This window comes from Episyrphus balteatus, chromosome 4 (assembly GCF_945859705.1).
Source record: "Episyrphus balteatus chromosome 4, idEpiBalt1.1, whole genome shotgun sequence".
Lineage (NCBI taxonomy): Eukaryota > Metazoa > Arthropoda > Insecta > Diptera > Syrphidae > Episyrphus > Episyrphus balteatus.
The window spans coordinates 49,410,189-49,554,367 of NC_079137.1; the positions used below are offsets into that span (position 1 = coordinate 49,410,189).

Genomic DNA, 144,179 nt, shown 5'->3' on the forward strand with positions numbered 1-144,179 from the left:
AAAAAAAAAAAAAAATTCCATTGCATCTAACGCGTTTTCTAGGACAACTATTGTTATACTCACAATATGCGACAATTTAATTAAAAATTATATAACTTTGTTTGTCCGTTCGTCATGATTCAGGTCTCATTGGATTTGTCCTTTTGAAGTACCATGTTTTGCTTGCTTAAAATAGGCTAATATTATATTTAAATTTTATAATCCTTCACCTCCAGATTTAAACAATTATATTATTTGAATTATTTTATGAAGTCTTTTTATTCATGTTTTCTATCCCAATGTTCGGACCTATCGCGGATTTTCACCCTCTTACTAAAGACTACTTAGATTCTTCATATCAGTTGTAAATGAAACGTTCTTACAAATTTACATTGGGGTATCATCTTATTACATAACTTTCTTAGAAAAAAACACCCTAATCATGATTAATTTGAAGATTCTTTATATACTAATTTCCTAGAATAAACGAAACCTACACAGGAGAAAACAGACCACATAGAATTAAGCGGATTCCTGCATGAATTCAGACAGATGTGGAAATAAATAATCTCAAACGAAAGAGCTGATATACAAACTTGATTTAAATTAATGAAGATTTTTTTCTCGGTATTTGAAGTATTTGTTGTGTTTACGGTATACCTATATTTTATGGATGAATAAAATGGGATACCTCCTTGATATAAACTTCAATAGAAATTTATTTATAAACAAGAAGGACAAATTTAATGTTATTTAAAATTTTGAATCACGTATAATAAATTTAAAATTCAAAGAATCTTTAAATTATAAAAGCAATATCATGAAAATAATCAAAAAGCTATTGTTTTTTCTGGAGTTGAATAAATAATAATCTACTTTACAGTTTTTCGTAGAAATTTGTGAATACAATTAAAATGAAATTGACTCGCAGTGTAAAATTAAAATAAAATTGATTCCTTGTCATGTTGTTTATTTTTGTTCGAAATGTAATAAAACTGACGATTTTCATCATTGAATAAATTAACAAGAAATCAGAGAGAGAAAAAGAGAGTATTGAAAAAAAAAAAAAATGATTTACAACAGATGCCAGTAATATACCACCAATCCTATCATATAGATATGTATTCAAAATTCATTTCGGAAAAAACACATTTATTTCACTGTTTTCTGAAAATAAAATAAAAATCCTTTTTGCAATCATTAAATGATGATAAAAGTCACTTGAATATGCCCCTTTAAATCCAACATTGTCATAAGGGTAAACGTAATAAAAAGAGATTCCAAGAGAAATGTTGCAGAATCCGATTGGACAATATTTTTTTTCCCCAAGGCTCACATTGAATGTATTCATTTTTGAAGAAGTCCATTCTACCGGATGTCATTTTTCTTAAATGATTTTTAATTTGTTGAATTTAAATAAAAAAATAAAATAAAATTATTAATTACAACAAACTTGAAATGCGCGCTTTGGCCCCACTTACTTTTATTACTCTAATTGATTGATTGAACTTGTTTGTTGTTGCATTTTAAATCCCATTCTATACAAAATATCCGTCAAAATTGAAAAAAAAATCTTAATATTTAATGTTAACATGTTAAAGTCTATATAATACACAATTATTATAATTATTATTATTTTTCTTGTGTTTCTTTAATGCAATCCTACACTTTCATTTATTATCCTCGTCATCGATTGTGATAATAATATTATTCTACATCGTCGTCGTTTCATTTTTACATTACACAAAAATACAAAACTCTAGAAGTCAGAACTGGAAAAAGTCATAAATCGTTTACCAGGTCAGGATATACTATAAACACAAAATCACAGAGAGCGAACATACACAACGAATATACAAAACGTACAACCAATCTATTGCTCTGACTTCCCCATCACTCTTCTATACACAGAGACCCTTTTTTAAGTAGTAGTAGTAGAGTGGGTTGTTGCTGCTTGTACAACATGCCTTCAAGCTGAAGGCTGAAGCCATATTCACTATTATACTCTCGAGTCTCTAGGTCTTGGCTGAATTTGAAAAGTCACTCTACTACTACTTGTATAAGAATCACATACATCTATTTCTATATATTCATTTTACATATTCAGCTCCATGCATCATTTGACTCTTGGCCAAAATGACATCCTCCGCGTACTATATATCGGGTATGCTTCTACCCGCCGGATGATGTGTGTTTTGACAACTGCCACTGCCATTTGTAATCGTTGACACTGTTGCCGCCACCATGGCGGTACCCTTATTTTTGGCACAACTTGCATCATGATGGTAAATGTGCTCACACAGTTTCGGCTCGGAGCTGGAAAATTTGTCCAAAATGCTGGCACTGCTACCACCACCGCCGTTACCATCTTCGCCATTTTCGCGTATCGTCAGACTCAAATCACTGTTCTTGCTGAACGATGTTGTTACGTGATGCGGTTGATGTGGTGACGAAAAGGATTTCTGCATGGCATGTAAGCTGCCGGAACTGACAGTGCGTTCGAGTATTTCGCCCCAATATTTCTCGGAGAGACCTTCGATATCTGGCCTTTGCATGCCAGCATGTTGTGGGGCATAATGATGATGATGGCTACGTAGGGAGTATGTATGCAGGTGGGGGGTGATTCGGCCACCACCACCGCCGCTAGCGCCACTGTGGGGCGGTCGAGACGTTGGCGGTTCGGGTGGCATTGGTAGTGTTGTTATGTCACATTCAGAGTTCATGTGGCAGCAGGGGGACTTGTGGTCCGGTGTGTCTTCGGCGGGACACCACTGCAATAGAATTAAGAGAAATTGATTATGTTAATAATAGAACAATAGTTGCATACTTTAAGGATATGAAAAAATAGAGAAAATCTAAATAAAAATGAAATTAAAACATTCAAATCATTCAATCAAAATTTTCGGAAGCAGATATCTTTGGACCTAATAAGTACCTATCCTTTACCTACAAAAAGACATTTTTAAAAGTAAATAATAAAAAAATAATGCATACTTTTAGTCTGGAAAAAATGATAGAATCTATAAAAAATAAGCTCGGAACATTCAACTCATTCGGAGGCTGAATATCTTCGGATCTAAGTAGGTACCCCTTGCCTAAAAACAGACATTTTTAAAAATACAAAATATCAAATTGTTGCATACCTTTAGTCTAGAAAAAAAAACAAGTTACATATCTATTTTTTTTTTCATTTTCAAAATCCAAGGGGTACCACTTGTCTAAGAAATAAGCATTTCAAAAAATTTCCTCTAAACCCATCGAGTGAGACTTCAAAAAAAAGGTCTCTCAAATCTCTATTCATAACTGAAAACCAAAAGTTTTTTTGGAGGTCTGATTACTGAATTATTGCAAACCAAATATTTTTTTATAACATTCGGAAGCAGACTTTTTCGGACTTAAGTCTCGAAACAAGTTTTTGTTTACAAATATGAGGTCCTGGTGAACAGGCATATGCATTATGCCTACAAATCCATTTTTCGAAGATACAAAAATTACAAATTAATTTTTCGAAGATTTTCGAAAAAAAAAAACCAAAGGGGTACCCCTTGTCTAAAAAAAGTTATTTTTAAAAACTCCCTAAAATTCTATACATCAAATGAAAAATCTCTTCAATCTCTATTCATAACTGAAAACCAAAAGTTTCTTGGAGGTCTGGTTGCTGAGTTATTACAAACCAAATATTTTTTTTTTACATTCGGAAGCAGACTTTTTCGGATTTAAGTCTCGAAACAAGTTTTTATATACAAATATGAGGTCCCAGTGAACAGGCCCATGTATTTAGCTAAAAAAAATTACAAATCCATTTTTCGAAGATTTTCGAAAAAAATCCAAGGGGTACCCCTTGTCTAAAAAAAAGGTATTTTTAAAAATTCTCCCCAAATCCATCGAGTTATACATCAAATAAAAGATCTCTTCAAACTGTATTCATAACTGAAAACTAAAAGTTTCTTGGAAATCTGGTTCCCGAGTTATTGCAAGCCAAATATTGTTTTTTTCCTCATTTTCGGGAGCAGATAATTTCGGACCTAAATCTTGGAATAATGTTTTAAATAAAAAATATGAGCTTGTAGTGAAGAAGCCTATCTATTTAGATATACAAAATACAACTTTTCTATTTAAAGAATTTCGAAAAAAATCCAATGGGTACCCCATGTCAAAAAAAAAAAGAATTCCTAAAAATACTTAATACAAAATGTGTGCTAACTCCACGATTTTAGGTCTATTCCTTTAACTTTGTTTAAAAAATACAAACAAAAAATTGAATAAATGGAAAAACTTTTCTAAGAATCCTTAAATACAGCTTCTGGCGAAATTTCTCAGAACTGTCCCTCTAAAAATGGTTCTAAATCAAACTTTTGTTAATACATTTAAACCTTAAAGAATAAGAAAAGTCAAATCCAATTACTTTTTGTTTAAGCCTTTGTGACACCTACTACGTGGCCATGTCATGAATACGATTTCGTTTCTATTTTATTTTTTTTCGGGCTAGCAACAAGAGAGCAATCGCTTTTAAAGAGAATATAAAGAAAAAAAAGGAAAAAAGAACCAAACAGTAAAAAACTTATGCGTACTCAAAAGTAGCTATATGGGTGCTTTATTCTTAAGATTCTCTTCCTTTCTTTTCGGGTAGGTGTATAACTACGACGAGTTTATGAATAAGATTTCCTTCAACTCTATGCATTTAATATGAAGGACCAAAAGAGGATGAATTGTCACAAGGTTATATCCTCTCTCATCAATGCCAAGGAGTGAGTACTTTTTTTTTTTTTTGTTTGTGAAGGACTTTACATAGTTTGTGTCCTTTTTTTGTTAGAATGAGTTTTTTTTTGTATTTTTAGTCTTGAAAGTTGAAATATCTTGGAAATTATGTTGATTACTCATGAACTTGGGTTGAGTTGGATATTTTCCAGAGTTTTTTTCATTTCTTAGAAAATGTTTCCTTTATTTTTTTTTGAAGAAGTAGATTTTTTTAATTTCCTTTGATCGGTAATGGTGACCTTCTGTCATTTTGTGTGTATTTCAAAGAACTAAGTAAAAACATGGGTACCTTATTCACACTCTGTTTTGTATATGCGGTAATATGGTTATTGAGAATATGAGATTTTGTTTTGTGATTGGGCAGACCCAAAAGATCTTTTCAGATTAAAGAAGGTTACCTACCTTTTTTTTATAAATAAAGAAAAAAAAAAAGAATGAAAGACTTTACAATTGACATTGAAATCTTTTATAGTAGATGTAATTTCATAGGTACAATCAATATCATTACAAAAAGGTTGGTACACCTACTTTGAATACATTTGCTTGATTAATATTTAACAAAAAAATGTAAAAATATAAGGTCAAAGGTTAAAAGTATTTTGGTTTAAATGTTTTGAAACCATATGATTTGACTTAAGTTGCTTTTCTGTAGAAATGTGAGATTTTCCAATTGTCTTGTAACTTGTTGTAGGTTTTTTGTTAACATTGTTTGATGTGATTGAACACTTCATTGGAATACAGAAATTTCTTATTTTATATTTTTAATCTTAGAGCACCTCAACATTTTTATGCTTTGAAGTAATTTTGCCTATCATCCATATTTTTGTTAAGTAAAATGCGTTGCAATTGCTTGCCATTTCGTTTTATGATTATATAATTTTAAACTGACCTTTTTTTGATTGCAATTTAGGTATACCTAGTTACAAGCTCTTAGGAATCTATGTATATTAGGGTGGGTCATTTTTTGTACTCCAAAAAATCGATTGCTAGACACCTCTAGAATATACACACCAAATATGAGCTCTTAATATTTTAATGGGAAGGTCCTCCGCTTTGCAATTTTCCATTTTTACATCAAGCTTCTACTAAAAAAAATCATTTTTTTTTAAATTCGACTTTTTAGCAAATTTCTTTACATATTCATGTATGAAATTGAACGCTCTACAAAAAAGGCCTTGGACACTTTTTTCGTTTATCTAACTGTTTAATATATATTTGAGGTCCAAAAATCGAGAAAATCTTTAAAAATTCTTTTTTTTTTTTTCTTAATTTTGTAACAAATTGTAGGAAATGGATTGTTCCACAAAAAAGGTCTTAATAACTTTTTTCATTAAACTAACCATTCTAAAGATATTCGAGGTCAAATTTTAAAAAAATTATAAAAAAACATTTTTTTACTTTTCAAAATTTTCTAATTTACTGAAAATTCATTATTTTCGAATTAGCAAAGTATATTCATGTAGGTGTAGGGGTTTAAACTTTCTACAAAAAATCCTTGGAATCAAATTGATTGCTTTAACCGTTTAAAAGATAATATTATCCAAATCGCAATGCATACGAGTCATAAGAAAACTACTGAAATCAGTGGGCATTGGTTTGGATACGAATATCTTCTAAATGGTTATTGCAATCAATTTGATTCCAAGCAATTCTTTGTAGAACGTTTAAATTTATGTAAATATATATGTAAAGAAATTTGCTAAAAAGTCGATTTAAAAAAAAATGATTTTTTTTTAGTAGAAGCTTGATGTAAAAATGGAAAATTGCGAAGCGGAGGACGATTTTTCGGAGTACTAAATAAAAAAAAAAAAAGAATTTCGATTTTTTTTGACCCACCCTAATGTATATGTACAATTTTGAACGAACAACTACCATCATAATAGTAAATTGGTTTTTAAATTTTGTCCGGTCACTGAGGTGTATGAGTATTATTTTTTTTTGTTAAATGAAAAAAAATGTATTTGACTTTTTTGAGAAAAACTAAAAATGCAGTTTTATTGCAATCGCTTTGTTAATTAAAGTTGAATCAAAATCTTTAGAACCGTTTTCAAGTTATTTGGTATAACATGAAACATTTGTATATTCTAAGCAAAATGTAAAAAAAAACAACTTTCAGAATTCCATAAAAATCATCTGTACCAAATTTGAAGAAAATCCGTCCATCCGTTTAGGCTTTGGAAATGTGTACAGATGGACACACAGTCGCACATACGAACGGACGCAATTGCGAGACCTAATTTTTCGGACTTCTCCATTCATCGTAATGTTGGTTTTCATTAAAACCTATAGACCCATATGGAGCAAGTAAAAATATATTATGAAACAGAGGTCTTCCAACTTTTAGTATTTTTTTTATTATTTATTTCAATTCGATAAATACTAACGTGAATATACTTAAAAATATACATATTATAATACTTAAAATCTAAATTAATTACTCTAAGCTATTAAAAAATATAGTTTTGAACTTAATGCATTTAAAATTGTCATTTACAGACTCGATACCAAAGTTAAGTTTATTGAATATTGTTATCAATTGATTGAGGTGTTTCGATCTACTTAAAATAAGGCACAATGGTTGGCGTTACCTTATACTTGTGCGACTGTAACTGATATTTAACCGACTTAGAACCGATGGGGATGATATTGACCCATTAATAATTCCAACAATAAAACAAAACTGCAAATACTTTCTATGGTCAATAAGTGAAGGAAGATTAATTAATTTGAGTCTTTTTGAGTGTAAGGGGGAAGTAAATTATCATGTTATCGGTAGGATAAGAGTAACTTTATTTAAAAAAAATGTATTATTGGCATGATTTTGTGGTGTTATAATGAGAGTTTTTGTATAGTATAAAGTACTTTTTGGCAAACTCTTGAAACATTGAAGATTACTGTTTTAGATGTGAATTACTTGTTACCATATATCTACATTTTTTGTTTAAAAAAAAAAAAAATCAAATTCAAAATAAAGGAGGTGTAAGGTGTAAAAATGTAGAATTTTACGTTAAGGTAACTTTATAATTGTTTGGCAAAATAATACGTTTAATTTCAAGTTACACTGAGGGAAAAAACGCAACGTAAAATGTGAAATGTTCAACGTTGATTTAATGTTGAAAAAATTAACATGAAACTTCTTCAAAATAAAATTGAAACAACGTAAGAAATTTTTTTATTTTTTTCGGACTTCAGCTTTTGTTGCATTTTATCACTTTAATTTTCAACAGTGAGATAGCACTTTGGTAAAGCATCTGCCTTTTAACCCAAGAGTTGTAGGTTCGATCCCCACCGGCTGCCAATTTTTTCTTTTTTTTTTTTAATAAATTGATGCTTTTTTTCAAAGTTGAATCAACGTGGTTTTCGTTGATTTTAAGTTGTTTTTTCCCTCAGTGTAAAAAATTTCTTTTTTGACCATTTTATTTTCTTGGCTAAATCTCTCCCAAAAATATTCAAAAAGGATGTACCCATATGTTTTTGAATGACAAAATATTTGAAGTCATTTTAAAATACAATTTTTTGTGACGATTTGTGTGTTTTTTGTTTAGTTAAAACTTTTTTTATTATCGGACAAACTGCATATTTTAACTGATATCTATGGCTGAAATGTGTTCTTTAAAAATACTATACTCCAGTGATATATGTATATTAAAATTTAAATATTTTATTGCTGTTTTTTTTTACTGACTTTTTTTTCGAAAGAATAATTATTTTTCTTCAAACTTGTGCAATTCTTTTAAAAATTTCTGAAAGCCTTACTAAAGTTTCTTTATTTTCCATTGGTATATTTTAAGTTTTCATAATCTAAATCATAATCCAGATTATAACGAAATTTTTAATTGATTTTAAAAGGGGAAAAAAAGAAAAGATACCTACTTTTTAATAACCGACACATTTTGAATGGAGTTTAAAAAATAGGCACATTAATTATGAGTTTTCAATTTCAAAAGTTTTTAAATTTTGCATTATAAAAAAATGAAAATGCAAATGCAAAACATCACCGAGACTAAAACTGACTGAATAACGAGACGTTATATATCTTCTTGATTGAAAAAATAGAAATATTAGAAGCAATATTTAATAAATTTAAGTTATTTTGTTAAAATTTTGTTCTGTTTTGCGAAAACATTGATCGACATAAAATTAAGTTAAAAATATAAATCTTCCGTTCTTTCACAAAATTTTTTTGATTTGTATAATATTAATTATATCGAGACACTTAAGCAGGAAAATATAAAATGTAAATATGTAGCTTAAATGAAAAAAAAAAAAAACAAAGTTCAACTTCCAAGTGAATGAATTGGAATAAATCTTTAATAACAATTAACCCCAAATTCAATACTTACTAAATTTTCCACAAAATAGTACCTACTATTCAGGTCCCTCTGAAAATTATTTATTGCTCTACGCATTCAATGGCAAAAATTGCTCTTAATAAACCACACTACATATTGAAATCGAATCTCGCAGCCATGTTTAAATATCCTTTCATATTTTGTATAAATGTGAAGTATATAAATAACATCACAAAACACCATTAAATATCTGGCACGAACAGCACGTATTTATAGGCTTTTCAATTTTCCAAAAAAAAAAAAAAAAAATGGAAAAATATATCCCAAAACGGATATCCGTCAACATATCATTCAAAATTCGGTTATAAATGACCAATTTAATGGTTGGTTAAAGGCCATTACTTTTCGATATGGCATAAAAACGATGCCAAATCATTTTTATCAATTATAAAGTTCACTGCCATTAATGACAGGCAGAGAGTCAGAGTACCTAAAAATATATTCATGCATATCCATCAAGCAACACACATCGTAAATTAAATATTAAATTTATAAAAATGTATTTTTTACTCACCCGATTCGGCAGTAAATGGCGACTGAGTCGACGGAACTGCGAATTCAGAAGCCAATATAAAAATGGATTCCAAAAACTATTACTAAGCGCAGTCCATGTAACAATGAAGTCTAAAAACGGCGGAAGCTGCAAAGAAAATGAACAAGAGAGAGAGAGAGAGAGTTAATTTCAGACACAAAAACGAAGGGAAAACAATTAAAATTTCCATTTCATGCTATGGTGCACACTTTCGTTTCCATGTATATTCTATAGTTCCACACCACACAGGTAGGGAATAAGGGTATGTTATAAAAAAGGATATAACCCAACTCATGTACCTGAGAAAATATAGCACCAAAACAAAATATAAAAGAAGAAAATTACTATTTCATACCTTGGACCCGGTACACGCAGTCACAATTTCCTGTATTGTCCAGGGTGTTACCATCACAATGAAACCCAAGGACATGGCGGCCATTGATCGGGATGTCGACCCGTTGTTCAATTGCTTCTCCTGAATTGGAACAATCTATGTATATGAGAGTATACAAAAAAAAAAAAAGACTGGGAATTAAAATCATGTAAAAAAAAGTTCAGCACGCCAAACGGCTTCTGGCCAAGTTATTATTATGATAGCCATTAGAATTGCACAAAAAACATTTTATACAGGGTGAACAATTACTAGTTTTTTGTACGCCAATCAATTTTTTTCATAGAAATAACTGTTTGAATTTTTTCACATAAAAAATTAAGGATCTGAAAAAAAACGTTACTTGTTTTTTTTTTGTTCTAACCAATTCAATTGAATGATCAAAGAGAAGAAATTTCATATAACAGTAATAAAGGAGTTTTTATTCAATTTATTAACTTAAATTCGAAGGAAAGGAGCTCTTAAAGACAATGTTGATTTTGAAATTGTTTCAATTTCGATTTATTAAGTATAAAAAGACGTTAAATTGCTTCTTAAAAATTAAGGTACAAACAGCTTACGCATGATGTTAATACATGAAAATTAACTTTGATAAATAGATGAAAGTAAGCATGGAAATTATTAAATCTGATTCATCAAAATTAATTTAATATTAATTTAAAATAAATTTTATGCGGTTTTGTTAATTTCATAGACCCGTTTTCAAAAAAATAGATTTTTCAAAAAATATAAGAAACAAAAAATAATACACGCCTGCTAATACGTTTACATACAAAAATATCCGACAAAATCGGCTAAGTCTTTTGCAAAAAAGTGAGATATCAAAGAAAACTGTTCAATGTCTGTCATTGTTAATATGAATACATTCAGAATTATGTATTTGAAAATTTAACTTTGAGAAAAGTGAACAAATATTTGAGACAAAATATATACGTAAGAACTTAGAAATTATTCGCATAGAGCTGAAAATTGGTAGAGAGCATTAAAATGCCTATTAAAATTGAAGAAAAATGTCAAAAGTCCCATGTGTGTATTAAAAGTTATTCAAAGTTTAATTTCGAAAATGTAGGTTTTTCATACATATGAAGGTATATAACTTTAAAACGTGGGGAGCTATACAAAAAAAACGTGTACGACTGCGTAGCAAGAACTTGTTCTTAGAGTTCAAGTTGCTTAAATTTTTTAGGACTTTTTATATAGAAGTTTGGGAAATGTAGGTACCTATATAAAAAAAAGGTAAATATAAAATAACTTAAAAATCCTTAAAAAAAAATTAAAAAATCTGAAATCAAATTGCCCTCCAAAACAAGTATGCAGATATATTTATACGAGCCGTCTTTTTAAAAATTTGATTTTGAAAAAAAAAAATTTTTAATTTTTTTAAAAATTAATTATACGTACAAAATACGTTCAGGAACTGTATGAGTTTCAATATTAAAGACAGAAAGATATGGTATGAGTATAAGAAGTGTACCTTTCTGTCTTAATTTTTTTTTTAATTCAAAAATTATTTTATTTTTAATTTTATTTTTCACTTTTATTAAAATTATACACTGAGGGAAAAAACAACTTAAAATCAACGAAAACCACGTTGATTCAACTATTTTTCGGAATGATTTTGCGTTGAAGACGTAAATTTTAATATCAAAGTAGAACATCTTTAGTTTAAAGTGGTTTGCCGTTATAAAACATCTTTAAATCAAAGTTGTTTCAATTTTGAAAAAAAGCATCAATTTATTAAAAAAAAAAAAAGAAAAAATTGGCAGCCACTGGAAATCCAAACTATAACCCTTGGATCTCTAGGCGAATGCTTTACCAACGTGCTATCTCACTGTTGGAAATAAAAGTGATAAAATGCAACAAAATCTGAAGTCCGACAAAAATAAAAAAAATTCTTACGTTGTTTCAATTTTAATTTAAAGATGTTTAATGTTAGTTTTTTCAACATTGAATCAACGTTGAACATATTACATTTTACGTTGCGTTTTTTCCCTCAGTGTATAAATGCTTCTTCACAAAAACTTTCATTGAAAACGAATTAGCAGTTTCGGAAAAACCGGATTTAAAATAAAACGGTTCTGTGACAGGTACCATTAATAATGATTTTCAAAAAAAAGTTTTTTTTTCATTAAAAGATAGACCTTGTCCTTAAACTTATATTTGAGTTTTTTTTTAACAAAATCGTTGGAGCAGCTTTCGAGAAAATTGATTTTTTTCCGAAATTAGTATAAATGACAGGTACCGTTATTTTTGGTTCAAAAAAAATTAATTCCAAATACCCCTTTGGGGAGTCTCCAAAATATGCTGCATACCAAGTTTAATGTCGATCGGTCCATCCGTTTAGGCTGTAGCTCCTTATACGTCAGAAGATATCGCGATTTTAATATTTATGGCAAATGTCGAAAATAAGGGTTTTACTCTTAAATGAAGGTACTATCGAAAATTTGCCTTTGAAATCTTAAAAATGTTTTTTTTTTGTTAAAGCAGTAGTTCAAAAAAAATTTTTTTTTTTGGTCAAAACTCAAAAATTTAGATTTTTTTTACTTACACCGAAAAAAAAATTTGATAATAACAGCTATCAAATTAACATTTTTCAGTGACAAAAGTCGTCCAACAATTAAAATATCAATTTTGATATTTTATCAAATCATTTTGACATTTTTTAATTTAAGGTGAATAGTAAAAATTTCACTTTAACAATTAAAATATCATTTTGATATTTTTTTAAGTTTAAGTGGATATTGAAAATTTCACTTTGACAATTAAAATATCAATGTTGACTAGATTTTACGTTTTAGTTTATTATAATGAAACCTATTTCTTTCTTTTTCTTTTTTATTATTTTTATTATTTTAAGTATTTTTTTTTATTCAAAACATTATTGAAAGTGATTATTCTTTACAAAATAGTGGTGATATTATTTTTTCTATTACAAGTGATATACATAATTGTTTTGTTATTTTCTCCCAAACTATGTAAAGTAAAATCTTATTGCCGATCAAATTTTCTCAGTAAATCATACATTTTACTTCGAAAAAACACAAAGCGCCTTTAAATTAGTACACATTAAGAATTTTTTATTTAATATTTTTCAATAATTTGGAATGAGAAATTGATATGAAAAAATGATAATAAAATATCAAAAAAAATTTCCAAAATGTGACATTTAAATATCATCCTGATAATAAAAATGTTGTTTTAACATTTTAAATATCATAAAACACATTTTATAGAGCATTTTTGGCTGATATTTAAAATATGTTAATTTGATATTTAAAAAATGTTAAATTGATATTGTTTTTTTTTTGGTGTAGTTTTTAAAATATGAGTTTTTTAAAATATATTTTTAACTCGCTTCGTTTTGAAGAGTTTAGTACGAACAACTTTAATTTTTGATTTCTGTCCAAATTAAAAAAAAATTATATTTTTTTAATTATAGCTCTGAGAAATAAAAACTGAAAAAAAAAAACATTTAGAGGAGCACATAACTTACACATGATTTGAAAATTTCTTTTGGATAACTTCACCCTAAAGCACATTATTAGCTATTTTGTGGAAAACGTTATATACTCCAGTCAAAGCGTCATTTGACCTTGAGTTATTCACAAAAATGACATGAACAGGGCTACAAAATAGGTTAGAAAAATGTCAATAATGATATAAGCTTTTTTCGAAATAATGACAAAAATGTGTTTTTTAACAACAAGAATTTGACTTTAAATGGCTGCCATTTTATATTTACCCACTCAAATACAATGAAATTACATACAACGATAGAAAATATTATAAGAAAGAGGATGTATGTTTATTTTTTGGTCTACGACAATCTGGGGCAAAGATATTAGCTTAGAAGTAAAATATCCCAAAAAATGCATTTTTGTGAATTACTCCGCTAAAAAGAATGATCAGGTGGTGAGAAATTGGGTTTAAGTCTTTTAAATATACCCCCATCGATCCATGAAATAAAAACAGACAGTGCCTCTCTGCGCAAGGTGAGGCCCTTTTTTCCGACGCTTTGACTGGAGTAATAGTCTATGAAGTGAGTTATTTTAATATTTAAACCCATATTTTAGAAGCTAATTTTATTTATATTAGAATAAATTATTCCCTTTTGCTTGCAAATTTGTATACTATTTTGTAAAAATCACTCCCCGTTTTATTAAAACTAGTTTCCTTCTATGTGTGTTAGTTTTTTTCCTGACAAACCTGACATTTTGAAAATATAGTTATTGTTTTGCAGGCTTCATTGGCCACGCATTCATTAATTAAACATTTAAAATAGCCAAATCACTTAAATTGTATGTTACTTTAAAAATTTTGTGTCAATTTTCAAAAGTAACTCAACCGGACACTATGGTAACATTTTTTTTTTTTAATTTTAATTCAAAAGACAAAATGTAACCATTTGACTTTTGTCAACCAGTTTTTGAACACAAATATTATGTAGGAGTGAAAGAATTAAAATTATAAAATAAAAAACAGAATATCGTCAGAGACATAATTTAAAATCTAGAAAATATCGATAATTTTTTTAAGTTAAATGTTCACACTGTAGGTATATCGCTCCCACGCCGACGGTGAACATGACAGGAAAAAAAATTCCCTAACTAGGCTATGTATTTGAAAACAAAGATATAAATCTTATCCGAAAATCATGGTTTTCAATTTGAAATTTTGTTTATTAATTTTTGAATCCACCCTGTATAATACAACTCTACCACCTACCTACTTATCCATGACCATCATCATCATAACCCCAAAAAGTCGCCCGCGCCCTTGTTTTGTGTGCAAAATTTATTACCTTTTTCGTTATTGTATTAGATGGTCCACCTAAGCCCATACCCATTGCCATGCTTAAATTCATGACTGGTGTATTGGGAAGCGTTGTCGACGCCGTCAATGGATGATGCGGATGATGTGCCATCGTCGTCGGCAGCGTGGGATCGTTGAGCCTAAAACGGCTCATATGAAAGCTCGAACCATAGCAATACATGAGTACCATGGTGGTGGGGAAGTAAAGTGCACAAGTTGCTAAAATTCGATATGATGGCTTGCTATAAAATGGCTCGCATGCCATTAGTCCGGTATTGTTGAAGTAGTACCCTACAATTGTTGTAAATGTGTTGGTTTTGAGAATAGAAAAAACAAAAGAAAAAAAAAAGTTGATGGTGAATTATTGTATCCGGGGAATTAATTTACAAAATGAACTTACCTTTTGGCAGGACCAGGAAACCAAAAACCGTTAAACTAATGATCCATGTAAGGCTAACAATGGCCACACAGCCCTGCAAAAATATAGAAAGACAAAATGCATTGCGCTATCAATCAAAAACGTGTGTAGACATAGACTTTGCAAGAGAGAGAGAGTATGTATAATCGTTCTATTGTTCATATAGATGGCGTTTCAATAGACAAAGAGAATGATTGCATTTTCAGAGGTGGGTTTAACAGAGTGTAACATCGCGTTAAGTCAATGGCCTTTAAAAGGACTATTGTTTCAAGTCGTGTTGGGGGAATATTTAACAAAGGAAATTTATAATTTTTGAAAATGCTTAAATAAGTTAGGTAATGGAATGGTTCTTTGGGACTCATAACTTGTTGGCTTTAAAATAGAAAAAACTTTTATAGATCAACAGAAAATTAAAATTAAATTAGTCCGTTTTGTTTTTGTTTGTTGTTTTTGGGACATTTCAAGTGCGTGAAGTTAGCCCAATTTTTTCGAAATTGTTATTTTTGAAAATTTTTCCAGGCTGTTCCCGATGTTTTCCGAAATGATCCAAACTTTTTTTTTAAAAATTTTCAAAAATGGGGGTTCTAAACTAAAAAACCGTTTTTTAACTAGCCCCCTTTTAGCGAAAATTGCATTTTTTAAAGTTGTTCCTTGTTTTAAAAGTTTTTCTGACAAAATTCCAAATTTTTGTACGTCTAGTTTCAATATTTTAGGGCTCAGTAAGAACTTTTTTTAGTATCGTTAAAATTGTTTTCTTGCTCTAAAATCTATATATTTTTCATTAGTTTTTGATAAAAGTTTGAAATTTTTTTTTTTTTGATTTTCGATTTTGGGTTGCGGTTGTGAGTTTTGGTAATTTGTTTGGCATGAAATATCTTTGAAACAGATAATATTTTAACACGGGAAAAGTTTACTTAAGTAAGAGTTAACTTAATTTTTTTTTTTGTTTAAATGTTTTTCTTTACGATTTTTGGTTTTTCTGAAGTACCTAATATTAATGTTCAACTTGTGGAAATTTTTGGAAATGTAAAAACATCACTATGTACTTTGAAAGTGCATTTTTCAATTGATACTCTTACTGTTAAACACTGAACTCACTTAGAATATAAAAATTTGGTTAAATATTCGCTAAAAAAAATTTGGAAAAGTAGGTACCTATTTTGAATTTTATGAAAAAAAGTTTCGAAAGCGATTTCTTTAAAAATACAAGTTTTACTACCTTAATTTTTTGGAACATCGTTTAGAAACCTTTTTTCAAGTTGAAAAAAATATGAAAACTTAAAATATCAATAAAACAGGGTCTAGAATTTTTTTTGTTTTTGGCCTCTAACTTTCGAAATATTGAACTTAGAGGACCAAAAATTTGGAACTTGTTAGGCACAACTTTTAAAATCCAGAAAAACTTTTAAAAATTCAATTTTCGAAAAAAGGGCTAGGTCAAAAACGGTTTTTTTGGTTGAAGTTTTTCAAAAAAAAAAAAAAAATTTTGGAACATTCCGGATTACTTACTTTTAACAATAACGATTTCAAAAAAGGACGGCTAACTTCACACAATCACATTTAACTCACTTTTGAATTTTTGAAAATTTTGAATCGCTTCATAACTAGGGAGCCAATTCTCTCATTTTATCTTTATTACCTCTAGATGATCATTTTGTCAAGTAAATGTTTCAACCTTCGAAATGAAGAATATTGAAGTTTCCTAATAGCTTCCTTATATGCATTTGTTTGTGACTACACTTTCAAAAACATTTAAATACACTTAATGATCGAACGTGCCTTTTAGAAGACATAAACATTTATGCGTTGTTGGGTAGGTACCCCGTAAGTTCTGTAGGTATTATTAGGTAAGCAATTTTGTGAAACACGTGACATGCTTAAGGCGTTCTATACAAAGTTTACACGCACACACACATTTTTGCTGCGTACTGACTTTCATATCAACAACAACAACCATCATCATCGTTTATTTAATAGAAAATGTCGATGTATATCTGTCATATCCTTGCCAACATATTGAGGGGGACCATATTCTTCCTCTCCTGTCAATCAGTCACTATTTATATGTCAAATGGTGTCAGCGTTATTTTTTTGTTATTCTTCGGGAGATAAGGCATAGTGATGAAAATCAAAAGGTGGCTGGTGCTCAAGTAGCACAAAAGTCTAAGATACACCAAAATATTTGGTGTATTTTTTGCACTTTCGTGATATGCATTTTGAATATAAAAAATACACCATTTTCTCGTATAAAATAAACTCCGGTGGTTAAAAAAATATACCGATTTTGGTGTATAAATGGCACTAGTGGTATATTAAATGATCTGTTTTTGGTGAAAATTATCCCTTTGAAATTGAAAAATACACAATAAATCTATGGATAAAATACACCATTTAAATTATTCTGATTTAAAATTTGAACCAAAGTTTATTTTTTATCTCAAACAGTTTGATGAATTCTAATTCACACCATTTCTTATGAAATAAATGAAAATGAATTTTTATTCACTTTCATAATATTGCCATAAGAAACCAATGGTTAAATATGATTTTGTTTGCCAAATTTTAAAACGAAACACATTCTATCTACTAATTTTAGATGCTACCCCCTCTAAAAATCGAGCGCCTCAAAAATGTCAGTGAATTAATGATTTTTTTTTCGATTTTAAGAATCCATTTTTCAAAAATTATAATTTTTGTGTTGTTTTACATTTTTTTAAGAAAAGTTTTTTTATAATGAATCGAAAAAACTAAGAATGCGGGACTATTAGGTCGATAAATATACTATTTTAATAAAATAATTAATCGCTGTCTTCTATTTTTAAATGGCGTCCATTGAAAAATATGGCGTCTCCCACATATGCATTTTGGTGAATTTTATGTCCACAGGGTGTGCTTCCTACACCAAACAGAGTGTACAAAATAAACCGTTTTGGTTAATTTCAGAATCAAATAATTTTATGCACCATTAATGGTATATTATAAAAACAACTGAATATCGGTGTATTTTTTGCACGGAATCTTAAAACAATGTTGAAATTTTGTACAGAAAAGACAGTGGTATAATTTTTATACCACTAATTTTGAGAAATACACCATATTTTTTCAATTTTCTCAATTTTACACCAAAATTAATGAATTTACACCAATTTATACACAAGTGTGCTACTTGAGTGGTGACTTTGAAGGCAAAAGACACGTCCTTTATGTAAAAATATATGTCTGTATGCTACTCAACTGTAATAATCCTATACAACAAACCATACGCAAATTTGATTTTGTCACTATGACAAGCATATAGGGAAATCGAAATATATATCACGTCTGACGATTTAATTACAACTAACGTTTACCTTTCGGGGGCGTTGAGTGGGGTTTATTTATTTTTTTTCATTTGGAACGCGGAAAACAGTTTTTGGATATTAAAATGGTTTTTCCTAGAAAGATCCTAGTTTGTAAACAGCATTTGCCATTATTTTGTTTCCCTTAGGATATTTTTTTTAACTTTTAAGCTAAATTGCTTTATTAAGGAAAACTTGATCCAAACTTTTGGGGAAATTATTTAATAGGCATGAGAAGGTATGGGACACATTTGGGACATGCTCGGAACATGTTCGGGACACATTTGGGGATCATTTGAGACACATTTGGGACACATTCGGGACACGTTCGGGACACATCCGGGACATGTTCGGGACACGTTCCAAATTCCAAAGGTGCATATATCCAAAACATTGCATCCATTGAAATCCATCTTAAGATGCAAAAGGTAGCTTAAAGTAATTGGTGCTTTGAATTTACAATTAAATTTACTAATTAAGTGGAGTAACTAAAGCAAACTATTAGGGAACCCGGCCGAACAGCTCTGATTTTGACGATTTTTTTTTTCAAACGTAGGTCATTAAAAATAATTTAAAGTCTATAGATTAATTGCCGATGTTGCCGTATTATTTTTTAAGATTAAAATTAAATTTTTTTGAACAAAACCATTTTTTTTGCTTTAATTTCATAAAACAAATGATAGCAAAAGATTCTCTAGGTAATTTAAGGAAAATATATAAAAGGCAGTAAGGGACAATCTTCCATCGTTTAAGCGATAAATGCAATTTTCTAACATTCTGACCTCAAACACAAAAAATATATTTTAAAAACAACGGCAACACCTACAATATTTTAAAATACATTTTTTAAAAGCCAGAAGCTCATTCTTATCTCTTAAATTTTAAATTAAAAAAAAAAATGTTATTAACAAAATTTAAAATGACTTTTTTCCAAACTTTTTCTATAAAATATGAATTTATTTAAAAAAAAATTTTGGCCATAAATATTATCAGTTGAATTCCGAAGCAGAAAAGGTAATATATATCACACTTTAATTAAAAAATTAAAAATTACTTCAATTTCAATGGGTTTTTTTTTTTGATAAAAACTGAATTTTTGCATTGAAATAATCAATTTTCTCAAAGACTTTGGTAAATAAGAACTTTAAGTTTTTGCTATTTAACTTTCAACCGTAACTGTTATTAAATGAATAAAAAAAATTTTATGTTTAGATGTTGAACTTAAAAAATATAAGTTAATTTTTTTTCAAAACTTTTATTAAAAAAAGTTCTTCGAAAATGAAATAGTTTTTAATTTTTTTCATAAACCGTAATACATATTGACATTTCCTTTTATAATTTCAAATCATAATAAATGCGGCCAAAAATATTTGAAAAAAAAAAATGCATTTTATATTACGAAAAAGTTTAAAAAACGACATGTTAAAATTTTTTCAATAATTTTTTTTCAAAAATCTGAGTTCGGTTACCATTCTTTCAAAAGCCCTTAATTCAATTAAGTTAATTTTAATTTTACAAATATGACTAGGAGTTCTAGCTTTATAAAAATGTATATTTAAATATTGTAGGTGTTGCCGTTGTGTTCAAATATTTTTTTTGTGTTTGAAGTCAATTAATAAGAAAATTGCATCTATCGCTTGAACGATGGAAAATTACTAGACAATCTTTTGGCATCAATTAATTTATGAAATTTAAGAAAAATTTTTGAAAAAAAATTGTTTTTGTTCACAAAAATCTTCAATTAAATTTAAAAAATCAAAACGGCAACAGCGGCATTTTTTTATCTATAGAATTTAAAGTATTTTTAATTACCGACGTTTGAAAAAAAAGATCACCAAAATCTAAGCTGTTCGCCCGGGTTCCTTAATATTGCCAATTTTTGAGCTTTAGTTACTCTACTAATTAGCAACAATGTTTTTTTTTAATGGCTATGAAAATTTTTGTTTGAGAAATTAAATTTTGTCAATTTTGCAAATTGAATTAGAAACAAGCAATTCAATCACAGACAATAAAACTCTTTAATTACGACCTGTAGCAAATTAAATTAATTAATATTCATCTGACTTGAGGGCATTTCTCATCGAAACTTTCAAAATATTCATCATTTTTATCGACACGAATAAAATATAGCCATCAAATACATTAATTTGGTATGTACATAAAAACCAATAAACGCCTGAAAACATTCACTAATAACCCAATATTTGCCAGCTGACTGGTGTTTCCCAAATTGAACAAAAATAATAATAATAATTTGAATCACAAAATTGCAATAAAAACACAAATTTTATTGTAGTTGTCGACAAAACTCATCACTATCATTATTTTATTATAACAGAAAATTATTAATTCGACGAGAAAGACACCAGAATTTTCTTCTGCCTCATCGTTTTCTGCTGACAAAGATAAATTTTCCTTCGAGACTCAAGCATAAAATCGTATTTTCTCTGGGCTCGTAATTAAGAGCGTTGTTCCATCATTAATATTAAAATTTATTTTATAATTGCACAAATATTATAAATGCCCGAGATGTCCTTTTTTGTTTTTTTTTTTTGCTTCAATCGATGTATACCGTTCGTTCGTTTAGATCCTTGCGCGTCTTTTTATGGTATTGCTGGCTTTTGTATACCGGAGACGATTCTTCTGCCATGCCGCTTTTGACATTCCAATTAGGAACACAAAAAGCCACTCGGAATGAGTCTTAAAGGCGCTTGAACGTTCAACTTATCGCCATCATGGTACAATAGAAATATACCGATATTTTTTTTAACTGCTCCTCCTGAACTCTTCCTACTTCTTATCAAGTTTTATTATAAGAACGTAGAAGGACAAAAATAAGATAAGAACTATAAAGGAGACATTGAAATGATGACCATAATGATAATCCTGACTTTCCAACTACTTTGCTGCTGGATTCAGGTGCTCTCTGGATATAAGTGAAAAGTGGAAACAGGAATTCAACCCAACTTCTTTGGATATGAAGAAAAAAATAGTCAGCATTTTCTTTCTTTTACTATGAGTAAAGATGAAAAATTCTAAAAGGAAAAAAAAAAAAATTCTTAAAAAACACACCAAGGACTATAGGAAAACGGTTCTTGATAAAAAAGAAAGAAAAATATAAGAAAGTCCGAGAATGTGATTGCGATAAAATGCAATCGTGACAGTTATTTATTGCAAAAATGTATTTATCTGTAGGAGACTGATACCTATTTGCAATTTGATAAAAAAAACATGAATATCTACTCTGTTGGGGATATGAATCACAACAAATGATAAACAAAAGATGAAATTATGGGATTATGAATAACTTTGTCACAAATAGTTTAAATGTTTATCATTGAAGTGGAGTGTTATATTTAAACCCTTTTATCTCAGAGAATATTCATGAAGGGGTATAAAAAAACTCAGGATAAAGCAATAGCCAAGCACATCGACCATATTGCGATTGTTGCCAGACATATCTTGAGTATTATGACGTGTGAACAATCCGAGGAGCCAACGTTATACGTTAACTCCGACCAATGCTGGTTATTGTAACAGGTGTGACACAGTTACTTAATTTTGTGTTCCTGACTTGTGTACTATTTACTAAATATAGTATTTATAGCTTCAACACTTAATATATTTAGTTGTTGTTAAAATATGCAAAAAAACTGTGTTTTAATAACAGTAAAAAAATGTTGCCGTTATGTTATATTTTTGTAACGGGTGTGACATTGTAAAAAAAAATATTCATACAATACATTCCTACATGTATATGTATAAGTATTAAAGAAAAAAATCATTAACTTCAAATATCAAATATTTAAGCCGTATATGTAAAAAAAATAATTTATTAGGGTCAGAATCAGAGTATACATCAAAATATTAAGCTTAAAATTATCTTTTTAACAAATAATTTTAATTTTTTATAAAAATGAGCTTCCGCTTCCGCAGGCAATAAAATTTAATCTAGGGTTGTTAAAAAAATGCTTTCTTTGAAAACTTTTAGAGTGTTTACTTTTCCCATTTTGTACTAAAAAAAACCTCTTTTTTTAATTTTTAGATTGAGTTGTATACAAAAAATTAAACTAATATGAAATAACTAAAGTAAAGTTCACTAAATTCATCGGACGATAGTATACTTTTCATTGTTCTTCTACACTTGCGAAACTATTGAATATTGCACTTTTTGACCATTTTTTTTCCATCACGAGATTCATGAAAATATACCATTTCTGAAACTTTATATTTCAAAAACTGTCCAATACTGGGTATTGAGCCTGCAAACAATATTTATCCGGAGGATGTCAAGTATAACATATCAAAATTTAGACAAATCTACCGAGAAGTCAAACCCATACATTTGGTGCGGGGTAATTTGTTTTGAGCACTTAAAGAATATGATACATATTAGACTGATTCAAAAAAAAATTTTTTTTTTGTTGAAAGCATTGTTGAAAATATTGTTGGAAATGACGAAAAAAAAATACTGTAAAAGTTTCAGCCCTTAATGTTAACATTTAGTACCGCCGCATCGCAAATTTCTATTTCCCATACGATTTGTATGGGAAATAGATATAAAGATTGTGTATTTGTGTTTAGAATTTTTTATCTTTCTAATGGTTCATCCAAAAGGCTTGAGAAAACCATTTTCTTTTATAAAATTGTCCGCTCTACAAAAAAGCTCTTAATAATTTTTTTGATTTACCCCCGCGTTTCGAAGTTATTCAACTTTAAAATATAAAAAGTAATTTTTTCTAATTTTTTTCCGATTTTTTGACGAAATTATTAGGTTTTTCAAAAAATTTAGCAAAATTTTCGAATATTTGTTTTCTATGTTGTGTTTTGGTTTCACAGATCCTTTTATATAAATCTCAAACCCCTAATACCTATCCTATTAGATTTCTTCAAAAAATTCGAATTATTAATTTTTTAAACTAAAAATTATTTTAATTAATTTTTCGCATCCGTTTTTTTTAAATTTTATAAATGCAATTTTGTAGAGCGTTCAATCTTAGACAAGAAAATTATTAAATCTAGCCTTTTTGATGAATTATTAAAAAGATAAAAAATTCTAAACACAAATACACAATCTTTCCCATACAAATCGTATGGGAAATAGAAATTTGCGATGCGGCGGTACTAAATGTTAACATTAAGGGCTGAAACTTTTACAGTATTTTTTTTCGTCATTTCCAACAATATTTTCAACAATGCTTTGAAAATTTGGTACTCTGCTCTAAAACATTAGTATAAAGAATACTGTTTATAGCTGTTCAATATAAACAATTTAAATATTTTGCAAACAAAATCCAAACATATTTTCTAGATTTTGTTTTCAAGTTAGCAACAATTTTGACTTTGTTTAAAGTCGAAGATTAAAACACATGAAATAATACGAAATTACAGTGTTCACTAAAACTGGAACGTTAAAATTTTTCGTTGAAACTTTCCTAAGATTCAAAGTTAAAAAAAACTATGTTTTTGAGATATAACATCATTAAAATGCGTTAGTGGACTTTTTAATAAAAATGATTGAAATTTTTTCATTGCATGTGAATAGTTATTCCAAATTCCGAAAAAGTGAAGTGGGTGTCCAAAATCGTTTTTTTTTTTACGATTTCGAAAAAAGTTAAATAAAGAGTCTACAAATTTTTACTTAAACACTTTGTTTTATGTAAAGCCCAAATAGGGCGAGAAAAAAGAAAAAGAAAATTTGTTGGTTTTTATTTTTATCTTTTACAGAACTTGGTTAAAACACACCTACTTTTTTATGTTTTTAATCTATAATTTTTTTCAACAAAATTTTAAGTTTCGGTTTTTTGACGAATTTAATCTGAAAAAAGAATTTCCTATTTTTCAATCAAAAACGTAACTGAACAAATTTTTGATTTTTGAAAAATAGTGTTTTTGTAGTGATATCTAAAAAATTTTGCACCTAAGAGCAATTCTGTTAATAGACTCGAATTCAAAAGGTCAAAGTCCATCAGATAATTATGATTTGGTTTTTATGACCAAAATCTGGCTGGCAAATATTACTGTCATTTACGAAACAATCGATCTTGGAAAATCGCTTTTTTTCAAGTTTTTCCAATAATTTCTGAAATAAAGAGTGTTAGTGAAGTAACTAAAGCTCAAAAATTGGCAATATTAGGGAACCCGGGCGAACAGCTTAGATTTTGATGATCTTTTTTTTCAAACGTCGGTAATTAAAAATACTTTAAAGTCTATAGATTAAAAATTGCCGGTGTTGCCGTTTTGATTTTTTAAATTTAATTGAAGATTTTTGTGAACAAAAAAAAAATTTTTTTCAAAATTTTTTCTTAAATTTCATAAATTAATTGATGCCAAGGATTGTTTAGAAAATTCAAGGAAAAAAATATATGGGAGTGAAGGACAATCTTCCATCGTTCAAGCGATAGATGCAATTTTCTTTTTTAATTGACTTCAAATACAAAAAAAAATATTTGAACACAACGGCAACACCTACAGTATTCAAATATACATTTTTAAAAAGCTAGAAGCCTAGTCATATTTGTTAAATTAAAATTAAGTTAATTGAATTAAGGGCTTTTAAAAGAATGGTAACTGAACTCAGATTTTTGAAAAAAACAAAAAAAAAAAATATTGAAAAAATTTTAACATGTCGTTTTTAAAACTTTTTCGTAGTATAAAATGCATTTATTTTCAAATTTTTTTGGCCGATTTATTATGATTAGAAATTATAAAAGAAAATGTCAATATGTATTACGGTTTATGAAACAAATTAAAAAGTATTTCATTTTCTTATTTTTTTTTTTTTTTTAAGTTCAACATCTAAATATAAAATTATTTTTTATTCATTTAATAACCCTTACTGTTGAAAGTTAAATAGTTCTTATTTACCAAAGTCTTTGAGAAAATTAATTATTTCAATTCAAAAATTCAGTTCTTATCAAAAAAAAACCCATTGAAATTGAAGTAATTTTTATTTATTTTTTTTTTAAAGTGTGATACATATTACCTTTTCTGCTTCGCAATTCAATTGATAATATTTATGGCCAAAATTTTTTTTTTTTAAATAAATTCATATTTTATTCGAAAAAAGTCATTTTAAATATTTTTGATAACATTTTTTTTTTTAAATTAAATGAGTTTGAGGACCATTTTTTCAAAAATTCTTAGTTAAATTTAGTGGATTTAAATTTAAGAGATAAGAATGAGCTTCTGGCTTTTTAAAAATGTATTTTAAAATACTGTAGGTGTTGCCGTTGTTTTTTTTGAGTTTGAAGTCAGATTGCTAGAAAATTGCATTTATCTCTTAAACGATGGAAGATTGTCCCTTACTCCCTTATATTTTTGTCTTTAAATTCCCTAGAGAATCTTTTGCTATCATTTGTTTTTTGAAATTTAAGCAAAAAAAAAATGGTTTTAAAATTTCAAAAATTTAATTTTAATTTTAAAAAACAATACGGCAACATCGGCAATTTTTAATCTATAGACTTTAAAGTATTTTTAGTTACCTAGGTTTGAAAAAAAATCTTCAAAATCAGAGTTGTCCGGCCGGGTTCCTTAATAATTTGCTTTAGTTACTCTACAATGTAGTTTTTTACAGATTCTTAAATAAAATTTTTAAAATCTCTTTTTTTTTAATTAAATTCTTCAAAAATTAATATTGTGTTAAAAAAAAAATTACACAAAGTACGTCAGTATCTTATTTTAAACCCTATCTTCTTTACTTAATGCAAGCGAATTAGGTATGGATGTTAAAAAAAAGTCAATAAAATAGAACCCCTTGTTTTGACTTATACAATCTGTTTCTATTTTGCAAACAACTCAAAATCAACAAAAAGTGATGATACAAAAATGATAAATGGTTCCTTTTGCATTCAGTTTTTTGAAATTTTTAAATTTCCATTGAAAAGAGACTAAAACTCATCTTTTACTTTCATTTAATATCTAAACTTGTTTTTTTTTTGTTGTTTCGTTTTATGTTTTATATGCTTTCATAATTAAAACCCCTGAAACCTTATTTTTTTTTGCTCTAGCTGATGTTTTTACTGCATAAAGTCAATATGTAACTGGGATTTAATTTTCACTTTTTGGTTATAACCATCCTCTTACACCAAACACCGACTGTTACCACATTCACTTTATAAACTAACTGGTAGTACGAATGCGAGTATACTTACCTCAGTTAGTTCACCGCACCCAAATATGATAAAAAAAAATTTATTAATATTTCTGAAAACACGAATACAGTAATAATTCATTCCAGTTTCACGCCCACCCGCCTCTCATTTTCTATTGCTAAAAATATTTTACAAAATTTCAACAACTTCAAAAACAGACATTTTAACATGAGGATGAGAGGGGCATGTATAAAAGGTTTGCTATTATGCATAAAAACAGAGAGCAAGGGTTTGAGAGAAGAAACATACTCATACAATGTAGAGGTAACAATTATTACTTTAATGTTTTTTTTTTTGTATTTAGTTTTTTTTTTTACCTTTTTACTCGAATGTTGAAAATATCGTCTAGGATGTAACGCACACATGTACCTATCGACAGCCATGCAAACGAGTATTACAGCACTCTGCTGCGAGAGGGCGCCACGGAGTAATGCCTGTGGAATTTAATTTTATTTTATTTTCACCTTAAAACTTGTTGTTTTGTTGAGGAGGAATAATATGTAAGAAATTGTAGGTGGTATCATGAATTTTCTTCTACGATACACATGGCCAAAGGAAAAGGAAGGAAGGATGTTGATGGTGTAGTTTTAGAGGCTGGGTATAAGGATAAAATATAGAATTTCTATTAAGGTGATTTCTTACTAATATTACACACACACACACATGTGGACTTATATTGTCTGAATGGCATTACAGGAATTGTAAAATTGTGGATTCTTTTTTTTTAAACTAGGAAGCAAAAGAGTACTTGAGTATGAAAGGACGATTGCATGTGGATATCCTTGAATTGAGGATATCCTCTTTATATAGTTGTATATCTCTGCTATGCTTCATAGGAAGGTAATATGTGTGTACAACTACTATTTCCACACATTGTTGGTATAATCCATATTATTTTTTTTTTTATGATAAAGGACTTTTAATGGCAAGAAGGATATGGTTTTTTTTTTTGGAGTTGGAATTGCTTTTGTTTTATGAAATGCATTTTGATAAGATAGTGAGTGCATATTAACTTACCTGAATTTGGCAAAAAATCTCACCATACGGCCAACAGTGAAACAATGCTGGCAACAATCCAAATGGAGTGATTAGCAGGCCAATTGTGAGGTCGTTTAATGCCAGCGATGTTAGCAGGTAACGTGGCTGGAATTATTGTCAACATAAAGGAAAATAAAAACAAAAAAGAAATAAAAGTAGAAAGTTAAAACATTAAATTTTGTTTTGTTGGGTTTAAATTTATTATTTTTTTTAAATGTTTGTGAGAGTAAATATACATATTTTCTGTGTGTAAGTTTTTTTTTTTTTTTTGGTTTGTGGTTAAAAGTCAGGGTTAAAATAATTTTTCTATCATGCGGTTGAGAGTTGTTGCGGTGAGTAATGTTTTTATTTTTGCTTGCCAAAATAGTTTTTTTTTTGTGGAATGTTTTTTTCAGGAAGTTTGATATTTTTTATGTTTTGTTTACATTTTGGAAGTTCAACGGTAACAAATCAAATAATCTCTTTTTATTTATTTAGGTAACCTCTTTAAGATCTTCAAGAAGAAAATATCATAAAGTTTGTGAAGTTAAAGAAAGGATTTTATCAATTTTTTAACATAGTACGAGACTCAGATTTGGAATTTTCCAGAAAATATCAAAATTGATGCTATTATAGGCGTGTTTTTTCTACAACTCAGTAACTACTCATTTTTTTATTTTATTCGAAACACAATAAAAACAAATACTTACTTTTGTAATTTTTATTATTGTTTTGCGAATAAAATGAAAAGTGAGTAGCTACTGAGTAATAGAAAAAACACGCCTTATAATTGTTTTTTTTTTTTTTTTTTTAGCGAATTTTGCAATTTTGAATGTTCAAATTTCAAAGCAAAAATAGCTGTCAAATAAAGTTTTGATCCTGTAACCTAAAAACAACTTATCCTTGAATCAATAATCCTTCAACAAAGACCATGTAAATACTCTAAGTAAACTTTAAACATATATGTAGTTCCTTTCTTCATTGGAACAATTTAAAATTTATCTTCAAGAGAAATAGATAGACAAGAATTTATGATGGAAAAAGGTAATTTCTTGAACAAGTTATTAAAGTTACAGTATAAAATCTACCACCTACTTAAGAAATACCATACTAAAATTGTATGTTAGCATTTTGCTCTCTTTGCGAGTCCTTCAGAGTTAAAATGAAATGTGCCCATGATTATGAAAGTGGACTAAGTCACTTTTTGCATTGTTTGAAGAAAAACTTGCATAATAATTTTCTTATAACGATTTAATTATATTTCTTTTATGAAATCACTAGAGGAGCAATAAAGAAGTTTATTTACTGCAATTTCGCTTTCAAATAAACTTTACCCCTTAAAAAACAATAATTTTTAGGCTTAATTTGATGCCATTTTTAGGAGTGACTTAGTCCACTTTCATAATTAAGGGCACAAATATTTTCTAACAAGCCTTTTGACAAGAAAAGATATTTGAAACAATATTTTGTAACCAAATTTGAAAATATTCTAAAAAAAATCATTTTTAAGAATAAATTCTGAAAAAAAAAATGTTTGACTCTGACTTAGGGTGTCCATCTGGGACCTTACTAAAAAGAGAAAATTTTATTCTCGAACCGTCAAAAAAGACGACATTTAGGAAAAAAAAAAGGAAACCAAAAAGGAAATCAATTGATAAAAAAACCAACGTAACATAAACAATACAAATATATTTTTCCTAAGCAGTTACGTATAAGTAGGGGACCTAGGATTTCTATAATGCTTTACAAAAGCAAAAATTGCATCTGTAAAGCTTTATAGAACCAAAATTGTTTGTCGGGTGGTCAGCTGTAACAATTGAATTTTAACATCTCTAGAGAAGTAAATTTTGACATCACTTCACAAAATCCCTTTTGTTTAAACACTTTGTAAAAACTATCTAGGGGAGGTAAATAAAAAATTGCACGACTGCGGTCGCACGTACTTGCTCTTATGGTAAAAGTTACTCTAATGTTAAAGCGTTTCATTAAACAAAATAATTGAAAATTTAAAATTTGATATTTGCACGGAATTTCATAAGTGGTGCAAAAAAAATAAATAATTAAATACCGCTTTAAATGATCTCTTACAAAAAACTAAGTATGCCACTTTATTACTTGTATAAAAAGATATTTTTAGAAAAAAAATTTCAAAAATCTGAAGCCGTTTTTTAAAAAAATTATTTTTTATAAAAAAAAGTTGGTATGCCATTTTGAAGAAATAATTAATTTACACATAAAAACTAAATTTCAAAATTTTTCATTGATCCGTTTTCAAAAAATTGATTTTTCAAAAAAAAAAATTTGAAATATTTTTTAAAAATCCACAAATCTAAAATTTTAATATTACCTTTACTTAAACACTTTTGTATAAAAATTTTCATTTAAATCGGGTTAATGTTGTACGAGATATTCAGAAACGAAAAAAACCGTTCTATGACAGGTACCGTTAATAACGGTTCAAAAAATATTTTTTTTATTTCAAAAGTTGGCTCTTATGTGTAGTACTACACAAAAAATTTTAATCAAAATCGTTAGAGCCGTTTTTGAAAAAAAATTACTTTTCTATTTCCGTTATATGGCAGGTACCGTTAGTTTTGGTCGTAAAAAAAAATTTCAATTTCCCCTCTGGGGAGTTACCAAAAACTGCTAACTACTAAGTTTGAATATATCATTTCACTCGTTTAGGCTGCAGCTCCAGATAGAGACAGACACACAGACAGACAGACAGATAGACAGAATTGCCGGACCTACATATTTAGCATTCTCCATCATCGTAATGTCATGTAAAATTGTTATCTCGAGTTCGATTTTTTTTACGAATCGTAAACTTGCCCTATAGTACCTATATTGCAAGTAAAAAAAGAGACTTAAAAGAGGAAATTTGAAAAATAGAGAATTTTATAAAAAAGAGAGTGTAAAAAAGATCAGAGTTAAAAAAGAGAACATGTTCTGTTTAAAAGAGATGTTCTGGAAACCCTACTCTGACTGTTCCTATTACTTGTCTTTTAGAAAAAAAAAAATATTTTGGTAGAAAACAAAATAATTCACAACTCTTGTCAAATCAATTATACTTTATTTACGATACATTTCCCACATTTTTAAAAATATGAACAAATTTTTCTAAACGATTGTTCAAAAGAAAAAAATTGTGTTTACCCACTTTACTTTGATTTTTTGAAGATTTCCAGTTTTCATGGCAAATTTTGTTTCAATTTTCAAATTTTGCTAAAATTTATTTTTAAAATTTATAAAAAAGACCCTTAAAAAAATAATGGCTCTGACTATTTTCATTTTTTTTTTTCTATAAATGTTCCTTTTAGGTTTCAACCTACTTCAATGATGTTTATTAAAAGTTCATTTTTTTTTTTTTTTTGAAAATCAATAGTGGGTTTTTTTTTAAAGGTTTTTATATATAGGTACCTCTACAAATTGTCAAAAAAAAAATTTCAAATAAATTTATTACGAATATAAAAAAGAAGTAGCTATTAATCTGTAGATACATAAAAACTATGACTATTACATTAAATTTGGAAAATGTGTTCAAAAACCATGTTTGTAGTTGTCTTATAGCTGTCAAACTTGTGTCTAAGTATAAATAATCTTAACTTTGAATAGTGTGATATTTATTTTTATTAAATGAAGCATATTTCCACAGTTTTAAAAAAGTTAAGCAGTGTTTAAGTATAGGCAAAAATCTAATAAATATGCCTGTATGTTTTTAAATAAAAATAAAAATATACCACTATGGATTTTCCACTTTTAATACAGTTTAACTAGATTATATTTTGTATACAACAATATACTATAAGAATAAAGGATCGAAAAATTCCATAAAATTGTCCTAAATGAAATATTTTTTTTTTTTTATTGAAGATGAACAATCCCTAATGAACCATGATGTCCAACATATTCCTACTCTACGATTTTTCAACACGAAATAATAAAGTTTTTTGATGAGTGAAAGTGCTCTATATCATTGATCTTCTATCACAGAGTTTTTTTACATAGGAATTTTCTTTTTGTTTGTGTGTTGAACTCGAATTTAAATCAAATATATTTCCTTTATAATAATTCTATACAAAAAAAAATGCTTTTAACAGTTTTAATACGAGGTAATTAATTTCAGCAGAATGTGCACATTTGTAATTTTCTTTCTTTGAAACTGTTTAAATCTATCTGATATATCTTTTATTTTCTGATACATTAAAAGTTTATGTTAGTCGGATAGTTAAATTAATAAAGTTCGAATTTTTTTGAGGTGAATGACCTCATGTTAAAACATAACCTAAAAAGCAGTAAAAAATAAAATGCACGACTGGGTCGCACGAACTTGCTCTTAGAGTACAAGTTGCTTAAATGTTCGAGACTTTTTATATAGAAATTTGGAAAATGTAGGTACCTACTATATTTTTAAAAAAATAATATAAAATCTGAAACCAAATTGCCCCCCAAAACAAGTATGCAGTTTTAATTGATACATATATTAAGATGCATTTTTAGAATAAAAATTTTCAAAATCGTTAGAGCCATTTTTTAAGAAAAAACTAATTTTTATAAATAATTTTTTGGACAACAATTTTTAAAATAAAATTGGTATGCCATTTTGTAGAAATCACTGATCAACATCTAAACACAAAATTTCAAAAAAATTTAATGTCCCGTTTTCAAAAATTTGATTTTTCAAAAAAGAATTTTCAAAATTTTTTTAAAAATCTAAAACTTATTTTTTTCAAAATTTTATTTTTGATTTATAATTAAATTATATGCTTCTTCACAAAAAGTTTCGTTGAAATCGAATAAGCAGTTTCGGAGATAATAATTTGAAAAAAAAAAAAACGGTTCTATTGCAGGTACCGTTAATACCTAATGATTTTCAAAAAAAAAAAATTCATTAGAAGATAGACCTTGTCTTAAAACTAACATTTATGACTTTTTTAAACAAAATCGTTGGAGCCGTTTTTCAGCAATTTCAACTTTACTAAAATCGGCGTCCAAAAAAATTATTTCCAAAAATCCTTCTGAAGAGTTGCCAAATAACGCTACATACCAAGTTTGACATTAATCGGTCCATCCGTTTAGGCTGAAGCTCCATATACAGACAGACAGACAGACGGACTTTCGGGACCAACTTTTTTGGAATTCTCTACCATCGTAATGTTATGGAAAAATGTTATCTCAACTTTTTTTTTTGTACCAATGTATAACTTGATACATATATAGAACCTATATCGCAAGTAATAACGTTTTTTTAATTTAAAGAATATATTTCAAAAATATAGCGAGATGGAATATTTTTGACCTTTAGAAAAGTATATTTTAGTTCTTGTGGCAAAAACTTTATTGAACAGTTTTGTCAATAATAATACTATTAAAAGAACTCAATATAAAAGCTGTTTAAGCGGATTTATGTATTTTATAGATTTGTATCTTGAATTTGTGTACCTAGTTCTTTGAATTCAAAACTCTCCAAAAACCTTTTTCGAAAATCAAACGAAAAATATTTGACCCTTTTTAGATCCAAGTTTCTGTTTTTGGTTAGATTACATTTTCAAAATAAATTTGTGTCCTGTTTTTTTTTTATACATTACCAAATAATATAAATCATTATAACTTACCTGCATATGAATATACGGTGAATATCTACGATTGTTGATGACAAATATAACTAACGCATTCGCACCTATTACACCTAATGTTAATATCAAAATGAGTAAAGCTTCAATTGTTTCAGCTATTCCAATATGGATGATAAAGCTATGTCCCGTATAACGTGGATGTGAACAACTGGAGTTTTTTACTGTTGGTGGTACTAAAAGTGTACCGGTTTTTAGGTCCATTGCAAGTCTGTAAAAAAAAAACAAAAGAAAAAGTTCAGTTTTTATAGATTTTTTATTGTGACTATCTCCTGCAATTTGAAAAATTTATTTTGATAATCGGAAATCGAAATAAATCTCTTAACGTTTTATATGTGCTACCACTAGAATTCAAAACAAAGGTGTTATTACATTTTTTCTATTTTTCTAGTTCCTTTATGGCCATATTTCAACATAGCCAGATGTGGATAACCCAATAATTCTCATTGGTGGTTCTTTGAAGGTAATCTAATTGCCACCTTGTCTTATCTCCTTTACAATCCATAATTCACACAATAAATCTTTCGTTCGCAAGAACGTATTGTGAATTCCCGAATTTATCATTCGATATCTTTCCTCATTCCCTAATAACCCCCAAAAACCCCACAAATTTATTGTTTTTCAAGAACTTTTCTCTTATTTCTCATTTTGTTCTTGTTTTTTTCTCGTTAATCGAACTTTCATTACAAACGACTAAAGGACAAACTGTCACCTCAATAAGTTCGAAATGGTTTTCAAAAAAAGAGAAAAAAAAACTGATGAGTATCAACAGCCAACTAAGACCAAGACGATGGAACGACCTTTTACCAAGATAAAGATATAATTTTGAAAAAAAAAAACAAACTTGGTATAATGTTTATAGTGTTACTCTTCATGGTTCTCTTTCGTGATTGGAATAACTTTCTTAGTTGTTTCGTCGTCCTTTTTGTAATTATTTCATCTTCGTCGGTCACTCATATCTTTTTCTATATAGCTGATGAGCTGCCATTGTCGTCGTCCTTAGTCACAGTCCATTGTGTTGCTTTTAAGCGATTATTATTGCTATTCCAACAGAAAACAGAAGTTTTGAAAAAAAAAAAAAAAAGTAAATCACAAAAATTGCGTGTCTTGAATAAAAATATATAAAAACTTAAGAAATAAAAAAAAGGCAATATCCTTAGGTTACTATTGGGTAGGAAGCAATTTATTGGAATATTTCATTTTAAGTTTTAAAACAATTATTATTGTAGGTAGAAAGTTTTTATTTCTTTCTTTTTAATATGTTTTTTTTTATCTTTATTTAATTTTTTTTTTTTAAACTAATTTAACCCTTTTTTCTTATGAAATTAACACTGTCATTGTGTCATTTGCATTTTAATGGAGTTTCCTGTTGATGGTGTTGAATGTTACAGACTTAAAGGTAAAAAAATTTAATAATTACACTGGTCAACAAAATTAAACTTTTTTTTTGTTACAGAAACCAAGGTATACTTTTCTATAGGATTTTGGTGTGCTGAGCTCGAATCCGAAGTCAAAAAAATTCTATCACATCACGTTTTTGAGATAATCCCGTTAGAAAATCGAAAATGCCGCTTTTTACCAGTTTTCAGGATTATTTCTTAGCTTTTGGTTATTCGTTTTAAATAAATTTGTAACGGTTTCTAATAAGACTAAATCTTGTCTTTCTCAATCCGTTTAAATCTTTTAAATATCTCTTTTCTTCTTTGAGAAATCTGAAATTGAAATCTACGTGTTAGGTATATCTCATGTTTATTTGCTTTTAATAGTGAATCTCGAAATGTTCTTTGCCAATTGCTTTCAAATTTTGACACAACGTTTCATTTACATTCCAGTAAGTTCTTATCTTGTTTTTAACAAGAAAAAAATTATATTTTTCTCACTAGTAATTATTTAGAATAACTATCTGACACGGTCACGCTTTGATGTTTCTCACCGCGATTCACCACCTTCGCAAATATAAAAACTTTCAAGATTCTAAATGGAATGTTGTGTCAAATTTTGAAAGCGATTGGCAAAGAACTTTTCGAGATTCGCTATTAAAAGTAAATAAACATGAGATATACCAAACACGTTGATTTCAATTTCAGATTTCTCAAAGAAGAAAAGAGATTTTTAAAAGATTTAAACGGATTTAGAAAGACAAGATTTAATTCTATTAGAAACCGTTACAAATTTATTTAAAACAAATAACCAAAAGCTAAGAAATAATCTCGAAAATTGGTAAAAAGCGGCATTTTCGATTTTCTAACAGGATTATCTCAAAAACGTGATGTGATAGAATTGTTCTGACTTCGGATTCAAGCTCAGCACCCAAAAAACCTAAAGAAAAGTATATCTTGGCGTCTGTAACAAAAACCTTGTTGGCCAGTGTTATAAATGGAACCTTGGGCCTTGAAATTAAAGAAAGAGAACAGTTTAATAAACTTTTTTTAAAAGGACATTAAACAATAATTTTATTCAACTAAAATCCGCATAGTAGTGTGATGGATTTTTAATCAATCCAAATTTGAAATTCGTATGTCGCCATGTCGCACAATGGGGCAGAAGAGGTCGATTTGTGATATTAATTACTTCTACTAATTATAAGACATTTTTTGTCACTTTATTTGGTTTTGTAACTAAAATTAACAGACTTCTTGAATTTTATGAACTTTTTTCCATTGAAATTTTTATTTTTCTCCAGGAAATTAAGTAAGGGGACAAAATATTAATACATTTGAAAAAACCTATAATTTTGAATTACCTATGTTTTTTTTGTTTAAAAAGAGAACTTTATTTTAAGAAATAGTTCTTCAGTTTAACCTAAGAAAAAAATTGAATGGGAAGGGGGCTGTATCACCCCTCGTTCCGGTGGGAGGGGCAATTTTCTGAAAATTTAACCGTAAATAAAAAAAAATACATAAAATCAAGAAAAAGACATAGAATACTGTGCAATAGCTTTTTTGAAAGCTTATTTTGTATTCTTTCAAATGCTTTTCAATTTAAGTAGTTTTCGCGAATACTTTTTGTGAAATAAAATTTCAAAGTCAAAACTTTGAAAAAAATTGTCAAATTTGGTGTTCAAGTAATTTTTTTTTTCAAATTTGCTTAGTGAGGTGGGACTTTTTTTTTAAAACCTTATAGCAGCATCAATTTTAATTCGAAAAAAATTAATAATAAATTAAATTAAAAAATATTTTAATAAAAAAAAAGTAAAAAACAAAAGCACTAACTTTATACATATATATAACAAATCGCCCTGTTTCACGAAACTTCTTAAAATAAAATTAAAAAAAAAACAACTTTTAAAAAGAGTAATCAGTGCATGATTGTCAAAAAAGAATGATTTTGTAATTTATTTTAATAAAATCAAAAAAGCACTTTCTTTAAAAAAACCGTGTTTTGATGTTCAAAACTTCATTAAAAATATTTTAGGCAAACATTTAGCAAAAGTGTTTATTTGTGCTTATAGAGCAATTGCTCATCATGCTTTCTCCATTTTTAGACTTGCTAAATATTTGCCTAAACAGAAGATTTTGAGAAAAAACTTTAAGGTGCGTTTCAAAAAATTCATTATTTTCTCATTCAATTTTTAAGTATAAGAAATTTTTTTTAAATTTTTTTTCAGAAGAATAGTAATTTACATACTTTTATCTATGCGAGAAAATTGTATTTTATTTTTTTCTAAAATAATTTTGAGTTTAAACAAAAAAACAAAAGAACACCTTTTTTATTACTTATTAAAAAAAAAAAAAAAATGCGCGGATTTTTTTGGTAAAGTAATAACATTTTGTATATTGTTAAATTCCTGTTTAAAATTTAAATTTTCACTAAACAACAAATTTAAATTTTCTATTTAAAACATAATTCAACATTCTAACAAAAAAAAACTGACATTTGTTCACCATTTCAATACTTAAGTAACTTAATCCTCAATCAATCAGTCCAAAAAAACATTGCATTTAATTTTCACAACAGAAAATATAATCCCATACTTTTCTGCTCGATAATAATAATTCACTAGAAACGTTTTTTATCGACCTTAAGTCCATAAGCTCTCTTCTCCTTCTCTCATTTCAAAAATTATATTGCCATTGCACACATCCACCTTTATACGTTCACAGAGTTTAAATATAAAATACGGAGGATATCTAGAAAAAATATTAATTTAACCAGTGCTGTCGCCGAAGATACTTAAGTATTTTAAATAAAAAAAATTTTTTTTTCTTGTTACTAAATTATTCAAATCTAGTTATGATTTTGTGTAAAATATTAGATAAAAAAAAAATCTGTAAGCTCAAAAAATAGCTTCATAGCTGTAAAATAAGAACTTAGTACTATTTCCTTTCTAAATCCAAGTTTTTAATACTTCTTTATACCTACTTTTGTTTTTACTATTTCTTCAACAATATTCGTAAAATTTAAAAAAACTACTCTTCATAATTTCTGAAACGTAGGTACTTTACCACCCATTATTACTAAGAAGACAGCTTTGATCTAAATCTACCATCATCGTGAACAACAACTTTTCAAATAAAGTGAGTGTTATAGAGGAATGAAAAATACAAAAAAAAAATGATTTACCCCACAGAACACTCAACAAAACATTTACACACCATAAGTCTACACAGCAATAAACTGTAAAATCATCCACAGGAAGGGCAAATATTATACCAACAACAACAACAACATCGGTAGCATCAACCCAGGAAAAAAAATAAAAAAAAAACTTTATACTATATTCCATGACAGAAGGGAAAATCCCATCAATTTCATAACAATCCTGTTCTAAAATTGGGTGCCATCATCATCATGTTGTTCGGAGAAAGAAAAAAAATCCCTCAAATCTCTCCACCCTCTCCAATACCGAATAGAAGAACGAACTCTTCCTTAAAATGGCATATTTCATTTCATGCCAAACAAAGTTTGTTGAATTCGAAAATATAAGCCAACAAACTGTCCCTTCCGCCCAAAAAAAAAAAAAAAAAATTGCACGGTATTAGTATAAGTTTTTTTTTTATTTACACAGATATATTTGGACTGGGTTGGTTAAGAAAAAAAAACAAAAAACACTGAATGCGTCCATCCAACCCATCTGCCCACTTAAGCCACCTACAACAACTGGCAAATAAGAAAATTGAAAATCCCAATTCAGAAATCATATCTACACGAAAACATGTCAAGTTTTTCTGAAGTTATTTTCGTTCAAATGTCGTCCGCTTGTCGTCGTTGTTGTCGGCGTCGACACGACGTTCAGAGTCTGCTGTTTTGTGATGGGATTCCGAACTCTGAATGGACGAACCGCAATTTTTCTTTTTACGATCTTCATTTTTTTCGTCCTTTTTGGTCCTTCTTGGACGGGTTAGTGCGAGAAGATGTGTTTTTTTTTCTAAATCTCACCGCCATACCACGTCAGAGGCAACTTTGTTAGCCGCCACAAGAATTTGTTTCCAACATCAGAAACATCAGCTGCACAATTCAATGAACTTGTTCTCTATGAGTTTTTTTTTGTGTGTGTGTATGTCTAAAAAGTCGTGGTAGAAGGCGGTGGTAGTTCTTCCTGGGACATATCCTGCAGGACCATTGTCCAAAATTTGTTTTTCTTCTTCGTCTGTCTGTGTGATATGGTCCTTAGGATATGGACTTTTTTTTTTGTCTATATGCATTGAGTAATTACAGTTTTCGGAAGTGAAAGCCGATTATTCGTTGGTTTGAACTCTCGGATGAATGTTTTGGTTCATACACGGAGAAAAAAAGACCACCTAAAAACAAGCGGATTCTACATTTAATCCAGTGGATTTCAGCATGGTTTTTTGCCAAAATGACTTCCGTCTTAAAAAAAGTGGACAAATCTTCTGAGTTTTTTTAATGCGACAGTTTAAATAAAATCCACTTAATTTAAGCGGCAAATCATCTTATTTTTTTTTTATAAGGAAACAGGTTTTTTGTCAGAATGATTTTTGTCTTAAACAAAGCGGACAAATGTTCTAAGTTTCTTGAATGCCACCATTTTAAAGAAATCCACTTAATTAAAGCGGAAAATCATCTTATTTTTTTGTGGAAACATTTTTACATAAAAAAATGGCAGATTTTTTGCCAAAATGACTTACGTCTTAAATTAAGCGGAGAAATCGTCTCAATTTCTTGAATACGCAAATTAAAAAAATTCACTTAATTTAAGTGGAAAATCATTTTATTTGTATGTGCAAACATTTAACTTAAAAAACGGCAGGTTTCTTGCCAAAATGACTTCTGTCATAAATTTAGTTGATAAATCTTCTTAATGTCTTCAATGCGCAAATTAAAAAAAATCCACTTAATTTAAGCGGAAAATCACATTATTTTTACGTGGAAACGTTTTCACTTAGAAATATTTCAGGTTTTCTGCCCTCTAAAATTAAGCGGACAAAAATCTTAATCTTTAATACAAATTCACTTAATTTTAGCGGAAAATCATCTGAATTTTGTGTGGAAACATTTAAATGAAAAAAAGTGAATTGAACCTAGTCACAACTGGGTTTTAAAGATGAAAATTCTCATTGAATGTTCAGAAATGAATTTCAGTTTAAAATTAACAGAATTTAAGTGGATTCCGCTTATTTTAAGCGGAAATTTTATTGTTTAAAGGTGGCCATAGATTTAAGATAAACAACATCTTATTTTGAGGTGCCATTTTTTCTCCGTGTATGAGTGTGTTGCTAGGGATGCTGCTGAAGGCATTGCCGATAATGAAAATTGGATTTTAAATTTTTTTCTAACAAAACAAAAAAAAAAAAAACTAAAATTGAATGAATTTTTGATTTGGTTAGTTCGACAGAATTCTACAATGAACTGGTATACCGCAAGAATGCAAGACGAAGAAAGTGTCAATAGTTCTTCTACCTACATGAGATAATTTTAATTGCAACGGATGTGAAACAGAAGAAATGGAATTGAATTTTTTTGGGGACGAAAACAATTTATTGATTGTCTCGTCTGGTATTTGTTTGATAACAACTTAATCGATGGTGAACCTTTCTGTTAATTGACAATTAAAGGAAAGATAAGTGGACTTGTAAGAAATTAATCTGATAACACTGGGTAACATAATTGTACTGAAGTGGGTTAGTTGTTTTAGTTTTTTTAATTTTAACCCCTGAAATTGCTTGAGGTCTATGTAATTTTGGGTCACTGAGGTGTATGCGTAACATTTTTTTCATAGAAAAAAAAAACTCTTGGATTTCATTTACTTATGAATAGGTAAAGCTCAACTGATTTGAAGGAAATTTAAAAAATGACGTTTTTAAGGCAAGATTTAGATTTTCTTGCGACTTAAATCCGAAAAAATCTGCTTCCGAATATTTGAAAAATACAATATTTGGTATGCAATAACTCAGCAACCCGACTTACAAGTAACTTTTGGTTTTCAGTTATGAATAGAGACTAGAGAGATCTTTCATTTGATGTATAACTCGATGGATTTGGGGGAAATTTTTAAAAATGCCTATTTTTTAGACAAGGGGTACCCCTAGGATTTTTTTTTTCGAAAAACTGTAAAAAAATTGATTTATAATTATTTTACCTAAATGCATAAGCCTGTTCACTGGTGAACTCATATCTGTAAAGCAAAACTAGTTTCAAGACTTAAATCCGAAAAAATCTTCTTCCGAATGTTAGAAAAAAAATATTTGTTTTGCAATAACTCAGCAACCAGACCGCCAAAAAACTTTTGGTTTCCAGTTGTGAATAGAGATTAGAGAGACCTTTCATTTGATGTATAACACCTTTTTGTAACAGGAGCCTAATGTTATTCTTATGTTATTCTTATAAAAAACACTTTTCCTCCCAAAAACCATTTTCTGCATAAATCCAATCACAGTTTATTTGCTATATTCTTTCTAAATGAACCAAAATTCCTAAAAACAATCTCTGGAATTCTCCTTTTATTGTATTAGTTGATTGCTTTCCGGTGACCAATTAGTGTGGTATAACTACAGTTTAACCCACATCCGACCACTAAAAATGTACTCAAACGCAGATTTGCTTTCTCTTTAGAAATCGTTGTGTATACAAATATACAAATCAAGCTAACAGGATAAAATGGAACAATTAAATGCCTTGAATTCAATTAATTGCTTATCATGATTGCAATTTAAGGATACACTCAACCATAGCCATCGCACCAGGAACACCGTGGTAAGGCGTTGATGGTTTTACATTTATTTACAATTAAAACAGTTATACAAACAAGGTACTACGAAGGACGATAATAGTGAAAGAGGGTTTTTTGCTTCTTTTTTTTTTTTAAGAAATCGTTTCATTGGAAGAAAACAAGAAACAAAACTAAGAAAACGAATCCGATTAAGTTGAATAAGTATTAGAGGGTTTTTTTCGATTGGAGAATAGAGGTGTAAATGGAATTAATGGGAAAAACCTTGACCACTATTTGAATCTATAGCTTAATTAGAGATCGACAATTAACATCGATTTGGTTTTTCTCACAGCAATGAGACAATTTTTCGGTCTTTGCACTTTCTGAGAATAAAAGGAAGAAAAGAGAAGGAAATAAAGGAACTCATGGTTTTAGAAATAAATTAAATTTTCTTGTCCTTGTTTATCCTTAAATCTTAATTATTTTGTTTATTTCATTGAACATACACAAACTTTCTTTTAATTTCCTTGAATAGAAACTCATTCATATTCAAGACTCATTTAGTTTAAGAATTTATTATGAGCATACTTTTCGTCCTTTTTAAATTTTTTTTTATTTTCGGTTTCTTAAAAAAAGCTAACTCAAAATAATTAACGATTGGTTGCATATTATTCGTGACCTTATTATACGCTCCATCTAAACCAACTAGCTACTTCTATTTATAAGGACTTGAGGGTAACTTGAGAAAAAAAAACCAAAAATTCTTTCTTTTACTTGAATTGCATTTCATAGTTTCTCCAGAATACCTTCTTTTTTTTGTTTTTATTATGCACTAGAATACTACTTGTTTCGGATTATATTGTGAATGCGCGCTAAAAGTAGCAATATCTACAACAAATACACAGAAGGTATAGAAGGATATGTACAAAAAAAAAAAAAACAAAAAGAAAATTGAAAGCTCTAGGAAGATAAATTTGAAAATTGCATGAAAAATTTTGAATAAAAATCATGGCATTAAAAGTGAATTCAACATTAAAAAATATATATAAAAAAATAAGAAAAGATTGTGGAGAAGTTTATTCCTGGATTAATGGTGAAGGACTTCAAGGTTAAATCTTTTTGAGAAGAGTGGTTATACTCATTGAAAGAAATTTTTTTTTTTTCTCCTTTTTTTTTAAATAAAATGAGACTACGAAAATTGATGATGAAATACAAAAAAAAAAAATGAAAAAACGAAGTATCTTTCAATAATATAAAATAATATAGAAATGAGTATCCTGTTGAATTTAATGTAGTAGATATATATATTTTTGTAAAAGAGGAGTAAGTATTCTAAATGGTGGTTATTCATTAAGTAAGTATTATATGAATCAAAAATTATTTTATTTATAAGAGAAGCAAAGTGATTTCAAGAGTTATTAAAAAAATTCAATGAAAGTAACGTAAATCTTAATTTCAACAACTTCTAAAATCACACTCACATAATAAAAACACTTTCTCAGTTGAGAATATTTTCTTGTTACTTAATAAAGCTTGATTTTGGAGTAGTGGGATTAAAGTGCTTGAACTTATATTTATTAAAACTAGCCGACCCAGCCCTCGAAATTCGAGTGCCAATTTCTTTAATACATAGGTATATATTTATATTATACCTACTGTTCTTTAAACTTTAGAACCTTGAAAATACAAACACCTTTTTTTATTATTATTGATTACAATTTTTATTTGATGTTCACTTGAAAGTGGTTGGACAGCGAGTGCCCATTATGCCGATCATTTAAAGGTACTTTGCCAAAAATGACAAGTCAGCATAATGAACACTCAGCGCGTGAGACTAAACATTGAACTTTTATTAAATGATCTTATTTCGTCTGGTCTCACGCAGAAGTAGGAGTTGGGTGGAAATATGATATGGTAGGAAAGGTAAAAATGGGTGATAGAATACAAAAAAATACATAATTATACTTAAAAAGAACACTCAGTGGGAACTGGTAAGAAATCATTTCCCATCGTGTCAGCAACAATGCAATGTGATAATACTATTGGTCATATGGTTACTTAAAATGATACTAAAAATGTTTACTTAACATACTCCCCCCCTTTGAGGGATCTAATCCCTCAAAAAAATTTAAAATTGTGTGTCTATTTCAAAACGAGGAGCGCTTCTTCTAGGAAGTGGTTTGGGTTTTCTTTTTTTAATAAAATAAAAAATAATGAAGCCAATCATTGTAAGGAATAATATGAAGCTCATGCTATAATGATGGTAATCGTGCGTATTTATAGAATTTACCCAGGTATCATTATCTAGGTCTTTATCAACTTCACTAATTTTGCCTTTTAAATCTTCTATCTCTTTAAAATTAGTCTCATTGCTCGGGGATGTTATGATGTTCATATTTTTCATCGGAATTTTACCTTTAATTGACTCAGAAATTTTAATAGAGGGAACAAATGAGTTTTTTAAGGTGGTATTGCTAAAGACTCGACCATTTATCACTATGTGTGGAAGTTTTAAAATACATGGTATCAAAAATTCTATAAAACCACTGTCACTTAGGGTAAGACTTTTTGTTATTCCTTCACACACCAATAAACCAGTTACAGCCTCCTTAAGAGCAAATATCCAAGTATTGGAACTTCTTAGGCTTACCCATCGATCTTGAGAGATGGATCTCGTTAAACAACAGTGACTTAAAGCACTACTCAAATGATTCAGAAGCGAGACTTCACAACTTATACCGCTGTCTCGATGAATCATTGTTGGTAGTTGTTGGTTACAGACAAAATTTTTCGTTGAGAGGAAGTGGCATGATGATAGCTGATTTTCTGTTAATTCAAAATACCTATCTCTTGTTGCAGTGACTGCTAAATAAGGGGATGATAATTCTATTATGAAACTTGAATCATTTTGAAATAGAGGAAACTGAACTAAATTAAAAAGCTGAAATTCTTGGTTATCAACCAAAGGGATCATCATTTCAAATACTATTGAGTCATTAAGACTTCGTCCTTTAATAGATGACAGCTTAAAAATATCTAATACAGATGCTGTCGGAATGTTAAGATGGGATGGAATGTTGTTCCGAATAATTTGGAGCTGTTTAGTAAATTGTGACGGCGAAATAAAATGAGGATTCATTTTGACATTATTAAGACTAAGAAGAACGTCAAGTAATGTGTCTTGCACTCTTTCGAGGTTTGAAATTGACAAAATCAAATATGAAGTTAATGCAGAAAAGCGCTGACTGACATCGATTATTTCTTGATGCTTTTCAATGCTGTTTAAGGATTTTTCGAACATGGTTTTAAAACCTTGATATTGCTGACTGAGTTGCAGATTATTTCGTTTAAGCAGATTTACGGTTGAATCTGCGATTGAGCTCTGCTTTTTAAAGAGATGCACGAGATGCTGTTCATCTTGGTTGACCAAAGAGATTTGGTGCTGTATGTCCTTAGCATCATCTTGATCCAATACCCCAAATAAGCTATGTGCCACGTTTCCTATAAAATCGAAAGGAGATCTAGCAATTCTTATCCTTTTATTGTAAGAAGTATGATAATTATGAATGAGGTCATTGTTTGATTCGATTGCTATAACTCTTTGTTTGAGAGCTGTTACTGTAGGCAAACAGTACGGATTAATTTTCAATTCATCTAAACAAATATTATCCATTCTCTGTAAATAAGTTTTCACTTCTCCTAGCTCTAGCCAATATGATGATAAATTATAAAATATATAAATGTTCCAAAAACTATTAACGGTGCTCGCACTACCTATATCTTCAAAATAAATCCCTGTGGGATGGTCAAATTGGGTTATTCTTATTGGTTCGGTATCTGAAGAGGCAGCTAATGGAAACAATAGCAACATGAAGCATAATAATGATGTTAAAGAGTTAAGGAGGTATCTCCCACTTCTTAATCTCATCAGGGGTTGTTTTTTTATTGGGATTTGTGCAGCATCCTTTTGCTGCTCTTTATGGTCAATCGGTAGGGGACAAAGATTTTGAACAGCTCGTTGATATGTGCCGGTTTCAGTCTTAACATATGCCACTCGTACTAATCCGTCTGTTCCCTTGACAACTTCGATTACACGTCCGAGCTTCCATTTCATTGGAGGCTGGTGTGCATCTTTTAAAACAACCATTGTTCCAGGTTCTAGATTTTTGGATTCCACCTTCCACTTTAATTTCTGTTGAAGAAGATGGAGGTATTCATTTGACCATCTTTGCCAAAAATGCTGTTGAATATGCTGAATCTGACGAAATTTGTCTAATCTTGAGATGTTATGATCAGTTATGTCAGGTTCTGGAAGCGATGTCAACGGAGCACCAATTAAAAAATGACCGGGAGTCAATGCCTGCATGTCATTAGGATCTGAGGAGTTAGGTGTAAGTGGGCGTGAATTCAAGATAGATTCAATTTGAATCACAACTGTGGAAAGCTCTTCATAAGTTAAAGACGCTTCTCCTAAATATTTTAACAACAATGTTTTTGCGGATTTAACAGCGGCCTCCCAAAGGCCTCCGAAATGGGGAGAACGTGGTGGAATGTGTTTCCAGTTAATTCCCATTTTTAAACAATTTGAATTAATCGATGATTGAGTTTCAGACGAATCAAGAAAATCTTGAAAATCTTTTAATTGGTTTCTTGCCCCTACAAAGTTTGTGGCATTGTCACAGAATATAGTATGGCATACACCTCGTCTTCCTATAAATCGTTTCAAGCAGTTAATAAATGATTCAGTAGTAAGGTTGCATACAACTTCAATATGAATAGCTTTTGTTGAAAAGCATACAAATACTGCAAGATACGATTTTGTTGGAGTTTTCCCTCGAATATTATAATGTGTTCGTATTGGCCCACAAAAGTCCACCCCTGAATAATAGAATGGGCGAGAAGGTACGATTCTTTCCTTAGGTAGATTACCCATTAATTGATCTATGGATTTGGGTTTCGCACGGAAACATTGGATGCATTTAGAAAGTACCTTTTGTGTTTCTCTTCCTACACTCAAAATCCAAAATTGTTGCCGAGAGATAGATACAAGTGTTCTATGGGAAACGTGTAGATGTTTTTTATGTAAGTGATCTAAGAGTAATGTGGTAACTATATTATTTTTTGGGAGTAATATTTGATTTTTTGCTTGGGAAGGAATTTCAGCATTTTTAAGTCTTCCACCCACATGTATTAACATTGTTGTTTTATCAAAATATGGGCTTAACGAAATTATGCTAGAGGTATTGCGGAGAGGTTTCCCTGCCTGAAGTGCCTTATACTCTTCGGGAAAAACACTTAATTGAACAATCCTCCATAACAAATGCGTTCCTTTCTGGATTTCTTCCGCGGTTAAAGAACCAGTTCTTCTGTTTCCTTTGCAGCGAATATTAAAATTCATCATGAATCTATAGCAATGTGCAAAAATTTTCTGCAGTGTAAAAAACGAGTTTTTATGGTTGATTGAATTTATTATATCATTTTGGATTGACATATTTAGCACTGTCTTTGGCCTTCGATGCCCAGAGATTTCTTCTGGAATCGAATACTCCATTTGTATACTTGAAGTTTGTCTTAAAAACTCAGGGCCATTGAACCAAATGGTTGATCTTACAAGATTGGGCATTCCTAACCCACGCGATATAAGATCTGCTGGATTTAATACTCCCTTTACATAATTCCAATGATTCAAATCTGATTTAGATTGGATTTTTGCTACACGATTTGCTATATATGTCTCCCAAGTATAGGAAGGTGCCTTTACCCATGTTAAAACCGTTGTAGAGTCGGTGTAATAACTGACTGATGTGATCGTCCTACTGATTATTGGAAGGATTTTTTGCACTAATTCCACCATTAGGACAGCCGCCTGAAGCTCTAACCGAGCTATAGTTGTCGCCTTTAAGGGAACGACACGAGATTTTGAACATAACAATTGAACAAAAACTTTCCCTTCATTATCAATAGATTTTAAGTAAATGCATGCGCCATATGCGCTTTCACTACTATCGGAAAATGCATGCACTTCTAATTTCGTAGCTGAGTCTATTAAGATAAGGCGTGGGATATTAATTTCACACAAAGAAGAAAATTCTGATAAATAGTTTACCCACTTATAAGCCTGTTCTTGAGGCAGATTCTCATCCCACAATATCTTAGATTTCCAAAGTTCTTGTAAAAATATTTTTCCTAGTAATATGGATGGGCCTATCAATCCCAAGGGATCGAAGAATTTTCCCAAGTCGGCAAGAACGCGGCGTTTGGTAATCTTTAAATCATTGGGTGCATTGTACTTGTAGCAAAATTTGAATGTGTCTTCAATTGGGTCCCAAACCAAACCAAGGGTTTTAATGACCTCCGACTGATAGATTGTTAACATTCTTTCTCGATCTTGCATTGGAATATTTTCTAGAATGCGTGGATCATTTGAACAAAATTTGGTTAAATTAAAATTTCCTTGACTTAATAATTTTATTGTTTCATTGAGAAGCAACTTGGCTTCCTCAAGAGAATCTGCTCCTGTTAGGCAGTCATCCACATAGATATTTTTTGTAATAATTTTTGATGCATTAGGATATATATGTTGAAAATCATCTGCTAATTTGACCAAACATCTTGTAGATAAATAAGAGGCAGACGCCATTCCATACGTAACTGTGTTGAGCTGGTATGTTCTTAATGTGCTCTTAGGATCTGGCCTCCATAAAATGTGCTGATATGCTCTATCCTTTGGATGAATGAGTATTTGACGATACATTTTGCTAATATCGCCAGTGAATACATATTTATGTAATCTGAAATTGGCTATAACTGAAAATAAATCTGATTGGACTGTTGGACCAACCATGAGGGTGTCATTAAGTGAATACCCAGATGTCGTCTTTGCAGAAGCATCGAAAACCACCCTGAGCTTTGTTGATGAGCTCTCGGGTTTAATTACACAATGGTGTGGAAGAAAATAATTTGACTTTGGTATGTCAAGCTCTTGAATTGCAGTCATATGACCTAGACGCTCATATTCCTCCATGAAGTTTGTGTAACTTTCTTTGAGGTCTGCATTTTTTTCTAGTTTTCTTTCTAATGAATAAAAACGCTTCTTTGCAATTTCTTTTGAACCTCCTAATGTTTGGTTTGGGTCTTTCTTAAAAGGAAGTCGTACTATGTACTGACCCTGGCGTGTTGTTTCCACGTTATCATTAAAATGTTTTTCACATTTAAATTCTTCTTCGCTGTAGACCTTCGATTCAACTTCAAAATTTTCACTTTCCCACAGTGATCGGACCATTTTATCTAGTGTTCTCAGACTAGGTTTTGACACTGAATGACAATGAGAATTTTGGGAAGAATCTACAGCGCTTCCTGCTAAAACCCATCCTAATCTAGTATTCCGCAATAGAGGAAGATTGTTTGAGATTTTAAATTCTCCCGGCAAAAGAAGCTCAAAGAATAACTCTGCTCCAATTAACAAGTCTATGCGGTTGGAACTAATTGTGTTAGGGTCAGCAAGAAGAATATTGGAGGGCAATTGCAAAGTTTGCCTATCCAGAGATGCAGTTGCCATATAATCACTTATTTTTGGCATTATACTGGTCTCAATAGTTCTTTTATATGATGAAGTTCTGGATTCTAAATGAACATTTATTACGAAATTGGCCTGACTTTCCCTGCCTCCAATTCCGCTAATCGGAATGTCCTTTCTTCGCTTTATGCTCCCTAACTGCTGGGCTAGGGATGTTGTAATAAAATGTAATTGAGATCCCGAGTCTAACATAGCACGACAAGGAATACGCGTTCCTTTTGAACTCACGACGTTCACAATCGCCGTGGCGAGATATACCTCGCGACCCTTTAATACGACCCCTAGAGAATTGTTATTATGGGACCCTGAAGGAAACTCACCCACCCGACCAATAATATTATCACACTTACCGGATGCTGGGTTTTTTACGTTGACATCTTTTTTATTTGGATAGTGTAGTAGAGTGTTGTGTTTCCCGTTGCAAACCTTGCATCTACGTTGCTGTTGACACGATGGGAAACGATGTCCTTGCAAACAGTTGGTGCAAAGTTGAAGCTTCCGCACCTGCTGATTGCGATCCTCAACTGAAAGATTAATAAATTTTTTACAATTAAAGATCTTATGATTATTAGTTTTACAATATGGACAATTTGAAACTTCCCTATTTTCAGATGCGGTGGTTACCGCTTTCTTCCTTTCATCTGATTTCACCGTCTCCAGGGCTTGGAACCTGCATTCGACAAATTCCAGTAATTGGGTTAGAGTTGGTGTTATTCTTGGTGCTTGTAGGGATTCCTCGAAAAGCATTCGGGTGTCTTTGTCCATTTTTTCCAGCAATAGATGTACAACTAATGGGTCCCATCCACTGGTGTCATAGCCGAGATTGTTGATGGCTTGAATGACTTCCTTTGTTGTATCATGCAGCCTCTTGAGACTTCTGACAGTGTCTACGATGGTATTTGATTGGAACAATCGGCTTAACTGAGCGGATAACAGCAACCGCTTGTTGTTGAACCTGTCAACTAGAGTGTTCCAAGCCAATTCATAATTGTCATCAGTGGCATGGAAATGTTGAATGAGGTTTTGGGCATCTCCAGTAAGATTTGTCTTTAAAAAGTATAATTTTTGAGCCGGTGCAATTGGTTGGTTGTGCACCATTTGTTTGTATAGATCGAAGAACTGCGGCCAATTAAGATAGCTTCCATCGAATTTGGGTATCTCAATTTTTGGAAGCTTGATTGTTGTTGCTCGTCCTTGATTCATTTGAACTGTTTCAGCTGGCAATGTATTAGTTGGTAGCCAGGTGATCCTCAAATCTAATTCATCCTGGAGCTCAAAGTAAAGCTGTATATCTTCTACAGCTGCATCGCCTCCAAGTCGTCTATATGTTGTTGTTATTTCATCCCAATTGGTCATTAGGGTTTTTGTTTTTTGGTTAAATTCTTGCGGTAAAGTTTCCCGCAATTTCAATGGGCACTTATTAAGACCTCCTTGAAATATTTTGCAGAGTAATCGGAATTTGCTATCCGTAGTCATCCTGTTGACCTTTACACTGGTGTCATCTATTAAAGTGGGCTTTATTGTCAGCCCTGGTGGTATGTTAAATTTGGAAATTGCTGCGGTAACTCCCTCTGAATGCCCTGCTGGGGGCTTAACGACTGCTGGTCCTAAGAGGGCTTCTTTTAGCTGCTCCGGCTGAGGATGGACTGCTGCGGTCTCCTCTATAGCCCCATCAGATTTTTCTTCTTCCGCTACTGCAAACCGCTTGATGATGTCATCTTTCATTTGATCATGAATTTTTTTTACCCCATCGTAAAAACCTTTAGTGAAGTATTCGTGTTCAGTTACCTGCGGATAATTGTCTCTTATCTCGCTATCAACATTGTCGAATACTTCCCATAATTCATTTAATCTTGTCCACCGCGCATTTAAATAATCCAGGGTTTTCCTTCCTGGACCATCCTTTCCGTAATTGCGAGCAAGTGTACAGATTTCTTTTCCTACAGCTTCTTGCTGATTGGTAAGTTCTTCAATTGTAGCCACCATTTTAATTATTTTTTATATTGAATTGTTAGTAATTGAAAGGAACTTCTTTTCTTTTTTTTTTTTTCTTTTTTAGTCTTCTTAATAACGACTCACTTCACAACACTGTTTTCTTTTATTTTGTTTTGTTTTATTAATTTACAGGCCACTAAACTCTTTTAGTAGGTCCTGTCACGGTCGCCAAATGTTCTTTAAACTTTAGAACCTTGAAAATACAAACACCTTTTTTTATTATTATTGATTACAATTTTTATTTGATGTTCACTTGAAAGTGGTTGGACAGCGAGTGCCCATTATGCCGATCATTTAAAGGTACTTTGCCAAAAATGACAAGTCAGCATAATGAACACTCAGCGCGTGAGACTAAACATTGAACTTTTATTAAATGATCTTATTTCGTCTGGTCTCACGCAGAAGTAGGAGTTGGGTGGAAATATGATATGGTAGGAAAGGTAAAAATGGGTGATAGAATACAAAAAAATACATAATTATACTTAAAAAGAACACTCAGTGGGAACTGGTAAGAAATCATTTCCCATCGTGTCAGCAACAATGCAATGTGATAATACTATTGGTCATATGGTTACTTAAAATGATACTAAAAATGTTTACTTAACACCTACTTTTTGATCTATTTTAAACCTGATTTAGATATTGTTGATCTACGTTTTAACTGCGCTCAACTACCTTAAAAAAAGTATCAAAAAAAAATGCAAAAATAAATTAATACATTTCCAGAAGGGAGAGGGCGTTATTTATCGCAATTCAAGTTGGAATGATATTTGTGAAAATTTTAATGAATGCGTTCAGATATTAATAAGAGATTAAAGATAGGTTCATATTTGTTAAAGAAGCGTTCAGGTGTTGATCTTCACAGTATACAGTAGTAAAAAGGTAATCCGTGGTACTGTGTGGCAGTGAAAATTTAAGCAAAACATCCCTTTGAAAGTGAGAATCGACATTTTTTAATCAAACCACACCAACTGCGTCGCAAGACAAAGTTTTTTTTAATGTTAAAGCCATAACTACAATGACCTAAAAAGTGAAAAAGTGGGTAACTTACAAAATTAAATTTTTTTATTTCTTTGTAGAGCTATTTGTTTTTGGAAAAAAACTACAAAAATTGTTTTTGAAACCAAAAATAGGCTTTCTGCATCATTATTTTTAATTTTGTAATAGCGCTACAAAGAAATAAAAAAAAAATTAATTTTGTAAATTTCCCACTTTTTCACTTTTTTAAGTCATTGTAGATAAGAAGTTTTTGTTAGTTTTCCCTGAACCTCATAAGAAAAACGCTTTGTCATGCGGCATTTGGTGTGCGATAAAATATTAAGGCCTTTTATGCAAAAATGTAAACGTCTAAAAGTGAAAACTTGGTCAAATGGTAAAGGAACTGTCAAATTCTTATGTTCTTTCAAGAGAGAAAAGGACGAATATAGATTTCATTGGTTTCATTATTCAGGTTTTGAGTGATTTTATATAAAAATACTGCAAAACAAAAATGTATAATATAACCTTTGGTGTAGGTTACATTTTTTTTATAATCTAAAGTGTTTACAAAAGATTTGGTAATACACAGAGAAAAATAAACCACATAAAATAGAACAAAAACAATAAGATTTCTCTATGGTTTTCATCCAAGAAGGAAACCTTATTAAAACAATCGGGTTTTCCTTATTGTTTTAAAATCTGCAAAAAAATAAAAAAAAAGATGACCAGGCTGGGAATCGAACTGGAGACTTCAAATCTTTAGTCGCCCACCTTACCACCTGAACCAACCTGCCATGAAAATATAGATCGCGATTTTTGTTCTAGTGCTAAGTTGCAAAAAAAATCAACTTTTCAGTCAAATTTTAATAAGATTTTCTCTATAAAAATAACAAGAAATCTCCTTAAAAAAACCTTATTAATCGTTGATTTTAATAAGATTTCCTTATGAAATGTATGGACGGTAAAACAATATGGCAATCTGTTAGTTTTTAGCGGGTCATATTTTTCTCTGTGTAGACTCGATTTTAATAGAATTAGATTTTAACAAAAAAATTCATGGTAATATAACAAACATCTTACTTCTTAACTTAGATAACTAAAACAATGAAAGTAAACCATAGTTAACATGCGACAATAAAACAACGCACGCACCAATGTGCAACCACCTTAATGTTTTTTTGATTTTCGCTGAATGCTTTCATTCATTAATTCACTCATGAATGACATTTCATTCCAGTCGATTGGAAATTTTCCAACAGATATTCTAGTTGTTTTTGTTTTGCTTTTTTTTTGTTTTTTTTTGTTTTTATTAAAATATCGAATTTTATTTTAATCAATTTACCTATTTCGGTTAGGTAGTAAAAACTTTGAAAATTATGCATTCTGCACATCTAGAGAACATTTGCTATCGTTCGGTATATAATTTATACCCCTTCGGTTTTTGTGGGCCGCGTAGTTTGTACCACAAAACTCGTGTTCGCCGTTTTATTATATGATGAAGATGATGATGATTGATATGATTTCGTGAAAAATTATTTGCAAAACCATTATTTTTTTAAACAAATTCATAACTTGTACCTTTAGAAGGCACCGCATGGGTTATCATTTTTGTAAACAAAAATTACCTACAACATTGGACCTAAAACAAAACCCAGCCAAAAATTTCCGAACTAACTGATGTTCAAATGTAAGACCTATTTCTTCTAGTATTGACGTTTAAGAAATATTCTCTCAAAAACTTTGAATATTACAGGAAGAAAAATGTGTGATTTTTTATTATGTGTTCCGAAATAAATTCTAATCGTAGCATTCATATAAAAGAAGTTAGGTACTTCAACTCTTTCGGCGTAGATTTTAAGAATTTTTTTTAAAATTATCTAGTCTTATCCCATCTTCTGAATTTCTTGGCTTATTTCACTTAGAATAATAACTCTTTTACTGTGATTTTGACTCAGTTTCTTATAAATCAATTTCTTATAAATCTAATGTTTTTGACTTTGAACTAAAATCTAAAAACTTTTTTTTGGGCTCTTTTTCAAAATCATGAATGGAAACAAAACCTTGTATTTCACTAAAAGATGATTTAACCTAAGTACCTTAAATATAATCGATAATATTCATTCAATTTAATTTTAAACAATTTATATTAAAATTGGTAAAAAAAAACACCTGAATAATAGGCTTATTGGAAAAAAATAAACATATTTTGATGCAAACGTTAATACTTTAAATCGGACTTATTATTATTTTAAATTAAACAAACAAAAAAAAAAAAAAATGAACATAATTACCTAACTACATTAGCATTTTGCATCGGTTAACCGAGCCGTATAATTTTTGAAAGGCATCAAAATAGATTTAACTTACGCTCTATTGATTGGCATTTATTTTTAAAAAACTTTATACAATATAAAATGATTATTGTCAATTAGTTAAAAATTCGATAAATGTACATTTAAATAAAAAAAAAAATATAAATTAAAACAATAAATCCCACATTAAAAATAGAACACAAAAAAAAAAAACGATCTAATTAGAATAATTTATATTTAATTGAAGTCCTTTCACCAACTCATCATTATTACGTAATTTTCAAAGTAGGTATATATGCGTTTTTTCCGCACAATAAACATAAATCAATTATAATCGGTCAATTGACATTTTTGTATTAATATAAAAATAGAATGTAAAGCGTGTGTCCTTTTTTTGCACCACACAATTCAACCACCATTAGCGTCAGCGCGTCATAAATAATGCGATTACTCATCAAATTCTGAATTAACCCTATCTATGCAAATATTTAGGTTTGAATTAAACAACAATATAAAAAAAGAAAACAAAAAAAACAATAATAATTTACAAAAACAATGAGTTTTTGTTAACCCTTTTGTGTGTAAACCCGACAATAATTTGCAAATCCAACTAATTTCAGTCGGTAAATTGCATACACACATAATCAAATCATAGAATGGCATTAAATATCACAAAACTCACATTCACAGTTCTCTCCAAATGTCATTTACGAGCGAGACTCATTAAATTGCAGTTTAAGTACACTAAAGTGGAATGGCGCCCGGGCGGGAGACCATCCAACTTGTACCCACAGATATTCTAGCCTAACAAAGCCATCTGTGCTCAATGTAGGGCGACAAATTAAATGAAATATCGAATTAAAACAAAATCCCCACATTCTCCGCAATATTTCGCGCGAATGGGCTGTGTTTTAATAGAGTGTGCTGCGGTGGCGGGGGAAATGGTGGTCCGCATTTGAAGGGACACCACCAACCGCCAAGCTGCCGCCACCACTATTGCCACCATTACCATTGCCATTCGCCGAGAGTAATTATTGAGCTCAAAGTTGAAAATGGGCTAACCGCCCATTAGCGATCCTTATCGCAGCGATTAGATCCAATAAAATCGAAAACCATTAACATCGATAATTTGGTGTGAAGAGTGTGAGAGAGAGAGGAAAGAGAGAGAGACATATTTTGCATTCTGAATGTGTGTGATTTACTTGTAGTTTTAGGAATTGAGATTCCTCAGGCTTAATTGCCAGTAAATCCCAAAAAAGCATTTTCGAAATATGTATTGTAAAAGTGGATGTGCCAGGACTATGCCAAACCAGGGTCTTTGTCCTTCATTTGGAAATAACGAACAATTAGTGAAGTATAATTGTGCTGTGATTGTAATCGAAAAATTGATAATCCGTAAAAAATCGATTGCGCGTATTTTATTGGTTTTTGAAGAAAAAGGGAATAGCGTTAGGAAAAAGAAAATTAATATCTTCCTTAATTTTTGTATTGCGGTATATCTTTAACGCAAGCGAAATATTAAAATTTAATAGTATTTTAAGAAAATATGTATGTAAGATTTGGATACAAAAAATAATTTTGTTATAATATCAGTGACACGACAAAAAAATAATCGAATTTTATGCAAATATATCTCTGTTTCAGGATATCATAGGACAAAACATAAAGGAATGATCTACTTTTTATAGCAGTTCCTATTGATTTGGTATACCTACATCTTACATATATATTATTTATATTTATTTTAGTTTAAACATATTAAGAGCCAATTTTTCAATCTTCTAATAAAAGGTCAGTTAACTGTTCGACGAATAAAGTTATTAATCTCATAAACAATCAGATAAAAACATTGAATTTTTAAATCAAGAATAATTTATTCTACAGAATAACAAAAAAAAAAAATTGTCAAATTCAAAAATATTTAAAATTAAACGTCATTTTTAATCATGATTGTTTTTGTTTTCTTGTGTTCCACTGTATTTTTTTCAAAATTCTTTCAAAACAGCTATGACAACTGACACAATATTTTTGTTGAGTTTATTCCTTAGAATAATTTTTATTCGTCTCTGAAAGAAGCAGATAGTTTTATTCTAAGGAATAAGCTATATCTGCTTGTTGAAAAATTGATTTTTACTTGCGATATAGGTACTATAGGGCAAGTTTAGGATTCGTAAAAAAAATCGAACTCGAGATAACAATTTTACATGACATTACGATGATGGAGAATGCCAAAAAAGTGGGTCCGGCAATTCTGTCTGTTTGTCTGTCTGTCTGTCTGTCTGCCTGTGTGTCTGTCTCTATCTGGAGCTGCAGCCTAAACGAGTGAAGTGATTTTCTTCAAACTTGTTAGTTAGCAGTTTTTGGTGATTCCCTAGAGGGGAAATTGAAATTTTTTTTTTATGACCAAAACTAACGGTACCTGCCATATAACGGAAATAGAAAAGTTAATTTTTTTCAAAAACGGCTCTAACGATTTTGATTAAAATTTTTGTGTGTAGTACTACATATAAGAGCCAACTTTTTAAATAAAAAAAATATTTTTTGTACCGTTATTAACGGTACCTGTCATAGAACGGTTTTTTTCGTTTCTGAATATCTCGTACAACAATAACCCGATTTAAATGAAAATTTTTATACAAAAGTGTGTAAGTAATAATATTAAAATTTTAGAAAATTTTCAAAAAACGCATTTTTGGTTTTTTTAAAAATATTTCAAAATTTTTTTTTGAAAAATCAATTTTTTGAAAACGGATCAATGAAAAATTTTGAAATTTAGTTTTTATGTTTAAATTAATTATTTCTTCAAAATGGCATACCAACTTTTTTTTTGAAAAATGTTAAAAAATTTTTATAAATAAAAAATTATTTTTTTAAAAAACGGCTCCTACAATTTTCGAAAATTTTTTTCTAAAAATACCTTTTTATACAAGAAATAAAATGGCATATTTTTTTTTTTTTAAGATAATTTATAACGGAGTTTAATTAATTATAAAAACAGATTTAATTTTTTTATACTACTTATGAAATTTCTTCAGAATATCAAATTTTAAATTTCTTGAATAAAAAGTTTTAACATTATAGTTACTTTAAGCGTAAGAGCAAGTACGTGCGACCCCAGTCGTGCAATTTATTTCTCTATCCTTAGGAATAAGTACTAACTGACTGTTTAACTGACTATTGAAAAATTGGCCCTAAGTCAAAGTTGCTTTTTTGTTTATCAGCTCTTGCTTTAATGTTTTGCCAAAGGCAACGCAACGGTGCACATAGGAGTATTTCGATCAAAAATTATTTTTTTAAGTAAAATAATTTATTATTGCTAGAAACTATTATTTATGCAATGAAAGGCGGTTTTATGTAAATAAGTTGAAAAACTTTAAAAACGCTTGTGATAAGAAAAACTAAAAAAAAAATAGTATGAAATTTCATACAAAATGCGAAAAATTATAATATTTAAATTAATAGAGCTTCTAGAAAGGAACTTATTGAATCCAAATGCATTAATTCCAATAAAAAAATTTCTGAAAAATGTTAACAACCAGGAAGAAAAACACGTAGGGCGTCTGAGTGATTTTTACTAAAAGTGAAAATTTCATTCGCAAATTATTTTGTTAATCGCAAAAATTCGCACCCAAATTTTTGATATTAAATTAAAAGAATAGTCAAAGTTATCATAAATCTATGTATCGAAGCAGAATAGTATTGTATACTATTACAAAGCAATAAGACTTTAAGAAAAGCAATAAAAATATCTATATGTGGCAGACTCTTTTCCCACTGTCATTTAATTGAACAAAAAACATCAAGGGGCACGGTAGTGCCCAGCCAAGTTCTCTAGCAACTTTGGCACTACACCCTTATTTACAGGAAACAACTCAGGCCATTTTCGACCCCCCTCTAACTTCCACACCAAAGATGCTAGAAATTTCAAACTCGCTACATTTATTGAGCTTGTCAAAACCAAACTCCTCACAAAATTTCAGCCTTTCACGATGAGTAGTTTCTGAGATATAGGGCTTCAAAAATCGCAAAAACCGTAACTGACTGACTGACTCACTCACTCACTCACTGACAGATCATCAAAATTATGGAGACCTTCCCGCTATCGTAGAAACTTGAAATTTTACACGGTGATAGGGCTTGTGGTGTATACAAAGGGAAAAATCGAAAATTTGAGATTTTCAATTCAGGGGGCGTGGCATCCGCCCATTTCCGCTGAATTTTCATCAAATATTATAGAGCACTTCTGATTATCGTAGAATCTTAAAATTTGGTAGAATGGTAGAGCTGGTAGTTTATACAAAGGAAAAAATTTAAAATTTGAGAATTTCAGCCAGGGGGCGTGGCAACCGCCCATTTGCGCTCAATTTTAATTAAATATAATAGAGCACTTCTGATTATCGTAGAATCTTGAAATTTGGTTGAATGGTAGAGCTGGTAGTTTATACAAAGGAAAAAATTTAAAGTTTGAGAATTTCAGCCAGGGGGCGTGACAACCGCCCATTTTCACTGAATTTGCATCAAATATAGAGATTTTTAATTCTACAGCCATACCTTGCAAAAAGTAGTGAAATCACAACAAAAACATTAGGTACTGTTAAAAAAGGAGCCAAGTTCTCCTATGTTGAAATTATGCTGGCACAAAAAGTACTGAGATATAAAAGTGTACCAAGTTCTAAAGTTTGGGTTCAAATTCGTATCAATAAAATTTTGATTGTTTACTTGGCAATTTTTGAAATAACTTTAAAAATCGGTAATTAAAAGTAAAATTGTCAAGAGAACAATCAAAATTTTATTGATACGAATTTGAACCCAAACTTTAGAACTTGGTACACTTTTATATCTCAGTACTTTTTGTGCCAGCATAATTTCAACATAGGAGAACTTGGCTCCTTTTTTAACAGTACCTAATGTTTTTGTTGTGATTTAATATTTCCATAACTACTCTTTAATTTATTATTCAATACCTGCAATTGTATTTTTCATTTGAGAATTTTATGTTTATAAGCACACTCGCTCACAATCAATCTCCTAACAATACTCACCAAATAACCATAAATTACAAAAATATCCAGAAAATAATCAACTGACTTTGAACTTGTTTTGCCACTCCACACAATTTATTACAAATAATAGAAGTGCATCATATGAGCCCCTGTATATTTACCATCCGCTTTGTAAAAAATTTAATTGAAAAGTTTGATTTTTAGAATTTGTTCAGCATTTCGACCAGAATACTCCTATGTGCGGTGCAAAGAATTCGTAATAAAATGAAAAATTTCGTAGTCCACTAATTTTCCACAATTAAAAAACAAAACTGAAGAAAAAAAAATGCTCGGCTATCGTTGGTCTTAAAAAGCTTAAATCTGTGTACGTAATTTAAAGTGAAAAAAAGTTAAATCTACTTGAACAATGCTGCGGGATATTGAACTTTTTTTTTATTCACTATAGACGCGCAATTTTGTAATAGTTCCTTACAAGCATTCTTATAATTAGACTTAAATATCTGTCTACTTAAAAAGTACCTTGATATTGATACCATATTTCTTTCAATTTAAAGAAATTATTATAATAATGCAATTTTTTCCAGCACCTAGTGGCGTAAAGCTCAAAGAGTTTTGAGTGAATCACTGGAGGAATAATAGAATATTTTTTTGACCAAAACTAACGGTACCTGAAATATAACTAAAATAGAAAAGTTATTTTTTTTTTCCAAAAAACGGTTTAAGTAGTAATGTTGTATATTTTTAAAATTAAAAAAAAAAATATTTTTTGAACCCTCATTGACTGTAATTGCTATAACAATTTTTTAATTTCGATTTTGACGAAATTTCTTGTACAAAAGCCTTAAGTGACTCTAATATTAAAATTTTTATGAATAGCTCAATTTTTTTTTTATAAATAATTTGTTTGAAAACCGATCGAGAAATATTTTTCAAATTTTTTTCTTTAAAAAAAAAAAAATTAAAAAGAAAACTTAGTATAGGTAAGTTTTCTTTTTAATTTTTTTTTTTTTTAATTTACAAAAATATTTTTTCTTAAAAAACGGATCTTACGATTTTCAATTTTATTTTTTCTAAAAAATTCCTTTTTATACATTTCTTTTTTGGCATAGGGTAGAGTTGTCTATTTGAGGCCGTCTCCAGTTTCCGACCACCTTTCGAAAAATCGTTATAACTTGTGATTTCGAAGGGGTATTTTCGTTCGTATGCTGTTTTAACAAATAAGAGAACAGCATAAGAGCCAAATTTTGGAATGAACCCTATGAAATCCCTAGTTATAACGATTTTCCGAAAGGTGGCCGGAAACTGGAGACGGAAGAAAATAGGCAACTCTACCCTACTTCGTTTTGTGGTGAAAATCATTTAAACGGTTTTTCACCTTACCATAAAAAGTTATACAATCCTCAAAATCTCTCAACTTTTTGGGAGAATTACATTTCTTTAAGAGCCCAATAAATTACAATATGAACAATTTCTATAAAGACATCAACTGAACTGAACTAATATCTTTGGCTCGCTCAAAATATAGGAAGAAGAAATTTATATGTTTTTTTTTTTAATTGCTCCGTTTGAATACAAAAACAAATATATTAAATATATATCTTTATAAGAAAAAACTTTTAAGCTTATATATGTTGAAATTGAACACTTAGTAAAGAAGCATGCGAAATAATATGCGAAGGAAAAAAAATTTTTTTTTCATATAAAATCGTTTTTTTCCTAACACCTTTAACCACAGTGAGCCTGAACAAGTTTAAGGTTGACCTAAAATGACGACAAAAACTAAAAATGAGGCTTTGTTCCTGAAGGCCTCAGCAATAATAATCCGTTTTAACCAAAATCGGATTAGCTTCCTTTTTCGAGATACCCCCCGTAAACGATTTTTTTCAAAAAAAAATTCATATCAACGCAAAGCTCGAGTACGATAACTTAGGCGCCGAGAATTGAAAACGGTTTTTATAGAGGTATTCAATACATTCATTTTTTGTTATGAGAGGGAGGATCTATGCCCCCCCCTTTTAGGAGGGAGGGGCAATTTTATAAAAAAAAAACTACTAAGAAAATTATTAAAAAACAACAGCAACACTTACAGTTATCAGTGATACTTTTTCCAAAAGCTAGAATTGTAAATTTAATTTGAGTTTTTAAATCAAGATCTTTTAATCAGTAGTTTTCGAAATAATCGATTTCAAAATCAACATTTGTGAAAAATATGTAAGTATGAAAAAATACATTAGGGGTATTCACGATCTGGTGCAACAGGCCTAGTTAAAATGTAAAATTTTATTTTTTTACAATAGATCGTGAACGCATCTCTTCTTATCTATAGTAAATATTGAAGCATGAGTTATGTTTTTTTTTTCCTCCACCGTTGCTTCTTCTTTTTTCCATTTTTTATAATTGAACTCATTGGGGTAATTTATTTTATCGATTTATCCCGTATTGAAATCCATAGCCTTGACAAAAATAGTATTCAATGTATTTTTTCATACTTATTTTTCACAAATGTTGAATTTGAAATCGATTATTTCGAAAACTACTGATTAAAAGATCTTGATTTAAAAACTCAAATTAAATGTACAATTCTAGATTTTGGAAAAAGTATCACTGATACCTGTAAGTGTTGCCGTTGTTTTTAAATAATTTTTTTAGTAGTTTTTTATAAAACTGCCCCTCCCTCTTAAAAGGGGGGGGACATAGACCCTCCCTCTCATAACAAAAAATGAATGTATTGAATACCTCTACAAAAACCTAAGTTATCGTACTCGAGCCTTGCGTTGATATGAATTTTTTTCGAAAAAAAATCGTTTACGGGGGGTATCTCGAAAAAGGAAGTTAATCCGATTTTGGTAAAAACGGATTATTATTGCTGAGGCCTTCAGGAACAAAGCCTCATTTTTAGTTTTTGTCGTCATTTTAGGTCAACCTTAAACTTGTTCAGGCTCACTGTGAATTAAGAAAAAATTGTTACCCTCCTGAAACTTGGCAAAAAGTTGGCTTTTGGGATAAGAACCAAGGATCAAAGGACTCTATAAATAAAATGCACGACTGCGTCGGACGAACTTGCTCTTAAAGTTCAAGATAATACAATTTTTAAAACGTTTTATATAGAAATTTGGTAAACGCATTAAAAAAAATTAAAAATTCGGTTTTCAAATAAAAAGAACAACATGTTAAATCGAGTTGAACTTCATAATAAGTATTTAAGATGCATTTTTAGAAAAAAAATTTAAAAATCGTTTTTTTTTTAACTAATTTTTTATAAACATTTTTTTGAAAAAAAAAAGTTTTAGAATAAAATTATTAACCAACAACACCTTAAAGCTTAGACCAAAATTTCAAAAAATTTTAATGTCACGTTTTCGAAAATTCTATTTTTCGATAAACAAAACCTAAAATTTTTTTTTTAAATCCAAAAATAATTTTTTTTTGCAAAATTTTACTTTTGACTTATATTAAGACTATATAAATGTTTCTGTACAAAAATTTTCGTTGAAACTAATAGTGTCCGAGAAAATCGGATTAAAAAAAAAAAAACCGTTTTTGGTACCGTTAATTATAATTTTTCTTAAAATTTTTTTTTTCTTTTAAAGATAAACTTGTCTTAAAATTATCATAATGAATTTTGAAGTCGTTTTTGAGCAAATTTAACTTTACTAAAATCGGTATATGACAGGTACCTTTATTTTTGCTCCAAAAAAAATGAATTCCAATAAACCCTCTGGGGAGTCGGCAAAAAACCGCTACATACCAAGTTTGTTGTTAATCGGTCTATTCGTTTAGGCAGTAGCTTCGTATGCAGATAGACAGACAGGCGGACTTGTGAGTTGTGAGACCCGCTTTTTTGGCATTCTCTATCATCTTAATGTCATGTCTGATTGTTATCTCAACTTTTTACTTGCGATATACATAGGTACTATGTACATATATCGAAAATATCGGGAAAAGAATCGAACTCGAGATACCAACTTTACATGACATTACGATGATGGAGATTGCCAAAGAAGTGGGTTCAGCAGTTCTGTCCGTCTGTCTGTGTGTACCTCGAGCTACAGTCCAAATTAATGGAGCGATTTTCTTCAAATTTGGTGGTTAACAGTTTTGGGTGATTCTCTAGAGGACAAATTGAAATTTTTTCTTAGAACCAAAACTAACGGTACCTGTCATATGACGGACATGCAAAAGTTAATTTTTTCCAAAAACGTCTCTAACGATGTTGATTAAAATTTTTGTGTGTAATTCAACACATAAAAGCTTCCTTTGGAAATAAAATAATATTTTATGTACCGTTACCTGCCATAGAACGGTTTTTTTGATTTATGAATTTCTCGTAAACGACAAATCAGATTTCGACCAAAATTTTTATACAGAAACTTCAAAACGATCATTACCTACATATATAAAAATGTTTAAAGTTTTTCAAAAAACACATTTTTTGATTTTTAAAAAATATTTCAAATTTTTTTTTTGGAAAAATCAATTTTTTGAAAACGGGTTTATGACTTTTATCGAAATTTCGTTTTTATGTGTTGAATAATATTTTCTTTAAAACGACATACAAATTATTTTTTTTTTGACAACTGTTAGAAAATTTTTATATATAAAAAAAAAATATTTTATACGATTTTCGAATTTTTTTTTCTAAAAATTCCTTTTATGCAAGAAATCAAATGGCATACTTGGTTTTATGCCATTTAAAAAGGTGTATAATTATATATGAAAAGAGATTATATTTTTTTACTCTACTTATGAATTTTGAGGGGTTGAGTTAAATGTAGGTATGAGAAAGGTAACACAAATTTTGTTAATTTTTTAAACTTGGTGAAAAAGTTTCGTTTCTTCAAATCTACAGAATCCAAAAAATTATTTTGATTGAAAGTGTGTTTTTTTTTCTCAAAATGATGAAATTCGGAATTAAACTACCACAAAAACTGTTAAAAAATGTTAACCCAAAGAAATTAAAAATGTTGTCTTTACCATAAGAATTAAGAATAAAATAAGTAAACATTTTTTTCATGCAAGAGCTTGGAATATGTTTTATATGTTTAATTAAAGTTTAAAGAATTTCTGACTTGAATGTTATTAAAAAAAAAATGTTTAAAAAACAAAGACTATTTTTAAAATAATAAAATAGGAAAAGCTACCCAAAAGGTACAATCATTGGCAACCAGGTACAATTGTTGGCACCCTCAAAATTTAAAGAAATACAAGTGTTTTTCATGATAGTTTTTATCACAACAAAAACATTACTGTTAAAAAAGAGCCAAGTTATCCTATGTTGAAATTATGCTGGCACAAAAAGTACTGAAATGTAAAAGTGTACCAAGTTCTAAAGCTTGGCTTTAAATTTGTATACATAAAATGTTGATTGTTTACTTGGCAATTTTTCAAATAGCTTTAAAAATCGGTAATTTAAAGAAAAATTATCAAGAGAACAATCAACATTTTATTTATACAAATTTAAAGCCAAGCTTTAGAACTTGGTACACTTTTACATTTCAGTACTTTTTGTGCCAGCATAATTTCAACATAGGATAACTTGGCTCTTTTTTAACAGTAATGTTTTTGTTGTGATTTCACTACTTTTTGCAAGGTATGGCTGTAGAATTCAAAATCTCTATATTTGATGAAAATTCAGTGAAAATGGGCTGTTGCCACGCCCCCTGGCTAAAATTCTCAAATTTTAAATTTTTTCCTTTGTATAAATTACCAGCTCTACCATTCTACCAAATTTCAAGATTCTACGATAATCAGAAGTGCTCTATAATATTTGATGAAAATTCAGCGGAAATGGGCGATTGCCACGCCCCCTGGCTGAAATTCTCAAATTTTAAATTTTTTAATTTGTATAAACAACCAGCTCTAACATTCTACCAAATTTCAAGATTCTACGATAATCAGAAGTACTCTATAATATTTGATGAAAATTCAGCGGAAATGGGCGATTGCCACGCCCCCTGGCTGAAATTCTCAAATTTTAAATTTTTTCCTTTGTATAAACTACCAGCTCTACCATTCTACTAAATTTCAAGATTCTACGATAATCAGAAGTGCTCTATAATATTTGATGAAAATTCAGCGGAAATGGGCGATTGCCACGCCCCCTGGCTGAAGTTCTCAAATTTTAAATTTTTTAATTTGTATAAACAACCAGCTCTAACATTCTACCAAATTTCAAGATTCTACGATAATCAGAAGTACTCTATAATATTTGATGAAAATTCAGCGGAAATGGGCGATTGCCACACCCCCTGGCTGAAATTCTCAAATTTTAAATTTTTTCCTTTGTATAAACTACCAGTTCTACCATTCTACTAAATTTCAAGATTCTACGATAATCAGAAGTGCTCTAAAATATTTAATGAAAATTCAGCGGAAATGGGCGGTTGCCACGCCCCCTGGCTGAAATTCCCAAATTTTAAATTTTTTCCTTTGTATGAACTACCAGCTCTACCATTCTACCAAGTTTCAAGATTCTACGACTATCAGAAGTGCTCTATAATATTTGATGAAAATTCAGCGGAAATGGGCGGATGCCACGCCCCCTGAATTGAAAATCTCAAATTTTCGATTTTTTCCTTTGTATACACCACAAGTCCTATCACCGTGCAAAATTTCAAGTTTCTACGATATCGGGAAGTACTCCATAATTTTGATGATCTGTCAGTGAGTCAGTGAGTCAGTGAATCAGTGAGTCAGTGAGTCAGTTACGGTTTTTGCGATTTTTGAAGCCCTATATCTCAGAAACTACTCATCGTAGGAAGCTGAAATTTTGTGAGGTGTTTGGTTTCGACCAGCTCAACAAATGTAGTGAGTTTGAAATTTCTAGCATCTTTGGTGTGGAAGTTAGAGGGGGGTCGAAAATGGCCTGAGTTGTTTCCTGTAAATAAGGGTGTAGTGCCAAAGTTGCTAGAGAACTTGGCTGGGCACTACCGTGCCCCTTGATCAAAGTTTAGTTAAAAACAGTTTAATATAACAAAAAATCTTCATTTAACGCAATTAAAAAAAAAAAAGTAAATAAAATGTACGACTGGGTCGTATGTACTGGCTCTTGCATTTCAAATTACATACCTTTATCTTAGATAATTTTTGGAAGTTAAATCTTTTTTTAAGTTGAAATTTAACTAAAAATTATGTCATTTTCGCAAAAAAGAGAAACGTCATATTTCAGTTGTACAATTTTTTGTAAAAACTAAACACGCTTTTTTGTTAGAAATTTTTTAGAGCATTGCGTACGCCAAATTTAATCAAAATCGTTGGAGCCGTTTTCGAGAAAATTGCAATATCTCGAAAACTTTATATAGGAGATATCCGTTAAGAAGGAGATATTAAAATAATATAAAAACGGTCTTGGAAACACGTACAAATCGTCTGTAACGAGTTTATGGCAAATCTATCAATCCTTTTGAGCTCTTTTTTCCCCATTTTTCAAACATACACTTATAACGGGTACATGGTATACTTATTTGCAGTCTTAAAGGTACAATTATTGGCAGTGCCAAACAATTGATGTCCCAAAGCACGCATTGTTGGCACCCCACTGCCAATAATAAAACCACTGCTTTATATGGGACCAATTACACTGGTTTACAAGGGTTTTGTTGCCGAAACAAAAATATACTTTGCTGAAGGTTTTCGGTGTGCTGAACTCGAATCCGAAGTCAAAAACAACCAATCAGCTCCCGTTTTTGAGATTTTACCGTTAGAAAACGCAAAAAACCGTTTTTTTTAGTTCTTCGGACCTTATTCTTTTGTATAAGGAAAATTGTTTGAGCATATATAGTAACGGTTTCTATAAGAACTGTTTTCCATCTTTCGATACCTGTTTAAATCTTTTCAATATCTTTTGTATTGCCCGAGATTTTTTAAACTGAAGTCAGTGGGTTTGGCTTCATATATCATAAAGAAAATATGACGTTATAAAATTTATAAAAATACCAAACAACTGAGGATATCTCGGGCAGTAAAAAAGATATCGGAAAGATTTAAACAGATTTAAAAAGGTGGTAAATAGTTCTTATAAAAACCGTTACTAAATATCCTCAAACAATTTTCCATATATAAAAGAATAAGGTCCGAAGTGCTGCATTTTCTAACGGTAATATTTCAAAAAAGGGAGCTGATTAATTTTTTTTTGATTTCGGATTCGAATTCAGCACACCAAAAACCATCAGAAAAGTATATATTTGTTTCGGCAACAAAAAAAAAGTTTAATATTGTTAACCAGTGTTATTGACACCCCTTTTTAATTAATTTGAACATATTTTTTATATAAAAAAATAATTAAAAACATTTAATTTATTATATTTTTAAGCTAAAAAAAATAAATCTTCATCCAAAAACTCAAAAAATAATCAAAAACGGACAATTACCAAATTCAGTGTCCTTAGCGGGAAAACTGTATTTTGTGCATTTTTCCATGAACTTAGAACGGCTTTACTTTTTTAATAATTAAAAGGAACTGAGAATGAAATAGAATGCAGAATTGTAGAGAATTAAAACAGTTTATGAAAAAAACATGATTTTTGTTTCTGGACATAGTAGTTTTTGTGAAATGCTTTATTGCATGAAAGATGCCAATAATAATAATTGGTACAAAAATCGGGGGTACCAACCATTGTACCCCTTAAGTTAACTATGTTACTTTTGAGATTGGAAATAAGATTCTAATATAGAATATCATTGTTAAAAAAGATGTTTTTTTTAGTGAAAACAAAATTTGATGGGCCACCCTAATGAAATTAAATAAAAAGGTTGCATTTAGGATAGAAAGTAAAAATAAAGAGTTTTCATAAAAAAAATTTTGGGTGAAAGGGTGTTTTCTTTCGAAGGTACAGTAAAATCTGTAACTGGGCCCAAAAAGCCAATGATTTGTGTATAAAGTCTAAGAACTTAAGTATAAACGTTCAATTTGTCATTGAAATAAAAAATAAAATGAATTGGCAATAACTTTTTTTTTAGACCAATCGTATTGACTTAAATATTATGTCATTAGGTTCAGCATCAAAAAATACCTTAAAAACATGTGTCATATCTTTATATTCAACAAACAATTTTTTTCAAAATTTTTGACCTTTGACCCTCCTTCTTTTCCGCGAAAAAACAACCTTCCACCCAATTTTTTGTATCCTTAGTTCTTATCGCAAAAGAAAACTTTTTGCAAAGTTTCATGAGGGTAACAATTTTTTTTAAATGCCTATTTTATCTGTACTTAGATTAAAACCAAAGAAACTCACCTGGCAGGATTTTCAAAATTAAATGTTGATCGATACAAGGTTTCCAAATTATCCATATCCAATTCAAGTGGTTCGGTTGGATTTGCTTGGGTATATAAATAGAAACGAACCTTATCCGAGTTTGTCGAACCTAAGTGTTCGGGTTCTGTTAGCATAGCTTGCCTAAAAGCTTGTTGTTCCGTCATCTGGCGTATAGTTCCGTCATATTGTGGAATTGACCAAACTTCATCTAAAGACTCATCGGAGTCAATAGGAATCATTGAACCTTTAAAAATAAATTTCTTCAAATTTTCAAAATAATGACACAAATATTATAACTGTAGTTACATCTTTTAATAAGTCCACAGATGATTACAAAAAATATTGGTAATAAGTATTTTTTCATTTTGTTTGTTTAACTGTTGAAAATGTACTGAAATGGGTATTTTAAGTCATCCATTGTTATTTAAATGTTTTGACCAAAATTTATATGTATGCTATTCGTAATATAATAAAGCTTTCCTTGGGAAGGTATTTATATTTACAGCCCCCTCCAAAGGTTCATAAATGCTTTATATTTGGTGGTGCGGACTTTTTGTTCAAGTGTTTTTTTTTATCATTTTACGAGTATTTTGTATTGAATTGCAAAAATATAATTTTATTTTATCATTTTATTGAATGAACGCAAAATATTGTAAAATGCCCCCTTAAAGAGAACGATAACAAAGCTCCCAAGCAGATGTTAATTGCAGTTATAAATATTAGAAAAAATAAAATAAAATAAAATTGAATCTTATTGCACTCTTTTCGGATGGCGCTTGAGAAAAGGTTTACTCGTACACCTTTATCACAAATAAAAAATCTTTTCAGGTTCCATATCTTTTAAAAATTTATCTAGCAGCATGTGTCTGACTTGATTTTTAGTAAAAGAAATACAAGAACCGTTAAGAAAAATGTATATTGTTTTATTCTTTTATAAGCTTTAAGACCCGTTTACACAACCTGTTAAGAACTTGAATATATACACACACAAAAAACACACATACGCCACAGTGACCCTTTAAAATGTAATAAAAGAACTAAACCGCGTCACATGTCAGTTATTTGAAAAGACTGACGCGCGTCACTTTTCATAAAACTGACGCAAGTCACTTTTCAAAAAAATGACGCCCGCATCACTTTCTCATAAAATGACGCCCGCGTCAATTTATCATAAAATGACGCCCGCGTCACTTTATTGTAAAATGACGCCCGCGTCACTTTATTGTAAAATGACGCCCGCGTCACTTTATCATAAAATGACGCCCGCGTCACTTTATCAGTAAATGATGCCCGCGTCACTTTATTGTAAAATGACGCCCGCGTCACTTTATTGTAAAATGACGCCCGAGTCACTTTATAATAAAATGACGCCCGCTTCATTTTTTCATAAAATGACGCCCGCGTCACTTTATTGTAAAATGACGCCCGCGTCACTTTGTCATAAAATGACGCCCATGTCACTTTGTTGTAAATTGACGCCCGCGTCACTTTCTCATAAAATGACTCCCGCGTCACTTTATCATAAAATGACGCCCGCTTCATTTTTTCATAAAATGACTCCCGCGTCACTTTATTGTAAAATGACGCCAGCGTCACTTTATCATAAAATGACGCTAGCGTCACTTTATCATAAAATGACGCCCTCGTCACTTTATCATAAAATGACGCCCGCGTCACTTTCTCATAAAATGACGCCCACGTCACTTTATCACAAAATGACGCCCGCGTCACTTTATCATAAAATGACGCCCTCGTCACTTTATCATAAAATGACGCCCGCGTCACTTTATCATAAAATGACGCCCGCGTCACCTTATTGTTAAATGACGCCCGCATCACTTTATCATAAAAGGACGCCCGCGTCACTTTATCAGTAAATGATGCCCGCGTCACTTTATTGTAAAATGACGCCCGCGTCACTTTATTGTAAAATGACGCCCGAGTCACTTTATAATAAAATGACGCCCGCTTCATTTTTTCATAAAATGACGCCCGCGTCACTTTATTGTAAAATGACGCCCGCGTCACTTTGTCATAAAATGACGCCCATGTCACTTTGTTGTAAATTGACGCCCGCGTCACTTTCTCATAAAATGACTCCCGCGTCACTTTATCATAAAATGACGCCCGCTTCATTTTTTCATAAAATGACTCCCGCGTCACTTTATTGTAAAATGACGCCAGCGTCACTTTATCATAAAATGACGCTAGCGTCACTTTATCATAAAATGACGCCCTCGTCACTTTATCATAAAATGACGCCCGCGTCACTTTCTCATAAAATGACGCCCACGTCACTTTATCACAAAATGACGCCCGCGTCACTTTATCATAAAATGACGCCCTCGTCACTTTATCATAAAATGACGCCCGCGTCACTTTATCATAAAATGACGCCCGCGTCACCTTATTGTTAAATGACGCCCGCATCACTTTATCATAAAAGGACGCCCGCGTCACTTTATTGTAAATTGACGCCCGCGTCACTTTCTCATAAAATGACGCCCGCGTCACTTTCTCATAAAATGACGCCCGCGTCACTTTATCACAAAATGACGCCCGCGTCAATTTATTGTAAAATGACGCCCGCGTCACTTTCTCATAAAATGACGCCCGCGTCACTTTATTGTAAAATGACGCCCGCATCACTTTATCACAAAATGACGCCCGCGTCAATTTATTGTAAAATGACGCCCGCGTCACTTTCTCATAAAATGACGCCTGCGTCACTTTCTCATAAAATGACGCCTGCGTCACTTTATCACAAAATGACGCCCGCGTCAATTTATTGTAAAATGACGCCCGCGTCACTTTCTCATAAAATGACGCCCGCGTCACTTTATTGTTAAATGACGCCCGCATCACTTTATCACAAAATGACGCCCGCGTCAATTTATTGTAAAATGACGCCCGCGTTACTTTCTCATAAAATGACGCCTGCGTCACTTTCTCATAAAATGACGCCTGCGTCACTTTATCATAAAATGACGCCTGCGTCACTTTATCATAAAATGACGCCAACGTCACTTTATCACAAAATGACGCCCGCGTCAATTTATTGTAAAATGACGCCCGCGTCACTTTCTCATAAAATGACGCCTGCGTCACTTTCTCATAAAATGACGCCTGCGTCACTTTATCATTAAATGACGCCCGCGTCAATTTATTGTAAAATGACGCCCGCGTCACTTTCTCATAAAATGACGCCTGCGTCACTTTATCATAAAATGACGCCTGCGTCACTTTATCATAAAATGACGCCAACGTCACTTTATCACAAAATGACGCCCGCGTCAATTTATTGTTAAATGACGCCCGCGTCACTTTCTCATAAAATGACGCCCGCGTCACTTTACTGTTAAATGACGCCCGCGTCACTTTCTCATAAAATGACGCCTGCGTCACTTTCTCATAAAATGACGCCTGCGTCACTTTCTCATAAAATGACGCCTGCGTCACTTTCTCATAAAATGACGCCTGCGTCACTTTATCATAAAATGACGCCTGCGTCACTTTATCATAAAATGACGCCTGCGTCACTTTATCATAAAATGGCGCCCTCGTCACTTTATCATAAAATGACGCCCGCGTCACTTTCTCATAAAATGACGCCCACGTCACTTTATCACAAAATGACGCCCGCGTCACTTTATCATAAAATGACGCCCTCGTCACTTTATCATAAAATGACGCCCGCGTCACTTTATCATAAAATGACGCCCGCGTCACCTTATTGTTAAATGACGCCCGCATCACTTTATCATAAAAGGACGCCCGCGTCACTTTATCAGTAAATGATGCCCGCGTCACTTTATTGTAAAATGACGCCCGCGTCACTTTATTGTAAAATGACGCCCGAGTCACTTTATAATAAAATGACGCCCGCTTCATTTTTTCATAAAATGACGCCCGCGTCACTTTATTGTAAAATGACGCCCGCGTCACTTTGTCATAAAATGACGCCCATGTCACTTTGTTGTAAATTGACGCCCGCGTCACTTTCTCATAAAATGACTCCCGCGTCACTTTATCATAAAATGACGCCCGCTTCATTTTTTCATAAAATGACTCCCGCGTCACTTTATTGTAAAATGACGCCAGCGTCACTTTATCATAAAATGACGCTAGCGTCACTTTATCATAAAATGACGCCCTCGTCACTTTATCATAAAATGACGCCCGCGTCACTTTCTCATAAAATGACGCCAACGTCACTTTCTCATAAAATGACGCCCGCGTCACTTTATTGTTAAATGACGCCCGCATCACTTTATCACAAAATGACGCCCGCGTCAATTTATTGTAAAATGACGCCCGCGTCACTTTCTCATAAAATGACGCCTGCGTCACTTTCTCATAAAATGACGCCTGCGTCACTTTATCATAAAATGACGCCTGCGTCACTTTATCATAAAATGACGCCAACGTCACTTTATCACAAAATGACGCCCGCGTCAATTTATTGTAAAATGACGCCCGCGTCACTTTCTCATAAAATGACGCCTGCGTCACTTTCTCATAAAATGACGCCTGCGTCACTTTATCATAAAATGACGCCCGCGTCAATTTATTGTAAAATGACGCCCGCGTCACTTTCTCATAAAATGACGCCTGCGTCACTTTCTCATAAAATGACGCCTGCGTCACTTTATCATAAAATGACGCCTGCGTCACTTTATCATAAAATGACGCCAACGTCACTTTATAACAAAATGACGCCCGCGTCAATTTATTGTTAAATGACGCCCGCGTCACTTTCTCATAAAATGACGCCCGCGTCACTTTACTGTTAAATGACGCCCGCGTCACTTTCTCATAAAATGACGCCTGCGTCACTTTCTCATAAAATGACGCCTGCGTCACTTTATCATAAAATGACGCCTGCGTCACTTTATCATAAAATGACGCCAACGTCACTTTATCACAAAATGACGCCCGCGTCAATTTATTGTAAAATGACGCCCGCGTCACTTTCTCATAAAATGACGCCTGCGTTACTTTATCATAAAATGACGCCTGCGTCACTTTATCATAAAATGACGCCAACGTCACTTTATCACAAAATGACGCCCGCGTCAATTTATTGTTAAATGACGCCCGCGTCACTTTATTGTTAAATGACGCCCGCGTCACTTTCTCATAAAATGACGCCTGCGTCACTTTATCATAAAATGACGCCTGCGTCACTTTATCATAAAATGACGCCAACGTCACTTTATCACAAAATGACGCCCGCGTCAATTTATTGTTAAATGACGCCCGCGTCACTTTCTCATAAAATGACGCCCGCGTCACTTTATCACAAAATGACGCCCGCGTCAATTTATTGTAAAATGACGCCCGCGTCACTTTCTCATAAAATGACGCCCGCGTCACTTTATTGTTAAATGACGCCCGCATCACTTTATCACAAAATGACGCCCACGTCAATTTATTGTAAAATGACGCTAGCGTCACTTTATCATAAAATGACGCCCTCGTCACTTTATCATAAAATGACGCCCGCGTCACTTTCTCATAAAATGACGCCCACGTCACTTTATCACAAAATGACGCCCGCGTCACTTTATCATAAAATGACGCCCTCGTCACTTTATCATAAAATGACGCCCGCGTCACTTTATCATAAAATGACGCCCGCTTCATTTTTTCATAAAATGACTCCCGCGTCACTTTATTGTAAAATGACGCCAGCGTCACTTTATCATAAAATGACGCTAGCGTCACTTTATCATAAAATGACGCCCTCGTCACTTTATCATAAAATGACGCCCGCGTCACTTTCTCATAAAATGACGCCCACGTCACTTTATCACAAAATGACGCCCGCGTCACTTTATCATAAAATGACGCCCTCGTCACTTTATCATAAAATGACGCCCGCGTCACTTTATCATAAAATGACGCCCGCGTCACCTTATTGTTAAATGACGCCCGCATCACTTTATCATAAAAGGACGCCCGCGTCACTTTATCAGTAAATGATGCCCGCGTCACTTTATTGGAAAATGACGCCCGCGTCACTTTATTGTAAAATGACGCCCGAGTCACTTTATAATAAAATGACGCCCGCTTCATTTTTTCATAAAATGACGCCCGCGTCACTTTATTGTAAAATGACGCCCGCGTCACTTTGTCATAAAATGACGCCCATGTCACTTTGTTGTAAATTGACGCCCGCGTCACTTTCTCATAAAATGACTCCCGCGTCACTTTATCATAAAATGACGCCCGCTTCATTTTTTCATAAAATGACTCCCGCGTCACTTTATTGTAAAATGACGCCAGCGTCACTTTATCATAAAATGACGCTAGCGTCACTTTATCATAAAATGACGCCCTCGTCACTTTATCATAAAATGACGCCCGCGTCACTTTCTCATAAAATGACGCCCACGTCACTTTATCACAAAATGACGCCCGCGTCACTTTATCATAAAATGACGCCCTCGTCACTTTATCATAAAATGACGCCCGCGTCACTTTATCATAAAATGACGCCCGCGTCACCTTATTGTTAAATGACGCCCGCATCACTTTATCATAAAAGGACGCCCGCGTCACTTTATTGTAAATTGACGCCCGCGTCACTTTCTCATAAAATGACGCCCGCGTCACTTTCTCATAAAATGACGCCCGCGTCACTTTATCACAAAATGACGCCCGCGTCAATTTATTGTAAAATGACGCCCGCGTCACTTTCTCATAAAATGACGCCCGCGTCACTTTATTGTAAAATGACGCCCGCATCACTTTATCACAAAATGACGCCCGCGTCAATTTATTGTAAAATGACGCCCGCGTCACTTTCTCATAAAATGACGCCCGCGTCACTTTATTGTTAAATGACGCCCGCATCACTTTATCACAAAATGACGCCCGCGTCAATTTATTGTAAAATGACGCCCGCGTTACTTTCTCATAAAATGACGCCTGCGTCACTTTCTCATAAAATGACGCCTGCGTCACTTTATCATAAAATGACGCCTGCGTCACTTTATCATAAAATGACGCCCTCGTCACTTTATCATAAAATGACGCCCGCGTCACTTTCTCATAAAATGACGCCCACGTCACTTTATCACAAAATGACGCCCGCGTCACTTTATCATAAAATGACGCCCTCGTCACTTTATCATAAAATGACGCCCGCGTCACTTTATCATAAAATGACGCCCGCGTCACCTTATTGTTAAATGACGCCCGCATCACTTTATCATAAAAGGACGCCCGCGTCACTTTATTGTAAATTGACGCCCGCGTCACTTTCTCATAAAATGACGCCCGCGTCACTTTCTCATAAAATGACGCCCGCGTCACTTTATCACAAAATGACGCCCGCGTCACTTTATTGTAAATTGACGCCCGCGTCACTTTCTCATAAAATGACGCCCGCGTCACTTTCTCATAAAATGACGCCTGCGTCACTTTATCACAAAATGACGCCCGCGTCAATTTATTGTAAAATGACGCCCGCGTCACTTTCTCATAAAATGACGCCCGCGTCACTTTATTGTTAAATGACGCCCGCATCACTTTATCACAAAATGACGCCCGCGTCAATTTATTGTAAAATGACGCCCGCGTTACTTTCTCATAAAATGACGCCTGCGTCACTTTCTCATAAAATGACGCCTGCGTCACTTTATCATAAAATGACGCCTGCGTCACTTTATCATAAAATGACGCCTGCGTCACTTTATCATAAAATGACGCCAACGTCACTTTATCACAAAATGACGCCCGCGTCAATTTATTGTAAAATGACGCCCGCGTCACTTTCTCATAAAATGACGCCTGCGTCACTTTCTCATAAAATGACGCCTGCGTCACTTTATCATTAAATGACGCCCGCGTCAATTTATTGTAAAATGACGCCCGCGTCACTTTCTCATAAAATGACGCCTGCGTCACTTTATCATAAAATGACGCCTGCGTCACTTTATCATAAAATGACGCCAACGTCACTTTATCACAAAATGACGCCCGCGTCAATTTATTGTTAAATGACGGCCGCGTCACTTTCTCATAAAATGACGCCCGCGTCACTTTACTGTTAAATGACGCCCGCGTCACTTTCTCATAAAATGACGCCTGCGTCACTTTCTCATAAAATGACGCCTGCGTCACTTTCTCATAAAATGACGCCTGCGTCACTTTCTCATAAAATGACGCCTGCGTCACTTTATCATAAAATGACGCCTGCGTCACTTTATCATAAAATGACGCCTGCGTCACTTTATCATAAAATGACGCCCTCGTCACTTTATCATAAAATGACGCCCGCGTCACTTTCTCATAAAATGACGCCCACGTCACTTTATCACAAAATGACGCCCGCGTCACTTTATCATAAAATGACGCCCTCGTCACTTTATCATAAAATGACGCCCGCGTCACTTTATCATAAAATGACGCCCGCGTCACCTTATTGTTAAATGACGCCCGCATCACTTTATCATAAAAGGACGCCCGCGTCACTTTATCAGTAAATGATGCCCGCGTCACTTTATTGTAAAATGACGCCCGCGTCACTTTATTGTAAAATGACGCCCGAGTCACTTTATAATAAAATGACGCCCGCTTCATTTTTTCATAAAATGACGCCCGCGTCACTTTATTGTAAAATGACGCCCGCGTCACTTTGTCATAAAATGACGCCCATGTCACTTTGTTGTAAATTGACGCCCGCGTCACTTTCTCATAAAATGACTCCCGCGTCACTTTATCATAAAATGACGCCCGCTTCATTTTTTCATAAAATGACTCCCGCGTCACTTTATTGTAAAATGACGCCAGCGTCACTTTATCATAAAATGACGCTAGCGTCACTTTATCATAAAATGACGCCCTCGTCACTTTATCATAAAATGACGCCCGCGTCACTTTCTCATAAAATGACGCCCACGTCACTTTATCACAAAATGACGCCCGCGTCACTTTATCATAAAATGACGCCCTCGTCACTTTATCATAAAATGACGCCCGCGTCACTTTATCATAAAATGACGCCCGCGTCACCTTATTGTTAAATGACGCCCGCATCACTTTATCATAAAAGGACGCCCGCGTCACTTTATTGTAAATTGACGCCCGCGTCACTTTCTCATAAAATGACGCCCGCGTCACTTTATCACAAAATGACGCCCGCGTCAATTTATTGTAAAATGACGCCCGCGTCACTTTCTCATAAAATGACGCCCGCGTCACTTTATTGTAAAATGACGCCCGCATCACTTTATCACAAAATGACGCCTGCGTCAATTTATTGTAAAATGACGCCCGCGTCACTTTCTCATAAAATGACGCCTGCGTCACTTTCTCATAAAATGACGCCTGCGTCACTTTATCACAAAATGACGCCCGCGTCAATTTATTGTAAAATGACGCCCGCGTCACTTTCTCATAAAATGACGCCCGCGTCACTTTATTGTTAAATGACGCCCGCATCACTTTATCACAAAATGACGCCCGCGTCAATTTATTGTAAAATGACGCCCGCGTCACTTTCTCATAAAATGACGCCTGCGTCACTTTCTCATAAAATGACGCCTGCGTCACTTTATCATAAAATGACGCCTGCGTCACTTTATCATAAAATGACGCCAACGTCACTTTATCACAAAATGACGCCCGCGTCAATTTATTGTAAAATGACGCCCGCGTCACTTTCTCATAAAATGACGCCTGCGTCACTTTCTCATAAAATGACGCCTGCGTCACTTTATCATAAAATGACGCCCGCGTCAATTTATTGTAAAATGACGCCCGCGTCACTTTCTCATAAAATGACGCCTGCGTCACTTTCTCATAAAATGACGCCTGCGTCACTTTATCATAAAATGACGCCTGCGTCACTTTATCATAAAATGACGCCAACGTCACTTTATCACAAAATGACGCCCGCGTCAATTTATTGTTAAATGACGCCCGCGTCACTTTCTCATAAAATGACGCCCGCGTCACTTTACTGTTAAATGACGCCCGCGTCACTTTCTCATAAAATGACGCCTGCGTCACTTTCTCATAAAATGACGCCTGCGTCACTTTATCATAAAATGACGCCAACGTCACTTTATCACAAAATGACGCCCGCGTCAATTTATTGTAAAATGACGCCCGCGTCACTTTCTCATAAAATGACGCCTGCGTTACTTTATCATAAAATGACGCCTGCGTCACTTTATCATAAAATGACGCCAACGTCACTTTATCACAAAATGACGCCCGCGTCAATTTATTGTTAAATGACGCCCGCGTCACTTTCTCATAAAATGACGCCTGCGTCACTTTATCATAAAATGACGCCTGCGTCACTTTATCATAAAATGACGCCAACGTCACTTCATCACAAAATGACGCCCGCGTCAATTTATTGTTAAATGACGCCCGCGTCACTTTCTCATAAAATGACGCCCGCGTCACTTTATCACAAAATGACGCCCGCGTCAATTTATTGTAAAATGACGCCCGCGTCACTTTCTCATAAAATGACGCCCGCGTCACTTTATTGTTAAATGACGCCCGCATCACTTTATCACAAAATGACGCCCACGTCAATTTATTGTAAAATGACGCCCGCGTCACTTTCTCATAAAATGACGCCCGCGTCATTTTCTCATAAAATGACGCCTGCGTCACTTTATCATAAAATGACGCCTGCGTCACTTTATCATAAAATGACGCCCGCGTCACTTTATCACAAAATGACGCCCGCGTCAATTTATTGTAAAATGACGCCCGCGTCACTTTCTCATAAAATGACGCCCGCGTCACTTTATTGTTAAATGACGCCCGCATCACTTTATCATAAAATGACGCCCGCGTCACTTTCTCATAAAATGACGCCCGCGTCACTTTCTCATAAAATGACGCCCGTGTCACTTTTTCATAAAATGACGCCCGCTTCATTTTTTCATAAAATGACTCCCGCGTCACTTTATCATAAAATGACGCCCGCGTCACTTTGTTGTTAATTGACGCCCGCGTCACTTTCTCATAAAATGACTCCCGCGTCACTTTATCATAAAATGACGCCCGCTTCATTTTTTCATAAAATGACTCCCGCGTCACTTTATTGTAAAATGACGCCTGCGTCACTTTATCATAAAATGACGCCTGCGTCACTTTATCATAAAATGACGCCAACGTCACTTTATCACAAAATGACGCCCGCGTCAATTTATTGTTAAATGACGCCCGCGTCACTTTCTCATAAAATGACGCCCGCGTCACTTTATTGTTAAATGACGCCCGCGTCACTTTATTGTAAATTGACGCCCGCGTCACTTTCTCATAAAATGACGCCCGCGTCACTTTATCACAAAATGACGCCCGCGTCAATTTATTGTAAAATGACGCCCGCGTCACTTTCTCATAAAATGACGCCCGCGTCACTTTATTGTTAAATGACGCCCGCATCACTTTATCACAAAATGACGCCCACGTCAATTTATTGTAAAATGACGCCCGCGTCACTTTCTCATAAAATGACGCCCGCGTCATTTTCTCATAAAATGACGCCTGCGTCACTTTATCATAAAATGACGCCTGCGTCACTTTATCATAAAATGACGCCCGCGTCACTTTATCACAAAATGACGCCCGCGTCAATTTATTGTAAAATGACGCCCGCGTCACTTTCTCATAAAATGACGCCCGCGTCACTTTATTGTTAAATGACGCCCGCATCACTTTATCATAAAATGACGCCCGCGTCACTTGCTCATAAAATGATAAAGTGAGGCGGGCGTCATTTTATGAAAAAGTGACACGGGCGTCATTTTATGAGAAAGTGACGCGGGCGTCATTTTATGATAAAGTGATGCGGGCGTCATTTAACAATAAAGTGACGCGGGCGTCATTTTATGATAAAGTGATGCGGGCTTCATTTAACAATAAAGTGACGCGGGCGTCATTTTATGAGAAAGTGACGCGGGCGTCATTTTACAATAAATTTACGCGGGCGTCATTTTGTGATAAAGTGACGCGGGCGTCATTTTATGATAAAGTGACGCGGGCGTCATTTTACAATAAAGTGACGCGGGAGTCATTTTATGAAAAAATGAAGCTGGCGTCATTTTATGATAAAGTGAGGCGGGAGTCATTTTACAATAAATTGACGCGGGCGTCATTTTGTGATAAAGTGATGCGGGCGTCATTTAACAATAAAGTGACGCGGGCGTCATTTTATGAGAAAGTGACGCGGGCGTCATTTTACAATAAATTGACGCGGGCGTCATTTTGTGATAAAGTGAGGCGGGCGTCATTTTATGATAAAGTGACGCGGGCGTCATTTTATGAGAAAGTGACGCGGGCGTCATTTTACAATAAATTGACGCAGGCGTCATTTTACAATAAATTGACGCAGGCGTCATTTTACAATAAATTGACGCGGGCGTCATTTTATGATAAAGTGACGCTAGCGTAATTTTATGATAAAGTGACGCTGGCGTCATTTTACAATAAAGTGACGCGGGAGTCATTTTATGAAAAAATGAAGCGGGCGTCATTTTATGATAAAGTGACGCGGGAGTCATTTTATGAGAAAGTGACGCGGGCGTCAATTTACAACAAAGTGACATGGGCGTCATTTTATGACAAAGTGACGCGGGCGTCATTTTACAATAAAGTGACGCGGGCGTCATTTTATGAAAAAATGAAGCGGGCGTCATTTTATTATAAAGTGACTCGGGCGTCATTTTACAATAAAGTGACGCGGGCGTCATTTTACAATAAAGTGACGCGGGCATCATTTACTGATAAAGTGACGCGGGCGTCATTTTATGATAAAGTGACGCGGGCGTCATTTTACAATAAAGTGACGCGGGCGTCATTTTACAATAAAGTGACGCGGGCGTCATTTTATGATAAATTGACGCGGGCGTCATTTTATGAGAAAGTGATGCGGGCGTCATTTTTTTGAAAAGTGACTTGCGTCAGTTTTATGAAAAGTGACGCGCGTCAGTCTTTTCAAATAACTGACATGTGACGCGGTTTAGTTCTTTTATTACATTTTAAAGGGTCACTGTGGCGTATGTGTGTTTTTTGTGTGTGTATATATTCAAGTTCTTAACAGGTTGTGTAAACGGGTCTTAAAGCTTATAAAAGAATAAAACAATATACATTTTTCTTAACGGTTCTTGTATTTCTTTTACTAAAAATCAAGTCAGACACATGCTGCTAGATAAATTTTTAAAAGATATGGAACCTGAAAAGATTTTTTATTTGTGATAAAGGTGTACGAGTAAACCTTTTCTCAAGCGCCATCCGAAAAGAGTGCAATAAGATTCAATTTTATTTTATTTTATTTTTTCTAACATTTATAACTGCAATTAACATCTGCTTGGGAGCTTTGTTATCGTTCTCTTTAAGGGGGCATTTTACAATATTTTGCGTTCATTCAATAAAATGATAAAATAAAATTATATTTTTGCAATTCAATACAAAATACTCGTAAAATGATAAAAAAAAAACACTTGAACAAAAAGTCCGCACCACCAAATATAAAGCATTTATGAACCTTTGGAGGGGGCTGTAAATATAAATACCTTCCCAAGGAAAGCTTTATTATATTACGAATAGCATACATATAAATTTTGGTCAAAACATTTAAATAACAATGGATGACTTAAAATACCCATTTCAGTACATTTTCAACAGTTAAACAAACAAAATGAAAAAATACTTATTACCAATATTTTTTGTAATCATCTGTGGACTTATTAAAAGATGTAACTACAGTTATAATATTTGTGTCATTATTTTGAAAATTTGAAGAAATTTATTTTTAAAGGTTCAATGATTCCTATTGACTCCGATGAGTCTTTAGATGAAGTTTGGTCAATTCCACAATATGACGGAACTATACGCCAGATGACGGAACAACAAGCTTTTAGGCAAGCTATGCTAACAGAACCCGAACACTTAGGTTCGACAAACTCGGATAAGGTTCGTTTCTATTTATATACCCAAGCAAATCCAACCGAACCACTTGAATTGGATATGGATAATTTGGAAACCTTGTATCGATCAACATTTAATTTTGAAAATCCTGCCAGGTGAGTTTCTTTGGTTTTAATCTAAGTACAGATAAAATAGGCATTTAAAAAAAATTGTTACCCTCATGAAACTTTGCAAAAAGTTTTCTTTTGCGATAAGAACTAAGGATACAAAAAATTGGGTGGAAGGTTGTTTTTTCGCGGAAAAGAAGGAGGGTCAAAGGTCAAAAATTTTGAAAAAAATTGTTTGTTGAATATAAAGATATGACACATGTTTTTAAGGTATTTTTTGATGCTGAACCTAATGACATAATATTTAAGTCAATACGATTGGTCTAAAAAAAAAGTTATTGCCAATTCATTTTATTTTTTATTTCAATGACAAATTGAACGTTTATACTTAAGTTCTTAGACTTTATACACAAATCATTGGCTTTTTGGGCCCAGTTACAGATTTTACTGTACCTTCGAAAGAAAACACCCTTTCACCCAAAATTTTTTTATGAAAACTCTTTATTTTTACTTTCTATCCTAAATGCAACCTTTTTATTTAATTTCATTAGGGTGGCCCATCAAATTTTGTTTTCACTAAAAAAAACATCTTTTTTAACAATGATATTCTATATTAGAATCTTATTTCCAATCTCAAAAGTAACATAGTTAACTTAAGGGGTACAATGGTTGGTACCCCCGATTTTTGTACCAATTATTATTATTGGCATCTTTCATGCAATAAAGCAATTCACAAAAACTACTATGTCCAGAAACAAAAATCATGTTTTTTTCATAAACTGTTTTAATTCTCTACAATTCTGCATTCTATTTCATTCTCAGTTCCTTTTAATTATTAAAAAAGTAAAGCCGTTCTAAGTTCATGGAAAAATGCTTAAAATACAGTTTTCCCGCTAAGGACACTGAATTTGGTAATTGTCCGTTTTTGATTATTTTTTGAGTTTTTGGATGAAGATTTATTTTTTTAGCTTAAAAATATAATAAATTAAATGTTTTTAATTATTTTTTTATATAAAAAATATGTTCAAATTAATTAAAAAGGGGTGTCAATAACACTGGTTAACAATATTAAACTTTTTTTTTGTTGCCGAAACAAATATATACTTTTCTGAAGGTTTTCGGTGTGCTGAATTCGAATCCGAAATCAAAAAAAATTAATCAGCTCCCTTTTTTGAAATGTTACCGTTAGAAAATGCAGCACTTCGGACCTTATTCTTTTATATATGAAAAATTGTTTGAGGATATTTAGTAACGGTTTTTATAAGAACTATTTACCACCTTTTTAAATCTGTTTAAATCTTTCCGATATCTTTTTTACTGCCCGAGATATCCTCAGTTGTTTGGTATTTTTATAAATTTTATAACGTCATATTTTCTTTATGATATATGAAGTCAAACCCACTGACTTCAGTTTAAAAAATCTCGGGCAATACAAAAGATATTGAAAAGATTTAAACAGGTATCGAAAGATGGAAAACAGTTCTTATAGAAACCGTTACTGTATATGCTCAAACAATTTTCCTTATACAAAAGAATAAGGTCCGAAGAACTAAAAAAAACGGTTTTTTGCGTTTTCTAACGGTAAAATCTCAAAAACGGGAGCTGATTGGTTGTTTTTGACTTCGGATTCGAGTTCAGCACACCGAAAACCTTCAGCAAAGTATATTTTTGTTTCGGCAACAAAACCCTTGTAAACCAGTGTAATTGGTCCCATATAAAGCAGTGGTTTTATTATTGGCAGTGGGGTGCCAACAATGCGTGCTTTGGGACATCAATTGTTTGGCACTGCCAATAATTGTACCTTTAAGACTGCAAATAAGTATACCATGTACCCGTTATAAGTTTATGTTTGAAAAATGGGGAAAAAAGAGCTCAAAAGGATTGATAGATTTGCCATAAACTCGTTACAGACGATTTGTACGTGTTTCCAAGACCGTTTTTATATTATTTTAATATCTCCTTCTTAACGGATATCTCCTATATAAAGTTTTCGAGATATTGCAATTTTCTCGAAAACGGCTCCAACGATTTTGATTAAATTTGGCGTACGCAATGCTCTAAAAAATTTCTAACAAAAAAGCGTGTTTAGTTTTTACAAAAAATTGTACAACTGAAATATGACGTTTCTCTTTCTTGCGAAAATGACATAATTTTTAGTTAAATTTCAACTTAAAAAAAGATTTAACTTCCAAAAATTATCTAAGATAAAGGTATGTAATTTGAAATGCAAGAGCCAGTACATACGACCCAGTCGTACATTTTATTTACTTTTTTTTTTTTAATTGCGTTAAATGAAGATTTTTTGTTATATTAAACTGTTTTTAACTAAACTTTGATAAAAACTATCATGAAAAACACTTGTATTTCTTTAAATTTTGAGGGTGCCAATAATTGTACCCTCGGGTGCCAACAATTGTACCTGGTTGCCAATGATTGTACCTTTTGGGTAGCTTTTCCTATTTTATTATTTTAAAAATAGTCTTTGTTTTTTAAACATTTTTTTCTAATAACATTCAAGTCAGAAATTCTTTAAACTTTAATTAACCATATAAAACATATTCCAAGCTCTTGCATGAAAAAAATGTTTACTTATTTTATTCTTAATTCTTATGGTAAAGACAACATTTTTAATTTCTTTGGGTTAACATTTTTTAACAGTTTTTGTGGTAGTTTAATTCCGAATTTCATCATTTTGAGAAAAAAAAACACACTTTCAATCAAAATAATTTTTTGGATTCTGTAGATTCGAAGAAACGAAACTTTTTCACCAAGTTTAAAAAATTAACAAAATTTGTGTTACCTTTCTCATACCTACATTTAACTCAACCCCTCAAAATTCATAAGTAGTGTAAAAAAATATAATCTCTTTTCATATATAATTATACACCTTTTTAAATGGCATAAAACCAAGTATGCCATTTGATTTCTTGCATAAAAGGAATTTTTAGAAAAAAAAATTCGAAAATCGTATAAAATATTTTTTTTTTTATATATAAAAATTTTCTAACAGTTGTCAAAAAAAAATAATTTGTATGCCGTTTTAAAGAAAATATTATTCAACACATAAAAACGAAATTTCGATAAAAGTCATAAACCCGTTTTCAAAAAATTGATTTTTCCAAAAAAAAATTTTGAAATATTTTTTAAAAATCAAAAAATGTGTTTTTTGAAAAACTTTAAACATTTTTATATATGTAGGTAATGATCGTTTTAAAGTTTCTGTATAAAAATTTTGGTCGAAATCTGATTTGTCGTTTACGAGAAATTCATAAATCAAAAAAACCGTTCTATGGCAGGTAACGGTACAAAAAATATTATTTTATTTCCAAAGGAAGCTTTTATGTGTTGAATTACACACAAAAATTTTAATCAACATCGTTAGAGACGTTTTTGGAAAAAATTAACTTTTGCATGTCCGTCATATGACAGGTACCGTTAGTTTTGGTTCTAAGAAAAATTTCAATTTGTCCTCTAGAGAATCACCCAAAACTGTTAACCACCAAATTTGAAGAAAATCGCTCCATTAATTTGGACTGTAGCTCGAGGTACACACAGACAGACGGACAGATCTGCTGAACCCACTTCTTTGGCAATCTCCATCATCGTAATGTCATGTAAAGTTGGTATCTCGAGTTCGATTTTTTTCCCGATATTTTCGATATATGTACATAGTACCTATGTATATCGCAAGTAAAAAGTTGAGATATCAATCAGACATGACATTAAGATGATAGAGAATGCCAAAAAAGCGGGTCTCACAACTCACAAGTCCGCCTGTCTGTCTATCTGCATACGAAGCTACTGCCTAAACGAATAGACCGATTAACAACAAACTTGGTATGTAGCGGTTTTTTGCCGACTCCCCAGAGGGTTTATTGGAATTCATTTTTTTTGGAGCAAAAATAAAGGTACCTGTCATATACCGATTTTAGTAAAGTTAAATTTGCTCAAAAACGACTTCAGAATTCATTATGATAATTTTAAGACAAGTTTATCTTTAAAAGAAAAAAAAAATTTTAAGAAAAATTATAATTAACGGTACCAAAAACGGTTTTTTTTTTTAATCCGATTTTCTCGGACACTATTAGTTTCAACGAAAATTTTTGTACAGAAACATTTATATAGTCTTAATATAAGTCAAAAGTAAAATTTTGCAAAAAAAAATTATTTTTGGATTTAAAAAAAAAATTTTAGGTTTTGTTTATCGAAAAATAGAATTTTCGAAAACGTGACATTAAAATTTTTTGAAATTTTGGTCTAAGCTTTAAGGTGTTGTTGGTTAATAATTTTATTCTAAAACTTTTTTTTTTTTTAAAATGTTTATAAAAAATTAATTAAAAAAAAACAATTTTTAAATTTTTTTTCTAAAAATGCATCTTAAATACTTATTTTGAAGTTCAACTCGATTTAACATGTTGTTCTTTTTATTTGAAAACCGAATTTTTAATTTTTTTTAATGCGTTTACCAAATTTCTATATAAAACGTTTTAAAAATTGTATTATCTTGAACTTTAAGAGCAAGTTCGTCCGACGCAGCCGTGCATTTTATTTATAGAGTCCTTTGATCCTTGGTTCTTATCCCAAAAGCCAACTTTTTGCCAAGTTTCAGGAGGGTAACAATTTTTTCTTAATTCACAGTGAGCCTGAACAAGTTTAAGGTTGACCTAAAATGACGACAAAAACTAAAAATGAGGCTTTGTTCCTGAAGGCCTCAGCAATAATAATCCGTTTTTACCAAAATCGGATTAGCTTCCTTTTTCGAGATACCCCCCGTAAACGATTTTTTTTCGAAAAAAATTCATATCAACGCAAGGCTCGAGTACGATAACTTAGGTTTTTGTAGAGGTATTCAATACATTCATTTTTTGTTATGAGAGGGAGGGTCTATGTCCCCCCCCCCCCTTTTAAGAGGGAGGGGCAATTTTATAAAAAACTACTAAAAAAATTATTAAAAAACAACGGCAACACTTACAGGTATCAGTGATACTTTTTCCAAAATCTAGAATTGTACATTTAATTTGAGTTTTTAAATCAAGATCTTTTAATCAGTAGTTTTCGAAATAATCGATTTCAAATTCAACATTTGTGAAAAATAAGTATGAAAAAATACATTGAATACTATTTTTGTCAAGGCTATGGATTTCAATACGGGATAAATCGATAAAATAAATTACCCCAATGAGTTCAATTATAAAAAATGGAAAAAAGAAGAAGCAACGGTGGAGGAAAAAAAAACATCACTCATGCTTCAATATTTACTATAGATAAGAAGAGATGCGTTCACGATCTATTGTAAAAAAATAAAATTTTACATTTTTACTAGGCCTGTTGCACCAGATCGTGAATACCCCTAATGTATTTTTTCATACTTACATATTTTTCACAAATGTTGATTTTGAAATCGATTATTTCGAAAACTACTGATTAAAAGATCTTGATTTAAAAACTCAAATTAAATGTACAATTCTAGCTTTTGGAAAAAGTATCACTGATAACTGTAAGTGTTGCTGTTGTTTTTTAATAATTTTTTTAGTAGTTTTTTTTTTATAAAATTGCCCCTCCCTCCTAAAAGGGGGGGCATAGATCCTCTTTCTCATAACAAAAAATGAATGTATTGAATACCTCTATAAAAACCGTTTTCAATTCTCGGCGCCTAAGTTATCGTACTCGAGCTTTGCGTTGATATGAATTTTTTTTTGAAAAAAAATCGTTTACGGGGGGTATCTCGAAAAAGGAAGCTAATCCGATTTTGGTTAAAACGGATTATTATTGCTGAGGCCTTCAGGAACAAAGCCTCATTTTTAGTTTTTTTCGTCATTTTAGGTCAACCTTAAACTTGTTCAGGCTCACTGTGTAACCGATTTGAGCGAGCCAAAGACGAACGATATTTTGTTTTTTTTTACATATTATTAAACCTTAGGCCCTAATAAAGCTTTTGACCACTATTACATTGCAAAATTAGAGTATTTTTTTCGGCCATACAAAAGTGACACACCCTAATCTACATACTATAAATTGCCCACAAAACAAATTGGTGGAAAGTTGGTGATTGTCAAAAATCGTGATTTTTAATGATTTCTGTGAAAAGTAGGACTCCCATCGCAGAAAAAGTTGTAGATAATAAAAAAGATGCATATATTCTACTCACGGCAACCCCAAAAATAGTTAGAAAAATAATTCAAAAATATGGTTTTTTTGGTCTTTTATTTTTATCTTTTACAAAAGTTGTTGAATTTTAACAAAACTTGGTTTAAACTTACTTTCCTATGTTTTTTACATATTGTGAATTTTTAGTTCTTTGCAGAATTTAATAATAAATAAAATAGCCTATTTTTCAATCAAAAAAGTTATCGAATTTTTTTTTTTTGAATTTTGAAAAGTTTTCGATTAAAACTATTTTTATAAGACAATGAAGAAAAACAAAATATTTATTTAAGAAAATCACGAGAAAAGTTGAAAAAAAAAATCAGAAAACGATTTATACCTAAGATTGAATTTCCCGTTAATGACAGTAATATCGGATAGCAAGATACCAAATTATACCTTTCTAATGAGCGTTGACCTTCTAAATTTGAATCTTGTATTAGAATTGCTCAAAGGATTAAAGTTTTTTAAATATATCGAATTTTGAACTTTCAAAAACACTATTTTTGTTATGTTTTGGATAAAGAATGATATCAATTTCAGACCATTTTTTCCTCAAAATTTTATTAATTTATCAACTGGATTAGTTAAGTTAAGATAATAAAAAAGAATTTTGAACTTTCAAAAACACTATTTTTGTTATGTTTTTGGATAAAGAATGATATCAATTTCAGACCATTTTTCCCTCCAAATTTTATTGATTTATCAACTGGATTAGTTAAGCAACGTAACTATTAAAGTATTTTAATATTTTGAACGACACCAAATGATACCATTTCATAACTTTTTCCGATTCGTTTTTGTTGATCCCAAATTGCAATATTTTTTATTTATTTGTTTGATTAGATTTCTACCCTCAACTTTAAAAATCAATATAAAATGTAATAATTTTGTATTCATACTGGAAGCTTGTTGATGTTGTTCAAGTATTAGAAAACTTCAAATTCAATCTCTTCAAAAGTTTAAAAAAAAAAGTAATAAAACCTAGTTCAATTTGTTATATTCAACATAAAAACCAATCACTTAAAAAAGATATTTGCAATAAACAAACATACATATCAACAAATATTCAAATAGACGTACCTACCTACGTCCCTTTCGAATTCATTTGAGACTTCAAGGTTACCACACTCTTCCTTTTGAAATAGTAAAGACCCTTAAAATCAAACGAATAGAAAAAAAAACATCATCTATATCAAGTAAGCTTTTTGCAAAACTTCATACGATATTTAACACATCTTAAAGTTTTAAAAGGTCCTCGCAATCATTCTCAACCATCGAACCTCAAATATTGAATCAAAGGAAAGGATATACCTTTTTATTTGGGTCAATTTATGTTTATTTAATGCTTGGGTATTATTTTGTTTAAGGCTTTTTTGCCGAAAATGGGAAGTGTTTGATTTGAAAGTTCTTTGGGATTGTGGTTTTCGCAAACGCATTAGTTTGATTGTATATACCCATTTTCTGAATATAGTATCCTTGAAATGAAACAGATAATTGAAAGTTTCAAAAATATCTGTATCTTTGTCTCTTGTCTGAGATGAAATAAAAAGATTATAAGAATTGTCCTTTAAGACTATGATTTAGAAAAAAATCCCTGATTTTCCCATTTCTAAATAAAAAATAGAAAAAAAAACCCACCCGAAAAAAAACTTAAAAAAACAAATATTTGTATGACAAAATGAAAAACTCTAAGGACAAGAGAAAACAATGTTTTCATTTAAGAAAACAAATAAAAATTCTTTCATATACAACGTGGATGTGTGTAAACTTAATTTAATCGTAAATTTAATATCTGAAAGGATTCATTGCAGAAAACAATTTCATCACACACACACACACACACACACACACACACACGCATAGATTTTATAGAAGATGGAAGATATGTTTTCTACCCAAAGGACATTAACGCTAACAAAGCAAAGCTCTTGGTTGAAACACTTAATCTTCATGTCAACAAGCGTCGCGCTTTATATTCCTTGATGCACTCATTAGAGGATGTCCTTCTGCTAAGATAGCGCGGTATATGTATGCTATATATATGCATTGTATACGCTGACATAATTGTGGGCTGGTTTGGAGATATTATTATATGGTTATAGTGAAAATGAGGAATATGTCATATGCGGGTGTCAGCAGCTGACTAAAATGCTGAATCATTCAATATGCAGTAGATTATAATCTTTAGTGCATTAAGAGATTAACACACTACAATGGCATTTGTGGTAAAGAGAAGAAAATGCTTGATAATTGTATTATATTGTTTAAGGCGCGAGGACGGACAGGATACACGTAATTTGTAGTCATTAGTCAAGGAAAATTTGATTTGATCTATTGAATTATTGAGTTATATAACATATTGTGAATTTATTGTTATTCTTCACATTTATTTAGTCCACCATAGATAAATTGTAGCACATACTTGGTTTTTATGAAAATATTAAAAAAAAAAAAAATAATTTTTTAAACACAATTTAATTTTTTTTTCTTAGAGCCAATTTTTCAATCTTCTAATAAACAGTCAGTTAACTGTTCGACGAATAAAGTTAAGCTATGATTACACGGTCAACGAAATCGGTCAACGCGTTGACTTTCTGACGTAAAAATGACGTCACAATCTGTCCCAAGAGTGTCACGTCGTGTGATCGTCAACGAAAACTGCTGTCATTGCGTTGACGGGTATGATGACACTCGCGTTGACTCACATTTTTGGGTCAACGCATTGACTATTTTCGATGACCGTGTAATCTCTCTGTCAATGCCATTGGGACGCGTTGACAGGATTTTAGGACTGGGTGTCATCGCAATGACCCTGTCCCAGCGTTGACGAGGCAGAATTTAATACCGTGTCATCGTTTTAAGGCTTGGCCACACCGGAGGGTATGCGGTATAGCGGTAACGATATTTGTACTAAAAAAATTCCACACCTGAACGTTGATGTGTCAGTTTGGAATTTTTTTCATACAAGTACCCTCACCGCTACCCGTACCGCTACCGCATACCCTCCAATGTGGCCAAGCCTTTAGAATGACATTGTTTTTTGTATAGAAATATGATGAAAGTTGGATTGGGAAAATTTTTTCTAGGACGATTATTTGAATGGTGTACCGTTTTGGAGAGAAAAAAACAAAAAGGTGAAATGAGAACCCCCCATTTCACCTTTTTGTTTTTTTTTTTACAAAAAAACTTTTTGGTATGGCCGTGGCATCCATGTTGGATGCAAAAAATTTTTTTTTGACAAAAAACCAAAAACCATTTATATATTCTAAGCTAAATTTTAAGACCATAACCATTAACATTGGGTGCGGCGTTCCTATGATATAAGCGTTTGAAGGTGGCCATGTTGATTTTTTTTCGATTTTTTAAAAATCAAACGTGGAAACTTTTTTATTTTTTTTTCTAATTTTTCGACACAAATTTAGTAATTTTAAATTTGTATTCGTTCAAAAATCTTATTAGAATTCATTTAAGACTTTTATCTTAAAAGTGCATTGCCTATATCTCGAAATATTTACATTTCAATGCAACAATTTCAAACATATTTCCGTTTAATTTTTCTATGAGAGCTTTTTTCAAATCTCATTTTCTCCGCTTTTTTTACAAAATATTTTTGGAAAATTTAAATTTTTGCTTTGTGTCAAACAGTGTGATCAACAGTTTTGCGAGTCAACGCGTTGACACTGCTAAGTAAACGTCACGTTGACACACCTGCGCGTCAACGTAATTTAGGACAACATTGACGCAATAGTGTCAATCGTGTGATAGTCAATGTTTTATGCATTGACACTGTGAACGTTGACGGTGAGATGACAGAGAGAATATGGATTTTTTCTTGACGTCAGAGAGTCAACGCGTTGACCGATTTCGTTGACCGTGTTATCATAGCTTTAGGCTCATAAACAATCAGATAAAAACGTTGAATTTTTCAATCAAGAATAATTTATTCTACAGAATAACAAAAAAAAATTGTCAAATTCAAAAATATTTAAAATTAAACGTCATTTTTATTCATTATTGTTTTTGTTTTCTTGTTTTCCACTGTATTTTTTTCAAAATTCTTTCAAAACAGCTTTGACAACTGACACAATATTTTTATTGAGATTATTCCTTAGAATAATTTTATTCGTCTCTGAAAGAAGCAGATAGAATTATTCTTAGGAATAAGCTATATCTGCCTGTTGAAAAATTGATTTTTTCTCTATCCTTAGGAATAAGTACTAACTGACTGTTTAACTGACTATTGAAAAATTGGCCCTTAGTTACAAAAACATATTTTTAAAAAGAAGAAGAATGTTTGAGAAAAAAAAAATGAAAATCTTTAGATCTGTGAAAAAAAATTTTTTTTATAAATTTTGTTCATATTTTTGAAGTTTTAACTTTTTTTTCGAAAAATTGATATTTTTAAAAACAGAAAAAAATATATTTATTTTTTCAAGATCCTAGTTTTTGGGAATTTTGGAATATTTTAAAATAACGGCTTCTTAAACGCTTCTATAACAAAACTTGTCGTTGAAATCAGTTGAGTCGTTTGCGAGAAAGTCAGAAAGCAAGAAAACGTCTCTATGGTATGTAACGTTTATACACATGATATTGATCCTGGACCAATTAGAAATGATTGGATAAAAGCTTGTACATACATTCAGGAGATTAAAAAATTAATTCACTAGATTACAAGAAAATTGACAGCCAAAGCCATGCTGAGATGATGAGAGAAGCAAATGGGCATATTTTGCGTACAAAAAAACAAAATAGCGAAATACTGAAAACAGAGCCCTTTTCTTAGACGTTAAGTTGAACACCAACAAAATAATGTTCAACTGCATAGAGCGAGGTAAAAACGGATTCAGATAATGAAATCTTGTGACTACTTCATGCCTCTAAAATTGATGATGCAAGTACCATGAAAGCTTGGATTGGATGTGAATTATGAAAAAAGATACATTTTGTCTAGTCTTTTACAATCTCATCACAGAGATCCATTGAAATTAATTATTGACAAACTCTTAACTGAGCTTCTCTTCTACGTTCCATATTCAAAACTTCAAATACAAGGCCAATTTAACTAATTTATTACACAGAGGTGTAGAACAATTTTTTTTTTGCTTAATAAAAAAAAGTTACACATACACCATAGTGACCTTTTGAATTGCATTAAAGAAAAATATCAAAAAATTTAATTTCTGACTAAGTGCATAATATGACAAAATGATTGACCCTTTACTGAGTTGCTAAAATTATTAACTTTTTCATCTGAAATTTTATACGTGAGGTCGTGAGGTCATTTTACAATTTATTAAGTGGAGTTGTGCCCATTGCAAGCCATTCGCAAAATTTTATGAAATTCTCGAGTAAGTTATATAATGCCCAAGCAACTACCTATATTAACAAAACTTTTAGCATTTATTTCAAGAGTAACCTGTTTTATCTGTGTGTTCATTTTTTACTTGCTCTATAGGGCAGGTATTGGTTTCGTGTCGAAAAAAAAATTGAGGTTTTAATCAAAACCAACATTACGATGATGGAGAATTCCGAAAAAGTGGGTCCCGCAATTCCGTCCGTCCGTCTGTGCGTCTGTGCGTCCATCTGTACACATTTCCACAGCCTAAACGGGTGGACGGATTTTCTTCAAATTTGGTACAGATGATTTTTATGGAATTCTGGAAGTTGGTTTTTTTTTGTTTTTTTATATCTCGTTTAGAACGTATACTTCCCATACAAAAAAATACGATATTGCGAATTTCTCGAAAACGGCTCTAAAGATTTTGATTAAACTTTGTATACGTAATATATATAGCAGTGGCAATAAAACTGCATTTTTATTTTTTCTCAAAAAAGTCAAATAACAAAAAAAAAATTTTCATTTAACAAAATTTTACCCTAAATGTCGGCTCTTTCCCAATATCAATTTTTTAAAATTTAGAGCCAGCTTTTAAAATCTATAAGTAGACTAACATAAAAGTGCTTTAAACTGCAAGAGCAAGTACGTGCGAACCCAGTCGTGCATTTTATTTTTTCTTAACTGAATTTAAGTGTATAGAATATTTTGTATGAGCAAAGAATCCTATCAATTATACAGTTCTCTTAATAATGCATTTCGTACTCATAAATAGTATCATTCCCTTCTTTTATATTCAAAATTACTCTCTTATTCAATAAATGAAATCGCCCTAAGAAAAAACCCTTAATATGACTTTTTTATTCATAAAGTGTGGGAGTTTGTGTGTCCTTGATACCATATGTTTGACATGTACTTACATCATCAAGTCAAACGAATTTTCTATATTCCATTGCACACAAAATATACAAATAAGTATATTATTGGATATATTCTTTTGGCTTTATTATACACAAAATGGTTTATTTTTTCATGTTTTTGCACAAATCTTATTTATATTTATTTATTTTTTTGTTGCTTATTCCATATACAAAAAAAAAAGTCTGTAAAAGTGATTACTTATTACAATAGATGCCATGAGTTTCGAGGATGTCTGAGGGAGTTTTTATTTCTTACTACAAAAAATTGTAGGAAAAAAATATTCGTCGACTCTGAAATGTCCTTGGAAATGTGAAAAAAAAGAAAATAAATAAATCTGATAAGAATAATTATTTTTTTCTGGGTTTGAAAAATTAGATAAAAATGTCCTTAAAGTGTTCGTTTTGGATAGTTCAAGGATAATATTGATGATAGATTTTAAAGTGACAAGTTTGCAGGAAGTCATGCAAAAAAAAATGTTAAATGTAAAAATCATGTAACGAACACTTTGAAAATTAAACAAATAACAAAATACAAATACACTAAAATTTTTATAAGTTTTTTCACACTTTCCTATCTATTTGAATAATGATTTATGTATTGTTTGTTGTTTAAACTATCATCTCTTTCCCTCGAAATCAATTTATTTTAAACGCCAATCTTCTATACCTACATAAAAAACTTCACGCCTAAGGACATGTTTTCATTCAATTGATATTCATGTTTGTATAAATGACACAAAGTCAATGTGACAGAATGTCAACACACATCTGTGATTATATTTCATTAAACTTTTTCAACTCAAATTACCTTCATAACATTGCTTTTAAAAATAAATTAAAAAAAAAAATTAAAAATATAAAAAAAAAACTTTTCAAATAATAAATATTCATTAAATAGTTATTTACAAATTCTTACATATAACTCATCATTTTATTTACGCTCCTTTTAACTACATACATTTATATATGGAGCCTCTCGAGCCTTGCGGCTATTAATTAATTCAATAAATTGACATAAATGAAACTTTTGGGTTTTGGTTTTAAATGATTGTAAATGTCAAGCCGTTGCTTTTATTTTTTTGAAAACCACATAGAAAACAAAAAATGTATGAAATGAGTTTTAAGCAACTAGTGGGTAATACTTTTTCGTATAAATTGAGAGGCATGGTGTTAATTGCTGTTAAGTTTTATTAATTACAATACGATTGTGATGAAGTTTTAATCATGATTGAATGAGAAATGGCAGATGTTACATACACACATGCTTCAAAATGATGAAAGTTTTTGATTCAAACAAATTACCTGAAATTAAAAATCATCAATACACAGTGTTAATTGTTAATTTTTTGGTTTTTTTTAAAGTGATTGCAATTTTTTTTAATGAACGGCATGTGACGTGTAAATAGCAAGAAAATTTTATTTCAAATATTAAAAATCGATTTTTGTTGCTTTTGTTCGGCTACGCTAAATAGAATGGTTATGAATACGATCGTTTTGACGTGATAACGTCTTATAAATCGATGAACCATGACAGCCACCATAAAAAAGTGACGCCATTTTCTCCCGTTCCATTCTCGCACTTTCGCAGTGCGGCAAAAATTTCAAATAAAAGTTAAATATAAACTATTAGAGTTACAATAATTAAATAGGGGTAAAACAAAATTGCAACGTGGGGCATCTTAAAATGACCCACGTGGGGCATCTGAAAATGACCCACGTGGGGCATCTGTAAATGACCCACGTGGGGCATCTGTAAATGACCCACGTGGGGCATCTGAAAATGAACCACGTGGGGCATTTGAAAATGACCCACGTGGGGCAGCTGAAAATGCCCCACGTGGGGCATCTGAAAATGACCCACGTGGGGCATCTTGAAATTCCCCACGTGGGGCATTTGAAAATGACCCACGTGGGGCATCTGAAAATGACCCACGTGGGGCATCTTGAAATGCCCCATGTGGGGCATCTGCAAATGACCCGAGTAGCTATTTTCTTAAGGCGACAATGTAAAGAGTTGAATTTTTTTTAATCAATAGATAAATTTATTGCAAGCCTGACAATGGTATTGAAAAAAATCTAAAAAATTTCAAAAACAAGTTATTAATGGTTTTCTAAAACTAAAACATGAGGTAGACCTTTGACAAAGTAGTGATTATAGGTAGAGGAATTTTTTTTCCACAATTTGAAAAACGTCATTTGAAAGATAATAAAAAATAAAATGCACGACTGGGGCCGCAAGTACTTGCTCTTGCAGTTCAAAGCACTTTTATGTTAGCTTACTTGTAGGTTATTAGAGCTGCCTCTATATAAATGTTTAAGAAATTTGGTTGATGTAGAAGAAGAGCCGGCATGGAGGCCAAATGTTAGTTAAATAAATTTTTTACTTGCGATATAGGTACTATAGGGCAAGTTTAGGATTCGTAAAAAAAATCGAACTCGAGATAACAATTTTACATGACATTACGATGATGGAGAATGCCAAAAAAGTGGGTCCGGCAATTCTGTCTGTCTGTCTGTCTGTCTGTCCGTCTGTCTCTATCTGGAGCTGCAGCCTAAACGAGTGAAGTGATTTTCTTCAAACTTGGTAGTTAGCAGTTTTTGGTGATTCCCTAGAGGGGAAATTGAAATTTTTTTTTTATGACCAAAACTAACGGTACCTGCCATATAACGGAAATAGAAAAGTTAATTTTTTTCAAAAACGGCTCTAACGATTTTGATTAAAATTTTTGTGTGTAATACTACACATAAGGGCCAACTTTTTAAATAAAAAAAATATTTTTTGTACCGTTATTAACGGTACCTGTCATAGAACGGTTTTTTTCGTTTCTGAATATCTCGTACAAAATTAACCCGATTTAAATGAAAATTTTTATACAAAAGTGTGTAAGTAAAGATAATATTAAAATTTTAGAAAATTTTCAAAAAACGCATTTTTGGTTTTTTTAAAAATATTTCAAAATTTTTTTTTGAAAAATCAATTTTTTGAAAACGGATCAATGAAAAATTTTGAAATTTAGTTTTTATGTGTAAATTAATTATTTCTTTAAAATGGCATACCAACTTTTTTTTTGAAAAATGTTAAAAAAATTTTATATATAAAAAATTATTTTTTTAAAAAACGGCTCCTACAATTTTCAAAATTTTTTTTCTAAAAATACCTTTTTATACGAGAAATAAAATGGCATATTTGTTTTTTTTTTTAAGATATTTTAAAACGGAGTTTTATTTATTATAAAAACAGATTTAATTTTTTTATACTACTTATGAAATTTCTTCAAAATATCGAATTTTAAATTTCTTGAATAAAAAGCTTTAACATTATAGTTACTTTAAGCATAAGAGCAAGTACGTGCGACCCCAGTCGTGCAATTTATTTTTATTTGACTTGACTTTTTTGAGAAAAACTAAAAACGCAGTTTTACTGCAATTACTTTGAATATTACGTATGCAAAATTTTATCAAAATCCTTAGAGCCAATTTTGAGAAAATTGCAATAACTCCATAATAATGTACGGGAAGAGCCGACATCCGCGATTTAAAAAATTTAAAGACCATATTTCCACTATCTACTAAAAACGCAGTTATGTTAGAACTATATACAGCATTACGTGTGCTAAATTTAATCGAAATCGTTAGAGCCGTTTTCGATAAAATTGCAATAACTCGAAAATTTTGTATGGGAGGTATACGTTCTAAGCGAGATATTAAAAAACAAAAAAAAACAACCTTGGAAAGTACGAAAAAAACATCCATACCAAATTTCAAGAAAATCCGTCCACTCGTTTAGGCTGTACACAGAGAAAAATATGACCCGCTAAAAACTAACAGATTGCCATATTGTTTTACCTTCCATACATTTCATAAGGAAATCTTATTAAAATCAACGATTAATAAGGTTTTTTTAAGGAGATTTCTTATTATTTTTATAGAGAAAATCTTATTAAAATTTGACTGAAAAGTTGATTTTTTTTTGCAACTTAGCACTAGAACAAAAATCGCCATCAATATTTTCATGGCAGGTTGGTTCAGGTGGTAAGGTGGGCGACTAATGATTTGAAGTCTCCAGTTCGATTCCCAGCCTGGTCATCGTTTTTTTTATTTTTTTGCAGATTTTAAAACAATAAGGAAAACCCGATTGTTTTAATAAGGTTTCCTTCTTGGATGAAAACCATAGAGAAATCTTATTGTTTTTGTTCTATTTTATGTGGTCTATTTTTCTCTGTGTAGCTACTTGTACAGATGGACGCACGGACGCACCGACGCACCGACGCACAGACCGACGGACGTCATGACGAAACCCACTTTTTTGGGCTTCTCCATCATCGTAATGTTAGTTTTGATTAAAACCTCGAATTTTTTTTTTTACACGAAACCAATACTTGCCCTATTGAGCAAGTAAAAAGTTAGGGGTCTGATACGAATTTTTTTGAAGTTATACTTCTTATGGGAGGGTGGGTATGAAAATTTACTTTTTGACAAGAATGTCAAAGGGATTATGACGCGATCACCCTGGGTAGCAGGGCTGTCGTTTCACCTTTAGAGTAGGCAGTACTTTAGTATTTAAAAATGCAGTACGCCGCAGTACGGCAAACATAAATGTTACATGTTTCATGTGGCAAGTTGCATGTGGCAAGTCGTATGTGGCAAGTTGCATGTGGCAAGTTGCATGTGGCAAGTTGTATGTGGCAAGTTGCGTGTGGCAAGTTGCATGTGGCAAGTTGCGTGTGGCAAGTTGCATGTGGCAAGTTACATGTGGCAAGTTGCATGTGGCAAGTTGCATGTGGTAATTTCCATGTGGCAAGTTGCCAGGGTTGCAAAAAGCTCACATTTCAGCTCAGCTCATAGCTCAGCTCAAATTTGAGCTAGGTACCATAGCTTAGCTCATTTGAGCTGAGTTGAAAGTGAGCTGAGCTGAAAGTGAGCGCCCCAACTTCCAACGCCTATATCTCGGAATTTTGAAAAAAATGAAAAAAATTTTTTGATGCCAAAAGGTAGCGGGGACTCTAACCTATATTTGGGTACAACTCTCATCCCTGTAGGTCCACGCGTTCTCAAACCGGGAGAACTTAAAAGTAAAAAAAAAATAAGCACGATTCTGAAAAAATTGGCATGATGTGTCGGTTTAACATGGAAGGCGATTTTTTAAAAATCTGACAGTGTGCAAAGCGTAGGCCCATGACACAAGCTATCATTTGGCATCACTCCCAAAAATTGCTCTCAAGCGTTTTAGCTTTCAGGAGTGTTCAAAGATTCGGGGATTTTTCGAAAAAAATTTTACTCCAACTTTCAAACGCGATTTTTTCGGAATTTTGAAGAAAATCGAAAAACCGGATTATACCACTATCGGCTAGCTGAGAATATAAGCTTTCATATGGCACCACTCCCCTGTCTCTAGATCAAAGCGTTCCAACGCCTATATCGCGGAATTTTGAAGAAAATGAAAATAAAATTTTTTGATGCCAAAAGGTAGCGGGGACTTTAACCTACATTTGGGTACAATTTCCATCCCTGTAGGTCCACGCGTTCTCAAACCGGGAGAGCTTAAAAGTAAAAAAAAAATAGGCACGATTCTGAAAAAATAGGCATGATGTGGCGGTTTAACATGGAAGGCGATTTTTTAAAAATCTGACAATGTGCAAAGCGTAGGCCCATGACACAAGCTATCATTTGGCATCACTCCCAAAAATTACTCTCAAGCGGTTTAGCTTCCAGGAGCGTTTAAAGATTCGTTGATTTTTCGAAAAAAAAATTTACCCCAACTTTCAAAACCGATTTTCTCGGAATTTTAAAAAAAAGTCGAAAAACCGGATTGTACCGGAATTTTTTTTTTTATGATAAAAAAAGAAATATTTTACTAAAAAAATAGAAATATATTTACTATCAAAAACACTCAAGCTTTTGACAAAGTATGGCACGAGGGCCTCAAATTCAAGTTAAGACAAGTCCTACCTGAAGGACTCTTTACCATTCTTAGAGAATATCTAGAGAACAGAATTTTCCGCGTCAGACACGGAAATGATTACTCAGACTTTAGGGAAATAGTGGCTGGGGTACCACAAGGTAGTGTTTTAGGTCCTATTTTGTACCTTCTATTCACACGCGATATACCTCAAACAGAAAACACAATTGTAGCTACTTTTGCTGATGATACCGCAATACTTGCAGTAGGCAAAACAATCAACGAGTCTACAATTAAATTGCAAAATGCCCTTAACAATGTCAATGAATGGACAAAAACGTGGCGAATAGCGCTTAACGAATTTAAGTCAGTCCACGTGGACTTTACATATAAGAAAATAAATAGACTACCTGTTTTTATTAATACTACTCAAGTCCCATTTGCAAATGAGGCAAAATATCTCGGGATGACTCTCGACGCGAAATTAAAATGGAAAGCGCATGTTAAAAATAAATGTGATCAATTAAATATGAAATTGAGAGAAATGTACTGGTTGCTAGGACAACATTCTAGACTAAGTATCGAAAACAAATTATTAGTTTACAAGCAGGTACTAAAGCCTGTCTGGACATACGGTATTCAACTCTGGGGTTGTACACGCGATACAAATTTAAATAGATTACAAACTTTTGAAAATAAATTATTAAGATCATTTGTAAATGCGCCGTGGTATATAAGAAACGAAGATCTACACAGGGATCTTGGAATCCCCACGGTTCGCGAAGAAATAAAAACGTTTGCCCAAAAACATCGAAAACGGTTAGTCGAACATACTAATAGAACAATACTAGAAATTCTCGACGAGACAAACTTAGTACGACGTTTGCGAAGGACTAAACCTTCCGATTTGGTACAGTGAAATTTTTCAATTTAATTCCTTTATTTCGAAATATCGGCATTGATTAATATAAATTTAAATGTTTTAGAGATTTTATTTATTTAACTTCCTTTAAAATATTTTTTTGATAACAAAAATTTAAACCATTACTTAATGATTTAATTTAAAACAAAAGTTATTTATTTATTTTTAAATATCATCAGTAGGAACTTTCATCGGAAAGTTACCTACAACACGTAACTTAACTTCGAGAAAGATAAATTGCTAGATAAGTTCCATCTGAACTTAGTTGCAATCGGGAGGAGGAGGTGGTTTTAGTGGTTAAGAGTCCCACATATCTATGAGCACGCGTTTTCCGGTCCTCATAGAATCTTTTGAAGATTTCAACACCTACCCACGGACAAAAAAAAAAAAAAAAACCAAGAGAAAAGATCACGAAAAATTATCTGTCTTATTTATAAAAATATCTATGTGTTAAAATAATTCCATTAATAACTAGAAACAAACAACTTAAGCTATGGTGTTTTATAAAAGTTTAAAATATCTTCATATTTCATTATACTTTCCAAATAAAAATCAATGTATCCTCTCACCCATCACAGCTCAGCTCACTTTACCTTAGCTCACCCAACAGCTCAGCTCAGCTCACCGACAGCTCAGCTCACCCAACAGCTCATCTCAACCATCAGCTCAGCTCACTTTCAGCTTAGCTCAAATGAGCTGAGCTATGGTACATAGCTCAAAAGTGAGCTAGCTCAAAATTTGAGCTGAGCTGCGAGCTGAGCTCAGCTCACTTTTGAGCTTTGTAGCAACCCTGCAAGTTGCATATTGCTACTACTAGTGCTGAAGCACACACAATCCTCATAAAATTACCATATAGCATATTTTATGCGCAATTTGTTTACTTTCGTTAAGCATATACCGTACGTTCTGAACCGCACAACATGAGTAAATTTCACAGATTAAATTGAAAACTACATGGACGCAAGGAGGATGAAAGAATTAATTTATTGTTCACTTGATAAAAATGTAAAAAAACGAAGTGTGGATTAATTAATTTAATAATAGAAATTAAAAATATCAAATGAAATTCATTTATATATACTGAATGAGAAGTATAACTTCAGTCGCGTGTACATGTGTACACACACTCTTTTTTTTTTAAGTCTCTGCGTTTCGAAATAAATAAACGCTTCAATTGACTCATTTTAAAAGCAACCTGTTTTCTTACAACGTTATCACGTAAAATCATCGTCCGTAAACCGGCTTAACAGACAACTCCTTTTATTAAAATGTTTTTTATATATATGTAGGTACCTAAAAATTATTGAAGTTATACTTCTTATGGGAGGGTGGGTATGAAAATTTACTTTTTGACAAGAATGTCAAAGGGATTATGACGCGATCACCCTGGGTAGCAGGGCTGTCGTTTCACCTTTAGAGTACGCAGTACTTTAGTATTTAAAAATGCAGTACGCCACAGTACGGCAAACATAAAACACACAACACGTAGCAAGTTACATGTTTCATGTGGCAAGTTGCATGTGGCAAGTTGTATGTGGCAAGTTGCATGTGGCAAGTTGCATGTGGCAAGTTGTATGTGGCAAGTTGCGTGTGGCAAGTTGCATGTGGCAAGTTGTATGTGGCAAGTTGCATGTGGCAAGTTGCATGTGGCAAGTTGTATGTGGCAAGTTGCGTGTGGCAAGTTGCATGTGGCAAATTGCGTGTGGCAAGTTGCATGTGGCAAGTTACATGTGGCAAGTTGCCAGGGTTGCAAAAAGCTAACATTTCAGCTCAGCTCACAGCTCAGCTCAAATTTGAGCTAGGTACCATAGCTTAGCTCATTTGAGCTGAGCTGAAAGTGAGCTGAGCTGAAAGTGAGCGCCCCAACTTCCAACGCCTATATCTCGGAATTTTGAAAAAAAATGAAAAAATTTTTTTTGATGCCAAAAGGTAGCGGGGACTCTAACCTACATTTGGGTACAACTTCCATCCCTGTAGGTACACGCGTTCTCAAACCAGGAGAACTTAAAGGTAAAAAAAAAGTTAAGCCCGATTCTGAAAAAATAGGCATGATGTGGCGGTTTAACATGCAAAGCGATTTTTTAAAAATCTGACAATGTGCAAAGCGTAGGCCCATGACACAAGCTATCATTTGGCATCACTCCCAAAAATTGCTCTCAAGCGGCTTAGCTTCCAGGAGCGTTCAAAGATTCGGGGATTTTTCGAAAAAAAAAATTTACCCCAACTTTCAAACACGATTTTCTCGGAATTTTGATAAAAATCGAAAAACCGGATTATACCACTTTCGGGTAGCTGAGAATATAAGCTTTCATATGGCACCACTCCCCTGTCTCTAGATCAAAGCCTTGCAACGCCTATATCTCGGAATTTTGAAAAAAATGAAAAAAAAATTTTTTGATGCCAAAAGGTAGCGGGGACTCTAACCTACATTTGGGTACAACTTCCATCCCTGTAGGTACACGCGTTCTCAAACCAGGAGAACTTAAAGGTAAAAAAAAAGTTAAGCCTGATTCTGAAAAAAAAGGCATGATGTGGCGGTTTAACATGGAAGGCGATTTTTTAAAAATCTGATAATGTGCAAAGCGTAGGCCCATGACACAAGCTATCATTTGGCACCACTCCCAAAAATTGCTCTCAAGCGGTTTAGCTTCCAGGAGCGTTCAAAGATTCGGGGATTTTTCGAAAAAAAAATTTACCCCAACTTTCAAACGCGATTTTCTCGGAATTTTGAAAAAAGTCGTAAAACCGGATTGTACCTGATTTTTTTTATGATTAAAAAAGAAATATTTTACTAAAAAAATAGAAATATATTTACTATTAACCCTAGAAAGATAATCTACGTCTGTAAGACGTATGGCGTGTAAAGAACTGTTATATCTAATTCAATTCAAATTTCTGGGTTTTTGTTAAATTGATTTGATTTATTATATCACTTCTTTAAAATAATCTAAGTAATGAGTTAAATAAATATGACAAAAAGTGTTAACATAAGACCAAAAATCTTTTTTAGAATCATACGTCTCTGAGACGTATATTATGATTATCTTTCTAGGGTTAAAAAAACCAAGAAAAGATCACGAAAAATTATCTGTTTTATTTATAAAAATATCCATGTGTTAAAATAATTCCATTAATAACTAGAACCAAACATCTTGAGCTATGGTGTTTTATAAAAGTTTAAAATATCTTCATATTTCATTATACTTTCCAAATAAAAATCAATGTATCCTCTCACCCATCACAGCTCAGCTCAGCTCACTTTACTTTAGCTCACCCAACAGCTCAGCTCAACCATCAGCTCAGCTGACTTTCAGCTCAGCTCAAATGAGCTGAGCTATGGTACATAGCTCAAAAGTCAGCTAGCTCAAAATTTGAGCTGAGCTGTGAGCTGAGCTCAGCTCACTTTTGAGCTTTGTAGCAACTCTGCAAGTTCCATATTGCTACTACTAGTGCTGAAGCACACACAATTCTCATAAAATAACCATATCGCACATTTTATGCTCAATTCATTTAGTTTCGTTAAGCGTATACCGTACGTTCTGAACCGCACAACATGTGTAAATTTCACAGAATAAATTGAAAACTACATGGACGCAAGGAGGATGAAAGAATTAATTTATTGTTCACTTGATAAAAATGTAAAAAAACGATGTGTGGATTAATTAATTTAATAATAGAAATTAAAAATATCACATGAAATTCATTTACATATACTGAATGAGAAGTATAACTTCAGTCGCGTGTACATGTGTACACACACTCTTTTTTTTTTTAAAAACGGCTCTAAAGATTTTCAATTTTGTTTTTCTAAAAATTTCTCTTAATACAAGAATTTAAATGGCATACTTGGTTTTGTGTAAAACACCATTAAAAACTATGTTCAATTAATTATAAAAACTTGTTCAATAAAAAGCTTTAATATTAGAGTTACTTTTACTATAAGAGCAAGTACGTGCGACCCAGTCGTGCATTTTATTTTTTTTTGTATTTTTATGGTCAAGGGTTGTTAAATAATCTCTATGAATTGATTTTAGATTTTTATTAATTTGTATATGAAAATATAGAAAACCACATGTTTAAATAAAAAAAAAGAATGTTGAATCGCTTTTGTGTTTGTTTGTGCTGCCTAACATTTTATTACGATAACAAGAATGAAATCTTCAAACCTCGCTCAAAACACCTTACTAAGGTTATATGCTGTTAAAAATTTCAAGTTCTAAGTTTCTTGCTACAATACAAACACTTTTATCAGAAAATTTCTTGATATTGTTTTTCTTTAAAGGATTCTCAAGCATATACTCGTCCTTAAAAAACAAACTTGTCATTTCAAGAAATCGCATTTTATGTTAACTATGGATTCCTTGCCATAAAGTCTCCCTAAGACTCCCTTGATTCCAATATCTTGAATATTTTCTTTAGAAAAAAATGTAAAAGTGAAAATAAAAAAAAGGGTTTTTTTCAAGTGGGGTTCATATTTTATTTGTCAAACCAAAAAAAATAAAAAAACCATATCGAAATTCAATATTTGACATTTAAATTGAAGAAATTCTACAAACTGGTCTTACGATTTTAAGAAGAAGAAAATGATCTGAACAATTTAAGAAAAAAATTGTAAATTCAAATCACTATATCGATATATATATTTCTTTTTTTGTCAAACTTAAAATTGACATTGAGTGTAATGGAATTTTTTGGATTAAACTTTCAACGCCCAAAGTTATTTACATATTCATCCCTTTCCAATCTTTACTTAGAGAAAAAAAAAAAAATAAACGCCTTTCACTTCAAATGTTTATGTATAGAAATTCTCTTAAACATATTCCTTCGACTGTGGTTTTCAATACTGACTGACAAAATAACTGACTACGACACAAGGAGTGGCAGTATTCTCATTTGACAATTTTTTTTAGTTGGAGTAGAGTTTTATTTGAAAACTTCATTTCGTCCTTTTAGGTGTTGGTTGATCTTCTTGATAGTAAGGACGGACAATTTCCATCAAAACAATTCACAGTTGTATTGAAACAAAATGCCAAAAAAAAAACATGATGAAACAATTCAAATAATACACAATCACCGATAGCTTTCACATGTTAAATACCTACTTGCATTTTATATACTCCTTTAACTATGAGAGTATCCTTTTATATTTCACTCAACATGTAGGTACTTTGATTTCCGATTACACATTTTTGGTCTGAGAGATATTCATGTGAAAAAAAAACAAAAAAATAACATTTAAGGTACTGGATGGTTTGATATTGAAATGACTGCCAGGCATTGAGTATTGAGTAATCATTGGTATAAGCTTAACATTGCTACAGTAATGTTAAAGGGAGCAGAAAAAAAACATGTTTTTAAGAAGAGTATTGACAATTTTGTGAATTTCTGAACCTTAAACCTACATTTATGTATTTTCAATTTCCTGCTTGAAATACAAATGCTCGGTAGGTACCTACTTACATATTTTTTTTTTTTTTGCTATTTTAAAACTCAGAATTTGAACAATGTACTGTTTACGCAAATACCTTCGAAAAAACCAGGTGCGGGTACAAATTAATTAGGGTAGGAATTCCTCATATATGAAATATTTGAAATAGACATGCAACTTAGGTTAAAAACATAAGATTTATTTTCCATCCTAAAAGACTTGGTTAATTTTATTGTGACGAAATTGTACCGAATATGCTAGACCGAGAGCCCACAGCAGATTTTGGGAGTTTATGGATAACCCAAAATGGGTCATATGTATGTGTAGGTAATAGCCCAAGTAACAATTTTACTTGCATAAGGTCCATTTTGTTCGATTCGACAAGCTATAGTTTGTATAGGTTTAGTTTAAGGCTTACTTACGCAAGTCTCCTTAAGGCTATCTAGAAGTGTTAAGAAGAAGCCTTGTAAATATCAGCTTAAGAAGACTTTTATAAGACCTGTTTGAACCGTTCTAAAGAAGCCTTGTATTTTCAAGTGACAGAAGGCCTCTATAAGCCCTGTTCCAAGAGGTTCTTGTAAGTATGCAATGTTTTTATCCTGCAGATATGCAATGTTTGTAATGCATTTGAAAAAAACATTGCATTTCAATGTGAGGTTTCAATTAGCTCCCAATTTTCCACTCATCTTTAATATTCGAGCATGGTCTACTGGTGCTGGCTGGGTATGCAGAGGTACGTGGGATCGATTATTGGCCGGGCCATGTGATGAAAATAAAAAAATGTGTTCTTTTTCAATTAAAATAATATACTCATCATTTCAGAACAACAGAAAAAGCAGTGGAATTTCCAAATAAGGAAAAGAAACAAAATAGGAAAAAATTAAAATAAATAAAATAATATGTAGAAAATGCAAAACAGAAAAAATCAAAAGAAAATAAAAAAAATTAAATAAAATTCAATAAATTCTTTTTTTTTATGCATAAATTCAATATTTTCTACAACACCTTCAAAAACTTCTATAAGGCCTTATTATAACATCCTACGCAAGTAATCCCTCTGCAGGAAGACCTCCGTAAGGCCATTTTAAGCTGTTTGTCACAAGCTATTAGCTTGTCTATTACCTGTGAAGGAAAGTCCTATGCAATTTCGGTAAAATGCGCCAAAATGATTTGTATAAGACCTGTCCTTCTTGTTATGAAAGCCAAAAAATAGCTTGCATTGACCCTTATGAAAGCTAAATTGTTACTTGGGAGCGTCCTGATGAAGAATTTGAAAGTCTGGCAGGTTTATTTCACGGCATTCTATGGTTTATGGGGAGTTGAAAAATGCATTTTTTCCAATTTTTGTGTCGAGTATATAACCACTTTAATTCATATAGAGCCGATAGAGGGCGATACCTTGATTGCAAAAAGTTCGGTCCCAGACGTTTTAACCACGGCATTACCCCGACCAGACATCCTTGAAGAGTCCCGAAATAGCGATTTTCATACAAAAGTCAGAATATTATTTTTTGCAAGATGTATAACCGTCTGGTGGTAACTCTTAAAAAATCACCACTTAATTATGAAAAGTTTGTTCGTTTTAATTGAAGTTGTAACGAAACGAATTTTGGAGCAGAGGCCTCTTGAAGTTCGTCCTAATTTTCATTTTGCTTAATTTTTGTCAAACGAAACTATGTATTATAAAAATTTGGCTCTGTGGAATTAGGCCCCAGAAAGAAAAAAATGAAATAGGGCCCCGAATTTAAGTATTTTTTCATAACGAAATTATGCCCACTAAAATAAGGCCCCACCGAAATGACAAAAAAAGCCCCAAAAATAAATGAAATAAAGCCCCAACTTGTTTTGAACTTTTTTGGAAAAATTAAATGAAACCACAATTTTTCTTTTCCATAATAAGCTTTATTTTAAATAGTGAAATATCACCCCAAAGCAAACGAACCATCTTTGTCGACGGAACTTTTAAAATTGTTACTCAAGAATGTTTTAAACAGTTGTTGGGGTTTTATTTTAGATATTCTCTTACTTAATAATGATTTTTTTAATGTAAATAGAATAGCTATTCTGTTACTTAATAATGCTTTTCAATGCAAAGATTTTGTTGCTTACTATTAGAGAGTTCACAAAAAAATTCACAAAAGTTTTTTTGAAAGACAATTTAGTTTCGCATTTTCATGTAAATTTATTAAAAATAAATTTAGGCCTTAAAATGTTTTTCAAATAAAGTGAAAGTAAGCACAGAAATTAGTGTTGGGGTCTTTCATAACGAAATAATGCCCCAAAAACAAAATGAAATAAAATTAAACAACACCCCAAATTTTAGAAATTTCGTTGTTGTAGTTTTGTTTGTATTTTTTTTGGGGCCTTATTTTTACTGGGACCGTATTTTTTGGGGCCTAATTTCGCGGAGCTGAAAATTTAGGAATGCTAGAAAATTTATTTTCGCGGTGATGACTATTTCTAAGGTATCTATTAAATTTTAAAATACAAAGGCATTGGTTGCACCTTTTTGAGTTTTACATTAAGGTTTGAGAGCTAAAAAATATGTAAACAAAAATGTCTAAGGAAGGCAGATCGAATTGTAATCTTAATCATTTTTAATGTCAACAATTCTTTTGATGAACAGACGAAAAAATCATGATCTATTTTTTTTAAAGATTTCCGATAGGCTGTATTTCATTGAATAATGGTCCTAATTTTAAATTGTCTTTTTTACTTTTCTATAATTTCTTTTAAATTGCAATATTGTTCATAAAACCAAAAATAAGAAAAAGAAGTATTTATTTTGATGAAATATCAATAGATATGATTTTAACTCTTAAGTCTAGTCTTTTCAGGAAAAAATGGTTTCAATGGTTTCCTTATACCTATTCAAAATCATTAATATTCTCAACAATTTTTATTTTTTAGTCAAGCGAAATAATGTATTAATTTGTTAATTCTTACACATTTTCAGAAAAAAAAACAAAAAAAGTTACACATACACCACAGTGACCAAACTTAAAATTTAATTAAAATATGATCCAACTAACTTTTTTTAAAATTTTAGTTTGTCAGAGATATTAAATAATCAAATGCATATTAACTGACTTTAAGTTTTTGAGAAAAGTTGTATGTATTTTAATATTTTGTTTAAAAAATTTTATATTTGAATATAATTGAAAAATAGTAAATTTTTAGATTTCGCACTAGCAAATGATTTTTTGTCTGCACTCTGAAAATTCTATCTATAACAACATAATCTTCCAAGAATTTATGCCTGAATATAGGCGGGCCTGAACATCAACAAACTCATTTGACGTTCAATCATGACCAGAAAACTGCCAGTGCATCTGTGCATACAGGAAACAATTTCCAGTCTTCATACTGTGAATTCTGCTGTGCCTTCTAGATATACCAGAAACCCCTCTACAACACGTATATTGAAATAGATGCAATCGAATGCGGAGTATCTTTTACGCATTTAAGGTGCCTTCTCCCATAATAATTTTGTGTCAAACAATATGAGAGCATGTTCCATAAAATGGTATATGTGCTTCCGTATACTCCTTTGTTGAAATCGTTGTTGATTTTGTTTGAATTTGTGTGAATAAAATAGAGATATTGCAACTGCCATAGACATAGACATATTCTCTCGATGCGATTGTTGTTCCTATGCATTTCTCTGGTTTGGTTTCATAGTTCAACCCTTTCTTATAAATTTTGTGTGTGTAGTTAAGTTGCCTTTACTCTTCTCAAATAACTCTACTTCCTGGGAAAATTGATGTGAAATTTCGAATTCTAGTTTTGTACTCTTGGATACCGTAAACTCAAATTCAGATTTTTTTTTTTTTTGTATTATTTTTTTGATGAAAAGGAAACAAAATGATCAAGAATGAATGATGAATTGCGGCATTGAGAGAGAGAGAGAGAGATAGTGAATATATTGTTTTCCTTTGTCATTTTCAAATAGTTCATGTTCAAAATAATAATGCCGAAAATTTAGAGAGTATTGAGTTAAGCCTTTTTGTACTTTTGGAATGCAACAATCCTTTTGGTTTATGTCAATCTTTAACAGAATTCCTTCTTTCAATAAAACACAATAATTCCTTGAAAAATGTTTCAGATAAATGTTTTCTCTTTTACTCTCTATACAATAATGTGCTTATAGAAATGATTAGGATTTTAGTGAATTATAAATTTAGGCTTTAGGCTTTGAGTGCATAATTGTGCTTGAAGTCTAATTGAGTAGATATGTATGTGAGATAATGGTTAAATATAAATTTAGAGAGTATGATATCAGTTAATTCTATGTGTGGAGCTTACCTCATAATAGAATGCTTGAGGAAAAACTTCTGGCACTGAATTACCAGAGCAAGAAGGATTTTCTCTCTCTGCCTTTGATATCAGTTTAATGTAAGACTACATGTCAACATTTAGAGAGCTGAAGAATTGTATATACCAGCCAATCTGTAATTTGATAAGAAATTCGTAATTAGGTTTATAGAAGTTTTGACACTCCTTTGGGTTGTTATCGAACTATATTTAAGTGAAAGTAGTACGATTTAGTGATTTAATGTAATTGGACTGGTAATGAATGATATTGAAGGGATTGTTATTAAAATGTATTTCTTTTGATGGCAATGCAGCGTTAGATCTCAATGTTTATATGAAAAACTAGAAAAGTTAAGCATATACATAAATGTAGAAACATATTTACATTCTTTGACAAAAATGAGAGGAAATTTATTTTGTTCATAAAATCTTATATGAGTTATAATATGGGATTATAAACATGATATTACGACGTAAGATAATAACAAAAAGGAGATCCTATAAGTCCTATAGTCAGCACCCATTGCAAAGAAAATTGAAGGTATATTTTTAAAAACTTGAATAAACTTTCTACAAGGGTGGACTTGCGTTTTTTTTTACACATATATGAACTTTAAAAACAAGAAAAATAGGGGCTTTTGGTGTGCTCAGTAAAAACTATCTACAAAATCCAAGGTGCTGTAAATATGACGATGTCAACTTGTTTCGAACTTTCCTGTTTTTTAAAGTCTAAATTGGTCGATTTGACGCTCATGGGATCCTTTTTTCTAAAATTGTCAAACCTATAAATGTACATAATGTAATAGGGTTGCATTTTTTCAACATGATGGCCTTTTTAGGTACGACGAACAATACAATACAAGTTGAAAATTCTACATCTCAAAAACCTTAAACATTAGTTTTTCTGATACTAGATGTGAATTTAGAAGGTCAAATTCTGTTAAAAGAGTATAATTTGGTTTCTATGGCAAAATCTGGCTGGCCAATACTACTGTCATTTAGGGAAAAATTGAGTTTTTTTCTTTTTTTTCCAATATTTTCTGAAATAATGTAATGATATAATGCAGTTTTCGTAAATAGTCTTAAATAAAAGATTTTAATCTAATACATGACATCCCAATTATTTCAAAAATCAAATTTTTTTTCGGTGACTTTGAAAACTAGGCTATTTTCTTAAATTGAATTCGTTAAAAATCAAAAAATTAATATTTTGCTAAGAAAATTAAAAAAAAAAAGCAAAACACATAATAAAATACGTTTAAACCAAATTATATTTTTCTCACTTTATATTTGAGGTTATAAAGAAAATGATTTGGATAAAAGTTGTAAATCTTTTTATTAGTACTTAAAATTTTTTTTTTTTGTTGGTAGGAGACTAGGAGGTCTTCCTTTCACTGAAATCTTAAAAAAAGACGATTTTCGACACAGCTCCAACTTTTCAAACTACCCACCCCCTTTCCACCATTTTTTTTAAATTTGGAAGACCAACCTTATGCAGCTACTAATAATTTTTTCAAAAATCATTTTCACTGGAGGTCTATCAATAACTAATCCGATCACAATGAATATTTTTGTACGAAAACACTTTTGTAATTTTTAACTAAAAAACCAAGAAAAGTTTTTAAAAATTAAATTTTTTATTAAAAAAAAATTTTCAAAAACAATTTTTTTATTAATTTATTTTGATGTACATAGCTTTGTTTTAATATGTGATTTGAAAGTATACTTCAAAAACGATTCTAAGAATTAAAAAAAAAATTGTACCTATTTCTTTTAAAATTTAATTTTTTATTTATTGGCAAAACAAATAGTTTTTATTTGATAAAATTTATTAAAAAATATCTAGCGGTAAAAGGAAAAAAAGTCAAAAACTGCAATTAGAAGTCAGTTCTATAGACCTGAAGACTAGAAACATAAAATTTATACAGTTGTGTTTCTCATTTTTGTCCAATTGCATAACTTTAACTCAAAACACGTGATTTTTAAAGCAACAATACTCAAGTAGCAAAACATAAGCAGTTTCTAGTTTTTAATATTTTGACTTATAATTAAAAAAATATTCTGTATACTTATACGAGTTTTTTTTATAATTATTAAAAAAAAAAACTGTAAATATAGCTATTTTTAGCAACTTCATATGCGTACCAAACATATAAATTATAATGTTATTTTAAAAATCTGCATGGTTTTTATCCAAGATAATATCCGTTTTAAATAAAGCAGAATTTAATTTAAGACAGAAATCATATTGGGAAAAAACCATGACCACATCCGCTTAATTTTAGGTGCTGTTTATCTCCGTGTCAGAGCCGGTTTTAGGGGGGGGGCAGCCTGGGCTGTCGCCCAGGGGCGCAAGAATTGAGGGGCGCCGCAGGCGCCCCGAACTTTTACAAAAGTTATATAAATAACGAAGTCTTTCCAATCGATGTTTTATTTTTTTTTACATTCACAAAGGCGCCTCAATTTTTTTCTATTTTACATTTTCAACGGCGCTCGTATTGTTTGTCCTAAACTTTTTGAAGAATGAAGGCGCCCCCCAATTTTGGGTTAATTTATTTGGCTTCCGGAAGGACAATGGTGTCCAAAATCTTCGTTCATCTTTGAAGAACAAGGCGCCCCCATTTCTTTTGAAAGACTAAAGCAATCCTAATATTCCTCCTACCAATTTAATTTTTGCAAAGGTGCCCCTATAATAATGAATAAGGAAAGAGAAGGGAGACGGACAGAATCCCGAAATTAAAAATCCAGAAAGCCCAAAATCCAGAAAACCCTAAATTCCGAAAACCCAAAAACACAAAATCCCGAAAACCCAAAATCCAGAAATGCCAAAAATTGACAGCTTCTTTATTTCTCATAAAACCTACGTTTGTGTGTGAAAATAAAAAAAAAGAGTGTGTGTACACATGTACACCCGACTGAAGTTATACTTCTCATTCAGTATATGTAAATGAATTTCATTTGATATTTTTAATTTCTATTATGAAGTAATTAATCCACACTTAGTTTTTTACATTTTTATCAAGTGAACAATAAATTAATTCTTTCATCCTCCTTGCGTCCATGTAGTTATCAATTTATTCTGTGAAATTTACTCATGTTGTGTGGTTCAGAACGTACGATATATGGTTAACGAAAGTAAATGAATTGCGCATAAAATGTGCGATATGGTAATTTTATAAGAATATAACAGATAATTTTTCGTGATCTTTTTTCTTGGTTTTTTTAATAGTACCTAAATATATTTCTATTTTTTTAGTAAAATATGTATTTCTTTTTTTATCATAAAAAAAAATTCCGGTACAATCCGGTTTTTCGACTTTTTTCAAAATTCCGAGAAAATCGCGTTTGAAAGTTGGGGTAAATTTTTTTTTTCGAAAAATCCCCGAATCTTTGAACGCTCCCTGAAGCTAAACCGCTTGAGAGCAATTTTTGGGAGTGACGCCAAATAATAGCTTGTGTCATGGGCCTACGCTTTGCACATTATCAGATTTTTAAAAAATCGCCTTCCATGTTAAACCGCCACATCATGCCTATTTTATCAGAATCGTGCCTAATTTTTTTTTTACTTTTAAGTTCTCCCGGTTTGAGAACGCGTGGACCTACAGGGATGGGAGTTGTACCCAAATGTAGGTTAGAGTTCCCGCTATAAATGTAGGTTAGAGTCCCCGCTACCTTTTGGCATCAAAAAAATTGTTTTCATTTTCTTCAAATTTCCGCGATATAGGCGTTCGAACGCTTTGATCTAGAGACAGGGGAGTGGTGCCATATGAAAGCTTATATTCTCAGCTACCCGATAGTGGTATAATCCGGTTTTTCGATTTTTTTCAAAATTCCGAGAAAATCGCCTTTGAAAGTTGGGGTAAATTTTTTTTTCGAAAAATCCCCGAATCTTTGAACACTCCTAGAAGTTTAACCGCTTGAGAGCAATTTTTGGGAATGATGCCAAATGATAGCTTGTGTCATGGGCCTACGCTTTGCACATTATCAGATTTTTAAAAAATCGCCTTCCATGTTAAACCGCCACATCATGCCTATTTTATCAGAATCGTGCCTAATTTTTTTTTTACTTTTAAGTTCTCCCGGTTTGAGAACGCGTGGACCTACAGGAATGGGAGTTGTACCCAAATGTAGGTTAGAGTTCCCGCTATAAATGTAGGTTAGAGTCCCCGCTACCTTTTGGCATCAAAAAAATTGTTTTCATTTTCTTCAAATTTCCGCGATTTCGAACGCTTTGATCTAGAGACAGGGGAGTGGTGCCATATGAAAGCTTATATTCTCAGCTACCCGATAGTGGTATAATCCGGTTTTTCGATTTTTTTCAAAATTCCGAGAAAATCGCCTTTGAAAGTTGGGGTAAAATTTTTTTTCGAAAAATCCCCGAATCTTTGAACACTCCTAGAAGCTTAACCGCTTGAGAGCAATTTTTGGGAATGATGCCAAATGATAGCTTGTGTCATGGGCCTACGCTTTGCACATTGTCAGATTTAAAAAAAATCGCCTTCCATGTTAAACCGCCACATCATGCCTATTTTTTCAGAATCGTGCCAATTTTTTTTTTTACTTTTAAGTTCTCCCGGTTTGAGAACGCGTGGACCTACAGGGATGAGAGTTGTACCCAAATGTAGGTTAGAGTCCCCGCTACCTTTTGGCATCAATTTTTTTTTTTTCATTTTCTTCAAAATTCCGAGATATAGGCGTTGGAAGTTGGGGGCGCTCACTTTCAGCTCAGCTCAAATGAGCTGAGCTATGGTACCTAGCTCAAAAGTGAGCTAGCTCAAATTTGAGCTGAGCTGTGAGCTGAGCTGAAATGTGAGCTTTTTGCAACCCTGGCAACTTGCCACATGGAAATTACCACATGCAACTTATCACATGCAACTTCCCACATGCAACTTCCCACATGCAACTTGCCACACGCAACTTGCCACATGCAACTTACCACACGCAACTTGCCACACGCAGCTTGCCACATGCAACTTGCCACACGCAACTTGCCACATACAACTTGCCACATGCAACTTGCCACATGAAACATGTAACTTGCAACGTTGTGTGTTTTATGTTTGCCGTACTGCGGCGTACTGCATTTTTAAATACTAAAGTACTGCCTACTCTAAAGGTGAAACGACAGCCCTGCTACCCAGGGTGATCGCGTCATAATCCCTTTGACATTCTTGTCAAAAAGTAAATTTTCATACTCACCCTCCCATAAGAAGTATAACTTCAAAAATAGGTCTGTTCGTTGTTCCCCCCGCCAGGGCACTCTAAGTCATTTCAATTAACTGTGAAAAAAATCAGAGTTTCTCGGGTTTTCATTTTACATCGAACACCTCAGAGCTTTAGTTTCATCAGCGAAGCACAAAGGAAATAACTCTGGTTGAAAAACGAGCTACAAAAAACGCTTGACAACGAATTCGGAGCGACCCAGAGTGCCCTAGAGCTCACAACGAACAAACCTTATACTTATAAAGGTATGTTGTTTTCGATTGGCCGTCCGGAAGCGCCTGAAATTATTAAGAAGCGTGCTGCAAGTTTTTTATTCTCCTAGTGAAAAAACAAAATATTTGATTTTTCACCAATACAGATATTAAATTTTAGAATTGGGTGGAAGCGATTCAAAGTTTTTTATTGGATTTCAAAATGAGTGAATCATTGAGTGATTCCAATAGAAAACGACATTAATGTACCTAGTTGAAAAAGTTTTTGAAAAAATATTGTTCAAATAAAACCAACTGTACCTAATCTTTAAATGTGTTTAAACAAAAAAGTCAGAGATAAAGGTAGTCTTGTCAATTGAGCCTAAATGACATGAATAATTAATTTTTTTTTTAAGTTAACCTTTTTAATGAAATATGTACACTGCACATTTTTAATAAATGCATTAACAAGTATGTGAGAGGTAAGACATAATCTGCTATTGCTTTTTTTCGTGATTTTAAAAAATTGTTTTTAGATGAATTTTTTTTTAGAGGCGCCACTTGAAATCTTGCCCAGGGGCGCCGGTAGTGCTTAAACCGGCACTGCTCCGTGTATAGCTATTAAAATATTTTTTGAACCAATATGAGTTAAAATATAAATAATAGAACCGTTTTCTTGATTTCTGACTTTGTCTTGTATGACTCAAAGAACATTTTATACAAAAGCGTTTTCAGTCGTTTCTTGACAAACAAAATTGCATATTATCAAAGGATTTTACCTCTACTTTATTTTATTTGTACAAAGTTTGGACGTAGCGGCTTCATACACAAAATGGCCCTTGATTTAATAAAAAAATTAAATCCTTAATTTTTTAACATTTTTTTCATTGATTTTAGGTTAGAACTGTAGTCAAAAATAATTTTAAAATTTTTTTAACCATCTTAACTTGATAGAAAATTTAATTTGCTATGAAAAGTGTCTTTGAACCTTTTCCAAGTTAGGCTTGGTTTTCAAGTTAAATCAAAAAAATTGAAAACTGAAAACCGACCAGTGTTACCGTTTTCTCAGAAATGCACCAATGGATTTAGTAGCACTTTTGGCTGGAGTATTATTTTATGCCAAGGAATCATAATAAGCAATGAAAAATTTTGAACGAATTTGTTCAATTCAAAAGGGTCTATTCAATAGACTACACAGCCACACAAAAAAAAAATAAAAGTTCTGACCTGGGGTTGCGACTAGGTTTTTCATATAGTTTTTGGGTCGCTGAAGCCGAATCCGAAGTCCGTTTTGGCCCATCACGTCAGGTTTTCGAGATAACCTCAAAAAATGTCACGAAAAATTTTAGTCATATATTTTTTGGATCGCTGAATCCAGATTCGAAGTCAATTTCGCCCTATCACTTCAGGTTTCTGAGATATCTTTAAAAAAATGTCAAAACTAAAAAAAAAACAAAATTTCTTATCTGGGGTTGCGACTAAGTTTTTCATATAGTTTTTGGGTTGCTAAAACCGAATCCGAAGTCTATTTTGCCGTATCACGTCAGGTTTTTGAGATATCCTCAAAAGATGTCAGATAAGAACTTTTTTTTTGAGTTTAAACATTTTTTGAGGATATTTCAAAATCCTGACGTGATACTGCAAAATAGACTTCGGATTCGGTTTTAGCAACCCAAAAAATATATGAAAAACCTATTCGCAACCATAGATAAGAAATTTTGTTTTTTTGGTTTTGACATTTTTTTGAGGATATCTCCGAAACCTGAAGTGATAGGGCGAAATTGACTTCGAATCTGGATTCAGCGAACCAAAAAATATATGATTAACATATTCGCATATCCAAGGCAGAGAAAATTTTTTTTTTGTTTTCGTGACATTTTTTGAGGTTATCTCGAAAACCTGACGTGATGGGGCAAAACGGACCTCGGATTCAGTTTCAGCGACCCAAAAACTATATGAAAAACCTAGTCGCAACCCCAGGTCAGAACTTTTATATTTTTTTGTGTGGCTGTGCTATTAAAAGTTTTAAGTTTTTAAAAAGAATTAACCATTTCTGTGCGCGTGTAATTAAATTCTTGTGGCTATGATAAAAAGCACTTCTTCATGACTATTATACTCTTTGAGTCAATTCTTCGTAACATGCCCTTAAAAAATTCTTAACATCTGTAGAATGGATTCGATCGCAGAACTTTCCATCCCTCCATTTATAAAAGTAACAAGTTTACAATCTATACGTAATTAAATCCCATTTATTAGCACCATAACCAATTAAATCCATTTTTTTATTCCTATAAAGTCACTATAGGTAAACATTTAAATCTCCTTTAACCCGTCATAGTAGCGAAACGCATATCAGAGTTGTTTAATCCTTTTTCCAATCAACAAACTGCCACACTCTTGCTCCAGAATGAAGAGACAAACGAACACAAATATTTCAAAAACAGTTTCTCACGCATTGCGGACAATTGATATAATTGATAAAACAATTTATTGCGTCACACAAACCAGACCAGACCAGGACCGAAACAGGGCCTACGACAGGATGCAGCGAGTTAATGATTTATTTTTGGAGTGAGTAAGGTCAAACGCTTCTCATTAATATTCCGCTGGTATTTATCTTTTTATTCCTTCACAGCTCAGTTGTTCAGTTGTTCATTTCAGAGCAGAGAGAGAGAATTTGAAAGCCATAAACGAATCATTGTTCCTCTTTTCGTGTTGATGTCCTTCTCGTTAGTCTTTTCGTTGGTTTTCTGTCTGTTTCCGAAATATTTTTTTTTATTTTTTTTTTTTTTTTGTTTTGCAATTTTATGCGAGAATGCACATTGCACAGTACAACATTTGTGTGCACAGTGCAGTGCGTTGCGTTTTCCCCCTTTCGATTTCGCATGCAACCAAATCGACGACAGGACACAAAAAACAAGCATTCCGAGTGCGAACTCCTATTTGCTTGGTGATGGCGGTGATGTGGTGGAGGTGATGGTAGTAAGGCAACGTTTATGGGTTTCCCAGTTTTGTAGTGTGTTCATGATTGCGTCAAGGATGATGGCATACAAAACAGGAACTCGAGGAAGCACACAGTATTCCGATGAAATGCAACGAAAAAATTTAAGGAAATTAAAGGGACATATTATTACTGCGCTATGTGGGAGTAAGTATTTAATTTGATTTTTAATACTGCTGCGGATTGCATTGGGAATAAGCCTCTTCTCTCAATGCCTTGTGGGGGAGTGCCGTCATGAGAAATGCTACAATTCGAGATCTGGGTTGCAAAAGTCGATACGATTGTACTTTTTTCGATACACTTGGCTTTGCTAAAGTACACAAATACACTTTTACTTAATTCGATACAGTTTTGTCCCTCCGCTTAATCAATGTACTGTAGGGGGAAGTGGTCACCCTTCGTACACGGTCACCCTTCGTACACGGTCACCCTTCGTACACGGTCACCCTTCGTACAGTGAGCATAAAACAAAAACTAAACGGTATTCAAACACGTGCTTACTAGTGTGCATAGACATAGTAGGCGCCGAGCTGCTAGATAAATTTTGAATCCTAAGTGCAACGGATTCGGTCGCCACAAGACTTTTAGTGTTTTTTAGTGCTCTGAGTAATTTTTTTTATGTACATTTGATGTCATGTTGTGTTTAAGTTAAGTAGGTTTTTGGCTAAACAGTAATGAAGAATTGTTGATTAAAGTGTTAAATTTGTGTTTTAATTATAAATATTGCAAAATCTCAGTACATTTTTTCAAAAATCGATTTTTCTGCATTATGTACAGCTTGGGGAGCATTCGTACAGTCAAACATGGGGCACATTCGTACGCATACGTATGCCCGCCAGTAAATTTTCTTGAGCAGATAACAATCAAAACACGGAGTTACAGTTTTATTGAAATTAAATTTAAACCTCTATAATAAGTTTTTCGCATTCTATAGTAAATTAAGGTTGTTATTTTTATATATGTAAATAATAATTTGTTTCAGAATCATCGAATCGCGAAAAATTAAGTTTTTTTCTGAGTCAATTTCAATTACAGTCAAACTTCTTTATAACGAACTTCTTTATAACGTAATTTTCTCTATAGCGAATTTCATTTCGTTCCCCTTCCCCTTAAAAAACATTCCATACGAATTAGTTTCTTTATAACGAAGTTCCCTATAACGAAATTCTCTTTATAAAGAACAAATTTTTTTTGACACAAGAGCAAATTCGTTTCTTTATAACGAAATGTCAATTTTCAAATTTGAAAAAAAGCTCACTAGATTTGTATACCGAGTTTTAAAAGGGAACTCCCCGTTTTGGCAAGAATTTTCTTAAAGTTATTGTATGTATGTATGTTTGGATGCATGAAAAAGGGTGCATGTGTTTTAGAAATTGTACGCATATAGACAGGTGAATCGTTCGTTTGAGTTTACATTTTAAATTAGCCAATCACTATAGGCTATTTCGCTATGAGAGAATATTGATAAAATTAAAAGTGGAGAAAAGAAAAGTATGTGGCTGAAAAATTTGATGTGTCGTTTAGTACACTATCAACAATGTTAAAGAATAAACTAAAAATTTTAAAATTATGATTCATGTGCATGTTCAATTTCAAAGTTGATATGTTTTAACTAAAAAATATAAATGAATAAATTTCCTTAAGATGAGTTCTTTTTTGTACCATATTATTTTAAAAGAACACTAGACCAGGGTCGATAATTTTTGAAACCAAAAAAAATCATAGTAGAATGAAACCCATTGGAAAAGGAGGTGAATATGATGAAAATTAAAGGAAAAATAAATTACGGGCGAGCCGAGTTCGGGAAGTGGATGGGTTGAGTTTTTAATGGTAAAAAATGGTATATCTCGATTTGCGGCAATACTACAAATCCTACAGAAAAAAATTGTATGGCAAAGTTGTAGGTAATAAAAAGATCTACAACTTTTGTATCAACAATTTTTTCACATAACCTCAAAATTTATGTGAAAAATTCAAAAAACCGAGTTTTTCGTTTTTTATTTTTATCTTTTTCAAAAAGAAAAATTTTTCTACGAAATTTGGTAAAAACTTACATTATTATGTCCCAAATACACTGTAATTTATTTGATTTATAATATTAATTTGTTTACCTTATTTTGACTTAAAACCAAAAAAACACCCTAATTTTCAATCGAAAATTCACGTGTCAAAATATCAGCTTTTTTCAAAAAGTCGGTGGGCATTTCGTTCGTTAAAATGTCTATTTTCTGTTGGTGTAAAAAAAAATTTACATTAGTATACTATAGAACATGTTCTCGTAAAATTCAAAAAATGAAAAAAGCTTCAATTCGAAAAAAATTTTTTATCATTGTTTACAATTTTGGCCTATTTATTCAAATTTACAGTTTAATTACTCAAAAAACGTAAGATTTCATGTAACATTGATAAATCTTACTTTTTTTGAGTAATTAAACTGTAAATTTGAATAAATAGGCCAAAATTGTAAACAATGATAAAAAATTTTTTTCGAATTGAAGCTTTTTTCATTTTTTGAATTTTACGAGAACATGTTCTATAGTATACTAATGTAAATTTTTTTTTACACCAACAGAAAATAGACATTTTAACGAACGAAATGCCCACCGACTTTTTGAAAAAAGCTGATATTTTGACACGTGAATTTTCGATTGAAAATTAGGGTGTTTTTTTGGTTTTAAGTCAAAATAAGGTAAACAAATTAATATTATAAATCAAATAAATTACAGTGTATTTGGGACATAATAAGGTAAGTTTTCACCAAATTTCGTAGAAAAATTTTTCTTTTTGAAAAAGATAAAAATAAAAAACCAAAAACTCGGTTTTTTGAATTTTTCACATAAATTTTGAGGTTATGTGAAAAAATTGTTGATACAAAAGTTGTAGATCTTTTTATTACCTACAACTTTGCCATACAATTTTTTTCTGTAGGATTTGTAGTTTTGCCGGAAATCGAGATATACCATTTTTTACCATTCAAAACTCAACCCACCCACTTCCCGAACTTGGTTCGCCCGTAATTTATTTTTCCTTTAATTTTTATCATACTCACCTCCTTTTCCAATGGGTTTCATCCAACTATGATTTTTTTGTACTTTTTAATGTTTTTGAAGGCATCGGCACTGGTCTACACATGCAGTATTAAAAAATAAATTTTCTATATAACGAATTTTTTATAAAACTTCTTTATAACGAAGCAATTTTTTGTTCCCTTGAAGGTTCGTTATAAAGAAGTTTGACTGTAATTAATAAATTAATAAGTAATTAAATGTTTTAAAACTCATATTTGGCATTTGACAAATCAATAGTTAGTCAAATTAACGTTTTAAATATCCTGTACGAATGTACCCCATGTGCTGTACCCCACGGGTGGGGAGCATTCGTACAAAAATCTAATCCCAGTAAAATTTCTATAACTATTTAAGCCTTTGAGTTAGAAGTGTCAAATTTTTTTGTAAAGTGTAATAATATACATATTACAAATAAAGTCCATTTTCTCGAAGCTGGAGTGAGTAAATAAATAACTAAAAAAAAAATAAGTAAAAACTGTACGAAGGGTGACCACTTCCCCCTACATAATAGGTACTCTGCATAATTTGTTTAATTTGATTCTTCTAACATTTAGTTAAAACAGCAATAAGTCAACCATACTCTTGACTTATACAGAATATTAAAGGGTGAATTGAAAATCTTTATTTAATTCGAAGAAAATGAATTTGCTTTTAAGGACATTACGCCCTACCGTGAATCTCTAGGGGAGCTTGTTTCCCTCGCAATATGTCTTTCCCTCAGAATCTATTTTTTGGTGGTGAATCTCCTATATTCCAGGGAATCTATTATATTCTAGGGAAGGAAAAATATTAAAAAAAAAATAAGTTGTTTGAATTACTCTTGAATAAAAGTTGAAAGAATAAAAAATCCTCAACGAAATCTATTTCCATTGAAGATAATTCCCCTTTTAATCATTTTCGTTCCCATATTTGAAACCAAAGAAATATTCCCAGAGAAAATTGTTAATTCACGATAGACCCCATTTTTTTCTTGCAGGTGATACATGATACATTTTAGGCTTTTTCATGTTATTTTCATTTTTTGAAAAATTTACCTCTGTTTAACAGCTTTTAACGATTAGATTATAGTTTGAATTTTGGAATTTGCAATAAATCTCCAAATTTACAGATTAATTCACAATGGCGCTTTTTCTCTTCGTAAGATCAAACCATTGCTTTTTAATAAGACATCAGTGTTTTTAAGTTGTAAACGATCTACTTCTTTTCGCTGTATTACGCAAGAATAAAATCAAACATGCCCTCAAAAATGTTTCTTCCGAACTTTTTGAAAACAAATTTTTTTTTTTTGGTTAGGTAATCATAAAGTTATTCGTTCATTAAAAATTATATTTTTTTAAATAATTTTTTTATTAAAGTTGAAACTTGAAAGAATCAAAAAGTACAATTCGATACACTTTTTATTTCACTTTCGATACAATGTTGCAAGACGATTTTTCATCCCTGTTCGAGATCAAGAATGTTTTCGGGTGTGTTGTAATAATGTATGCAGAAGCAGATGCAAAGTAACAATTTTGTCCTCCTTATGTTCACAGTCAGCTGCATGCTTCCGGAGTTTATCTGCACGCCTTTCCCAGAGTCTCCCTTTTTTTTTATTTAACTGGTAGGTATACAAATTTTAATTTCAGAGTAGGTTGGAGTATATCATTGGTGGATATTTTTATTAAGCAGCAATTCCCATGGAATGGATAATTGCAAGGTAAACATGTGTTAATTAAGCACTTTTTTTTAAATTTTAATTTAATAATAATTTTTTATTCGGAAATAATGTTTTCCCTTATAATTGTTGAATATGAGAGAGATAGTAATATGAGAGAAAGATTTTATGAATATTGAAGTACCTGTCTTTTCTTTTTTTTTTAATTTTCTCTTTTTTAACTCAGAATCGTTCAAACTCAGATAAATTGGAGTTTTGAGAACATAAGGTCAAAATACACATACAAAAAGTGTTGTGTAAAATCTTAGTATTTAGACTTTTTATATAAGAGTTAAAATCTATCAAGTTATCTGTATATGTCTTTAAATTCATTCAGAGCGTAATAAAACTATAGTTGTTGTATATTTTTTCATTTGAAATCTTAATCTTTACTAAACGAATTACAATATTTTTTTAATGAGATAATTCCCTTTATTAAATCAGGTCACTATGGCGTATGCGCAACCTTTTTTTGCAATTATTGTATATTGATGATGAAATTAAAGTTTCATTAGTAAAGAATAAAGTATCTTTTACAAACTGACAGCTATCAAGTTTAACAATTTTTTTTTTTATTTTTGAGTTCAAATGGAAGAAGCTTTGAGTAAATTAATTTATCTATCCAGCTTTCTTCGAACGTCGAAAAATTGAAGTGGTAAAGATTTTTGCAAAACAAGGAGACAAATAAACACCGTTCTAGGTTAAAATTTGACAACAACTGATACCACAGATGGTTTAGTGGTCTTAATCCGCAATTTTTCGAAAAAATTTTATGGACTATGTATATTAGACTGATTCAAAAAAAAATTTTTTTTGTTCAAAGCATTGTTGGAAATGACGAAAAAAAATACTGTAAAATTTTCAGCCCTTAATGTTAACATTTAGTACCGCCGCATCGCAAATTTCTATTTCCCATACGATTTGTATGGAAAAGATTGTGTATTTGTGTTTAGAATTTTTTATCTTTTTAATGGTTCATCAAAAAGGCTAGATTTAATCATTTTCTTGAATAAAATTGAACGCTCTACAAAATTGCATTTATAAAATTAAAAAAAAAAAAACGGACGCGATAGTTGAAAAAATGAATAATTCGAATTTATTGAAGAAATCTAATATGATAGTATTAGGGGTTTGAGAGTTATATAAAAGGATCTGTGAAACCAAAACACAACATAAAATCAAAATATTCGAAAAGTTTGCCAAATTTTTTGAAAAAACCTAAAAATTTCGTCAAAAAATCGTAAAAAAATGAGAAAAAATTTCTTTTTATATTTTAAAGTTGAATAACTTCGAGTAAATCAAAAAAATTAATAAGAGCTTTTTTGTAGAGCGGACAATTTTATAAAAGAAAATGATTCTGACAAGATGAACCATTCGAAAGATAACAAATTTTAAACACAAATACACCATCTTTCCCATAAAAAATCCGGTAATAAATGTTAACATTAAGGGCTGAAACTTTTACAGTATTTTTTTTTTCGTCATTTCCAACAATATTTTCAACAATGCTTTGAACAAAAAAAAAATTTTTTTGAATCAGTCTAATGTATATAATTGTCATTTGATATGTTTAAGGAATTTCATAAGTAAAGTAAATAATATTAATACAGGGTGTCCCACAGTCACCGCCCCAAATGAAAACCATGGATTCCTGATGTCATTTTAAGTCGAAAAACTTAAGAGATATTTTTCTCGTTTTCGTCCCGGTTGTTCGCAGAAAAAAAAGTTTTGAGACAAACTAAAACTGTAATAAATTCTTGATTGGTTGTAAAAAAAATCTTTCAAATCAAACGTAGTTTGGCAAAGATAAAGCCAGATAAGGGAAAAGAGAACAAAAATCATAAAAACCGTGGTAATTCGAAAACGGGACGAAAACGAGAAAATTACCACTTAAGTTTTTCGACGTAAAATGACCTCAGGAATCCATGGTTTTCGTTTGGGGCGGTGACTGTGGGACACCCTGTATATTTATTTTTGTATAATAACTAAAACAAACGTCTTAAATGATTTTGAACACAAAACGATTTTTTATATAATAAAAAGGGAATTTTTAGAAAAAAAAAAATCAAATTTGTTAAAACGTCTTTTTAAACAATTTTTTAAATATCCCTTTAAATAATAGTTTTCCATTAAATTTTGCAATATAATTCATTTATTTCAAAATAACGGCATTGATTAATATAAATTTAAATGTTTATAAATTTTATTTGTTTAATTTCCTGCAAAATACTTTCTTTTTATAACAAAATTTGAACCATTACTTTAATTATTTAATTTAAAAAAATGTTATTTAGCTATTTCTAAATATCATCAGTAGGAACTTTCACCGGAAAGTTACCTACAAGACGTAACTTAACTTCGAGAAAGATAAATTGCTATACATAAGTTCCATCTGAACTTAGTTGCAATCGGGAGGAGGAGATGGTTTTAGTGGTTAAGAGCCCCACATATCCACGCGTTTTCCGGTCCTCATAGAATCTTTTGAAGATTTCAACACCTACCCACGGAAAAAAAATGTTTAACGAAAAAAATTGCTATGCCATTTTTATAAGAAAATATTAAGCGACATTTTAAAATAAAAAATATTTATCAACCCGTTTTCAAAAAAATTGATTTTAATAAAAATAAAAAAAATTAAACTTTAGCTGTGTTTTATTTTCCTCGTGATCCGGATCAGATCATTGATTTATTTGCGAAACAATAACAAAACAAAATCCTGCTTTTGTTGTAAAGCTAATAAAAACAATGATCTGATCCGGATCACGAGGAAAATAAAACACAGCTTTTATTACAAAACCAAAAAATCAGTTTATGACTCTTTAGGTCATATAAAGAAGTTTCAATCATGCAAAACTTTTAATTACCAATTTTGAAGAAAATCGTTCGAGGGGCTTAGTTTCTTTTATTTTTTGACTTTTCAGTCTTTATAAGAAATGCGGAAAATTCAGTTTTTTCGAAAAAGGTTCCAGCCATTTTTGTTAAAAAAATTACATCTTAATGTTTTTCTTATCTGTAGGCTTTATTTTATGTAACCGAAGTGTTACTTTCGTTAAAAGTTATACTATAACATCTTTTATTTATTTATCGTATATGTATTAATGTTTTAATGTATTAATGTATCGTATGATTCAACTCAAAATATGTTTCTAATTATGTATAAATATATATTCTAATTAGGCTTAGTGTATTTTCTAAATATTACCGTATGCCCTTTAATGTACTTTATTCAAGTTATCGTATCATGCACATGCAACGCTAGTTAAGCTTGACAATGTAATCTTTAAGAAAAATAAAAGTTAGTTCTTGTCCATCGTTTGAAACGAAAAGATCTTGTCTCTTATTTTAATTGTCTGGCCGTCTTACATATCAGAAGTGCGATCGATTTAACCCCGTTTTTTTTTTCCGTACACAGTCAAAGTTTAAAGTACATTTTATGTTTCATGTTGCATGTTTCAAATTAAAAAAAAAAAATAAAAACTTCGTGCGTTTCGATTTCTAAAAACTAAAGTAATGGCTAAAGTTCGAGCAGAAAATTTTATACAAGAGGCAACTGTTGCTTCTCTTAAAGAAAAATTAATCAGCTTTAATCTCAGCACGGATGGAAACAAATCGGTGTTAAAGATGAGGTTGCAGGACCATTTGGACCAGCTAGAAGAACCTCAAATTTTAATTCATTTTCCGGAAGATCCAAATGAGGAGTCATCCAGTGACGATCAAGGCGATGACCTTCAACTTCAGATTAATACGCTTGCCGAAAAAATCAAAAAGCAACAGGAAATTTTAAAACTTCAGGAACAACTCGCAGCGCTGTGTCAAACAAATGTTAGTACCACATGTTCATTGTCATACAAAGACGTTGAAGACTCAGTGCCTTACTTCTCTGGAGACGATAATTTTTCAGTAAAGCAATGGGTGCGTAGCTTTGAAGAAGCAAAAACTTTGCACAGGTGGGATGATCAACAAACATATATTTATGCCCGACGAAGTCTTAAAGGCACCGCCAAACTGTTTCTTCGCTCGTCACGTTGTTTAAATTGGATGGAGCTTAAGTCTGGCTTGCTTCAAGAGTTCCATCGAGCAGTGACGTCAGCCGATGTTCATGATACCCTTAGAAACCGAAGGAAGAAGAGAGATGAAACTATCCACCAATACACGGTTAGGTTAGGTAATATGGGCTGACAGTTGATTTTGTTACCGTCACACTTAGATCAATGTAGATCCCTTGTGATACCCTGAAGTATTGTAACTTCATGAAAAAGTGTTAACCTATGAATGCTATGGTTGTTCAAGCCATTTGGAGGACTTGACAAAGTTCAGTAGGCTATTGCCTGAGAGTTCCGATAGTTCTTCTAATTCATTGAAGAAGTAGTTTCCTAAGAATTTTTTCCTAGTGCGACAGAGTGCTGGGCAGTGACAGAGGAAGTGAACAGTGTTTTCCTGTTCGTCCTCATTACCGCAGCCTCTGCATAGATCATCCGTACTAAGCCCCATTTTCTTTTTGTGGTATCCTAGTAGATTATGTCCCGTTAAGACGCCTATTAGGGATCTTAAGGAAGGTTTACTAAGTAGTAAGATCTTATTTGATTTTTTCTCGTCGAAGTTCGGCCATAGTTTCCTGGTGTGACCGCAGGTTTCTAGGAGGTTCCATCTTTCATTAGTTTTTTGTGAAATATTGTTGACGATATTTCGCTTTATTTCACATTGTGGGATTCTGATGCTATGGTCTATGAGAGAGGGATCAAGAACTGAGCCCTCCCTTGCAAGCTCATCCGCTTTTTCGTTGCCGAACACATCACTGTGGCCGGGAACCCAGCAGAGTCTTACATTATGCTGCGTACCAAGAACCCTAAGCTCTTCGCGACAGCAAGAAACAAGCTTTGACTTGATTAAGGTGGCAGAAATTGCTTTTATTGCCGCTTGGCTATCAATGAAAAAGGTGATGTCAGCAGGTGATATCGCCATCATGGATATTTGTTTAGCAGCATTTTTCACTGCCAATATCTCGGCTTGGAAGACACTGCTGTGATCGGGGAGCCTGAAAGAACTGGCAAGGTTGAGGTTTTCTGAGTAAAAACCTGCACCAACCCCAGTGTTCATTTTCGAACCATCAGTAAAGATGGCGATAGTCGACTCATTTGAGAAAGGTATACTGTTTTCCCAATCTTGTCTGTTAGGGAAACTGACATTAAAAGACTTGTTGAAGTCTAAGTAAGGGGTCATGTAATCTGTACTTACGTTGTTGCCAACGTAGTTCGAAAGGATCGTAGTATGGCCATTTTGACTAGTATTCCAAATGTTGGTTTGACTGAGTCGTAGGGCGCTGTTTGCCGCTAATTCTTTTACAAATAGATCTAAGGGAGTGAGATTAAGGATTGCTTCCAAGCCTGCGGTTGGAGTGGACCTCATCACCCCCGTAGTACTAATGCATGCTGTTCTTTGTACTTTGGTTAGGGTCTTCAAGTTCGTGGATTTCTCCAGAGCTTGCCACCAGACTAAGCTGCCATAGGTCAGAATGGGTCTGACAATGGCGGTATACATCCACATGATTATTTTGGGATTTGGTCCCCAGTTTCTGCCAAGAATTCTATTACATGAGTAAAGTGCAAACGTGGCTTTCTTGTATCTTTCTTGAATGTTTGGACCCCAGTTAAGTTTCTTATCCAAGATCACTCCAAGATATTTCGCTTTATCCGAAATCTTAAGTGGGGTGCCATCAATTTTTGGCACTGCAAAAGGAGGAATTTTCCTTCTGTTTGTGAAAAGTACCAGTTCTGTTTTTAGGGGGTTTACTTTAAGACCGCATCTCCTGGTCCAGTTACTGACCTTGGATAATGCGTTTTCTAATTGTTCGCTTACAGTGGTTAGGTATTTACCTGTCGCTAGAAGAGCTAGATCGTCTGCGTAGGCTATAACCTTAACACCGCTATAATTTAGTTTGATGAGAATCTCATTCATCACCAAAATCCAAAGAAGAGGTGATAGAATACCACCTTGTGGGGTTCCTCTAGATGCGTACATTTTTATATGTGACCCACCTAATTCACTATTGATTTGCCTGTTTTTCAACATGCATACGATCCATTTTATGATCGTGTCTTCTATTTTAAGGTCAGTGAGTGCTTTTTCAATGGCACTATTATGGACATTATTGAATGCTCCTTCGATATCTAGAAATGAAGCGAGGGTGTATTCTTTAACCGCAAGCGACTTTTCTATTGTTCTGACTGCACAGTGTAAAGCTGTCTCTACACTTCTACCTTTTGTGTATGCATGCTGAAAGGGTGATATAGTCTCCGGTATTAAATAACTGCGGATATGTATATCGATTAACCTTTCAAGTGTTTTGAGTGTAAAAGAAGTTAGACTGATAGGTCTGAAATCTTTGGGTTCTGTGTAACTGGATTTACCAGCTTTTGGTATAAAGACAACTTTGACTTCACGCCATATTTTAGGGACATACCCCAATTGTAGGCTATTTTGGAATATTGTGATCAGGTAAGGAATAATGAATTCACTACTTTTTTGCAGCATCAAAGGGAAGACGCCGTCTAGGCCTGGAGATTTATAAGGAGAGAAGGAGTTGATGGCCCAGATCAACTTTTCTTTCGTAATAATTTCTCTAGGAATTTCACATATTGAGTGCAAAGAGTTTGTGGAATCATTGTCCAATTCAGAGTTACAACCTGGGAAGTGGGCTTCCACCAGGAGTTTAAGACTGTCTTGACAGGATTCTGTCCATCGATTATCAGGCCCCTTTAGGGACCCTATAGAAGTATTCGTCTTGGAGAGAATTCTCCTTAGTCTCGCCGAATGGTTAGTACATTCGATAGTACTACAGAAGTTTCTCCAAGAGCTACGTTTGGCTCGTTGAGTTTCTGTCTTGAACTTTCTCTGACTGGTTTTATAAGATTCCCAGTCACTTTCTGTTCTAGTGCGTTTAGCAAGGTTGAACAGTTTTCTTGTTTCTTTTCTTATGGTAGTGAGCTCAACAGTCCACCAGGGTGGTTTACTGTTTTTCTTCGCAGCGGCAATGAGAGGACAGCTTTTGTCCAATGCACCGCGTAGAATTCCTGTGAATTCCTCTGTCAGTTTATCAAGACTATTTGTGTCTAGGTTATTGTCAATGTTTAAGTGACTAATGTTTTTTACTAATTCCCTATTGAAGACATGCCAATCGGTACGCCTATTATTCCTAAAAGGTTTAATGTGCCGGGCAGCATCAGGGACGTAGAATTCTATTAAGCGATGGTCGGAAAAAGAGATTTCATCTAAAACCTTCCATTGTTCTAATTGGCAAGTATCTGAATTACTCGTCAAGGTGATATCAAGAACTTCTTCCCGTGTTTTAGTAACAAAAGTTGGGGTGTTGCCTCTATTAGCTACGAGCAAGTTTTTCTCGATAATAAATTCAAAAAGGGACTCGCCCCTGGTATTAGTATCAGTGCTACCCCATTGCATATGGTGTGAGTTAGAATCACAACCTAAAATAATATCAAATTTATTCTTACTTGCAAAAGATACCAACGTTTCAGTGATATCTGCTGGTGGTCCTTCTGTACCGTCATACGGCATATAAGTAGACGAGAGGATGAGCATTGGGAGCCCATCTCGCTCCAATCTTACCGTGGTCTGGTCAGTGTTGCTGTAAGTAGTTAGAAGAAAAAGATTAAACTGTTTCTTAGCTACTATGCATGTTCTAGGGTTACTATTTTGACTGTCAAGATTAGACTTGTACAGCTGTAGTTCTTTAGATTGTAGACCCTTGATATTCCCTCTTACAACCCAGGGTTCCTGTATCAGGGCTACGTCGTATTGTCTACTCTCCATGAGGTAGACAAGGTTAGCGGTTGCGGCTTTACTATGATGAAGATTGATTTGTAAAATTTTCAATTCCATTTAAATAATAAAGTTTAAGTTCATCGCTTTACTAACCTGTTTTCTATCGTTGCGAATCAACCTAAGTTTGCACCTAGTGATTCCAACGCGTATCTTGAAGTCAGCCTTCCTCAGGAGTGGTAAAGATTTGTGGCTCAATCTTACCACCACTTCGGTGCCATCATCCGTTCTTTCATTCTTGACCACTTCCCACTCTCTGCTCAAGAGATCACTATTCAAAGATAGGATGTATCTCTCAAGTCGTTCGTTGGGAAGGGTCGGGCCTTTGACTAACAGCCTTCCAAGAGGTCTGTTGAGATCTTTTATCTCCTTTACGTCGATCAGACGCAATTCGGCGCCTTGCCATGGAGCTGACGTTTTTTGTATGAACTCCCGAAGCCATTCGAGAGTCATATCATTCTCACAATGCATCACTTTGAAACCATGGACAGTCTTAAGGTTACCGAAGAGTGGAACCGTCCAGCTCTTGACGATAGCCTCATTGACTTGCTCCAGGATCCTTAGTTCAAGGAGATGCCATTCGTCTTCAGTCAGTTTGCGTGAAGGCTTACCATAATCGGCTATGGCGACATGGTGGCCTTTTACGCTAACCTGAGAGGTTCTGCGCTTCTTCTTCGTCTTATTAGGCGAAGAGCTGGTGGGTGAATTGGCATCGTTCCTAGCTCTTTTGGAGGTGCTAGGAGTGCCCGCAGTTCTCTGTTCTGCCGCTGCACGTAAACGTTGATTTGATTTGTCCAGTGCTACTCGCTCTTTTGCCGTAAGGGACTCGGGAGACCTTTTGGCAAAGCGACGGACAATCCTCTCAGCGTTACGATTCTGACGGCGACGAATCTCATTCTCATCTAATGCTCTAGCCCTGGTCTTTTTGTGTATGACCGTAGCTAGGCTCTGGAATGTCGAATTGATCGATTGGTTTGCGGGATCGGGTTCGGTGGTAGTGTTTCGGTTATCTTGTGGGCTACGGCCCACCAAGTTAGCTTCGCACCCCACCTTACCTTTTCCCTCGACATTATTGTCTAACTCACCAACTTTACCAGTCGTACCACCAAGCGGTAGGACTGATTTGGCAGAAGAAAGGTTACGGTTTACGTTTACAGATTTGATGGTGGTGTTTTGGGTAACCTGTGGGCTACGGCCCACCAAGTTATCCTTGCACCCCATCTTACCCGTCCCCTCGGTTACAGATCTGATGTTGGTGATTTGGGTAACCTGTGGGCTACGGCCCACCAAGTTATCCATGCACCCCATTAAACCCGTCCCCTCGGTTACAGATTTGATGGTGGTGTTTTGGGTAACCTGTGGGCTAAGGCCCACCAAGTTATCCTTGCACCCCATCTTATCCGTCCCCTCACCAACCTCACCACCAATACACACTGGCCATGCAAGAGATTGCTTTCCATGCCGACGTTGAAGAAGAAGATTTGATACATTATATCATAAAAGGCATACCTGATGCGTTTTGCAACAAACAACTTCTTTTGTCTGCAAATAACATAGACGAATTAAAGCAAATGCTTAAGAAATACCAGAAATTGAAGTCTTACACACCAGAAAACACAACTTCTCTTGCGGCAACGACATCGTCAGCACCAACAATTTCAAGGCAATTTGTGAAAGACAAGTGCTTTAATTGCAATGAATCTGGACACATTGCAAGTGCTTGTCCAAAGCCACGAAGGGAAAGGGGAAGCTGCTTCAAGTGTGGGAAACAAGGGCATTTGGCACCCGCTTGTAAGATCACCAGGTTGCCTGTTAATCCAACAACAAATCAGCAGCAGTCAGCAGTTCTTTTGGTACAACAGCCTGAAAATAATGCAGAACCTCAAGCTATCGGTGATCATGACGATGTAATGCAGAAATTATTTAATGACGATTTTACTCTGCATGTTAGGTATAGATTTTTAAACAATTTGACTAATGTTGTCTTTGAATTTCAAGCTCGTACTATGGTAGACACCGGAAGCCCAATTAGCTTCGTTCAGGAACGGTTTATACCACCTTTCGTAATCCTGCCACTAAAAGATGACGTTCAATATTTTGGAATAAACGAAGCAAAAATGACGATTCTTGGACAAGTTAGATGTATAATTTATGTAAGTGATAGTCCTTTAAGTTGCATGTTGCATGTTGTAAAAAATAAAACAATGACAAGCTCTGTTGTCCTCGGCAGAGATTTTTTGCAAACAAGTAAAATAAAATTATGTTATGATTCTTATGATAACCAATCTAAAATTAGATCAATTAATTATGCTAAAAATTATGATAAACAGAAATTTAAAAATTATGATACCTATTTAAGTGATAAAACTAATAACGATTTTACTACAAATTACGAAAATTTTTATGGAAATTTTAATGAAAATTATTTAGATGAAAATAATTGTGATAGTATTTTCAAAAGCAAAAATGACAGCACCGATCTTAGTGACGAAACTTTCGCGAGAGATATTTTAAATATAGATACTTGTTATGATAAAAATGAATTTAATCTTATAATAAATAATAACTTAACTTACGAAGAAAAACAAAAAGTTTTCAATATTATGAAACAAATTAATTCAGACAAAAATATTCCGCGTTCGAATGTTCCCTATGAAATGAAAATCAATCTTTCAAACGTTAATTCAACTTTTAATTGTGCACCACGACGGTTACCTTATATGCATACTATCGAGTTGAGAAAAATTTTAAATGATCTTTTGGAAAGAAAAATAATTCGAGAGAGTAATTCTCCATTTGCGTCACCCATTGTTTTAACTAAGAAAAAAAATGACACTTATAGACTATGTATTGATTATAGACAGTTAAACCGTGTGACGCAAAAGGATAATTACCCTCTTCCATTGATCGAGGATAATTTAGATAGGTTAAGGAATAAAAGGTACTTTTCGTTATTGGACCTTAAGAACGGGTTTCACCATGTTAAAATGGCAGATGAGTCGGTTAAGCTTACATCGTTCGTTACGCCTCTGGGGCAATTTGAATACCTTTATATGCCATTTGGCCTAAAAAACGCTCCGGCTACTTTTCAGCGCTACATTAATTCCATCTTTAAAAGTTTGATATCCGAAGGTAAATTACTAGTTTATATTGACGATTTACTTGTCGCCACTGAAACCAAAGAGGAGCATTTTGCTATCCTCGAACAAGTAGCTAAACTCATTTCAGAATTTAGTCTTGAATTGAGGTACGACAAATGCCTTTTTATGACGGAAACAATCACCTATCTAGGTTATGAAGTGAGTGCAAATGGAATAAAACCTAATTCAAGTGGCTTAGCTGCTCTACAAAATTTCCCCACTCCGAAAAACATCAAGGAGCTTCACTCATTTTTAGGTTTATGTTCCTACTTTAGGAAATTTATTCAAAACTTTTCAGTGATATCGAAACCACTCTACGACCTTTTAAAGCAAAATATAAAATTTCAATTTGGCGAGAAAGAGATAGATACCTTTGAAATTTTAAAGCGTAAACTGCTCGAAGCACCAGTTTTGTGCATTTATTCTCCAAAGGCAGAAACCGAACTCCACTGTGACGCCAGTGCATTAGGCTTCGGTGCAGTTTTAGTGCAGAAACAACAGGATAAGAAGTTTCATCCCATTTTCTTTTTCTCCAAAAGAGCTACACCTGCAGAGTCAAGATATCATTCTTTCGAACTCGAGACTCTCGCGATAATATACGCTTTGAGAAGATTTCGAATCTATTTAATGGGTATAAACTTCAAGATAGTAACAGACTGTCAGTCTTTAACTCTCACTTTAAGTAAGAAAATGATCAATCCTCGTATATCTAGATGGGCACTGGAGCTCCAAGAATATGACTATTTAGTCGAGCACCGAGATTCTAGTCGAATGAATCATGTCGACGCTTTGAGCAGGTGCCATAACATCCTTTTGATACAACCTGATACCTTTGAATACGCTCTTGCTTGCGCTCAAAACGAAGACATGGTAATTCAAGACATAGTCAAAACTCTAGAACATAAACAACATCCGTTCTACGAAATGATAAATGGTCTCATATACCGAAAATGTAAAGATTATGTTGCGTTTTACGTTCCAAAGCAAATGGAAAAGGTCATAATCCAAAGTCATCATGATGGTCTTTGTCATGTGGGTGCCGATAAAGTGTTTGAATATCTTAAGAAAACTTATTGGTTTCCATCCATGAAAGATAAAATCAAGAATTATATAAAATCTTGCTTAAAATGCATTTATTTTTCGGTTCCTTCTGGGAAAAAAGAAGGTGAACTACATAATATTCCTAAGGGAAATAAACCCTTTGAAACAATCCACGTAGACCATTATGGACCGCTTCCAGCTGGTGTTAAAAATTTAAAGAAACACATCTTTCTTGTAGTCGATGGATTTACGAAATTCACGAAACTTTATTCGGTAAAAACTACGAGTACTAAGGAAGTCATACAATGTCTGCAAAACTATTATTCAATTTACAGTCGCCCAAAAAGATTAGTTTCAGATAGAGGGTCATGCTTTACATCTGAAGAGTTCTCCTTGTTTTGCCGAAATTTTGGTGTAATCCACATTAAAGTTGCTACTCATTCTCCCCAATCGAACGGGCAGGTTGAAAGAGTCAACCGGCTTTTGACTGCTATGCTTTCAAAAGAAACCGAAGTAGAGCCGGGTGAATGGTCAACGCACTTGAATAAAATCGAATTTTCTATAAATAACACCATTAATAAAAGCACAGGAACTAGCCCAAGTATCTTACTGTTTGGCGTTTTGCAGAAAGGAGAAGCTTACGATAAAGTCCGCGAGTACCTTGAGTCGCAAGTCTTTCAGAGAGATCCGATAAATTTGTCTGAAGAGAGAGAAAACGCAAGTTTGAAAATCACTCGAAGTCAAGAGATGAATAAAATTCAGTATGACAAAAATCATAAAAAGCCACATCGTTATAAGGTAGGCGATTATGTTGTTGTTAAGAACATTGTGACCACTGCAGGCATTAACAAAAAACTATTGCCAAAGTACAAAGGGCCTTACGTTGTGCACGAAGTTTTGCCAAATGATAGATATTGTATTAAAGATCCACCAAATTTACAAGTCTCTCGAACTCGATACGAAGGTATATGCAGCCCTGAAAATATGAAGCTGTATGAGGTAACCGATTAAAATACTACAAATTTAAAAGAAAACTTTTATATACATACGTACCTATATATAAAAAAAAAAAAAAAAAAAAAAAAATGTATTTTTGTTTGAATTGTTCAGTTTCGTTTAGATTAATTTCGTCTGTTTAATTTGTTGTCACTGTTTAAATGCAAAATCCAAAAATCCATTTTGCCTCTGAAAATACTAATAAAAGATACCAAAATCGAGTCGATTTAATGTCAGGAATGACCGAGATGTAGGCTTTATTTTATGTAACCGAAGTGTTACTTTCGTTAAAAGTTATACTATAACATCTTTTATTTATTTATCGTATATGTATTAATGTTTTAATGTATTATTGTATCGTATGATTCAACTCAAAATATGTTTCTAATTATGTATAAATATATATTCTAATTAGGCTTAGTGTATTTTCTAAATATTACCGTATGCCCTTTAATGTACTTTATTCAAGTTATCGTATCATGCACATGCAACGCTAGTTAAGCTTGACAATGTAATCTTTAAGAAAAATAAAAGTTAGTTCTTGTCCATCGTTTGAAACGAAAAGATCTTGTCTCTTATTTTAATTGTCTGGCCGTCTTACATATCTTTTTTCAAAAAACGCCAAAAAATAGTTTGCAAAATTTTATTTAAATTTCGTCGGCATAAAGCAAAATTGTTCTCCACTTTTTACCGAAAATCAGATAATGATGCAGTTTTACTAATTTGAGGGTGCTCTTTCCGAATTTGAAAAGGGTTTTTGTCTAAAAAATTTCTTTTTAGCAAAAAAATACTATTTTTTGTATTGCGTTTACCATCTTATTAATTTTTTTTCGTAAATCTTTATGCAGATAATTTTAATTTACTACAAAAGTAATTTTTCTACCAATACACTACCGTACATAAAATTCAAACTTGCAAAAATCATACATAATTTCTCTCCCAAGCTCATATAAGATGAACATTATTGCAACCATTTTCTTTGATTAATTTTCAAATACAGTATAAATCAAAATGCAATCTGTTCTCTTGTGACTTAATCTCTTCATATATACAAAATACTCTCTCTCAATATTATCCTTAAATGGGAATAATTTCTCCCTTATTTCATTAAATATAACTACATGCAAAGAGAGAGAGAGTATCATTTATTTATATGAAATTGACATCATTTCCTCTGTCTACTCGCATAATGATAAACCTAATTTTCCAAACAAGACATTATAGATGATGAGAACGACGACATCCAAGGAGAATGAAAACGATGACAAAATGCAATCATCCATATGATCTCAATGATCACATAAGAAATCCTCATCAATATCCGATGATTACGCTCCAAAAACTATGCAATATTGTTTATCTTCTCACAAAACAGCAAAAAAAAAAACAATAATTTGATGATAATTTAATAATATCCAAAAGATAATAAATATACAAAAGCCAAACTACACTCGACAAAACGTGTGTGTATAGTTTTAGAAAAAAAAAAAACTAGGCTAATGGTTTTATGCCCGAGGTGGCGCGCTTGCCATTTTAATTTGAATTTATGTCTTATTCTTATTTTTTTATATTTACTATTTTTTCTCCATAAAATTATATATTTTTTTTATAAAAAAATAGAAAAGGACGAAAAAATCTAATAACATGAATCGAAGCATATGCATGCAAATTTAGGTTGTCTGTCAAAGTTATCGTTGAGTGCAATTTCTTTTCTTTATTCGTGTATAGCAGCGCTCCTTCATCTGTGTGTGCGATGATGATAATGACAAAAATCCCCAACCAATTTTCTAACACAGCTCTATTTCGATTTGTTTTGTAAGGTGACCAAATTGTCTTTTAACAAAGTTTGAGATAAAAGCACTTCATAAGAAAAAAAATGATTTTTTTTACGTCAAAGTGTATGTATGTTCCATCATAACTTTTAAACTACTTATCATAATTTGGCAACTGAGGTATCGTTAGAAGCGTTTTATTTGGCCCCTAGTTATAGGCTTTGAAACATGGCATTATATTGAATATGGTGCTCTCTAGAGGCAAAAAACGTAAACTATTTTTAATTCAATGCAAAATGGTTCTGTGAAACCTTTCTTGTTGCTAAGAAAAAAAGTAAAGCTGGTCACCATACCTAAAGTAGACGCTTCAACACTATCATCAAGGATTCAATAGAATAATATCATGAAAGAACTCATAAGTTCTTACGTTGTTCGTTGGGGTAAGAGAAGGTATCCGTGTATAAGTGTTTGGTGTCTCTCTAACCAAACATTTTTTTTTTTTTCATCTTCTAGAAAAGCACGCTTTTGTCCATGGGATGGAATTTTCCATTCAATTTTTATTGCATTCTCATCTTTTATAAGCAAAGTGCAAGTTGTAAAGTGTATATGTATACATGAACTGAAGGAGTATAGTTGTTGTTTATGGAAAATGTATTTGTAGTTGGAGTACCTTCATATGGGTAACGACATCAAGGCAAATCGACATAGGTAGCGCTAACAATAGAATTCCAATTTTACTTTTGGTTTTTATAAGGAATATAAAATTAGATTTTAACACTATTATGTTTATTTTATGAGTGTGTCAAAAGTGAGTTTTTGGAACTTAAACTTACTTAAACCATGCAAATAAGGAGCTGTTTAATAAAGCACATTCTTGAAGTGCTAATAATGAGAGTATCTGCAAGGCCTGTTCACTTTGAACTCATATCTGAACTGTGAACCAAAAATTGTTTCGAGACTTTTGTTTGCAGCTCCGAAGTTACACTGAGAAAAATAAAGGGCACGTTAAAATAAGATGTTGCACAACTTAAAACAATACGACTTCCGCTTAAAATAAGTAAAATCCGCTTAAATTTTGTTAGATTTAAGGTGAACATCATTTCATTTTAATATGATTTTTCATCTAAAAAAAAACGACTAAAATAAAAATTTTAAAATTATCGTCAGACTTTAGTTACAGTTTATTTTACTTATTTCGAAAAGAGAGATAGACTGATTTTTATAGCACTCGCCTGGTGACCCAACAGTTGTTTTTTTTTTTTTAATTAAAATATTTCACATAAAAATAAGGTGATTTTTCGTTTAAAATAAGTCGATTTCTTTTAAAATTGTGCATTGAAGAAATTAAGTAGATTTTTCCGCTTAATTTAAGACGAAAGTCATCTTGGCAAAAAACATGCAAAAATCCGCTTAGTTAAATACAGAATCTGCTTGTTTTTAGGTGGACTTTTTTCTCCGTGTATATTTGTGAATGATTTTTAAAAATTGATAAAATACTGAGTCAGCTTTAAACTTTTGTATTAAGTACATAAAATGTATAAAATATTCTTTGGGAAGTTAAAGGCTATTTGACGGTATTCCGTAGCTGATATCAAAAACATAGATTTCCACTTTACCCCGAAGTAGTCATATACAATCATTCGATTTAGTTTTAAGAAATACTTTAAAAAATAATATTATGTAGGGGTCACCTTTATCTTGATTTTCTAATTACAAAAAAAAAAAAAAAAAACAGTTACATTGCGATGGAAAATTTTTAATGTTACTCAATCATTTGAATCTATATTTGCTATGTCTGATTACATTTTGTTTTTTTTTTTCATGTAATCATCATCAAAAAACCTATTTATATTCATTAAAACAAATATTTCAAACGAAGTGATCCATAAAAATCAGCCCCAAGCATAGCTTTGAATGGATTTTTCTGGCCTTATACGATTTTTATTTTGTTTTATTTTGCTGTTTTTATATGTGAATTGAACGTACACATTTATTTTTAATTATTTTTTGTTTCAAATAGATACCGGAATTTGGTTTGGAATTTCGTATTTTAAGTAAAATAAGTCCATTTTCCAAAGGTTTTTTTTTTGTTCTTGTTCTTGGACAAACTTTTAAGCATTTAAAATCAATTTTAAAAATTAAATCAAAATTCCTGGCTCATTTTCGATGTTTCTCACCAGAACTGAATGCTTTCAAAATCCTTTCAAAATTTGAACAAATTCAATAAAATGAAATTCCAATGTCCTCTTAAAAGTCATATAACTTGAATTTTCCAAACAAGATCTAAAAGTAATCAAAAAAATAAAAAATCAAGGTTTAGTGTGTGCCATCGCTACGTGACACTATTGACTTCATATTACTTAAGAAGGATGCTCTCTCATGAAAGGATGTAGGGCTGAGGTTGATCCTATTGTGTTTGCCTTAAGTGGAAATTTAGTTACAATTGACAGTTGAACATAACAAGACCGTACGTTATTGTCAAGGCACTGTAACCTACGGCAAGAGGATTTTCCATGTTCATTTCAACACTCTGTCCACCCTGAGTGTTATTCTTACTTGCTTTAAGTGAAACTTGTGTGTTGTACACGATAAGAGTTGATATTCAGAAGAAAATATACAAAGCTAGTTTAAATTTTGACAAAATAATCCTAAACAATTGCAATGACCTTACAGTATTATGTTTTTCTTTTAATATTAAATTGGTTAAATTGCTAAATTGCACTTGTTTCATGACGGTAACTGGTACTGCAGTTGACTTCATTGAAAACGGGAACAAAAATTAATTTGAATAACTCCAGCGCAATTTGACTAGGTTTTGGTACTTTGAGAAAAATTAAATTTATCATCAGAATTTCAATACGGTCACTAAAATCTAAAATTACTTGATCTATTTCATGAGAAAGAGTGTATTTGACTTAGCTATTCTAACTTCTTTTAAAATAATGTTTATAATTTTACAAACAATAAAAAAAAATTGGTAGGTAAGTTGTTCTGAAAAAAGTATTCTTCCAAACATAAAAACAAAATTTCAATAAAATTCATAGACTCACTTTGAGAATATTGATTTTTTCAAAAATAAGGATTTTATAAAAAAAAAAAATATTTTTTTTTTAATTTTTTAAAAATTTAGTACCATTCTCATACAAAAATTGTCGTTGAAATTTTGAAATCGGTTAAATCTTCTTAGAGAATGTCAGATCGGAAGAAAAGAGCAGATACCGTTAATTACAGTGCAAATAAAAGTCTAAAGCGTTTTATATTAAGATAAATTAAATAAAATTTTAAATTAATTTTAACAAGAAATAAAAGCAAAAAAAAAATAAAATGCACGACTGGGGCGCACGAACTTGCTCTTAGAGTTAAAGCTGCTTAAATTTTTAAGACTTTTTATATATAAATTTGGAAAAAAATATGAAATCCGTTTTAAAAAAAAATAAAATAAAATCTGAAATTAAATTGCCCTCCAAAACAAGTATGCAGTTTGTATTGATATATTAACATGCATTTTTAGAAAAAAAATTTTCAAAATCGTTAGAGCCGTTTTTTTTATAAATAATTTTTTGGAAAAAAAAGTTTTAAAATAAAATTGGTATGCCATTTTGTAGAAATCACTAATCAACATCTAAAAACAAAATTTCAAAAAAATTCAATGTCCCGTTTTTGAAATTTTTTTTCTTAAGAAATCCTACTTTTTTTAGGTAATTTTTCCATATTATTTAAGATTTTGTATTCTGAAAGGTTCTGAAAAGGTACAAAAATTGAATAATATGAAAAAATTACCTCATAAAAAAGTCGGATTTCTTATTATTTATGGAATATTCCCAACAATGTTGTACCATTTTGAAAAGAGAATTGAACACACCAACTTTTAAGGCAACTTGCCGAAACATCGTAGTGCATTTTTTTTTACACTACGGCTCATTGAATTAGAGTCATGTAAATTTTTTTAGTACTAACTTGGGTAAAAAAGTAATATTTTCTTTAAAACTGATGCAGCTGAGCTAAAATTTTTGAATGCATTTGATAGCAGGGTTATTCAAGGTTCCGTAACAAAAGAAAAAAATGAGAAAAATTAAGATTTGTAGTCACGGCACATGGGTGACCATTTTTTCGACTTTTTTTCAAATGTCCATAACTCCCAAAATATATGGCTGCGATTTTTTTTATTATTTTTCTGATAACTGTCACCACCTACCCTATCTACCGTTTTCGTTTCGACGTTAACTTTTGGGACACCCTGTATAGTACCTACATACATATATCGCAAGTAAAAATATAAAATTTGTTCTTAGAGTAACAAAAACATCTTTTTCAAATGTTTTGAACGGTCACCGGTAAATTTATCGAAAACAATTCGTCGAATTACAATTCATCGAACACAATTGATCGAAAAAACAATTCACCGAACAACAATTCTTCGAATGACAATTCGTCGAATAACAATTCATCGAATAACAATTCATCGAATGGCAATTCATCGAACACAATTGATCGAAAAAACAATTCACCGAACAACAATTTATCGAATGACAATTCATCGAATGACAAATTCATCGAATAAATTATTAAAAATCATAGGTTGCCACCACAATATCGTGACATATCTTTTTGTAAAGCTAGTAACTTTTAC

General features: G+C 31.8%; 2 protein-coding genes across 3 annotated transcripts; one reads left to right on the forward strand and one right to left on the reverse strand.

Moving 5' to 3' along the window:
• Positions 1-2,031: 2,031 nt before the first annotated feature.
• On the reverse strand, positions 2,032-69,142 carry LOC129919490 (beta-3 adrenergic receptor). 2 transcript variants are annotated; one of them, XM_056000377.1, is made up of 10 exons: positions 68,918-69,142; positions 68,591-68,855; positions 33,366-33,594; positions 27,751-27,876; positions 27,051-27,167; positions 15,225-15,297; positions 14,814-15,115; positions 9,977-10,111; positions 9,604-9,729; positions 2,032-2,750 (listed from the first exon to the last, which is right to left on the reverse strand). In XM_056000377.1, exons 1-10 carry the CDS (start codon positions 68,973-68,975, stop codon positions 2,133-2,135), a joined length of 2,049 nt encoding a protein of 682 aa, XP_055856352.1. In that variant the 5' UTR covers positions 68,976-69,142; the 3' UTR covers positions 2,032-2,132. The 2 variants fall into 2 exon arrangements, with proteins under 2 accessions (XP_055856352.1, XP_055856353.1); XM_056000378.1 differs by lacking the exon at positions 27,051-27,167 and having other exon boundaries at positions 68,918-69,141.
• Positions 69,143-81,829: 12,687 nt separating this feature from the next.
• On the forward strand, positions 81,830-83,084 carry LOC129919494 (uncharacterized). The gene is made up of 2 exons (XM_056000389.1): positions 81,830-82,344; positions 82,407-83,084. Exons 1-2 carry the CDS (start codon positions 82,287-82,289, stop codon positions 82,673-82,675), a joined length of 327 nt encoding a protein of 108 aa, XP_055856364.1. The 5' UTR covers positions 81,830-82,286; the 3' UTR covers positions 82,676-83,084.
• The last annotated feature ends 61,095 nt before the right edge of the window (positions 83,085-144,179 follow it).

What these genes read in the sequence shown, in the direction of transcription:
- LOC129919490 (XM_056000377.1), bottom strand. Translation starts at nt 68,975, where the DNA reads ATGAAAAAATACTTATTACCAATATTTTTTGTAATCATCTGTGGACTT. An exon ending in CACCGTATATTCATATGCAG is followed by an intron (nt 27,877 to 33,365) that starts GTAAGTTATAAT and finishes CAATAATTCCAG; the next exon opens with CCACGTTACCTGCTAACATC. An exon ending in AGATTTTTTGCCAAATTCAG is followed by an intron (nt 27,168 to 27,750) that starts GTAAGTTAATAT and finishes TAAATTCCACAG; the next exon opens with GCATTACTCCGTGGCGCCCT.
- LOC129919494 (XM_056000389.1), top strand. Translation starts at nt 82,287, where the DNA reads ATGAAAAAATACTTATTACCAATATTTTTTGTAATCATCTGTGGACTT. An exon ending in CTGTGGACTTATTAAAAGAT is followed by an intron (nt 82,345 to 82,406) that starts GTAACTACAGTT and finishes TTATTTTTAAAG; the next exon opens with GTTCAATGATTCCTATTGAC.